Raw genomic sequence first — 144,179 nt, 5'->3', positions numbered from 1 at the left:
CATGGATCAGTTGCATAATATAACAAATAAATAAATACCAGAAGTAAAGATATGAACATAAGCCGAAGTAACTGTAGAAAAACCCAGGGAGTCCCTGCCTTTCCTTCAGCGAACTTGGATCACCAAATCACCTCTTCATGAAAAATAATGATAATATTTTTATGTAGCTGTTCGCTGACAAAGCATCATCAATACCTGAGAAATGCGTATTTTCCGTTATAGTCCACTTGTCTCAGGCCTGACAATGGTAAATAATATTGGTTAAGCCTTTTTTAAGCACGGCCTGTATTCGAGAGGTAAATTAATAAATGTAGATTGTGTAAATATTCGCTTTAGTTTAGTTACGGCTGAACTTTACCGTACTTAATACTATCAATAAATAAATGTTATTCTACGACCTAACGTTAGACCTTTTTAAAATTTTTAACATGTTGTAATACAAAATGTTTATTAAAGTATATTTATGTCCACTTTTTTGTTGTTTACATTCGTAAGCACGCATGCGTAATTAAACAGTATGTTGCGCGTGCATGTTCAGAACAAAAAATTGTTATCTAGAGCGCGGACAACGATTAAACGTTGACACAAACAAGACATGTATAATATATAGATACTTGTAAACATCCACTTAGCATAATCCTAGGACATGTTAGTGACATAAAGCTAAATTTATGTTTTAGGAATAGGAATAGGTTTATTTTTATTAATTTATATAACTTAACATACTTATAAGTTAAAACAATGATGAAAGGAGGTACAAGGCTTGATATGCGAGTCGTTATAAATATTATAAATAGGTTTTTAGGCACCAAATTCCAACAGATTCATCTAGTGCATCTGTGAATAGTTTATTTTTTAACATATCAAAATCAATATATATTTTTACTTATGTTTTAGCCTCTCAGTGGTACAGAGAGCTTATCATTCTAGAAATAAGGTTTCAATAGTCTATTGTAGGGATTTGGGTTCAGCTTCATTGAATTTTAGTGTTACATCAGGAAAATGTAATACTTTACCTTACGTAAATTGACCCACCCTCGGCCATAGCAATAGTGGACTATTCCAAAAGAAGTGTTAAAATATAAACATTGAATGCCTAATACGTTAGCTTATTTAAAAAACTATACTCATGTTGAGTATAAAAGTATTTAAAATATTCATACGGATTAGGAAAAATGTAATAATCTAAGTATTTTCGTTAATACCTTTAAGTATGTAACAGAGAATTTAAAGTACACCATAAAGGTTGGTTTTAATCAAAGCTTAATAAGAAATGAATTTCGAAAACTTTATTGTACTTACGGGTCTTTTTTTTTTGCTGTCGATGTCAAGATGAAACTTAACCCTATTTTTTAATTTTTGAAGTTCCATTTATATGGAACGAAAGTAGAAAATAATAATAGTTAATGATAAGAAATAAGGAAAAGTGGTTTGGTAATGTTTACTACTAAGTTAAAAGGAAATTAATGGTGTATGTGTTAATCAAGAAGTAGACGCAAAGCTATAACTCGGATATCGAAACCCGTTTTAAGCGGTTTAAGGTTACAGATGTACTGCTGTGCCACATGGGGAATTCATTTGTGAAATTGTTCACTAACATTACCTTTTTACAGGCGAACGAGTCATGCCCTTCTTACAATTCAAATCTTTTTATTATAATTACTGTCACCTCAGATGATATTGTAATTGGTTTGATGTTTCTGTGTATGTTATATTGAAAACTAGTAGACCGATGATGACAAATTTGGGCCGGTTAAGAATTCCCGATCACTTTGAAGCATTTTTTTATAATGTAGAGCTAAGGGTGATTTCGAGGTTTTTGGTTAATAACTCTGTAATTCTTCATTTATTTGTCCTGGTTCTGCTAATTAATGATGAAATTCCCTTGTTATTCGTAAACGTTCTAATACAGTGATGGCGAACCTATGGAAGGTGAAAAATTTTGCTAGCATACAGCGTACAGTACCGCCTCTTGAGACTTTAAACGCTAACCCATAATAAATAAATATATATATAATGATCGCCAAGCGCGTAAGGCGTGCGTCTCGTAATCCAAGGGTGGCGGGTTCGCGCCCGCGTCGCGCCAAACATGCTCGCCCTCCCAGCCGTGGGGGCGTTATAATGTTACGATCAATCCCACTATTCGTTGGTAAAAGAGTAACCCAAGAGTTGGCGGTGGGTGGTGATGACTAGCTGTCTTCCCTCTTGTCTTACGCTGCTAAATTAGGGACGGCTCGGTGCAGTGAGCTAACAACCTACTCACTTAAATACTTGTTGAAGAATCCGCAAGCGATTGCGGCCCTATGTTCCAAGATGGAATCTGATGGTAATAACTAACTAACTATATATAATGATCACCATTATTGCCAAATGCAGCAGCAATGATTTTTTGCTTCCAACCAGGGAGTAGAGAGAAATGTTTATTTCTTTGCAGTAAATATATGAATTATATTGTTAAAATTATGTTATTTGACGTGGCATGCGTATATTTGTGATCAGTTTTTTTTTTTTTTTAATTTCGCACAAATCTACACGACGATTATCTGTGCTAGCCGTCCCTAATTTAGCAGTGTAAGCCTAGAGGGAAGGCAGCGAGCCATCACCACCCACCGCCAACTCATGGGCTACTCTTTTACTAACGAATAGTGGAATTAACCGAAATATTATAACGTCTCCACGGCTGAAAGGGCGAGCATGTTTGGTGCGACGGAGATTCGAACTCGCGACCCTCAGATTACGAGTTGAACGCCCTAACCCACCTGGGCATGCCGGGCCTTTGATCAGTTAGTTAATTATAGATTTATTTTTATAACAATGGCATACATTTTCACATGCTGTTATGTTACAGGAAGTTAAATTATCGTATTTAAGTTAATTGGTGAGATATTTGAAATTGTATTTACCCTTTTCAGAATGTCAGTTCAACCAGAAAAGAAACAAAAACCTTCAAATGGAAGGAGCAGCAGCAAAGATTTTCAAGAATCGTGGACTGAAAGATCTGGCATGATCAAAAAGGGTGATAAAGCATTATGCACCTTATGTTCTGAAACAGTGATGTGCAGGACTTCCTCTGTAAAACAGTATTATGAAATTCTTCATAAATTGCTTTGTGATAACAGTAAGAAAGAATAAAAAAAAAACAGATTTCTCGAGAAGTCGGCAATAACAAGATGCCGTCAAATATTTTGATTAAATTTGTTTCGGGTAGTTCTAACTTAGTTGCTGCTAGTTTTGAGATCTCAAAGATTATTGCTAAACATAGAAAACAACTTAGTGATGGGGATTATGTCAAAGAATCATGGTTAGAATGTGCTCCTTTCCTTTTTGACGGTTTTTCAGAAAAAGAAAAAAATATTCATCACATTAGGGAATTGCCAGTGAGTAGAAACACAGTAAAAGATAGAATATTAAAGATGGAAACAAACATAGCAGAACACCTAACAAAAGATATTGGTTTATGTATATTCCTTTTCATTTGTCTTGATAAGAACACTGATGTTACATTATCAGCTAGGATAGCCATTATTGCTCGATTTTTGTAGAGGTGATGAAAGCTGCGAAGAACTGGTTAACTAAGTAGCCTTACCTGATCATACCACAGGGGCTGAAATATGTAAACGAATTATACAATCGACAGGTTGACCTATCAAAAACAATTTCCATGACAACTGATAATGCACCCAACATGGTTGGTAAAGAAGCAGGTTTTATAAATCTGTTTGCAAGATATGGTGGGCATTCACTGGTAGGCTTTCATTGTGTTATACACGAGGAGGCTTTGTGTGCAAAAGCTGGGCGTAAGAAGCTTGAAAAGGGATAGAAATTGTAGCCAAGGAAGTTACTTTTATTTCTGCGCATGCTTTGAAAAAAAAAAAACAACACAATTTCAGAATTTACTGAGAGAGGCGAATTCGGTGTACACAGAACTACATATGTACGACAATATTCGTTGGCTAAGTAGAGGTTCTGTCCATAAATGAGTTGTTAAGTGTTTGGATGAAATTCGTCTGTTTTTGACAAATGAAAAATTTTCTTGTCAAAAATTATCTGATGTTGTGTGAAATTGTAGACTGATGCTTTTACAATTTTCTTCTCACACTTAAATGACTTGAACACCAAATTGCAGGGATCTGGCAAAACACTTGATGTTATGTTTGATAACATAAAAGCTTTTGAAATCATTGAAATCAAACAGAAAAAATTTAAACGTGATGTTTACAATGACATTTCCCAAACCTAAAAAAAAAAAAAGACAAATCTTGAAATTCATGAGAAAATATACATTCGGAGTTTGGAAATGCAATTTTCAAGAATCAAATCATTAAATCAACTTTTGAACAATCTTCTTTGAGATTTAATAAGTTCAGGCTATATGAAGAAACTGCAAAATTCATAAAGTATGCAGATAGTGTAACGTTAGACAAACTGAATTTGGAAAAGTTGCAGTGGATTGATTTGGATAATTTTGAAATGCAACTGATTGATTTACAAAACAGCTCAATTTTGAACAAAAAATTGTCAACTTAAGAGCTGAACTAAAAATATTGAAAGCAATTGGTTAGTGACTGGAATAACGCAGAAAATTATGTTCTGAAACTCTGGAATTCTATTCCTGAAACTTTTGAGTGTCTGAAAAATATCACAATGACAGTATTAACAGTATTTTCATCAACATATTTATGCTAGTCATTATTTTCAGTGATGAACTTTGTAAAGTTTTATTATAAAAATAAACTTGATGATGAAGCTGGTGCTGCATATATAGCTCTCAAAACAACCAAACACAAGCCTGATATAAAATATCTGTCATCATTGGTGCAGCAGCAAAAGTCTCGTTAAGACTAAAATATACTTATTTTTCTTTTCTTGTTTTTATTTTTCATGTTATATAATATGAACCAAAGCTTATCATTTCACAAAATGCTTTCTGTTAATATTAAAACAATGAATAAACGTAAAGAAGCAAGAGGACTCCTTCTTTTTCCTTAAAAAGTATATTATTATTGTTACTAATTCATTAATTTTATTTTTTATGAATTACTATAGTTATTAATACCATGTAACTCCTAAAGATGTTTCATTTTAAATAATTCAGAATAATAATAAATGATAATCTACTGCTAAAAATTACCATCGGCATGCGAGAGAATTTTTTAGAAGATTATCCTCAATTTGGTTACACACTATCAAAAAGGTTCGCCATCCCTGTTCATATTTGTGTTCTTATGTTTATACGTATTTTGTTTTCAATAGTATTATAGTCAATAATGTCGGTCATATTTCATCTCTCGAACCAATATGGCCAGGTGGTTGGAGCGCTTGACTCGTAATCTTAAGGTCGCAGGTTCGAATCCCCGGTACACCAAACATACTCGCTCTTTCAGCTGTGGGAGCGTTATAATGTTACGGTCAATCCCACTATTGGTTGATAAAAGAGTAGGCCAAGAGTTGGCGGTGGGTGATGATGACTAGCTACCTTCCCTCTTGTCTTACACTGCAAAATTGGGGACGGCTAGCGCAGATATCCACCCTGGTGTAGCTTTGCGTGAAATTCAAAACAAACCAAACCCTTTACATTGATGAACTTGACTACACTCAAGGTTTCATCGATTAATTTACTCTATTTCTGCCTAAAACAATTTAAAATATTAGTAAATAACATTAATTAAGACCTTATGAAGTACGATCTGCATTCGATGGAGAGGTCAATTAACAGCGTTATTTGTATACGTTTTTGCTTGAGTACAGTTAAAGCTAAACTTCTCCGTTTTTAATACTATCAATAAATATGCTTGTAATGTTATCTTACAATTTGCATTATACCTTTTTAATACGTTCTTATATAAAATGCCTCTAAAGTATATTATTTCCCGCCTTCTTTTTTTTTTTACGTAAGTGTGCGCGCGTGCGTATTTAAGTAACAAGTTGATCGTACATTTTCAGAACAGACATAAAACGATAGGGCCTGGCATGGCCAAGCGCGTAAGGCGTGCGACTCGTAATCCGAGGGGCGCGGGTTCGCGCCCGCGTCGCGCTAAACATGCTCGCCCTCCCAGCCGTGGGGGCGTATAATGTGACGGTTAATCTCACTATTCGTTGGTAAACGAGTAGCCCAAGAGTTGGCGGTGGGTAGTGATGACTAGCTGTCTTCCCTCTAGTCTTACACTGCGAAATTAGGGACGGCTAGCACAGATAGCCCTCGAGTAGCTTTGTGCGAAATTCCAAAAACAAACATAAAACGATTATTATTCAGGTCGCAACAAAACATCAACATAGACAAGACATTTATAATATGTAGCAGCTTATAGACTTCCACTCAGTATAACCCTAAGACCCGTTAGTGACCTGAACCTATATAAATGTTTGAGGATAGGCTTATTTTTATTAATTTATATCACTTTACATACTTATAAATTAAAATACTGATAAAAGGAGATACAGGCTTAATTTGAGAGTCGTTGTAAATTTTACAAATCGGATTTTACATGCCAAACAGTAAAGTTTCATGTTAAGACATCTCTGAAATTGTTAATATTAAAACAAACAGATCGGCCTTTCAATGATATGGAAGGCTTATCATTCCAGAAATCAGGTTTCAGTATCTGTGGTTGATACAGCAGGTATAGTCTATTGTGAGGGTTTGGGTTCAACTTTAACTTATTTACAATAAGGGAAGTATAACACCTCAACATGGTGGTGCCCTCATCTAGTGGGTGTTTTTAACATTCATAGAAGCAGACTGAAAACTTTTCAGAATTCCACAGACGTGGTTATGAAGATTAATTGATAATAATTGGCCATTATTTCATTACGATATTCAATTTAGAAAATTATTTAATGGTCTAAGTTTTATTATAAGGGACACGAGCGCTTTTTATTTGCTTACGGGGATGGTGCAACGTAAAACATTGAGAAACACTATCTTACCGTATACTTCTACCACTGACAATAGCAACAGTGTACTGTCCCATGAGAAATGTTAAACAAAACACGTTAAGTGCCCAACGCATTAACTTACTGTGAAAGGATACCCATGTTATGTACAACATCTTGGGCTACTCTTTTACCAACGAATAGTGGGATTGATTGTCACATTATAACGCCCCCACGGCTGAAAGGGCGAGCATGTTTGGTGCGATCGGGATTTGAACCCGCGACCCTCGGATTACGAGTCGAACGCCTTAACACGGTTGGCCATGCCGGGCCCCGAATAGTGGGTTTGATTGCTGGGAGGACGAGCATGTTTGGTGCGACCGGGGTTCGAACCCGCGACCCTGGGATTACCAGTTCAACGCCTTAACACGCTTACGCTTGGCCATGCCGGGCCGGTATTTTGTCAATAAATTGTTATTAAAAAAAACATTTGAGATGTATAGTGAAAATACATTTATGTATTTTGATATCTTTGTAGGTTTCATTATTTAATATATTAGGAAAGTCAATTTAAAATATTAATAAAGATTTTCTTCCATTACAAAATATTTCAAGATTTTCATGCAAATTAAATCATTTCTTTTTTGTTACAACTACCCTTACCCTCTGATGGTGTTTCAAAGGAATCCATGTGTGAATATTCTGACAAGTAGTAGACCATTAAAGACGAAAATTTTACACAAGTCAATATAGGAAATTCCTTTTCAAATTTGATGCAGTTCCGAATTCTCGATAACTTTGAAGCATATCCTATAAGAGAGAGCTACGGTATTTTCGTGTTTTTCGGTTAATAACTGTAATCGTTAATTTTAAATATATTTGTTCTGGTTCCGTTAAATTACTGATGATGTTATCTTGTTAATTATAAATAAATAGATTCTTTATAAATATAATAGTCACGTGTAGGTGAATCCTCACAAATTTTGCTGTGGAGATTCATAGGGTCCAGGAAGAGGTAGATACACACTTTGTAGTTCTTATGAGTGTTTTTACATTTTTTTACCACTTGCTGGGTAAAAAGGACCATTTACTGTAGGCATTATTATTTATTTTGTGACTTAATGTTTAATTATTGTTTAGTTTTAACTGAGGAATGTTTAAGAGAGACTGTGTTAAAAGTGCTAGTTATGACAAAGTTGGTTGCGTAACTCTATAGGAGTCAACGTTGTGTTTGCAATTAGATTGTTATCTAGACTTTACTAATATCATTGAGGTCACATTACCCGAATATTCTGTATTTTTATTTATATAAGTGGCTCACGAGCACAAGTAAAGAAAAAGTAAAATAAAGTAGAAATAGTGAAAAGTTAGAAAACGTGAAGTTATCATGTGTCAGTGATTTGCTGTAATGGGCGATATTTTAAAGTGAGTTTCACACTTTAAATAGAGATAAAGGAAATAATTTGTTTTGTTAAAGGGTGTTCTAAAGTATTTCAACCCGTCTATGTGAAATTTGAGGAAAAGGATACAATTATTTGAGGTTCAGGATACGGCTGTGGTAATCCACACGGTAACGTATGTGAATTGTTCACTGATAGTAATGCGATAAAAGTAGAGAAAACTAGTTCATCTTGTCAGTAGATTTCTAATTTAATTTAATCAGTCTAAGTAGATTTTTGTCATGAAAAGAGAATTATTTAGAGTTCGAAACAAAACTGTGATATCTATAATATAAATAATTTTACTACAGTTTTGCTTGTTTGAATATTTTAAAACAGGTGGAGTATGTATTGTTCATTTATCATCGAATTTATAGCCAACAGGTTACAGACAGCTACTGTAGAATAATCCCAGCCTCCGTATACATAAGACTCTAAAACCAATACTTCACCCCCTGTTAACGGATATTCATTAATTACGGCATGAAGGTTTATTGAGTCCATGTGGAAATACATACAAACTTGCAGTCTCATATTTTGTGTTTAGCAGTTTTTCATGTTCTAATATAACCTTTTAATTAATCATTAATCTCTAAATAATTTTTGCCTAGGGGAAGGACACAAGCTAGGTATCACTATATCAAGTATGTTTAAATGTTATATTCAACGTTAAACTGTGGTGTAAAATAAAATGGAAAACAATGAGCATTTCAATTTTAGTTATTGCTGCATAATATAATATTTTGAAATGACTTTAGCATTTCTACTTTTCTATTCGTGTTGTAACAAAGTTAGTAAATATTAAAAAAACACTTTATTGCGTACTCTAAGCATTAAACCTAATACATTGCTGGCCAAAATCTTAAGGCCAATGAACACAAAGAAAAAATATGCATTTTGCGTTGTTAGACTCAACCACTTATTTGAGTAGAGCTTCGAAAGATGACAATAAAAAAAGGAAAATAAAAATAATAAACTTTTTTAGCATTTAATAAGGAAAATGTGAACACTATGAAATTAGCCTAAATACTAGCTGGTCAAAAGTTTAAGACCATACCAAAAAGAAGTCCTAAACAGGGTAGGAAATGCTCAACAAGAGGTCTCAGTAGTGAGTTGCACGGCCGTCATTGCGAATAACTTCAAACATTCGCTTTGGCATGGTTGATATAAACGTTTACAGAAGGCTGGCTGGAATGTTATTCCAAGTGGTGAAGATAGCTTCACGAAGATCGTGCACTGTTTGTAATTGACGTCCATTTCTATATACTTCCCTTGCCATTCACCCCCAAACATTTTCAGGGGGGTTCAGTTCGGGCGAACACGCTGGATGGTCCAAAAGAATCACGTTATTCGCCATGAAAAGTCCTTTGTCCTGCGGGCATTGTGGATTGTAGCATTGTCCTGTTGAAAGATCCAGTCATTTCCACACAAGCGAGGGCCTTCAGTCAATAAAGATGAGGACCCTGTGTAACCTGAAGCTTCATTGTTCCATGGAAGAAGAAAGCACCCCAGATCATGATGGAACCTCCTCCACTGTGTCGTGTAGAAAATGTCTTTGGTGGGATATCCTTATCGTGCCAGTAACGTTGGACCATCTAGATTAAAGTTTTTCTCATCAGAGAACAAAACCTTCGTTTACTTTTCTAAGTCCCATGTTTAGTGTTCCTCAGCAAAGTTTAACTGAGCTGTTTCGTGGTGTGGAAGAAGGCGTGGCCTTTAAAGACGTTTACGGTTTTTAAAGTCTTTCTCTCGTTGATGTCGTCTTATTGTTCTTAAGCTGCATTCTGCGTCCGTAAGGGCCTTAATCTGGTTCGATGATCGGCTGGTGTCTTGCCAGACAACCCGTTGAATCCTCCTGCTCAACGCCGGTGAAATTTTCTTGGGCCGACCACTTGAAATTCTCGTTCCGTATCCCTCAAGGTCTTTTTAAGAAATTGTTTTTGCAGGTCGACAATTCTGCCACGTTCAAACTCTGTCAACGTTTTAGCCTTTGTCATGTTTTTACCAAATGTAACACAGGAGATGTCTGTTGGAGATGTTGACAACGCTAATGCTTTAACACAAATGACTAAATTTCGTTACGTGTTTACCGATTTATGCTTCGTTTCATTATGGTCTTAAACTTTTGACCAGCTAGAATTTAGGCTAATTTCATAGTATTCACATTTTTCCTATTAAATGCTAAAAAGTTTTTTATTTTTATTTTCCCTTTTCTTATTTTCATCTATCGAAGCTCTACTCAAACAAGTGGTTGAGTCTATCAACGCAAAATGCATATTTTTTTCTTTGTGTTCATTAGCCTTAAGATTTTGGCCAGTGTGTGTGTGTGTGTGTGTGTGTGTGTATACATATATACGTAACGTTAGGATTAGGTGAAACCACATCATTGAAAATTTTAGTAACTTTTATTTTGGTCATGGTAAAGTTAAGTTATAAGTTATTTTATTACTTATGTACTTAAAGTATAGACGTAGTGAGGAATAACTTCTCCAGGTCCAAGTGCATAAAATTTCTCATTAAAGAAAAAATATTGATTCAATTCTAGGCCTAAATAATAATATAATATTTTTAAAATATATATCGGGAGTGTTCATACAAAATAAATAAAACGTTTTTAACAAATTAGTATGTAAAATACGCATTCATCAATGTCAGGTGATAATTTTGTTGATAAGCGACAATGGTTATTCTTGACCACCTGTGAAAGTGGAGTGTGAACTAAAGATAGAAACTATCTTTTTATATACGATAGATATATGTTAGATTTACTGTTATGTATCTGTTTTAATATTGATGTTTGTTACAGTTATATAGATATTTAGAAATGACAGAAGACAATATTGTTTGTAAGGTTATAAAACATTTTTATATAAATCATTTTTGTAATAACCGTTATTATAAATTGCATTATTGCTTGCACATTAAAATATATTTGCCTTAAGAAATTAGTATCTGTAAAGCAAAAGAACTTTAAATAAATAATTTCTAGAATTATATGAAAGAATTTTAATCTCGGGAAAATAAATCTATGTAAGTCCACTTCTCTCAGGCCTAACAATAATAAATAACATTTGTTAAGCCTTTATGAAATACGGCTTGTATTTGATAAAGAGTTAAATTAATATTAATAATATTTGTGTATGTTTTTGCTTTAGTTCAGTTACAGTTAAACATTACCGTACTTAATACTATCAATAAATAAACTTATGATGTTATTCTATGACCTAACGTTTTTGTTTTAAACATCGGCAAGTGTTTAATATTTTCTTATGTAAATAGTCTGTTAAAGTATATTTATGTTGGTCTTTCGTTTACATTATGAAAAGACAAAACATATTATTTATAGCGCGCACAACGACTAAAGGCATGGAAAAAGACTGATAAAAGATGGATGCTTGTAAACTTCCACTCAATATAACCAACCATTAGTGACGTAAACCTAAATTAATGTATGAGGAGTAGGTTTCTTTTTATCAATATATAACTTAACATATAAGTTAAAACACTGATAAAATGGGGTGCAAGGTTTGATTTGTGAGTCGTCATAAATCTATTATTGCGCGCCAAACAGTGAAGTTTCATGTAAGACATTTGTAAACAGATTATTTTTGTAACATAATTTTACATACATTTTATTCCCTCAGTGGTTTAGAGAGCTTATGGAAATCGGGTGGTTTCAGCACATACAGCTATCTAGCTCATTGTGAGGATTTCGCCTTAACTTCAATGAGTTTTCGTGTTACATACGAGAAATGTAATACTCTACGGTAATGTAACTAGACTTACCCTTGACCATAGCAATAGTGGATTTTTCCAAACGAAATGTTAAAAGACAAAACATATTAATTGCCCAAAACGTTAACTTAATCCAAAAGGATATTAATATTAAATAAAAAAAAATATTTATATAAATTAGTATCAAGTCAGGAAAAGTGAAAGAAAAAGAATTTTTTTTAAATATTAAAAAGTAGCAGAAATTCTAATTACACCATACATTTTATTTGGTAATGAAAGCTTATTAAAAAATGAAAGTTCATATGTTATTGTATTTATTGGTCTTTTTTTTGTTGTTGGTATGGAGATGATATTTAACTTTAATTTTTGATGTTGTGAGAGAGTGGAATAATAAACAAACTAAAAGTACAATAAGAAGTATTAATTTAGATTAACGTTGGAACATTTCAAATGTGTGTTGCGAACCCGCTAACATACATTAATGATACTGTAAGTTTCATGATTAATTATGGAAACATTATGTGAGAAATTGTTAAATAATATTTCGTTCTGTGTGATTTTCGTACGGCTTAACCATGTTTATGTTATATTTACCCTCACTCCGCGAGGGTATTGGAGTCGGACTCGTGAGTGTGTGTTTTGGCGCGAGCATTTCGAAAACTAGTAGACAAAAACTCTACAAAAGATGAGAAGTTAGTGTGGGGTAATCCTTCCCAAATTTGGTTCGGTTCTGAATTCTCGATCGCCTTGAAGCATTTTTCTATAATGGAGAGCTAGGGTATCACCGTGGTTTTCGGTTGTAGTTGTTAATTGTAAATATATTTGTTCTTGTTTTGTTAATTACTGATGACGTACCCATGTTATTCGTAAACGTACTTATAAATATGCTTTGTGTACTTAATTTTATAATTAGTAATGTATACAGAGTTAAAAGAAAATTTCATTATCTCACGGTTGTATCTCAACTCATATCTGTATTTCTGAAAGCCTTTTCGGATAAGTTGTGAGGATTTAATAAAGTTTGTGACTGATTTCGAATAACTATAGGGAGTAAATCTACAGTCACCTTTGGTTTAAACATAATTAAAGACTAACTGAGGATTCCCTACAGACTGGTAAATTACCAAACGGTAATAAAAGGAAATAAAAATCTACCTTGTGAAAGGGTTGTGGGGCCCTTGGTGTAATTTATACATCTATAAATATATATCTGTGGAATGCTCGTGTGATAATTTTATGATACAACTTAATTTCTTTTTCTGATTAAAATTTATTTTATTTATCAACAGTTCATACTATCAAAAAAGTTATTTTCTTTGTTCAAAGCTACATCATGAAATATCTGTACTCTGAACATCGCAGGTAACCCTCCGCTACTTGCTGTTTTAATAAGCTAAGTAAATTGAAGCAATAGGAATTGAAGTACCTTACCTCATGAACTCTACATAGAGGGAACTAACATCGCCCTCCGACATAACGACTACTTGTCTAAAAAAGTGGTCACGCTGCCCAAAATCAGACATGCAAAAATAATATTAACCTTAAAATGTATTTGTTTATCCCACAAGATTAAGATAACTTTTCATATTTCTTCATCAGTTTCCCCCAGTTGTACCTAAACTATCGGACACCGATAATAACCGAGGAGTGATGAGTTTGGTATGTTTGTTGGTCATTGCAGAAGATTCTGTAATTATACCTGTATAAAATTGAACATGCTATGAATACATGCATTTATGAGAGAAACAAATGTAAATGGTTTGTCTAAGTGATAAAAACAAAAGAGTAAATAATATATGTGATTTAAAAAGTAGTAGTCAACAGATAGAGGAAAAGCACTAAGACAAAATGATAAAACCTAACACTTATAACTTGTTCACAGTACATGAAACTATTAAGCATTCGTTTAACATATAACCATATGATCTGATTTTTTTATTAACTGGTTTATGAATCAGTTCAGTAAAAGAAATACTAACTAACTAACTAAAAGTAAGTATGAATACTAGCTGAAGCACCCGTACAAAACCCCTTGGAAGCATCAGCCTTTCCAGCGAAGAGCATTATTCACCAAACTCTCTCCCTCCGTCATAAAAATAAAAACCAACAACAAAATATTTACACTTTGAGAAACTAATTTTTCTGGTACAGTCGCAAAAATCAGTAACAGTGATTCAACTACAATCCGATCGTTACATACACGCAAAATAATAACTGGTTTTACTATTACAGCTTATTTAAACAAACGTCAGTATATATTTCTGTGTATGTCTGTTCCTTATACGTTTCCTCATTCCTTGATCAATCATCAACATACTTAACGCAGTGACATAGGTTGACATGTGATTTAAAAAGTAAAGGTAGTCAGCAGATAGAGGAAAAGCATTAAGACAAAGTGATAAAACCTAACACATATAACTTGTTCACAGCACAAGGTGGTCTATTGTATACCTCCAACTTAATTTAATATCTAATTTAGGAAAAAACTACCAATGTTGTATAGCCCTGAACTTTAAAATATGCTGTGTAACGCATCTACTGTCATATACCTGTTTTAGTATCGATCTTTGTTGAAGTTAAATTTATACACTCAGTGGCCGCTTTATTAGATACACCTGCTCTTTAACGCAAATAGCCAAACAGCGAATCATGTGGTTGTAACTCAATATATAAAGCACGAAGATATGGTCAAGAGGTTCAGTTGTTGCTTGACCATACATTAGAATGTAAAAGATGTGTGATCTAAGCGACTTTGACGGTAGAATGATTGTTGGTACCAGACGTGATGGTTCCAGCATCTCAGAAACTGCTGACTTCCTGGAATTTTCAAGCAATACACTGTCTAGAGTTTACAAAGAATGGTGCAAAAAACAAAAAACATCCAGCGAGTGGCAGTTCTATGGGTGAAAATACATTGTTAATGAAAGAGGCCAGAGGAGAATGGTCTGACTCGTTCCAGCTGACACGAAGGCCACAAATAACCATTCTATACAACAGTGGTGTGCAGAAGGGCATTTCTGAACGCACAAAGCGTCGAACCTTAAAGCGGATGAGCTACAGCGGCAGAAGATCACGTTGGGTTCCACTCCCGTCAGCTAAGAACAGGAAGATGAGGCTACAGTGAGTACGGGATCACCGAAACTGGAGAATTGAAGATTGGATAAATGTTGTCTGGTCCAACGATTTCGATTTCTGCTGAGACATGCAGAATTTGGCGTAAGAAACGTGAATCCATGGATCCATCCTGCCTTGTATCAATGGTGCAAGCTGGTGATGGTGGTGTAATGGTGTGGAAAATGTTTTCTTGTCACACATTAGGCTTCTTAATACCAAATGAACATCATTTGAGTGCCACAACGTACCCAAGTACTGTTGCTGACTGTGTGCATTCCTTTATGACCACAGTCTACCCGTTTTCCAATGGCTACTTCCAGCAAGATAATGCGCCATGTCACAAAGTACGCATCATCTCAGGCTGGTTCCACGAACATGGCAGTGACTTCTTTGTATTCCAATGGCCTATACAGTCCTCAGATCTCAATCCAATAGATCACCTTTGGGAAAGAGGTTGAACGGAAGGTTTGCAGCACGAATGTGTGGCAGACAAATCTGCAGGAACTGCGTGATGCTACTGAGTCATCATCGACCCAGCATTTTATTGAATCCATGCCACAAAGAATTTAGGTTATTCTGGAGGCAAAAGAGGGTCCTACACGGGACTAGATAGTTGCATCTAATAAAGTTGTTGCTGAGTATATTTAAAAATGTTCATAACTTATACTGTTCAATCTGTACTGCGAAATTCCAGCCTATTCACTAAAGCTGTAGAGTATTATCGAATGTAAGAATCAACAATATATGTGTATACGTAAACACTCGTATATCGCCTGTATTATTGTGCAGGCTAACTTTTAAGAAACTCTCCTAACATCTATAAATGAAACCAACACGAGACGCGAAAAGACGGTATATATATATATATATATATATATTACTAGTTTGTTATAATTGCTGGACTATAAACCTAGGAAGCTATAACTGTAATTAACGCTTATTAATTGAAGAGTTCAGATATTTAACCAGGAACGTTTATAGATTTCGAGCACTAAAAACCGTTTAACATTAGCTATCAGTTAAGTGAATTGTACCTACATCAACTCGAAATTAACTCGCTCATCGTGAGTCCTCGATAAGATACAGAAGAAGTTCCACATCAAATAAAATACTCAGTATTGTTTTAAGTTTGTAAACCTTTTGTACATAGTTCATTATTTGTAATAATTGTTATTGTAAATTGTATTATTGGCTGTATATTTAAATATATTTGTATAAAAAAGAAACTATTTGTAATTGAAATATATAATAAATTAAGGGCTCGTATCTGAGATCTGAATTAGATGTCTGAATTAAAATGTTCAGTTTATATTTATCAATACCAGCAAAATTCGATCATGTCTGATCACGAGGATTTTCTTGAATCACCTTTCCTCGATCAACTGGAAAGATATAATAAAAGTGAATTGCTCGAAACTGCCAGAGTTTTAAAACTAAAAGTTAAGAAATAAATGAGAAAAATGGACTAAAACGGTATTATTGAAATACTGGTCGATCATAATTCATTCTCTTAGGAAGTATTAGAGGAATGCTCCAGTGTCCCCACAGGCCAATCACGGTTGAGTGATAAAGATATGTTAGAGATTCAGCAAAAAATTTAAACAAACTGAGCTTGAGTAAGCTCATCGATTTGGTTTGTTTTGAATTTCGCACAAAGCTACACAAGGGCTATCTGCGCTAGCCGTCCCTAATTTAGCAGCTAGTAATTACCATCCGCCGCCAACTCTTGGGTTACTCTTTTACTAACCAATACTGGGATTGACCGTAACATTATAACGACCCCACGGTTGAAAGGGCGAGTATGTTTTTGGTGTGACGGGGATACGAACCCGCGACCCTTGAATTACGAGTCGAGTGCCTTAACCACCTGGCCATGCCGAGCCACTCTTATTGAAGCCGAAAAAGAAAGAACTCGTATCGAAGTCGAGAAAGAAATTAGGCTGAAAGAAATGTAAATTAGTCTCAACTGCGATCGACCAAGACAAAATGACAACTTTGAATTTAATCAATATGTTAAGTACCGTTATTCAATGAAAATGAACTTTATAAGTATTTCCAACATTTTGAGAAGGTTACCTATACTTTGAAATGATCCACTGGAAAATATTCCTTATTATTACAAAGCATTTTAACTGGTAAAGCACGAGAAGCTTAAGCTGCGTGATCTCTAGAAGACTAAAAAATATGAGAAGATTACAGCAATTATTCTCAAAGCATACGCATTAGCACAATAGGTTTATCACTAAAGGTTTCGAGGTTATCGCAAGCAAGCAAATCAAACTTATTTAGAATTTGCTCACGAAAAAAGAGGTTTATTTGATCGATGGTGGTGTACTTTTATGAATATTGGCAACTATGCCCAATTGAGGAGTTTCAACGTTGTGCATGTGACAACCTCTAAACTTACTTGGAACACTACAGGAAGCAATTGCTCTTTCCGATTTGAACACATAAAAGTACTTTTTCATAGAAAGAAATTCCTGCCATCCATTTAAAAATTGTATCTATTGAATTCATTAGTTTTTAGGAATCTTCTAAAAATCCAGCTCCTCTAATTAGAAATATTAGTATAATTATGATAAAAACTTCATTAAAATCATAATGTCCTGTCTGCCAGTTTTGTAAAAAACATGGTCGTGTTCGATTGTTGGTATTTGAAAAAAGAAAAAGGAGGCAACATCCAGTGCGTTCATGCTCGTAGTCAGTAACGTTTTAGTCTTCATCAAATAACTTCATAAATAATTAGTCATTTAATTTTATCACAATCCCATAGGAGAGACTAGAGTACTATATTTTTTGTCACGAAGCCTGCAGTAAACACGTAATGTGGAATAACTTGCCTAGGCCCAAAAACTTTTATTAAAGAAAAAAATATCAATTACATTCCAATCCTAAATAGTTTCTGAATTAAAGTATTATCCTATTTTACACCTGAAATTATTGTATAAAATATAAACATTTTAAACAAATCAGCATTACGCATTCAACTAAAGTGCCATTGTCGAGTAACGATATCAAGTGATAGTTTGTTTATAAGGGACGATGTATATTGTTGACCATTAACAAAAAGGATTGTGACCTGAAGACTAAAACTTTTATATATATATATTAGGTACTATTATGTTATCTGAGCTAAATAAATTTCAAACAGTTGGGGTAAAGAGCCTGACAAATGACTGTAATGACACAGAAATTATAAACTTGTATTGCGTTGAAAAACGTTGATACAACTATTTTTTGCTTGCTAATTAGAAAACAGTGTGGCAGACAAGTTAATCTGTGTTTATTCTAATTTTTATCTGCAAGTCTCTGTCAAATTTAGCTTTACATTTAGAACTGTTATATATGTTTTGACGTACAAGTATTTCTAAAACGTAAGTTTAGTATTTCATACTCGACGTCTTTAAGATTTACGGACACTTTCAAAAGTAATAAACAATTGTGAGTAAAATGTGTTACAATACAGTCCAAAAGAAAATTTTATTTTATCACAGGCCGTACGAGAAAATACCTCGTTCACTTTAATATACGAGTAAACGCCTGTAAAATAATTCAATCGTTTAAATAAAAGCCTCAGTAACTGATATACTGTGATTATACCTGTATTATTTCACTGTCAGAACTCTGAGATTCAATTCCCTGCAACGTTGAAAGCACAGATAAGTCCATTATGTATCTTTTCGCTGGAAAAACATCACCATTGCGTACGTGTATTTTCTGTTGTAATTCGCTATTTCAAGTAGAGATTAGTCAAATTAGTATCTTAAAGCAAGAAATTGTTTAAATACAGCATTTATACAGTTATGTGAAAGAATTCTAATCTCATACACCAGCATTTAGTGACATTTGATAAAACTTTGTGAAGTACGGCCTATATTCGATAGAGAAGTCAATTAATAACGTAATTTCAGCGTGTTTTTGCTTTCGTTTAACTAGAGCTAAACTTGACTGTACTTAATACAATCAATAAATAAACTTGTATGTTATTCTATGACCTAACGATATACCTTTTTGAAAACTTTGGTAAGTTTTAATTATGCCCTTGTATCTATTGTCAACTAAAATATATTCATGTCTGCCTTATTAGACAAGTAAACTAAGTGTGGATTTCTAGGATAAGACATAAACTGTGTATTAGGTTGACAATGACCAGACTATTGTAATAGATGGTTGCTTGTAAACTTCTAAATATAACCGTAAGTCACGTTGGTGGCGTTCACCTAAAATATTTTTGGGTGTCATGTTTACTTTTATTCATTTATATTACTTAAATGGCTTATGAGTAAAGACATAGATAAAAGGAGATGCAAGGTTTGATTTGTGAGTCACAAATGTTAAAGTTTCATCTAAGACATCTATAATTAGCTTATTTTTGTTACCTATAAAAAATATCTTTATATATATATTAGCCTCTCAGTTGTTCAGAGGGCTTATCACACTACAAAAAAAAAGTATTTCAATATTCTTGGTTGGCACAGGACTTACAAACCATTGTGAAGATTTGGACTCATCTTCAATAAGTTTTTATAAGGAAGTGTAATACTTTCTGTATGTTATCTTTACCTACCCTCGGGCATGGAAATGGACTATATCAAACGAAAGATTTAAAGACAAAATACATTAAATAGCCAATGCGTTAACTTACTTATAATATTTAATAGAATCCAGACTTATTAAAACAAACGATGTACTTGGTTAAAAATTTTAAGTAAATAGAAGAGAATCTAATGTAAACCATAAATTTTATTTCCTAACAAAAGCTTAATATGAAACGTATTAAGATTTTTTTTCTGCTTATAGAATTGTTTTGCAATTTTTGAAGTTTTTGGAAAAGGAACATTAAATAAAAAAAAATAAACGTGTGAATAAATAATTGTGGAGTATATCTTTTAATTAAAGCAGCAGTTTTATTTGTTTGTTTTGAATATTACGCAAAACTATATCAGAGCTATTTGCGCTTGACCGTCCCTAATTTTGCAGTGTAAGACTAGAGAGAAGTCACCTAGTCATCACTGCCATCTCTTGGACTACTCTTTTACCAACGAATAGTAGGATTGACGGTGACATTATAACGCTCCCACGGCTGAAAAGGCAAGCATGTTTGGTGTGACGGGGATTCGAATCCGCGACCATCGGATTACAAGTCGAGAATATATCAACCTAGCCGTCTCTAATTTAGCAGTGTAAGACTAAAGGGAAGACAGTTAGTCATCACCACCCTTGGTGTTCATACATAGGAAACAAAACACTCATCCAGCAACTGTAACCCTGTTGTATGAAATTCTGATACCCATTTGACACTTGGATCAAAAAAGCACCATTTCCCAAATTATTATGCTATTGTTCCAGCTCTATCGTTGGTGACCAGTACAACTGTGGTTCCTGCATATGCCTGTTAGTAGTAACAAAAATAGTTACCTAAAGTGCCCTGACAGTAAATATATATTGACAGAATGTTCAGTGGTTTTAAAATTTCATACTTACATTCCATTCTGACAACTGCAATAAACCTAAGCATAATATAAATGGCAGGAGGTGACCGTGTTAAATTTTGATGTATTATACAGAAACCCTTAATATTTGAAGGGGGCTACTGAGACAGAGTTGATAGGTGTTACCAAAAGAAACTTCTTACCAAATTTAGTGCTTGTATTCGTTCAGTAACGGTAACCTCAAAATATTAGGCTAATTCTCGTGACTATTAAAACATAAGGAGGAAATCACTTGACGAATTGTTAATTAAAATTCCATTCAGTATGTAAACAGCTCATGCGACGTAAACCTTTTTTTATGTTATATGTGACCATGTATATTTATTCATTTTAAATACATTTATCCTAATTCTATAAACGTACTGATGATGTACCCGTTTTCGTAAATATGGTTTGTATCCTTACATTTATATATTTTTTGATATTAGATGTAAAAGGTAGATGTACATTTTGTATTCATCTATGCAGTATACAATACTCAATCGTGTATTACACATACGATACAGCCCGGCATGGCCAAGCGTGTTAAGGCGTGCGATTCGTAATCTGAAGGTCGCGGGTTCGCATCCCCGTCGCGCCAAACATGCTCGCCCTTTCAGCCGTGGGGGCGTTACAATGTGCGATCAATCCCACTATTCGTTGGTAAAAGAGTAGCCCAAGAGTTGGCGGTGGGTGGTGATGACTAGCTGCCTTCCCTCTAGTCTTACACTGCTAAATTAGGGACGGCTAGCACAGATAGCCCTTGAGTAGCTTTGTGTGAAATTCACAAACAAACAAAGTATATACATTTCTTTTAAATAACTACCAAATTACCTGAAATACACCTCGTTTTTTAGTTTCTAGTGGAAGCTTAATTATAAACACTTTTATCTGTTGTTCTTATCTTCTTATTATTCTAGTTTTCTTATGTATTTTCGCACTTAAGATTTTGGGCGTAGTCAACCACATATCAAAGTATTTACTTTTCATAACCATTTAACGGTATGCGTTGTTAACACTTTTTTATTTGTAACAGCTTCCCCCTTCCCCAAGTGGCATAACGGTATATCTGCAGACTTAAAACGTTAGTAACTGGGTTTTTATACCCGTAGTGGGCAAAGCATAGATAACCCTTAACTACAAACAAACATCTGTAATAAACTCCTCCAAACTTAGTAAAACCGAAAGTTAGTCTGCATTTGATTTCTTTCTAAATGAAATAATTCAGTAATAAACCTATTACATATCTCTATAGCTGAACCATATGGAACGGTTCTCGCTGTCATTTTTCTGCAAGGATTAACACGTAAAATAAGTAAGATTAGTATATTTGATTAGCTACACCTATTACCAAGTAAATTTTAGGTTTATTCTAAATAGATGGGTTGTTCTGAGCGCAAGTTAATACTGATTATGGTGATTAGTTAATTGGCGTGCATGTATAGTTCTATCGACAATACTGGAGGACATAACTTCACAGTTTCAGAAGAATATCAATAATTTCCTAAGAATTGAGAGTTGCTGATGAAAGGAAAGTCCAGGACCAAGTACCGTGTTTCTCCGATAATAAGACCTACCCATAAAATAAGACCTAGTGTGATTTTTGGGGATAGTTTTAATATAAGCCCTACCCTTAAAATAAGCCCTAGTTAAGAGTGGCAGGAAAAGGAAAGAAATAAAAGAAAATTAATTTATTAATTAGTTTAATAGTTAGTTAATTAGTTTGTTTAAGTATTAATCAGTTAGTTTAATAGTTTAATAATAGTTTATTTTAAATGGTTAGTTTAATAGTTTTACTTTGTAACTTCATTTTTTAATATATCAAAATAAGACATCCCCCGAAAATAAGCCCTAGTGTCATATTTTGGAGTGAAAATTAATATAAGCCCTGTCTTATTTTCGGAGAAACACGGTAGTCAAATGTTGTGTCTCTTAATTACATTATGGAACTGGTTTTCTGGACAGCTACGTCGGGTTCATAAGGCAAATTCTGGATTTTGGGATAGGTACGTTGGGTTCATGGGGTAAGTTTCAAAAAGAACGGTTACATAGTAACCACCCCAAAGTTTGGGATTTATATCTGCTTTATGCTATTGCGTTTTATGAGTTATCCCGGACAAGCCTCTAATTTATTGTGTTACGTATTACAATTTGAAATTGCCTAAAACTGAGTTAAATTGTAATTTGAATGTAGAAGTTAAATAAATGTCCATATGTCAAATTTATGATATTTGCCAACAAGATTGATACACACAGTTTTCTTTCTTAATACACAAAATTTTAATACATAAACATTTATATAATTTATAGTAATGGTTATTACAAACAGACATTACAAATAATGACTTATACACAAAAGTTTTATAAACAATACTGAGTCTTCTATCTGGTCAAGAACTATCCCATCAAGGGTTCACAATGAACGAATTAATTTCTAGTTAATATCAGTACAATCACGTAACGAGGAGCTAGCTTCTATTCGTTGATCACATGTTGGTTTTTTACCGCTGAAGTTATATAATGTCCGATTAATCCGTTTAAGTTAAATGTTTTGTAATTTTTGAAATATGTAAATGTGCCTAGTCAAATATATGAAGTTCCCTATTAATAATTACAGTTATAGCTTCCGAGGTTTAGAGTACACCAACTGTAGCAAACCAACAAGATGTACTGTCTCTAGGTGCGTAGTGTTGGTTTATTTTATGAACTTGAGAGGAGAGTTTCTAGAAATTTCAGTTTAGGCAATAATACTGGTATTTACATACGCATATACATTGTTGATTTGTACACTCGAAAATCTGCAAATTTAGCGAATAGGCGGGAATTTTGCAATACGCATTTAACAGTATAAGTTATGGGTATTTCTAAATATATATTTAACTAAAAAAATTGATACTAATATAAATATGTAATAATAAATCCATCACAGTGCAGAAGCTCAACAATAGTGGTTAAGACATTCGGTGATACCTGATACCTTTACAATAGTATTTTTATTATATACATATATTTATATTAGCCTTGGAGATAGGATGTTGCACTTAGGAACTAACCTATCCCGGTCTGTCCAACAATGTTTGGACTTCCCTAAACATGTTTGACATCAGAATCATTATACTAATGTGACATCATAAAGTGATAAAAAAACAAAGCGTGTAATAATAAACCAGCAAAATCAAAGGAAAGTAATAAAACAATAAATATATAGATGATACATCTTAAAAAGATGATCGTTTCTTAGCATATCAAAATTTACAACGCTAAAATCAGAGGTTCGATTCCCCTCGGTGGACTCATCAGATAGCCTGACATGGCTTTGCTATGAGAAAACTCATTGTTGAAGTTTAAGCTGGAATATAGTCAAAAGGCTAAATGTTTGAAAAGGCTATTTTATTTGCCTTCCACCTCAATTTACTTTCAGTAATTCGGTATTGATGCCTTGTGATGAACGCGTCAGTTTATTTATGACTATATGTCCTAATAACCCAAAACGACTTCTGGAACCTTAAGTTCGAAATCACTAATTAGGCCTCTTCTCGTAGAAAACTTTACGCACTCGACACGATCATGATAAAAAATGACGTCATTTATGCACACTATCATCTTTTCGTGAATTCAACGTACTTGGAAAAGCAAAATACTGTTATTGCGCATTATTTGTAGTAAACGAGCAATATATATGTATCGACTCCTTACATAAATAACTCGCTGCCTTAACCCTATTTTAGGTAAGGAACTGATAGTTAAAGGAATAGTCGCAGCTTCATCATGGAACTACTTACGCTACAAATTATATTTTTAAAACGCGGAACAAATAGCACATGGCTGTGGCCATATTAGTTCCCACTGCTATATGTCGTTTGTTCCCCCCCCCCCATTTTACTTCAAACATAGCCCTAAATTCAGGCTTAAAAACAAATCAAAATACTGCTGTTACACAGTATTTGTAGTCAACAGCTGTATATATTTGTATATGCCATAGATAAACTGCACACTATTAACACATCAACCTGTATCGCCTTTCTTAAGGAGTGATTGTGAAGGGAAGAGTTTTAAAGATAATTGAAAAGTGTTTTAATTCCTTTTGACCTCATATAATGTGTCATCACGTTTCATGATCAAACTGTTGCCTGTTATTTGTCATAAATTAAACCTAAAACTACAATCGTTAATGAATATTGGTGAGGCTTACCTTATATTTTCATTTATTGACATAAATACAGTACTTATTAAATATAATTTATAACCTGTAATCAGAGACACTCCTGTACAACAATTATATCCAACTATTAGCTATTTTTGCAAGCAAACCATTCACTTATAAATTATTTTTCTCAGGTCAGGATCATCTACCAGACTGCGAGATCCCAGATTTCTTTATTTCAAAGAAATGTCATATTTATTCAGTAATGACATGTACTAACTGGCTATTATCATTACATATACGTGGGGTGTAATATCTAGATATCACCTAAACAACCATTTCAGGGCACTACTGTCAACATTCTGATGCATGGTTGCATTAAGTAATGTTTTCCACAGGTGTTACATACTTTACAAATATCAAACAAGATCAGGTTAACAATTTTCTTCACCTTGCTTTATATGAAAGCTGCACACGTTCAGAACAAATAATAAATACACAATAAATATTTTGATATTAGAAGAAGATAGAAACACATGGTATTTTAATATTATCTTACAGAAAGCAACAAATGAAGTAATATCTATTTTCCCTATAAGAGAACATACCTACAGGCCAGTTATCAGATCCAAGTCCCATGTTCACAAAAGTAGAAAAGGTTGTTTATTTGAATGACTATCTCTCTTTAAACAGAACTGAAAAAAAAAGATTGTTTGTTACAAGTTTTGCACCAGGCTACTGGAAAACTATATTCAATAACCATCCCTAATTTTGAAGTGATAGACTAGAGGGAAGGCAGCTAGTCAACACTGGCCACAGCCAACTCTTGGGCTAATCAACACTAACAAATAGTGGGATTCACTATAATATTATAATGCCCTCATACCTAAAAGCCTGAGTTTGTCTGGGGAGGGGATTTGAGCTCATGACTCTCAGTTTATGAATCAAACATATTAAACACTATGTTATGCCAGACAAAAGAAAATAAAGAAATAATGAAAAATGTATATTGAATAAGATAAGGGGGTAGTTAGCACTGGCCAGCCAGTACCATAGTTACAAGAGGGTATGAGCTTGTTAAAATAATATTTCAACCAATCTCAAAAATCGTATATACTAAGAATTATTGTAGTATTTGTCACTCATAAGATACAATATTTACTGTAATAAGTCTTATGCATGAAGTGTTAATATTGTTGGAGTATGATACCTTGCAAGTATCAAATTGGAAATGTCTTTAATCTTAACAACATATATGTGAGCTGAAACTATTGATAGTTTTCTCTTCAGCAAGTTTCATCTCTTTTTATGTAATCATCAGTGAGTTGAGAAGAGATATGGTAACCAGATTGCTTTGTGACAATCTATTTGGGTTGATGGTGTTATGGGCCATTTTAAGTCTTTATAAATTTATTTTCACAAATAACAAAAACCATTCTAAAAACCTAGGTGTATGATTATTCTATGGTAGTCTAGTTAAGGGTATGATTGGGTTTAAAATATTTTTAAAAATAAGATTATTTAAAAATATACCCCAGATGGGCACTCCCTAACAGATATTCAGGTAATTTAAATTATAGGATAAAATTATTAATTATTTTTTTCAAACTTTGACTTATCTACTACTGTTAGTCATAAATTATAAATACTTTAATTATCTAAAACCTCTCTGAACAACATGTGTTTCAGTAACATTTGGATATGTCATTTAGGAAGATAAATGTTTTTGTTTTTTTGTAAAAAAATATTACTGTCAAATTGATCACTCTCAAAATAAACATTTCATTACTTAAAATGACAGCTTTTAGTTTTATTAATAGATTTTTGTATTACACAATTAATTTTTTAGATAGGAGGTTTGTTTTATATGATAAAAAAATTAATTCTAGAAGATGAATTCAGGTTATGAACTGCCATGGTCAATATGAATCATTTTTTTCATCCATTGGACAAGCTAGATCCTCAGGATATAAGTACATGTTCATTAACATGATGAGTTGTATTTAACAGTTCCCTGTATTTACCAGTGGTGTAGATTTTTTACACCCAATGGGGGGGATGAATTTTGCAACCACTTATGTTGGACTGTTCAATTTGCAAATTGGTAATCTCTGATTACATGAACCTGAAAGCTGTAAACATGCAGTCACAGAGTAATCTTGTTGCCATAATACTTAGATGTATACTTAGGCCTACTGACTGATACTTACGAAGTTACAAACTATAACTTAGATTGAAAAGCTTAGAAGCACGCCTATATTAAAGATGTACATTTCGGCTACTGAAAAAGCCTACATCTAGGCCTAATTATGTAATTCGATTGGTAAGAACACAAGAACAAACACAATTTGTAGGCCTGTGATGCAATACAACAATTCAACAGACCAAACTGTAGGGGAGATGATTTTATGCACCATACCCCCCACCTAAAATGAAGGAGGGATGCATACCCTCCATCCCCCCAGGATCTATGCCCCTGGTCTTTACTCAACATTAAATATTCTGAGAGAGCTCCTTTACTTAATTAATCATTCAACATATTTCTTCCCTATGGTTGGCCAAAATTTCTAATAAAATTCAATTTGTAATCCATCTAATCCTGGCATATTATTTAAGGATAAACTGTTTACTATGTTATACATTTCCTCATTAGTGAAGGAACTATTTAAAATACTACCTATTTCCAGTCTTGTTAAATATTTAGTAATCTCTGACCATATTTTGTTTGTGACTGTTTAGGTGTACATAAATTTGTATAATATTGCAAAACCATTTATTTAATTTCCAAGTTATGTTTTACCTTTATCATTTATTAATTGTTTATGTCATTTTGTTTCTTTAATTTGTTCATAAAAATTACTATTAAAATTTTTTTTCATCAAAGTTTCTTGCTTCTGCAGTAATTCTTATGCAAATTTTCTTCATATAATTTATTTAGTGTTGGTTGTATGGTATCTATGGGTTCCATAAAGTTTTGGCCATTATCTGTAAATCTATTTTAATTAACATTATCTCAAGTTTATCCAATGTTTTTGCTTTTGATAATTTTAAAAATTATTTCTCAAAAATTCAACTTTATTGTTTTCTTAAAGTTTTTCCACTAACATATCCCCTTGTGGGTCATTACATAATGATATAAGAGTTATGTCTCTTCCTTCAACCACTTCTTCATTTTCTTTTGCATGTAAGGGCTGGGTTAAAATAGAATCAGCTACATAAATTCTATCTAATCTAGTACCTACTATATCACAACTACTAAAAGTTATTCCTGGTGTTACTGGTTCTAAATGTCTCCGTATGTCTACTTTTTTAAAGGTTTGAGTAATACTTTGTAAAAAAAAATTGGTACACTAAATCTTTTCCGTTTCCATTTTCATTAATTTTATCCCAACATGTATTTTCTACACAATTAAAATCACCTGCTAAAATTACTTTGTGTGAGCAGAACATGTACTGTTTTACATTCTGAAAGAAAGTAGTTGATCTGTCTGAATTACTGGTATATAGATATTTAATGCCCTTATAATTATACTGTTATTAAATTTAAGTCAAAAAACATAAATTTCCGTTGTGTATAATGTCTTGCTGATAACATTGCGACTTCTAATTTACTGTTTAAGATAATTCCAACACTAAACTCCAGAAAAATCCGTGATTATTTTTTTATTAAACTGCTTGTTGTGTTCTAGATTAAAAAAATTAAATTTTTATAATAATAATAAATCAAACATTTCTTTTTTTGACGTCTACGGCAAATTATTTTGATGTTTTCAAGAAACCTTGTGTATTTAATGTAATTCATTTTAAAGCCATGGTGGTATAGAGGTACTAGTCGGGTTTATTAAATTAATTAAAATGAATGGAGGAGTAATTATATGAATAAAGAAAGAACACACTTCAACCACTTCATCAACCATGCTTACAACCACCATTTTCACTTCATCTTCTACGGGCACTTCTTGAATCGTGCTTGATTTTCCTTCAATAGATACAAAGGTTTTGACATTACAGGCACAAAGTAATCCTCTCCGAATTTCTTGCGGTTCTTAATGCAATTCTGCGACATGTGACCTGTTTCATAATTTCTGTCACATAGCACATTTGGGCACTGCGGCAAATTAACCTTCCTTTCGGCATTTCGCGCAGTGTTTGACCATCACTGGAATCTGTGAAATTATTTTTTGCTATTTCATATATAATGAAATATTTATAATTAATATCAAAACAATGTATTTCTACTTAAACCTTAAATCCAACGTTCTTACCTATTCGATTGAAAAAAACGTAATAGTTAAGATACATAACTTGACCTACCCTCGACATGAGTATTGTAGACTCTTCTACACTAAAGTACTGGAACAATGCGTGTGTTAAACACGTACAGTGCATTTTACTTTCTGAAAGAACTTTATAACAGTGCCCCCCGCTAGTACAGCAGTATGTCTCCGGATTTACAACGCTAGAATCAGGGGTTCGATTCCCCTCGGTGGGCTCAGCAGATAGCCTAATGTGGCTTTGCTATAAGAAAACAGACAAACACACAACTTTATAAGATATATAAATATTTCTTCGAAGTGATTTTATACTGAGTTCTTGAAATAGAATATCAATTTTTCTTTTTCAATTTTAAGTACATTCTACGTTTTTTTTAAATATCCAACCTTTCTTATTGTAATGGAATATTTAAATGAATAATAATCAGTAAATGGTATTATACGCTCCAACTCGAAAAAACTTATTCTTATAAATTCTTAAACTTCTTAGATAAATCGGTAAATTTGAAATTTCATTCAGTTTAAAACGCTGTAAATGGTATTTAACAAATGAATAAAATGCGTGAGATTAGATACTTTGAAAATTTACGTATGTTCTTGGGTTAGAATGAAGTTTCAATATAATAGATGGTTAAAAATTATAATTCAAGTGGAAATATACATTTATAACTCAAATCTTACTTCAACACAATTTTCATAAACTAGAAAGTTATTTATATTTATGACTGTATATTTAAACCTACAGTGGCACAACAGTAAGTCTACAAACATATAGCGCGAGAAATGTGATTTCGATACCCATCGTGGGCACCTCAGATATTCCACTATTGAACAGTATTGAGAGCATTTTTTTAAAGTATGTGAATAATTCTGATGGACATTTTTACCTTTTCGTTTTTGTATCGCCCAAGTTTTCATTTTCTTTGCACATATAATGTCAGTTGTATTTTTGTAAAGACACTGTTACGTCTCTGGTTTTGTGAGTATTTCAGGTTTAAATGTTCGTCTAATGGTATTAAGATGTCCAAATATTCATTTTTAAATAAAGCTGAAATTAATATCCTCCGGAATGTATACTATTTTTAGAATTATCCGATACATTTTTATATATGTAATGTCAAATAATACAAAAACGTGTAGATTATTTAGAAAATTAATATTTTATTATGACGTTGCCAACATACCAACTTCATATCTCACTTTTCACTTGTTCTTGAAATTAACCAATTCAGTACGACCGGAGGCCAGGCATGGCCATACGGTTAAGGCACTCGATTTGCAATCCGAAAATCGTAAATTTGAATCCACGTCACACCAAACATACTCGCCCCTTCACCCAGATGGGGGGGCGTTATTGTTTGACGGTCAATCCCACTATTCGTTGGTAAAAGAGTATCCCAAGAGTTAGCGATGGGTGGTAATGACTAGCTACCTTCCCTCTGGTCTTACACTGCTAAATTAGGGGTGGCTAGCGCAGATAGCTCTCGTGTAGTTTTGGGCGAAATTCAAACCAAACCACTGTGACTATCACCATACATGTACTTTGCCATATTTGGGATTTCATTTTTAAATCTATTGTTTCATTTGGTCGTTGTTTAGTCATGTGACCCAGTAAGATAAGGTACACCAGTACCTCGGAAACCTCACTCTTTAACTATCACTTGATTCTTGAGTGTTGGATGAAGCCTACATTAATTATTCAATAGAATACGATCATTTTACTGAGAAAACTCTTCTTACATCATGCATCATTGCATGCGCGTAGCAACAGTTTATTCGCATACACGAATTAATTTATTAAAATAACACTAACTTTAGCTACCGGTTTGTCCAGAAAGAGGTGGGCATAGGATACTAAAACGGATTTACTATTATATATTTATATTAATATCTATGTTCGTTTCCGTTTAACATATATTTAGAAATTCGTGTAACTTATATTGTTAAACGTATATTGCGAAAGACCGACCTACTCTATAAATTTCTAGAAGATTATTGGGCGTAATAATCAACAATATATATTGTTGCCAACTGAAATTTCAAGAACCTCGCCTTAACATTTATAAACCAACACAAGGAAAGACAGTATATATATACTGCTGGCCAAAATCTTAAGGCCAATGAAAATAAAGAAAAAATATCCATTTTGCGTTGTTAGATTGAAGCACTTATTTGAGTAGAGCTTCGAAGATGAAAATAAGAAAAGGGAAAATAAAAAGAAAACACTTTTTCAGCATTTAATAGGGAAAATGTGAACACTATGAAATTAGTCTAAATACTAGTTGGTCAAAAGTTTAAGACCATACCAAAAAGAAGTCCTAAACAGTTCTCAGTTGTGAGTTGCATGGTCGTCATTGTGAAAAACTTCAAACATTCACTTTGGCATGGTCGATATAAGCGTTTGCAGAAGGCTGGTTGGAATGTTATTCCAAATCATGAAGATGGCTTCACGAAGATCATGCACTGTTTGAAATTGACGTCCATTTCTATGGACTTCCCTTGCTATCCACCCCTAATCATTTCCAATGGGGTTAAGTTCGGGCGAACACGCTGGATGGTCCAAAAGAATCACGTTATTCGCCATTAAAAAAGTCCTTTATTCTGCGGGCATTGTGGATTGCAGCGTTGTTCTGTTGAAAGATCCAGTCATTTCCACACAAGCGAGGGCCTTCAGTCAATAAAGATGCTCTCTCCAACATGCCAATGTAGCCAGCTGCTGTTTGAGGACCCTGTGTAACCTGAAGTTTCATTGTTCCATGGAAGAAGAAAGCACCCCAGATCATGATGGAACCTCCTCCACTGTGTCGTGTAGAAAATGTCTTTGGTGGGATATCCTTATCGTGCCAGTAACGTTGGAAGCCATCTGGGCCATCCAGGTTAAATTTTTTCTCATCAGAAAACAAATCCTTCATCCATTTTTCTACGTCCCATGTTTGGTGCTTCTCTGCAAAGTTTAACCGAGCTGTTTCGTGGTGTGGAAGGAGGCGTGGCTTTTGAAGACGTTTACGATTTTTAAAGCCTTTCTCTTGTAGATGCCGTCTTATTGTTCTTGAGCTGCATTCTGCGTCTGTAAGGGCCTTAATCTGGTTCGACGATCAGTTGGTGTCTTGCCGGACAACTCCTCGAATCCCCCTGCTCAACGCCAGCGAAAATTCTTGGGTCGACCACTTGAAATTCTCGTTCCGTATCCCTCAGGGTCTTTTAAAACATTTGCAACAGTAGTTTTACTATGCTCAATCTCACCAGCGATGGCACTTTGAGAGAGACCTTGCTTTTGCAGCTCGATGATTCTGCCACGTTCAAACTCTGTCAACGTTTTAGCCTTTGCCATGTTTTTACCCAATGTAACACAGGAGATGTCTGTTGGAGATGTTGACAACGCTAATGCTTGAACACAAATGACTAAATTTCGCTACGTGTTTTCCGATTAACGCTTTGTTTCAGTATTGTCTTAAACATTTGACCAGCTAGTATTTAGGCTAATCTCATAGTGTTCACATTTTCCCTATTAAATGCTAAAAAAGTTTATTATTTTTATTTTCCCTCTTCTTATTTTCATCTTTCGAAGTTCTACTCAAATAAGTGCTTCAATCTAACAATGCAAAATGCATATTTTTTCTTTATGTTCGTTGGCCTTAAGATTTTGGCCAGCAGTGTAAATACTGTTGTTTTGATACAGTTGGTATACTATAAACCTCGGAAGCTATACCTGTGATATGCGCTTATTAATTGAAAAACTAGATATTTGATCAGAATCGTTTATAGTTTTCGAACGGCCTGGCACTCGACTCGTAATCTGTAGCGGGTTCGAATCCCCGTCACACCAAACATACTCGCTCTTTTAGCCGTGGAGGTGTTATTATATGACGGTCAATCTCACATTTATTGGTAAAAGACTAGCTCAAGAATTGATCATGGGTGGTGATGACTAGCTGCCTTCCCTCTAGTCTTACACTGCTAAATTAGGGACGGCTAGTGCAGATAGCCCTCGTGTAACTTTGAGCGAAATTCAAAAACAAACAAGAGCAACAGTAAATGTTAGAAAATTAAACTCATTTTAGAAACCAAACAATAGATTTATGCAAGGCATGTTTCAATAGTTATTTTCATTATAACAACACATAGGATTTGATATCTATAGTTAACGTCACAAACACTATCTCTTTTTCAGTGATGTCGAGAAACCCACTTGTTGAAAAATTTATATGCAAAAACGGCTCGTCATCACGATGACGATGACCGAACCTGACGATGACCGAAAAAGGTCGAAACGTTGTTCGCTCTTCTATGTAAAATATTTTCTCAACCCAAACGAGCCGTTTTTGCATATAAACTATCTCTTTTTACATATCAAAATTCAATAACCTTTCTTATTGCATCATGGAAACTTTAAGATATATAACTTGACCTACCCTCTGTGATGACAATTGTAGACTCTTCCAAACAACGTAGTTATAGACGGAATACGTTACACTCACACATATCAATAAATAATTCCATAAAATATCAAATTATGTTTATATAAAGAGATTTGAAAAAAAAAATTCTTCATGAAGCTTTCAAAAATATTTGATATTTTCTGCTATTTTTTTATATATATTGTATATTAATTGAAACACACCAAATGGTTGCTTTAAAACAAATGTATATGAAAGAATGGAAACCCAACTTTTATTCAAAGCTCAGAATTATCCCCTTATAGAAATTTTTGAAGTTCCATATAATGTGGAACATAAATAAAATAACGAAAGATAAAAAATAGATAGGATGTATAGGTAGGGGTTCAAATTTTATAAGTTCAATTAGCAGAAACGTATAATTTATGAATGCTTAAAAATAAATTTTGAATTTTACAAAATGAAAATTTTCGTACAAAACGTAAAATTTTCTGTGAGACATCTGCAGATAGAGTTTGTTACAATATATCATCTAAAATTTATAATTAATGTCAAAAACCTGTAAGGGTAATAACTTTACCTATATTTAATACTAAAAATTGTAGATTTTATCAAATAAGCTGTCAAATGCTGGGACAGCGGTAAGTCTTCGAATTTACAACGCTAAAATCAGGAGTTCGATGTGGCTTTGCTATAAGAAAAACATACACACTCAAATAAACTACCGAACGAAATGAAGCATAATTAAATTACTCCATAAAAGTAATTTACTGACAATATCAAAAATACCATCCAAAAATAGCTTTACTGATAAATTTTGAAGGAAATTTAGATTTTGCTTTTACCATTAAAATCAGTGTAAATTAATTTTTACGCTCCAAAAATACGATTATTAATGAAAGTTGTACCATAAACGGGAGACTAAACTCATGTTTCTAGTCGCATCACATGGCTTAAAAGAGGTCGCAACTGGCTCGTAGCTTGCCAATTCGTTCGCTTTCTTCTTTGTGGGAATATTAAATACCCAGGAGGGTCAGATGCACAAGACCACTTTCTCCATCCCTAACTTTCACGTCGGTTACTACAATGTTGTTGTTGTAGTGCTTTTGGGCAAGAGCAACCCTCAGTACTCCGACTCTTTTCAGGGTAATATCCATGTATTTTTATATGCAAAAACGGCTCGTTTGGGTTGAGAAAATATTTTACATCTATCTATGTAAAATATTTTCTCAACCCAAACGAGCCGTTTTTGCATATAAAAATACATGGATATTACCCTGAAAAGAGTCGGAGTACTGAGGGTTGCTCTTGCCCAAAAGCACTACAACAACAACATTGTAGTAACCGACGTGAAAGTTAGGGATGGAGAAAGTGGTCTTGTGCATCTGACCCTCCTGGGTATTTAATATTCCCACAAAGAAGAAAGCGAACGAATTGGCAAGCTACGAGCCAGTTGCGACCTCTTTTAAGCCATGTGATGCGACTAGAAACATGAGTTTAGTCTCCCGTTTATGGTACAACTTTCATTAATAATCGTATTTTTGGAGCGTAAAAATTAATTTACACTGATTTTAATGGTAAAAAGCAAAATCTAAATTTCCTTCAAAATTTATCAGTAAAGCTATTTTTGGATGGTATTTTTGATATTGTCAGTAAATTACTTTTATGGAGTAATTTAATTATGCTTCATTTCGTTCGGTAGTTTATTTGAGTGTGTATGTTTTTCTTATAGCAAAGCCACATCGAACTCCTGATTTTAGCGTTGTAAATTCGAAGACTTACCGCTGTCCCAGCATTTGACAGCTTATTTGATAAAATCTACAATTTTTAGTATTAAATATAGGTAAAGTTATTACCCTTACAGGTTTTTGACATTAATTATAAATTTTAGATGATATATTGTAACAAACTCTATCTGCAGATGTCTCACAGAAAATTTTACGTTTTGTACGAAAATTTTCATTTTGTAAAATTCAAAATTTATTTTTAAGCATTCATAAATTATACGTTTCTGCTAATTGAACTTATAAAATTTGAGCCCCTACCTATACATCCTATCTATTTTTTATCTTTCGTTATTTTACTTATGTTCCACATTATATGGAACTTCAAAAATTTCTATAAGGGGATAATTCTGAGCTTTGAATAAAAGTTGGGTTTCCATTCTTTCATATACATTTGTTTTAAAGCAACCATTTGGTGTGTTTCAATTAGTATACAATATATATAAAAAAATAGCAGAAAATATCAAATATTTTTGAAAGCTTCATGAAGAATTTTTTTTTTCAAATCTCTTTATATAAACATAATTTGATATTTTATGGAATTATTTATTGATATGTCTGAGTGTAACGTATTCCGTCTATAACTACGTTGTTTGGAGGAGTCTACAATTGTCATCACAGAGGGTAGGTCAAGTTATATATCTTAAAGTTTCCATGATGCAATAAGAAAGGTTATTGAATTTTGATATGTAAAAAGAGATAGTTTATATGCAAAAACGGCTCGTTTGGGTTGAGAAAATATTTTACATAGATAGATGTAAAATATTTTCTCAACCAAAACGAGCCGTTTTTGCATATAAATTTCTCAACAGGTGGGTTTCTCGACATCACTGAATATCCATGTATTGTCTTTAGTTGCCCTTTTTATTCTTCTATTATATATGTATATTCATTATTGCTTTTATTTATTTTGTTAAATCTGTTTATATATATATTTAAAGGAAAAAGAGAAAGAGAGAAATAAAAAAATAATAATACAAAAACAATACAACTATGAATATTATACTAGTTTTAAGCGTTTAGTGCTTGGTGGCCAGCTTGATTTCTATTTCTTAAATATATATTCATAGGAGAGAGGTACTTAGGACTATGCTCATCATGTATGTAGATCACACAATAAATCATTTTTTATGCCAATTCTTATTAAAATAGTTTAGTGTATTATACAAGAGTCTTACAGATATTGTGTCTATGTTTGCATACTTGTGCAGGTATGTAGATGAAGTACTACGTGGTACTTTATAGGCTGAAGTTAAGATTGAATTTTGTAGTTTGTGTAACTGTTTCTGTGTTATGTTTATCCAGGCTGGACATGCGTATTCTATTATAGGTCTAATATATGTTTTGTAGATTTTTATTATATTATCAGGTGATGAGCTTTGATTTTTACCTGAAAGATTTCTTGCATAATTTGATCTTTTCTGGATTCTAATCAGGATATTGTTTGTATGCTGTATCCACGTTAATTTGGTATCGTAAGTTAATCCTCAAAATTTAGCAGAAGTAGCAGTCTGTAAAAGTGATCCGTTCATGTATAACTTTGGTGGATTTTTTTTCAGTTTGTTTAATCTGGTGAATAGCATTAATTGGTTTTTCGGAATATTTATTTTTATTCTATATTTCTGGCAGTATTCTTTTAAATTACTCAGGACTGGTTGGAGGATTATTGCTGCTATTGAAGGAGTGGGGGCACTTTTCCAGACCGATACATCGTTAGGAAATTGTGATGCAAAACCTAGTTTAGGTCCGACAGTGGCATATTACTCACATACATGATAAATAATATAGGGCTAATTACCCCTCCCTGCGGGACTCCTGCCTCAGGTGAAAAGGACCCTGAGTGGGCCCCATTTACATATACTTTACACATTCTATTGTCCAGAAAGTTAGATAGCCAGCGAATAATTTCCTGGAGTAAATCCATTTCCGTTAACCGGTAACGTAATCCGTTATGCCACACCGTGTCAAATGCTTTCTCAAAGTCGAGAAAGCAAGCTACAGTACATTTGTTTTTGTTAAAGCTGTCTGTAATTGTTTCATTTAATCTAATTAGGTGGTTTGTAGTTTGTCTATATTTTCTAAATCCGTTTTGAATTTCAGGTAATTTACAAGTTGCTTCTAAGTTTATAGATGGTCGGTTACTAATTATTCTTTCTAAAATTTTGCCGATACAACTGGTTAGGCTGATTGGGCGGTAATTGTTTGGTTTATTTGTTGGCTTTTCTTCTTTCTGGAACATTAAAATTACTGCTTCCTTCCAAGAAACAGGGATATATCCAGCTGGAAATGATAAGTTAAACAGAGCTGTTAGGTGTTCATATAATTTCTGAGTACCATGTTTTAGCTTGTATACCATCTTCTCCAGGTGCTTTGTTTACTGTGTTTTTGATGGCTGTTAGTACTTCCGTTACTGTTATATCTTTTATTAGTTGATGAGTGCTCCAGTCTATTGTTTTCTCTGGTTTGATTAATGTGTTTACTGGGAATTTTGGCATGTATATAATTTTGTTCTGTTCAATGAAGATATTGACTTTATTATAGAAGTATCTGTTCATGGTGTGTTTTGAACATGTTTTGTAGATGGTCTTTAAATATCTCTGGTTTTTCTAGGTTAGTATAAGCTGTTTTGCCATGTGGTTCGAGTGGTGGGTACTCTTTGTTTTTCCTGTGTTGGTATATCTTTTCAAGTGTGTCCAGAATTGTTTTGGATCTGTTTTATGATGTAATTACGAGTAGAAGGGGTGTCCCAACTGTCTTGTTTTTGATGTCGAATTTCATGTCTTATGTTATTTCTTATAATGTTTATTTGTGCCTTTAGTGTCGGATTTCGATTTTGTATGTACTGTTCGCGTTGTTTTCTTCTTTCGTTTGTTAGGTGTATTATTTCTTGATGTGGTTGCCGTATGTGTGTTGTTGTGGAGTGTTTTTGTTTCGGTATTGAGATGTTGGCTGCATGTTTTGGGCACTCATAGATTATATGACTATATACATCTATATCTGATGCGTCCGCGGCAAAGTTTAGTACTTCAGTTGGTAAAATTTGGTCTATGACTGATTGAAATTGTGGCCAATTAGCTTTCTTATAATTTAATTTATCTTTTAATTTAATTTTGTTTAAGTGGGGGGTGAGATTGAAGATACACCAGACTGGAAGGTAATCACTATCTATATCGTGACCAACAGAAAAGTTTACGAATTTGCGACTCATATTATACGAACACAGACATAAGTCCAGTATTTCACTGGTGCCATGTGCGTACGAGATGTGTCGGTGTTGCATCATTTAACAAAATCATATTAGTTTCAGTTAGAAATTTATAAAGTATTTTACCATTAGGGTTTGTACGTTTACAGTTGAAGGTCATATGTTTACTATTTAAATCTCCTATAATTACTATATTGGAGTTGTGGTTATATATGGAATGTAATAGATTGGCATCTAATACTTTGCTAGACGAGCAGTAAATGCCCTCCACTGTACTTCAGTGTTATTTTTATTTCTTACGTCTATTACTACTTAGTTCCTGAACTATAAGTTCAGTTTTACACAGTAATAAAATTCCTCTGTTTGAATATCCCTTATCCTTTCTATCCTGTCTGATAATAGAATATCCTTTTATTTTAAATCTATGATAGTTATAGAAGGCTGTTTCACTAATTATAAAGACATCTGGTTTTATGGTGTTGGTTATATCTTCAATCTCATGTTTCTTGGAAGCAGTAGCACCCTGGATAATGATGTGTAGTACTGTGAATTTATCCATGATTGATAGAGTTCATGATATATGTTAAGATTTGTGGTAGGTGTTTTTTAATGTTTTTCATAATTATTTTAATGACTATGTCTATTAAAGTGTTTTCATTATTTGGATTATGTATTAGGCCATTATTTCAGAGAAAGTGGAAGTAATGGCATTGGTCAATGTATTTTCAATATTCATTGGTGTGGTTTTGTGTGTGACTTCAGTTGTTTTGGGTAAATCTTTACTAGTTGTTGGTGGTTTTTCCTGACTGTGTAATTTTTTTTTTTTTTTTTTACTGTTGCAGCTTATGAGTTTACTCGTGTGTTTGTGGTGCAGGTTATGTTTTCTGACTGGTAGTTGGTTTTGATTGTTCTTGAATTGTGTGTGTCTTTGACTGTGCGTGTTTGGATTTTTAATGTCGTATATATATATGTCTTAATTGATTTATATTTTTGGCATCCTTTATAGTTTGCTGTGTGTTGTTACAGCATTTTGGTTTGGGGTTTTGTTTAGTGCATTGTGATATGTGGTGGTTATCTCTACAGCCTACACAACGTGCACTTGCCAGGCATGCTGCTGCTACATGTCCAAACCTTTGGCATCGGTAACACTGTTACTACCACTGTCGGTGTTTTAGTTTGTTTTACAGTGTATCTTTGATACCACATTGTGATCTCATTATTTATCAGTTGTGTTGTGTCCTGAGTGTTGTCTGAAACTATTTTTTTTTTTTGTTATATTTGAATTATGCGTTCAACTGAAATGAATTTTATATTTTCTATATGCAAAAACGGCTCGTTTGGGTTGAGAAAATATTTTACATAGAAGAGCGAACAACGTTTCGGACTTATACAAAAAAACATAAACCAAATCAATACTAAGAACGACAGAGAAAAAAAGATCTGCCACAACAAAAAACTAGAAAAACTAAGATGCAAACAACAGAAAAGACACAAACACGACAAACCGTTGACTAGCCTTATAATTAACAGATGCGACCGACAATTAAACACAGACGAGATACATCTACTTAACAAAGGACTCAAATTCTCAATAGCACCTAGGTACATTCCAACCATAGAAATCAAAACATGTTTAGAAGATCTAGTCAGGAGACTTGTGATACTTTCTACAGAGAACAAAAACAAGGAAACAACCAACAGAAAGAAGACAACTTAGATAATTTTATTGACATCCAACCGCCAAACTTCCCAGGTAAAATTAAAAATTTATATTTTCCAGAAACACCTAAAAACAACATCTTAAAGGATTTTTTTTCAAAGAATTTTCTCACAAAACCAACATAATTTCACAAAACAGAAAACTAAAAAACAAACAATCTTACAAAAAGAGACGTTAATTTCATTAAAAACTTAAAACAAAACAAAAACATAAAAATTCTAAAAGCAGATAAAGGTAACGCTATAGTCATAATGAACACGAATGAATACATCCAAAATATGAAGAACATCCTACCAGACACAAACAAATTTAAACCAATACACACAAATCCAACAAAGACACACGAGACGCAACTAAACAAATTACTACTAAAAATGAAAAAAACCAACACAATTTCACAAACACTTTATTCCTACCTACGTAAAACCGACTCACGCACACCACAAATATATGGCACCCCCAAACCTCATAAACCAGATTGTCCATTACGACCAATAATGCCCACATATGTATCGTTCAATTACAATCTTGGTAAATACGTAGCATGGGCATTCTCCAAATATGTAACATCAGCCAGCTCATTCATCAAATACTCTTTTAATTTCAAGTCTAATCTAAATAAACTTAATCATAAAGCCTTAATGGCCAGTTTCTATGTTATATCCCTCTTTACAGAAGTTCCAACCACTGAAGCCTGCAAGATAGCCTTAGAACTCTATATCCGAGACCCTAACCCAACTATAGACATAACTATAGACTATAACCCAGCAACCAATTAGCAACCCTCATAGAATTCACCACGACTAGACAAACTTCATGTTCAACAACCACAACTATATACAAACAAATGGCCTAAACATGGGCAACCCAGTATCACCAGTTCTAGCCAATATTTTTATAACACAAGTTGAAACACAATTAATTAACACAACATTACATCCACCACTATACTGGAACAGATACGTAGATGACACAGTTGCGGGATTCACATCTACAGAACACACTTAATGTTTTCAATCACATCAACTCTATACATCCCAACATCAACTTGACATGTGAACAAGATGTAAGCAAGCAAATATCATTTCCTAACCTCAAAATTACAAGAACCAATACACAATTTAAAACAGAAATCCACCGAAAAACCACCCACACTGGACTATACATTCCTTGGGACTCAGCACATGAAACAAAACAAAAACTCAACATACTAAGAAACGAAATAAACACAGCCATAAAACTATGCTCACCAGATACAATTAACGATGAATTACACAAAATAAAACAATACTTCATCAACATCAATAAGTTTCCTCCACAAACCGTAGAAAACATTATACGCACACACCTAGACAGAAAGCAAAATCAACCAACAAAAATAAATATATCTCACGAATCAAAAAATCACGAAACCATATACTGCTGCCTACCATATATTCCCAACATCAGCAGAAAAATAACCAACATTTGGCAAAAACTAGTAACAAAATATGACATTCAGTTAATACCAAAGTTATTCAAAAACTAGGCACAAAACTGAGGTCTATATCATGTAAAAACTACACTGACAAACACCACACCAACATTATTTATAAAATACAATGTGATAACTGCCACGATTTCTATATTGGAGAAACAAGTAGAAAAATGGAAACCAGATTCAAAGAACATAAAAAGTCACCTACACACGTTTTCGAACACTGCAAGTCAAATAAACACAACACAACCATAGAAAACACTCAAATACTAAATAAAGAGACAAACATAAACAAACGCAAATTTAAAGAAGCCTTACTTATACAACAACTTAAACCCAAAATAAACCAACATAAAGGAACGCCTTTATACCTATATTAATATAATAAAATAAATAAAATTATATATTCAAACATCTAACACCGCCCTCTACATTCCGACACTCAGTTACACAACCTCTTCCAAACATGTGGTCAGCTAACTCTTTGTGAACCTGACGATGACCGAAGAAGGTCGAAACGTTGTTCACTCTTCTATGTAAAATATTTTCTCAACCCAAACGAGCCGTTTTTGCACATATATTTCTCTACAAGTGGGTTTTCTCGACATCACTGAATTTTATATTTTGTTCTGTTAGTGCTTCTTTTATGTCGATGGAGTAGTGCAACCCCCGGAATACGAAAGATCTGGGTGTTGACTTTGCTCCAGGCAAGTGTATGATAATGTAACCTGTTTTGAAAGCGTCTGAAGGCCATTGTTTCAACAATCTATTTAGGCCAAGGGTTCCTGTCCTTGAACCAGAACCCCGCCGCGGGCTTGACGCTTAGTTAGTAATGTTTGTCTTTAGTTTACACCTTAGCTAGTTGAGGCCTTCTATAATGATGGCATATTTCGGTAGTTTTGTTTCAATTTTTAAATGTGTTCCTGTATTTGTGTTGTTTGTTTGTTCTTGTTTTTTCTGACGTCTAGTCTTCACAAGTGTGAATCCTTCGTCGTCAGAACTAGGTTCCTCACGGTCTGAGTGTGTGTTTGTTTCAATATCCAGTGTGGGTTTGTGATTACTTCTGCTACTACTCGGCATGTTTTCATTTTCTATTACATTGTCGATCGGTGTAGCCTCAGCTACATTGTAGTTGTATTAACATATTTTTTCCTTACTTTACTAGTTGTATCTTTAACTGGAGTTGTTTTCAATTTTAGATTTTCTTTTGCTGGCTGCATTAAAGTTTTCAATTGAAGACCCTCGTTTAGGTTTAGGCCACCTACACTAGACTTACATATTTCTTTCTTTCCTTCTGTAGCCGACGTGTCGTCTGCTTCAAGAAGCCTTGCAACGTAGCCTCTCCTTCTTTAGTTTTTATGTTGGTATATGTTTTCTCTCTCTTCTCCTGTATTTCACGCAACAGAGTGATATTACTTTTGGTTTTTTTTCCTCGCCTTCCAATGTACTATGCCACTGTCTGAGACCGTTTACTATCAATCACACCACACCATACCTTCACACCTCTTAAGAGCCCACAAAATCACTGCTTATCTCTCCTCTCGCCAATAACGCAATTCCAGCTTGATAGTCTTTGACTGAAATGCTGGCCCGGCATGGCCTAGCGCGTTAAGGCGTGTACTTCGTAATCTGAGGGTCGCGGGTTCGCGCCCGAGTCGCGCCAAACATGCTCGCCCTCCCAGCCGTGGGGGCGTTATAAAGTTACGGTCAATCCCACTTTTCGTTGGTAAAAGAGTAGCCCAAGAGTTGGCGGTGGGTGGTGATGACTAGCTGCCTTCCCTCTAGTCTTACACTGCTAAATTAGGGACGGCTAGCACAGATAGCCCTCGAGTAGCTTTGTGCGAAATTCCAAAACAAACAAACAAAACAAAGACTGAAATGCTTTAAGATTCTCGCGAGAATGAGATTATTTCACGTAACCTTCCGAAATTTATAAGGCTTAAATACCAATGATGAGAAAGCTCGAAAATAGGGCATTTTGTGTAAATGCTGTCGATGAGTGTTAAATTAATGGAACGTAATAAATTTATATGGAACTGTCCACCATGTGTTGGGCATTGCAAAACTGAATTACATGAACAGGTTCCTGAAAGAGATCAGGTAAAGTACAAGACACTATTAAAAAACAACAAAAAAAGGTAAAAAACGCAAATTTTCTGAAGGTAATTTAGTTTTTAAAGAAAAGAAACTTCCTTAGATTGAGATTCGCCACACTCGCGATAATTTATTTGTCACATTCAAGAATTATTTAATTTTAGTTAGAAAGATTAGCCATATGTTGTTTTCTGGCGATTTTAAAGTCTCAAGGTTCAAGAATGGAGATATGAGAGAGGCACAGGGGCTTAGATTTTTTACACCCGATGGGGGGGGGGATGATTTTTGCAACCACTTGTGTGGACTGTTCAATTTGCAAATTGGTAATTCTGATTACGTGAACCTGAAAGCTGTAAACATGCAGTCACAAAGTAATCTTGTTGCCACGATACTTCAAGGTTTCCATGTAGGATTGTATAAGTCAGGTGTTGTGAACAGTTTTCAAAATGTTAATAAAATAAAGACAAATGTGTCACAAATTAACTGCCACATGAATTTATTCCTGCACACTACACAGTATAAAAGATGGCCATTATACTTGACAAGGCTGCTAATAACCTTCATTGCATGAATTACGTTTTCAAATAATAATAAAATTAGTAATTACCCTTGATAAGTTTATATCTACTGAAAAACTGTTCATGTTGTTTGATAAAAATATTTAAAATGTCTTTGCGAACTCTCGAAAATGACACATCAATACAATGTAGCACATAATTATTCATACTTTCCATTGAAGTAAGATTCGTTTCGTTCTCTAGTCTACATGTTCTCAAACGTAGACCTCCTTTGTGATGATCTCTTTATGCATTCTTTATAAGCTCTTCTGTATTTATCTTGTCGACCACATCTTTGTGAGTGTGACAAACTGCCACATGGTTGAGACGGCACTGAGACATAGTTGACCTTAACCACGTCTTCAACCGTCTTAATGCAGAAAAGCTTCGTTCACATTCGCAGCTGGATACTGGACATACAAGCAAAATTTTATGAGAAGAAACACTTCACTAAACATCTGCTGGTTTGTTTCATGCATTTTACAGTAAGCATCCTTCGCACCTTTCAGAGATACTGCTTTTGTTGTTCCTTTAAACATGGGCAACTGAAACTCGAGCCGTTGTGCAGAGATTTCTGGATAGAAGTTTATAACCGAGTTGTCAATCTTGCCAGATGTGATCATGTTCTCAAGTGCCAGATATTGCCTCAAGTCATTCTTGTCTGCATTGAATCTTGTGGTCAGATGTTCTATGACTGTGTTCACAAATTCAAAATATTGGCTTCTGTAGTAATCTTTAGCTGTTGCAGAATGGTGTGCTGAGCCATCACCTGTGATCCTTCTGTAGGGTCTGCGAATGCGTGGTAGTTCAATAGGCACCAGATCTAGGGAAGTTACCTTTTTCTCAGCTTCATCAAATATCTTGTTGTAATTTTCCTCTGTTCGCAATACCCGAAATTGTTCAACTGTCATTGCAGATGCTTCAATCATGCCAGATACTGTCGCTGATTTTGCTTGGAATGCACGGTTTAGTTTCTCTAATGCAGCTAATGGATGCTGAGCCATCATCAATCCTGAAACTGTCTTTCCTTTGTCAAACCTGTCCAGCATACCTCGTGCTTTCACTGCTACATCTGATATTTCATTTGCTAATTCAGACAAAGAATCAACAATGTCACTGTAGTGATCATTAGCACATGTAATTGCAGATAGGCAGCACAACCAGCGTGTTGGACACAGTGGGTGGATGTATTTAACTGGACCGTTGTGGCTGTCTGACGATACAATATTTTCAAAGATTGTCTTGTATTTGTCTAACCTCTGAAGCAAGACACCAAGTTCATGTACCCACTGGACAGGATCTCTAACACACTCACAGGCTTCAACTGCATGTTGCATTATTAAGTTAGCCTTGTGTGCTCTGCAGTGAAAAAAAACAAAGATGACGATTGCTTCTCTTTTATTTTTGCCTGGCATCCACTGTATGCACCACTCATATTAATGGCTCCATCATAAGTTTGTACTCTTAATCCTGACAGTGGTAAATTGAGTCTAGTCAGTACATCAAGTACAGTTGAGGATATTGTTTCACCAGTTGTATTGGAAACACTGTACAAACCAAGAAATGTCTCATGGACGTCAAGGTTCTCATCTACGTATCGTACACATATTGCTTCCTGTTAGGCACCTGTAACATTTTTAGTGCCATCAACCATTAATGCAAAGATTTTACTTTGCTGCACTTCGTGTTCTATGTTCCTCAGTATTTGATGGCTGAACATCTCCATTATTTCATTCTGAGCCTGGGGTGATGTGAATGTAGTTTTCTTTGACAAGTAGGCCGTCAACTCAGGATCTTCCTCTTCCAGGAGTTTCATTAACTGCAGGAAGTTCCCCTCCGTATCAGTATGTTCACATAATGCTAAACATTGACGCAGTAAGAAACGTAAACTTCTGAATATTTTGACTAGACTTCTTTTGTATTCTTCCTGGCGCTTCTTTTTTTCATCATGTAGCTGGACAGTCACTGGAGCTACATCAAGTGAACCTTCTGGAGATATAGCGAATCTGTGCTGAGAGGAGGATTGGTGTTCGTTGAATTTCTGTGTTGCCTTTTACCAGTTATAAACGTTTGCTTGTCATAATTGGAATCTGTTTCCTAGATGACTCAACAGGCTAAAATACAGTCTTTATTGAAAAACTCTAACGTACAACGAACGAAGATTGAACAGAATGGAAGTAGGACTGAACTGTACAATGTATTCAAGTCGAACGCGCGAACCTCACAGTGACTACAGAGCCGACTGACCGCCTAGGCATCGCTGGGACAATAATGTGTGCTAGTTACAACACAAGTAATTGCAAGTTTCTCGAAACATACTTAAACAATCACAAATATATTATATTCCTGTTAAGCTCATCAAAAGGCAAACACGTTGTGATATAATGTCTATAACCACGTCTATTAAATAAAAACACCTAAACAAAAACTAGCAATACAATTCGAGTAACAGGCTTCAGGTTGTTGAAATCGCTTCTTTTGTATTCTAATTATACAAGAAAACACAATATATTTACTATCTATGATAAGAGAATATATTGTTCTTTTACCATAAAGCAACAGCACTTTATTAGAGGGCAGTGATAATCTGAAATTTCATGGATTAATGAGGGCCACAAACACAGGTCTAATGAGCCCTGTTGTAAAATCGAGGCTCAGATTAAAGGGAGCGGAGGGGGGTGATGTTTCTTTCTTCTTACCACTATAACATACTTTTCCGATTTTAAATTTATTTACTCTAATCCTGTCTTGTAATTTGAAATGCTGCTGGTATTGAGAGTTTCCTCTTTTTTAATAGTAAGAACATTTAGTTCATGGCTCTATCTGTTGGATGATTTGAGATCTAATTACAGTCGTGACTATTTAAAATTTAATTTGTTTTTGTTTGAAGAGTCTAGAACATTAGACCCATAACTGACTATGCAACTCCTGCATAGATAAATGTAAGTAAAATCTATTACAAGCCAAAGTACAAACAATACAAAATACACTACTCACAACAACTTATATAAAGTACCCAGAACTACCTCGTCAGAATTCATGCATAAATACGCAAACATAACAACAATAGCAGATAGACTCCTAGATAGTATAAATTATTTTGACAAAAATTGGAGAAAAAACGAACTAGTAAGCGAACTAGACAGATACTGTATATATGATGACGATAGTCCTAAACACCTTTCCCCAGTAAATATATATTCAAATGAAACAAAAAAGCCACATATAAACTAGACTCCACATTACTTTAAGGCAGTGTTTCTTAACCTGGGGGTCGTTTGAAGTTTCTCGTGGGTCACGGAAGGTTTGGGAATTATTGGGGAAACCACGGAGCAGTTTGTAGTTTTTGTGGTAAGTGCCTGTAACTCCCCACCAATAAGAAATACGCTGAAGTGCGGCAGTTGAACCGCGTCGAGATGCTTGTTGCGCAACCACTTGTCTAATTTTGAGCAAACATTTTCATATATTACAACGTTTTAAATTTTTTAACTATATAATATTAATACATCTAACTTAAAATTTAAATATCAAAGTTTCCATCGTATTTAGTATATTTTCTCATTATATATATCAATCCTCACACTGAGTGAATAAGTAGGTTTTATATGATGTTCAGTAATTCCATGGATTTTCCATTTGTTTAGCACATGTAGCATTTCTCAAGGTCTTTTATTTGTAACATTTTCAATAAATTAGGATCTTTATATAGTTTTGTTTTATTCTACCTTTACGCAAAGTTCACCATTACAAAAATTATTATAGGGTCACGGTAATACCCTGGAGAGTCTCAGGGGGTAGGACGATGAAAAAGGTTAAGAACCACTGATCTATATAGATAGTGCATGAACATTACCGTGATAGGGGTCCGAGTAAGTGCGGGGTTACTCTGGTCCTTGTGTAATATTTATAAATACACTTGACAGTTGCTAATACCAATGCAAAGGAAGGAAGAAGAGGTGGACAAAACCTGATTCTCCTGGGTATACAAACAAAAATACCCAAACAATGATAAGAGAGAGAGGAGTCTAGAACTGTCACTACAACAGTAGTGAAGTTATAAACCCTAAAGTATAACATTTCCTGCATGGAGTTGGTCGGACTTGGGATATAAGTAGAAAAATACAGGTTTTGGGATTAATTATAAATATTAGATTATAGGTTATATTATGTAACAAAAATGAACTATTCACAGATACCTTACATAAAACTTTATTGTTTGCTGTGGAAAATCTGGATTTGTGGCTGTGTCCTATGCAATTGTTGTTGTCTTATTAAATCAGTTAAGCCATAAAAATGAATAAAAATAAACCTAATACCAAGCTTAAATTCACAGATCATATTAAATAAAAGACTAGAAGCAGTTAATGTGGTGGAGAGAGCAGTTTTGGATTGGTCAAACAAATTAGAATAGTGTGCAAAGCATTCCAGTGCTAAGTGTATCTGGGGGGAAGGGGGCATAATCCCACGAGATGTTTGAAAAATGGGTGTTCCGAGGTTGAATTTTTTGTTAATTTTACTATAATATATTGAAAATGATAATTTACAATAATTTAATATGTTATAATAACTTAAAAGTACTTCTTTTATAATTCACAGAAATAGGTGTCACTTGTAATAATCATAGCTATAAGCAAGCACAAGCATGTGCTCTCGCATATTACACATGTAATTTATATATTATTATACTGATTCACCTAGAAACATTTTTTTTAAATTCAAGATAAACTTTGAAAAGCCCTACAGTTACTGTGTCAAAAGGTTTGTCCAGCTACTGCCAGGTCAATTGGACCTGCACATTAGATATTATATGACCCCTACACAGTATTTGAGCTAGCCAACTACAACATAAAATACATGCAGTAGTTTAAACGTTGGTGATATTTTGTCAGTGAATAGTTACGTAACTGACTGTTCCCACTAGCCATCCAAAATTTAAGTGATAAATTAAACGAAGAGTACTACAGTTAAAATAGCTGTAAATATAAGCCTACAACACATTACACATTCTAAAACCCCTTCATTACCTCTGAGTCAGTACTGGGTACAATGTCTATAAAAGTTTCATTACTTCCATAATAGTGTTGAGAACGCTTATATGACAACTTGCTGATTTCATTTCCTGTTAAAGTTGTTAACTTACTTTGTTATAATAATTTGTTTTTGTAAACTAAGTCACTTTAATACTTAGTGTTTGAATACAATAAGAAAATTGTGTAAAATAAATAGGTTTATATTGTTTGTAAGTAGTGTATCTGGTTATATAGCTGTGACTGTATTTACAAAGATTTGTTTACTTCATTAACAGTGAGAAAGTCAATATTTAACAAGTTGATTCATTAGACATAGGAATCTTTGTATCAGTAAAACAATTAAATATTTTCCTGATAAGTCAACATATTCATTTCTTAGAACTATTTCTATAATCTATAAATACAAAATGAATCCAATGACACAGAGAAATATTAGAAAGTGTAAGTAATAACATTAAGGAATAATTATGAATATCCAAAGTTAGTTTCTCAGAATAATTTCTATACTCTTATAAATTAATGATAGATATTAGAATTGACATTAGTTACATGTAAGTTTTATGAAATATTTTTTCATACAACGTGAAATGATATTGTAATCAAACTTATATCAAAAATTAAATTCAAAAGAAATATATGTCAAATATGACCTTTTCTCTGTTTACTTATTTGTTATTTTTTGTAGCTACTGCACAATAATTTTGTTTCTTATTACCGAGATGTTAATTTTGAACAGACTTTCACCATATAAGAAGGAATGCTTGTAGCTGTATGTTACATATGATTAAATTTTTATGGATGTTTAAATACTACAACAAAACTTTCACATATTTCATGTTGAGATGTATGCTTAGAAATATGCAATCCTATAGAAAAACCAACAGCCCTAGAGTTACATACATATTCAATATACAGTGAAATCATATCTAAATTTAACCCCACCTATATCACTACCTGCGAGATTTTAGGGGTATATTTCAAGTTTGGTGACAATTGGTCCAGTTACTTACCAGTTATAAATGAAAACACATACAGGTGTTTGTCAAATAATGGATTATATGTAAAAGAAAGAATAAAATGTATTACGTTAATTTATTAATAATTTATTATTTAATAATAATTTAATAAAATTTGGATAAAAAAAAAAAAGTCAACATATGCATCAAAAGTTTTAACATTCTTGTAAAAATTTTTCAGTGTGGCCTCCAAACTCCACAGGAGAGTTGTACAGAAGAAATCTTTACCTGGATACAGTCTTCATACTTTTGAGAATATTTTCCAGTCTCTTTAAGGCTGAAATGAAAATGTGGACATCTTAAAATCTCACATACATGTTATTTGTAAAACTTTAGGTGATGTGAATGATATTCTAAGTCCCAACCTTACTATGATTTTAAAGTAATGTTTCCGTTTCAGTGACATTATCCTTTGTTATGATAACTGGTTGTGATTTCATTAACAATGCAAGGAACTGTAGAAGTGGCCCCATTACGTGGGAATAAGAGGGTTGGGATAGGCAATTACTTTCTTTCAGGAAAGTGCTGGTGATTTTGTTGCCATGTTCTAGGAAACTAATTCTGTGACCAACTGAAAAAATTTTCTACAGCTATAGATGAGGACATTTAAAACAAGGTTACAGGTCATCTCTTAGGAAGACCGTCAGGATCACCTGGCTAAGTTGCACAAAATGCAGAAACAAGTGTGTTTAGAAGCATAATTTCCATCCTTACAAGTTCTACTTATCCCTAATGATGGCTTAGGCCAGTACATAGAAGTTCTGTGAGTGGTTCAGGAGTAAACTTGATAAAAGTTTATAAACTAAACAGAAAACTTACCTACCACAATATATCATAGTAGTAGCAAGAAAATTCAGTTTTAGTTGCAAAAATCCATAACTGGATAGCAGTGGTTTGGTGTGTCTGATAGAATGTCAATTTTTATCTAATTATCTCAAGTGGACACTGACTGGACAAGGTTATCTTACTAACTTTACCAATGCAGGAAGTCAAAGTTACAAAAGATACCAGAAGAGATGATGTTTTAGCTAGATTAAATCAAATTACTTTAATACTAGCCAGCAAGGTAATGATTATTATAATAAGGTCAAACTTGGGTTTCAAGGTATAATTTCTAATTATAAACATATATAAAATGTGTTTGAGTTACAAATGCAAATAATCTGGAAAGCTTCAAACAGCTACTATAACATTATAAACATACAAGACAATGTTATGTTGTGATATCAGAAGTGCATATTTTGAACAACTGTGAGAGCAGGATTTGTTTCAAGTGTAACAAACTTGAAGTAAAAAGTAAAACAGAGGGATAAACTTTGGCAAGGAATAGTTAGTCAGTTATATAGCTTTGTTTTTACCAACAATTAAACATAATAGCAATAGTTCAGATAGCTGGAATGAATAAAAACAGTTTTAATCAGAAACACTAATTTTGATTAGTTAATTATTATTTTTGACAACTGTTTTAATTGCAAGTTTGATTAACTGGTTTAAGTTTAATTTGGTTTGTCAATTACTTTATATGACATTAAATAATTGCTGCTCGTAAGTAAGGAATCACTCAGCTCAAGGGCTGATGAGAAGGGGAGGGCAGCTGTCCTGAGGTTTGTTGAGGGTTCAGCAGAGGGATGTTCCACAGCTCACTAGTAATGCATACTACCTAATAAGCTAACATGACTATTGCTTTCCGATGGGTTCATGAAGAAGTTTGTCATCTAAATTTATGAAAAATCAGCAAAATTTAATAAATGGAATGTGAGGGGCCTGATGATATTACTGATCCTGGGCACTGGGCTAACTCTCGAGCCCCTGCTCAGCTCTGTAGTCAGACAGAAAAAATACTAACTTCTTTCTGTATTTTTCAGCTTTAGCATGATCTATTATTGTGCTTTATTCTGACTTGAAGTTAGAAATTCCTTTGCTCAACTATATGTTTGTGATTTTATTTTTAAACACACACAACAGATTTTACACCATTATTTGTTTTAAAAGTTTCTAACTGTAAAACGTTGAATTTTTCATTATCAATTCTTTGATCTGAAATATTTTTTATGACCAACTTGGCTTGTACACACAAACATTAACAATATCACAAGTTGTGATGTAAAAGCAAGTAGTATTTTTACATGGTGTAAGCACTCAAAAATTTTATTCACAATTGAACAAGAACAGTAAAACAATGGCAAATATTAGGTTTAGTTAATTTAAAACAAGAACTAATATTAGGCTTTAATTAACTTTAAAATTGTTTTACTTAAGTATTTAGACATTTTAAACATATATTTGATGGCAAACACCATGTATGTAGCTAAGTTAGCCACATAACATGCGTATGCACATTTATGATAGCATAAACTTAAAGAGAAAGTGACAGTTTAGGTTTAATGTTAGTGTAACTTCAGCAGCCTCTCCAATGCTTAAGTTTCATACATTGGTTACTAAACTTTATACTAAAATTTTAAAACCTAAAACTGAGATCTACTATCAATCAATAAGTCTATTAGCTAAAGTAATTATTGACACACCTTCTGTCATGTGAACGTGGCTAATAGAAAAGACTATTCGAAACCAGCCAGGTTCTGAACAATGAAACTCTTCTCCAGGAACAAGATATAGCTTAGTTTTATTGAGTAGCTTCAAAAACAATGCTCTCTCTCCTTCAAATGTGAGTGGGTGACAATACTGTATGAATTCAGGAATGGTAGTAAAGTGAGCAACAATAATCATATACAAGAAATATTTGTAAAAATACACATACAGACAGAAAATTACATAACTAAGGTATTAATCATTAAACCTTTTATCTACTCTTCTTCCTTCTAAAGCTACAAATATTTTGAATGAAGTGAAGATATACCCAGTATTATTTGTATATTAACTTCTTATGTATACATATGTATAAATAAACTCAAATTTGAAGGTTTCAGTATTTTCTCCTAAATGTGTGTGTGTGTGTGTGTGTGTGTGTGTGTGTACCAAGTTTCATATTGTTTTAAATACATTTCTAATGTTACACCACCATTTGATAAATTACCACATCTAGCTGACTGATGATATAATGATATGGAACACTCACACACTTTCTTTTTTTAGGATCAAAGTTAACTTCTAATAAGTTTTATAAACTATCAAATCCTGTATTGTATGTAAAAGCAATGGTACTTAACTTTCTGGATCACTGAGAGCTCTTAACCTTAGGTAAAACTGCCATGATATGATGAAAATAATGCTGTATCCCTCCACTACAACCTCCATGTACAGTAAATGACCTCTGTCAGTACCAGTACACAATATCAGACTCATCTTTTTCGGATCTGCTTGTAATTGGACATCTTTCTTTCTTGTTTTACGAGTTTTAATTGGTTTGATTGTGTGCCGTTTGGTATTTAGTACTACATTATTTTTGTCTTCACTGCACTTTTCTTTCTATCTACTCAGTTGCAATTTCGTTTTCACTAACCATTACATTTCTTCTTCGTGTTATTTTACAAAAGACTGAATAAAAATAATATCATGAGACACAGACACTCCTTTTCAGGTATTTCCTTCAATTGAATCAACAGTGACTGGATATGTCTTATTAGTTCATGTTCAGTAGTTACACCTTCAGCTCAATTAGTAGAGCAAATGCTTTTTGTGTAACAGGAATAAGATCTATAAAACTGTGATTGACCATGTTACAATAACATATTCTCTGCTGATGTTTCTCAACAGTGTTGTTGCTATCATGCATCAGGTGGGTTAGTTTTCTTTTGCCTTCTTCATCCCCAGTTCAGGTCTCTTGTCATTCCATTTCATTAGGGCATATCTTGTTTGTGGACAATTTTGGACAGCTCTTCTGACTCTTTACTCTTGCTGATATAGAACAGGTACCTCCTTTTCTATTTAATACACTTTTAAGTCAAATTATGTAACTTTCAATATATTTTTCCTGTATATTGTAACAACTCTTGAGTTGTTTTACTTCGTGAGCCTATTTCTGTCCCATCACATTGATCATCATCTTCTTTGACCTATTAATGACCTCTTTGCTGTAGACTAAGGTTGCGACTCTTCAGTATATTTTTGTAACTGATTAACACCAGCCCTTCTACTATTTTCAGAGCTAGATTCCAGCTGTTAGCGGGATAGGAATATTAACACTTTCCTTACCTGAAAATGTATTTCATATAGATGCTTACCTCTCTGCATCAACCCACAACCTTCTTCCCCATTTTTTTGTACCTTTTGTTTATCTTATCAAAAATGAGATAAAATCGTTTATCTTATCAAATTACTGCACACAAAGGCTGCACTACCACCCTATTGTTGGAGGGTTATAATATGAAGATCACATAATATGTTGGTACAATACACATCTTTGTTCACAGCTTATGGCATGAACAGAAAAATTCTATGGCAATTTCACGCAAGAAAAGAGCTCTCACTGACACAAAGAGGTAACATTAATTTTAACACTTGCCAAGTGCACTAGTTCAGAAGATAGACTACAATATACGTTCATTGCTCTGAGTAAGCATTACCAAAACCAAAGGAACACATTAAGATCTTTTCACTATTCAAATAGTTAAGCTTGTAACAATAATATTTTATAGCAAACTAATAAGAAATAAAGGCTGCCTTGGTTAGTTTGTACATCATAAATAGGAAATACAAAAATATAATACATACAACTCAACAATTACTTATGATTCAGAAACAAGGACAAAGAACACCTTATAACAATACAGTCTTATGTATAGTTTTAGAATGATCTCCTCAAATTATATAACAAATGCTGAGAATAATGAAATCATTACCTGTCTGAAGTCTACCCACAAACAAAAACCTCCTACAGATTCACACACAGGAAGACCTAACTTTTCTAGCTTGTTTTTACACAACTGACAAGCCTTAGCCAATCGTGAACAATTCTCTTTAATAAATGTTTCACACCATTCTGAAAAATTAAATATAAAAAAGATAAGAACAAAGTAAAATAAAAACAGTAAAATTAAATATTTCTAACACAATAATGTACACCATACAAAGCACATAGACTAACATTAGGAAATATGTTTGTTTTGTATTTTAAATGCAAAGCTGTACAAACTGGGTTATCTAATCTATGCTTATCACAGGGAATCCTAATTTTAATATCATAATTAAGTGAAATTCACTGCAATTTATAAGTAAAAGTAAAGTTTCAATGACTGATATCCTTTATTTTGAATTTTTTCTAATTGTTAAAGCACGTAATTTAAAATGTGTGTAGTATTTTCAGTTTTCAAAACACTGTCAAACAAATATCACATAATCATTACTTCCAAAACTGAAGCCATGCATTCAACAGTCATTTCTGAAGTAAAATCACACACAATTAGTGTGTAGTGTGCATTTTGTCGTCATCCATTATATTTGTGATAAATTATTAACAAGGCCATATGCAGCTAATGATTCAGACATGAGATAGGCAGGATCAAGAAAGCCCCAGAGTATTGCAATGTTGAGAATCCTATATCTGATATTTAGTCATGTAAGTGTCATCTTTATTAAAGATAATACTCAGTGCATGTATTAAATAATCCATACTATTAATCTCCAAACTATGCTCAGCTGAGGGTATACTTTTTAAATTCAATAGATAACTTTTCAAAGGCCAGAATGATGCATTACAACCATGACTATAAGTCAGAAAAAGGAATGACCATCATGTTAGTTTCTGTATGTCTCTAGTAGGAACTGATTTTTCAAACAGATAAATTAAGCCAGGTGGCATAAAAATGTAGTTAAAATTAACACCCAAAAACAAAGCAAAAATATTATCAATAAATGGGTGTTACAAAGAGTTACAACTTAAGAAACACCTGAATGTCTGAATGGAATTAGTGGTCAATGGTCCAGGATGACCAATGGAATAGCATGAAGTTTAGGAAAACACTGAGCATGTAATGGAAAAAATGAAATTTTAGGAAACAGTTTGAGATTTTTTTTATCATTTTATATTTTCTGGGCTTGTTGGCGATGAAAGTTGTGAATCAAAAAATTATACCATAACCAAAACAAAAAAGATAATACATAACAGAGCCAAGAATAATATGATATGGAATCTTTGTAATAAAAAAAATGCAAATACTAAAACATTATCAAAGAAATACACCACAACCAGATAAAGAACAAACCTTCATTAGTCACTCGGTAGGAGAGTAGTAAGTCTATGGAGTTACAATAATAAAATCTGGGGTTTGATTTCCCAGGTTGACACAGCAGATAACCCAATGTGTCTTTGTTCTTTATGAAATAAATAAGCCTTCACTAAATGAGAAATGCTTTTAACAAAACATAAATTTAAAAAAATCACTGTGAGAATAACATCATAATTAAGTAGAGAACAAAGTGCCTTAAAAAACAAGGAGAATCATACATAAATGCATAACCAAGCCGTATAAATTGTTGCTAAAGCACCTATATCATAAGAAATAAGCCATAACCAACCCACAAAGGCAATAACCAAGATATATATTATAATTAAAATGAAACCAAAAAAATTTCATTGATACAAAACAACATCTATATTATAACGACACTAAAATGTGGGAGTAAACATCATGAAAACATATACATAACAACAAAAGTCAGAAAAAAAACACAATAAAAATATGTAATAATTAACCAAAGTAAAAAAATTATTCAAAGAAAAATGCTCTATATCAAAGCAGGGTACAAAAAATTATCAGGAAAATTATGTTATTAAAACATAGAATAAAACACCACCAAAACACATACCAAAAACAAAGTAATGCTAAGATGTAACTTGACTGAATTTGGAATAGCACAGAAAATGTCAGAAACTTACCACAAATAAACCGCAAAATGAAATATGTTGCATATAAAGCAAACAATAACACATAGGTCAAAGAGCAATGGGATAATTTCTCAGAATAACAGGAATTTTGATCAGTATATTTATTAAGAAATAGTAATGAATCTCTGAATAATGTAGAATGAGAAAGAAAGAAACTGGACATAAAGTAATGTCCAAAATGAACAATGTATACTGAATCACAAACAGTGTGTGCGTGCGTGCGTGTGTGTGTGTGTACTTGCTGTTGTTACATGTGTAATGGTCACTTTTACCAGATCTTCCTTCAATATTGTGTACCAGACTGTTTAAATCCAATTTTAGATAATTCCCAAGAAATGTCATAATTATAAAAGCAGCTAGCACTGCTCTCATGACTGGCTATTCTCATTCAAACATATGTTAGGGTGAAAACTCAAAACACCACAACTTCTACCATTGAAAGACACTACTGTTGAAATTATTATACAAAATGCAATAGTACAGAAGTAATTCCTATGGGCAGAACAGGTATTATTCCCTACAGAATGACAGAACAATAAAGACAGCTAGAATGGGATGAACTTAAAATCTTTATCAACATTTTAAGCCAAAACTGGACAACTGCAGAATAAAAGATACATTCAAAACAATACTAATATAATATAAGAAGGTAGAAATTCATTGTATATTTATATACCAGAATATATATAACATGTACCAAACCCAGAATAAAATGTCACCAAAAAGAAAACTTAAATGAAGAAATGACAACCTAAACATGCATTATACTCAACTAAGAATAAAACAACATAAATCAAAATAACCTACAGACATACTAAAATGATATCAAGTACAATTATTAATTGTTATGACGTGAATGCCCTTTAGAGGCTAGTGAGGCATGGAATATATATGTAATTATATTTGTCATAAGACATTATGTTAGGCCTATTATATTTAACACTACATTCCTAATCTATTTGCTTCTAAGAGGCATTCACACCATAAAAATTATAATTGTATAAAATGGTTAATATAAATAGTATTACAACTACAATTGTGTTCATTGTCTAAAGAGCTATAATTAGAGAAATGTCATATTTTTGGCAATGAATATGAAAAATATAGTGTGTTTGAAATACTTTTATTATACACTTCTAATTCTTGAAAACCTGTAAAGAGCTAGATTGGGAATGTAGTGTTAAAAAATATGATACGTCTAATGTAATGTCTTATAAGGCATATAACTGAGTATAATTAATTGTAATTTTTAATCATAGTAATTAGTAGCTTTCTTATATAAAGCCAACACTTACGCAAATCTTCCAGTAAGTAAGCACTTATTTTCATAATTGAAGATGGTATTGAAATAAAGGAAGACCCTTCTTTCAACACTGTATGCAAGGAGTTGTTTCTTGTGTAAATAACACCTACTCGAAATCCTGCAAGTGCAAAATCCTGAAAAGCCATGTAAAAGATAAAATAGTTGTGGGTAAAATATTTTTTCTCTTTGTATAGAAATGTGTGTATACCTAAACTCTCACATATTAAGAACACAATCACACACACGTGTGTGTGTGTGTGTGTGTGTGCACTTATATTCACAAAACTTAGGTTAAAAAACGATGAAATGTAGAGGTATCAGCATTCCAAAAATGTTTTCATAAAATATTTTATCACCTATGTTTATTATACTATAATACATTAATAATATGTCTAAACATATATTTCAGTGCTGCTATATGTCACATGTTGTTGTTTTGAAATAAGCACAAAGCTACACAATGGTCTATCTGTGCTCTGCTCACCACAGGTATCAAAACCCAGTTTTTAGTGCTGTAAGTCTGCAGACATACCACTGAGCCACTGGGGGGCATGTCACATGTAACTAACTGTAGTGCTTCTTTAAAATTGTTTTTATAACTTTGCATAAATGACTTTAAAAAATACATGATAAAGTGCCTAAGCCTAATAAGTTATGAAAATTTAACTGGCTTTAAAAGAATTTTATGCACCGATTCTATTATTATTATCCTTTACAACACACTAATTTGATAAATGTTTTAATTACCTCTCCCAATTTATGTTTTCCTAGAACACACTGTAAAATATGCAATATCCTATTAAATGTACTCAATTTACAAAGTGTTCTCATGGAACAGTAAAAAAAGAGAAATGGAAAAGAGGTAATTTCACATTAAATATTACAAGTTCACACAATTAATTTCAAGTTATATTCAAAGTAAACATCAGCAATGTTTTGCTGAATTTGCACAAGGTTTTATTATGTAGCACCTAATAAGATGGAGTGAAATAACATTTTACTAGCTTAATCAATCAACATAAATCTGAATTAATTAGTACAAAATAAAGTATTTCCCCATTAATTTAACATAATGTTCACAAAAAACAAGGGATTTGTTGGTTCATCCTCACTGTTTCATTTGGTAAACTAAATTAAAACTTTCAAATAGGTAAATGAAAAAAAAATAAATAAAATAAGAATCTTAAAACCAGCCCTTATTATTCAAACTTTCTCTTAAACTTATTTAAATTTACTGCCTCTATAGCATCCAAAGGCAGCCCATTCCACAGGCCAACCACCCTGTTATAAAAACGAAACTTAGCTGAAGATAACTTCTACCCTGCCAAAATTTATACTTGTGTCCTCTAGTTCTACTATTCTCACTGTTAAAAATGAAAAAAAAAAGAATGCATCAACAGTATCAATTCCCTTTACAATCTTTAACACCTCAATCAGATCACCTGTAAGTTTTCTTTTTTGAAGAGAAGACAACTAGCCTCTCATCATATATCAACTTTTCCATTCCATGTACCATTTTAGTAACCCTTCTTCTGAACCTTTTCCTATGATTCAATGTCTTTCTTATGGTAAGGTGCAAAGAATGAATGCAGTATTCCAGATTTGGCATAAACAGTGGTCTGTACATTGAAGTTATAACCTCATCCAAACTGTGTTCAGTATTTCTGTAGATACAACCTAAAATCCTATTTGACCTACCACTAGCTCACTGTCTGGATGGTTTCAGAAACTGACCAACCATTACATAAAAATCCCTTTCTTTTGCAACACTGTTAAGATTATTCCCAACCAAATTATACTCATAATTCAAATTATGATAACACATATTTATCATATTGCATTTATTATAATTAAAACCCAACTGCCATTTCCTTGCCCAACTTACTAAATGATCTAAATCTGTTTGTAAATCAGCAGCATCCTCTTCACAGCCAGAACACCCAAGACCTTAATATCATCAGCAAATTTAAGTAAATTAATGATTATTCATTCATCTATGTTGTTGATGTAAATCAGAAAGAGCAAAGATACTAAAACTGAGCCGTGAGATACCTTACTTGTAACATTAATCCAGTTTGACTGAACTCCATTTATAAAAAAAAACAACAAAAACTTCTGCTTTCTTCCATCAAGACACTCTTCTATCAAATTTTCTAATTTATCCCCCACACCTATAGTGATTTCTTTTCACAAGTGTTTTTTATGTGGTGCCTTGTCAAATGATTTTTGAAAATTCAGATACACCAAATCTACACCCTAATCATCACATATATAAGCAGTAACCTTTTCAAAAAATATCAAAAGATTTGTAAGGCAAGATTTTCCTTTAGTGAAACAATGTTGACTGTCCAATAAAATTCTAAACTCTGTTGAACCACCTTGCAATGTACTTTTTAAGAGACTTTCCAAACCTTTTCCCACAACTGATGAAAGACTAATGCATAATTTTTATTACCTCCCTCAAAAAGAGTACTTACATTAGCTAACTTCCAATTCTCTTGTATCTTAACACTATTCTGGGACTGACAAAAACTAGTGACAACCTTAAACATTCTTCAAAACCCTTGAAGAAATATTACTGGCCCAGGAGCCTTATTATTTTTCCAAATTCTCAATTTCCTCTTAATCAGCTCAAAATTAATGCAGTCATCTTTTGTGATCTTATTTCCATCTATCAACTGTTCAAGATGTGGAATACTGCTTACATCTTCATTAGTAAAACTGAAGAAAAAGCAGAATTTAATCATCCAGCCATCTCATAATTATCAGATATAGCCTTCCTTTATCATCCCTTTCTTTACCCCTTAATGTACTTAAAGAAATTCTTACTGTTAGTTTCAAACTTTCAGCCAATCTTTCCTCATCCTTTTTGATGTCCTAATTTCTTGTTGCATTAACTTCCTTAATCTTCTAAATATCTTGTCATATTAGTCAATTTAAATTTCTTATATTTATGATGCTTTCGTGAATTTCATCTCTCACATGTTTTGTAAACAATTTGGTTTTCTACATGCAGTCATTATTTTCTTTTTACAGAATATATTTACCTTGAATATTTAAAACGTTATCTTTAAAAGAAATTCAACTTTTGATCAGTGTCTTCAAATAACTCAGTTGCCCAATTCACATAATTCTTGTTCCATCCCTTCAAAATTTGATTTTTTGAAGTATGTTACCACAATATAATTATTCCCTATCTCCACATGCAACAAAACATCAAACCTAATGCAGCAGTAATCATTTGCACCCAGATGTACACAATTTCTACTCTCTCAATCATTTCTATATTTGAAGCAAACAATAAATCTCAAATAGCTTTGTTTCTAGTAGGTTCTTTGAGCAATTGGTGAAAAAAACATGTTTTAAACAGTTTCAAAAAAATTTCCATCCTCCTGGTTTGACTCTACCATTTCACAATCTACATGTCTGAAATTAAAATCAATCATATTTATGACTTCATTAACAGCTAATATCACATTTTCATCAATTTCATCTGGTGGTCTGTAACAAGTTCCTATAAAAAGTATTTTTCCTTTACATCCACTAACAGAACCCCAAATGGATTCATTCTCCCTGCTATTATCTTTGATATCCTCAACTTCAACAGGATGTAACTCACATTTTAAATATAAAGTCAATCCTTCCCCTATTTAATACTTTATCCCTATTAAATAGCCTGTAACTGTATTTCAAAGAAATTCCTTTTTATCAGAATCATCTACATTTAACCATGTTTTAGTCAATCTGTTTTATTTCCCATACTTCAAGTAGTACAACAGTATCAATTAAGCCTATCTTTTTAACTATTAGTTTCCCATGCTAATTTTGTCACTGTATTTTATTCTATTTGTGTTTAGTTTTCCTGTCCTTCACCACTGTCTAGTCTAGTCTAGTCTAAAACTTTCTTTACAGCTGAGTTAATAGTCTTAAACAAGCTAGACCCTATCTTATTTAAATGTAAACCATCCATTCCAAAAACACTTACTTCCACTGAACAGACCCCATGAGCCCAAACAGCCAATATGCTTATTCTTACATACTGACTTAAGCCTAGCATTTTATCCTATTTACCTACTTATTACTTCATTCCCACAGTTAATTCTGGGAAGTATTCCTGACAAATTAAGTTATGTCCTTCTTCTTTAAATACCTTTATTAATCTTTCATACATGTTCATTAGTTCATCCTTCCCTTCACCATTAGCCCCTATGTGCACTAAAAAATTGCATCTCTGCTAACCTCCTTTATTATATCTCGTACTCTGTCAATTATATCCTCCATTTATACCCCTGGGTAACATAATCTGATTCTATTTTCCTTACTTACCTCACAGACTATTCTACTAACATAAATTGTTAAGGGATCACTTATAACTATAACCTCCTTATCAACCACATCCTTCTCTGACCCTTTTGTTTTCCTTCCCTCCATTTGCTTTTCCTATGCAGGAGCCAAGAGCTGAAATTTGTTGCTGAACAGAGTAGGTTCATTATAACTAAATTCATTACTCACTATTCTTGTAGTACTCTTTCTAACAACCCAACATCAACAACCCAAAAAAAGATCTTTTTGATTAATAGGTGAAGAGTTGTCGAATCATTTCGGCAGTAGAACTTTAAAGATGACAAATTTTGAGTGTACTCTTAAACAATGTTTATGCATATAGGCCTAATAAACAAACACTTTTGGAAACCTTTCAAGCATAATATAAAATTTTGTAGTAAGAACAGACAGGAGCATATTCAGTAGGTTTATTTGTATGATAACATGATGATGATGTGTCATATTTTAAAAATAATTTATAACCAACTCTTAAAATGAAGTGCTGTACTTTAATATTTACTTATAGGACAGAGGTAAATACATTATTTAATAGTACAAATTAACTGGATGTTAGTGAAGCTGTAAAGAGAAGAAGAAATGGAGGTAATAAAACCACCTACATACCTCGTACAAACTTTTTTTTTTAATATATACAGATAAATATAAATAAATCTACATAAAAACATCAGTTGTATTCCACTAAAGTTTTATGAAATTCCTATTCACTTGTTCAACATATGAATGTAGACTGAAAAGAAAAGAAAAGGACTTTATTTACTGAGCTCAATCTGTAACATACATTAAATACATCAATACATTCTACTACTACAATATTTTCAAGTACTTTTGTAAAAAAACAAAAAAATCAAAGACCACTTTTCAAACACTTTCAAGCTCTTGAAATTAAAAATGGAATTTCAAGGATACATATTCACTTTGTAAAAGTGTATACCAATCTAGAGTTCCAAATAAAACCCACTCATTACACTCAATAAACTGTGAATGCTTAAATCCAATACTAGTCTTAATCAATGTATTTGTAGCCTGGAAATGAATACCTAATACTAAATGTAAATACCAGTATCCTACTGCAAATACTGTTATTGTTAAGCCTAACGATTTAAAATCAAATGTATTAGTTTTTTATTACTATTTTATGTTCACACTAACCTAAGTTTATCTTTAATCCTAAAGAAGGGGCAAATAACTAGGCTTTATTTATTGTTTTTGTAATATTAATAATACAATGTATTTTGAATAATTTAAAACCTACCTATAAACTATATTTAAACTAATGAATCTAAACAAAAGTCAAGTGAACAAGATAAAACATGAACAGCTCACTAACTGGTCTTTAGGCTGTATTTTTTAATGAAAGCATGCATTTAACCTATTTTACAATGAACCAGTAAGGTGATTTACATCTAAGCCAAAAAATATAATTACAAGTTCTAAACTTAATCCAACTTTGTAGTAGAGACTATATCACTAAATTTTAAAACATTAACCCTACTATTTTTATTCACCAACCTTACTCAATCTAATTAATCTTTTGTTATTCAATCCAAATCACTATTACTGGTAATGTTAATGTTAAATAATATCCAAAAATCTATCACAGTATAATAGTTTATGTTTTCAATGCCTTCTCATCTACTGAATGAACATCACAATATTATTACCTTGATCAAAATAAAACATTACACTACTAACTTAATCTTTAAAGTTTCACCAAAAAAGGATAAGTAATGTTGTGTTAACTAACTTAGTCTTTGCCAGTTTTCTCAAAACCTGGAAAAAAAAAAGGTATAACAGACAACTTTCTACAAATTATAAATCAGTCTGTTCAAGTCTTCTCTAAATTAGTTTTTCCATAATGAAGTAAAAAACAAAGTGATGTACTGCTTACCTTACTTAGACCATACAAAACATGAGTTCTTTCAGGGTCAGGAACAGGCAATGTGAGCGTACTTTTAAATTTGACATTTTTGTCAAAAACAGAAAGTGCATATACTTCATCGATAATAGCATGTATTCTGTGACTAGAGCATGAATGAAAGACAATTTTAACATTAAAATTAATTACTTAAACAATAACAAAAATGGAGAAAAGTAAAATTTACTTTAAAAGTATCATTTATTATTGATAATTTTTATTTTATTACACAACTATTAAACTGGGAGCTACCACATTTCATTTTGACTTATATAAAACATTATGAATTATTACAAGAGAAATGGAAGTTCTCACTTATAGTCAAAAACAAGATTTTTTAATTTCAAGAATATTTCAATGTCAGATACGAATGTACAAGATAAATTTCATTTTTCTATTAATTCAGTTAGAACAAACGAGTGTACATTTTAAAAGACATCTTAATCTGGTGCTGTGTTCTTGAAACAGAATTTTAGGTGCCATGTGTAATGTCATTGATGTGTACAAATGTGTTAAAGTGTATAGATTTTTTCTTTTATGTAATGAAACCCTTAAGAATTTATTAATAACACTTAAGTTGTATAGATTACCTTACAATCATGATGTTTGCTGAATTCCTGTCTGTGCAAACGGTAACATTACGCAGAAGAAGAATATACCCCCGTTCATCTTGAGATGGAATATCCATCATTGAAAAACCTTTTAACCTTCTTAACTTTTCAAAAATGACTAATTATACTTACAAAATTAAATTACTGTAAATCTCATTAAAATGGAGAGAGAGAGAAGGTTAGAAGAATAAATGTTTCTTACTAAAATAACAAACAACCACAAATGTGTACGAGACGTAATTTTTTGGCATTCTTTGAAAACTTGAGAAAACTATGTTCCAAACTTGAAAGATACAAAGAAGGTTTTTTTTACTAGTTTACAAAAGTATTGAAGAGTACATATACATATTTGAAGTTTTAGCGTTCAGAAGTTTCATTATTATTACAAAGGTAAACCTCTTCAATGCATAAAGAACCAACAACTCTGGAATACTGTAAGAATCAGTAAAATTACTTGTACAGTTTCTTGTAAAACATTTGAAGTCTCCTTCCTCAAGGAATGGAACTACAATAGGATGTATTACATTTTGTAGGTCTTAGTTATGAAATTTTTTTTTATTAAATTTGAAATTTTATTCTTGGAGTTTTCACCGAGTTGTATACTGTCTTCCTTTTTCACAAAGAGCATTGTACAATAATAAAAATGCACATAATGCTAACTGCATTTATCAGAAACAAAATTTCAAACAAAATAGATTCACACAACTTTTAAACAAATAAATATTCATATATTCTAAATAAAAAAGAAGCTTGTTTTAAAATTATAGCACTGCTCTAAATCAAATTATTGTTACTTTATAAAGATTCTTTTAAAAATGAGGCACTGTAAAGGACAATATGACAGTTAATTAGGGTTGTTATTTTCTGATGTATTAGAATACACATTTATGATAATCTATTTTAATGTCAACCACTTACCTACAACAAAAGTTAAGTATGTCCAATACCATTTCAGAACTGTAAACATGGCCAAGTGGGTTATTAGGATTTAACAGTATAATGCCTCGAACATTTTTACCCTGGAAAAGAATACCATACCATTTGTTTTCATCCTTACTATACTCTAAAAGTGAAAAATTCTTTAAAGCTATCTATTTAACAATTGCTTTTAATGGTCACCATGTGTTACTTCAACAGCCATTTACAAATATTGCTTTAAAATAAATTATTAAAAAGGCCCAAAAATATCAGTTGCATAAGAATGTTATTGATAACCTGATATTTCAGAAAAACTAAATATCTTCCCTTCACCGAGTGTTTTTATACAAATAGTTATTCCAGGCCTTTTTTAAATAACTAATTCTTCTCCTCCATACACACAAAGCTTTTTAAATTACATTAACTGCTTTGATTTTTTCAACATTCTAAGTTTCAAACTGTCCAATGAATAGAATTGTTTTAAAATGAGTAATTCAGTTTAGAATAATGACATAACATACACACAAACTAAATATCCTTACTTCACTGGTAGTTTTTAAACAAACAGTCAATTTTAGGCCTTTTTTAATTAACTCCATAAAGATTCCAGTCAAATATGTAAACAACATAAGAATACAAAAACTGAATACCGGTACTTCGTTGTGTGCTGGTGCTTTGTTTTGAAACCCTGAGAAACTAAGAGCTTACTCTAAAAGTGTCTCTACAATAAATCTAGATTAATCCATTTTAAAAAGTATTTACATAACATAAATTTATTTGGTTTTGTGAAAATAAATATTTTCAAATATCATTTCAGCTTTTTAAATTTAAGCATTGGCTTTGATTTCATTTTTCAGCATTCTATTTCCCAAAATATCTCATGAATAGAGTTGTTGTAGAAAGGGTAAATCAATTAAAGTTAATAACTCAACATACAGACAAAATATGACCATACTGTCCTTCAATGTTATCTCTGTGTCCTTTGAGGAAAGTATGCATTTAAATTCTTTTTTTTTTTTTTTCATGAAAGTTATCAATTCATTTTTAAACTTTGTAAAGTGTTGGTCTCAAGATCTGCTGCCAACAAATCATTCTATAAGAAAAATAAAACTTTCTTAGCCTGTTTTTTTTTTATTACAAATCTTTATTTTGTGTCTTCTGATCCATTCTGTAGGTAATATTATAAACTTCAGTTATCTCACCTCTTTTTTTCAGTGAGTTCCCCACTGTATGAAATGCATGACCTATTTATGATAACCCAAGTGCATTATCTTTCACTTGCTTTCATTAGAAGTTAGATATCTGTCTAGTAACTGATCTTTCTATGGCATCTCAACATTCTGAATATATACCTCAAGAGTTTAATCTTATTAATAAACTTTATTAGTTTTCAGTTATGCCCTAACAATGCCATTAATGTAAAGAAGAAAAACTAAATGCCCAAGCACTGTCCTGAGGCATTGTACTAGTACCAAAAGGTATAGTTTCACTGGGCCATTACTGACAATTATTTGCTTTCTTTTATTCTACCACCCAGTTATGACTAGTTATTTCTCAGTAAAATGTGAATCTTTACAAAGCCTTCAGCATGCCATATAAGCTTTCAGAAAACCTTTTCATCTCCCAGGTAACAACTATAATCCCAGAAAAAGTCACTAAAGGAAGATTTAGCTTACTAAACCCATGATAATTTTCTTTTATCAGATATTCTTCAGTAGCAGGTCTAGAGCTCTGTAGTGTAAGTGGTTCACTAAATTCTTCAAGTTACTTAAAAAGTTCCCCATGACCCCCCCTCCACAAATATTTTCAAGCACATTTAAGCAGCACAGTAAGAGTAAATCTACAATCAGTACTGACAGTTTTGCAGGATACCTACCCACTCATGAATGTTTCTCACTACAGAACTAAGACTAACCAATCTATTTTTCTACAGCAATTTCTATCACACTTTTTAAAAACAGAAGTAACATTAGTAATTCTCCAATGTTCAGACCCCATCCTACTGTTTACTGAATTACCAAAAATGAGTAAGAAATGCTTGTATCTGTTATTTCGTTCATTATTTGTACTTATAAATTATCAAACTGTTTGAACTTACAGCTTCTGTGGCTCTTTGGTATTCCTCTTCAATCCTTTGTAACGTCAGTTGAAATGGAAACTGTTCTTCTTCCCTCAACTTGGATGGAAAATGTAATCAAATTACAATGGGTGATCAAAAAGTTTGTTGAATGATGGCATACATAAACTTTTTTTAGCAAGAGATGTACATGATTAGTTTCCTTTAAAGTACTTCCCCTTCTGCATATACACATTTGTTCCACTGGATTAGAGTGCGGCTTTGTCAATGCTTTCATCATTTCATGATGTTGATGGTTGAACACTTTTTTTTTCATCTTCCAGTGACTCATTTCCTTGTCAAAACCTGTCAAGCCATCTGACAACCGTCTTTTTTGTTACAGCATCATCTCTATAGATCGTCATTAGCATTTCGTGTGTTTTTATAGTGGTCTTCCCAAGCTTAAAACAAAATTTGATGTTTGCCCATTGCTCAAAATGTAAAATTTTTGTAGAAGGTTGCAGACACTTTCTAACACACTGGAGCATAATAGCCAGACCAGACTCATACTTCCAACACTGCTTGTTTGTTAGTATTGAGATCATTCACAGAACATTTTGATCACCACTTGTACATTTACAGTTCACATACAAATGTTTGAACTTCCCAAAATATGATGTAAGAAGAAATTCAAAAATAAGTATTTCTCCTATCTCTGTAATCAATATAAAATAATCAAATGATATGTTACCATCTATTTACATGTAACTAATATTATAATACATAAATCATGAAGTTTAGATATGCCAAGCAAACATTGCAGGAAATGGAAAATAGGATCACAGATTATAATGGTCTGTTATGGCATAACAAAATCATAGGTCATAATAATATGTTATTGTATAACAGGATTACAGGGTATAATAGTTTGTTATGGTACAATAGAATCGTAGATTATAATGATCTGTTATGGCATTACAGAATCATAGATTGTAACAGTCTGTTATAGTATTACTTCACTTCAGAACAACTGTTACAACGTAACCTAGTCCACAAATGTGAATTTCTTATCTATCTTAAATATATATAAACACATGTATTCTCTTCTAATAGTTTAGAATTTAAGAAACATATTTTCTCTTTACATACAGTGCTTGTCAACTGAGCTGGCCACATATCCACTAGAGATAACTGCTGAAGACTAGGTTGTATCCTTGGATAAACTGGTGTCGGAGATATAATGACATCTGTAGTGTAAAAACCAAAGACTACAGATTTTGTGTTGGAAACAACATATTTTTAATTATCAGAAAACAAAGCTTTGTTAATTTTTTCTTCTTCTTTTTTTTTTTTTATACAAAATATATTAATTAGAAATGTTTACATCTATCATAACATTAAAGAATTTTCACAACTGAGAGACACTATGGAGCATCCGATATATACATATTAACAGTTATATCCTCTTCTTTTATACTGATTCTTAAACTTTGCAATAATAGAGTATTTTGTATGCCCACTTTAAAATATAAACCTCTGAATTAATCTTTTGTCCTATTAAAATTTTACTGACAATGGGGGGAGGTTCACAGAATTTATTGCACATTTTTATTAATCAATGATATTGTTGCTGATACATTAAACCTGTATTAGTCACAGCTCATGAGCTTTAATGGGTAAAATGGCCAACATCCTTTCCTGATTCAGAATAAAGTTGGACACCATCCTATCAAGATTTGATGAGAGAGTTCCTAAACCAGAAACCTTAGAGATCAGAGATAAGCAAAATCTTCTGACTAAAACCTCATAAAACACTTTAAGAACCTCCTTGGATGTTGCATAACAATCATAACCGACCAAAAAACAGTATAGTTTGGCAATGCACTAATAAAATGAACAGAATCAACAAACAAGTAATCCAAAGTTTCCAACAGATGCAGAAGTACTCTAATGTCATAAAGATGTGTGCTCTTTTCTGTTTTTATCAAATGTGCCTCTTCCAGAAAAGTAAATTCAGTCAAACCCCTGCCTTCGTGATGATGAGAAACCCACTTGAAGCAAAAACGTATCTCAGGAAGGGTGGTAAAAGCGTTAGCACCCATACCAGCTATCCTCAGATAGACCCTTACCCTGATTATCTTCACTGTGAGAGTCTTCATATTCCACTGGCTCAAACCAGCTATTAGTTGTTAGTGAATAAATTATGTTTTTAATATATTTCACTTTCAACTCCAATGTTAATTTTAACTTTAAAGGTACACATTCAGTTACCTTAAAAGATCCTTTCCATATTTATGTGCATGTTCCTACAGGTGCACATGCAGCATGTTACATGCTGAAAGTAAAAAACGTCTTTTGGTGTCCAAAATATTAAAATATGAGAGTTAAGGAAAAATACAAGTCAGCTGAAAGAGTAGTTTTAGTTCCAGTGAGTCAAGGAACAAGGTTATATGTAACACAATTAATACAATGTGAAACACAATCTTTTTTACGTAACGAAACATAGACACTGTGTGTATCTGCTTAGATATTTTAAACAAATTGGACCATCACTTTCACTGATTCTTCCATCACACAGTTCAGACAACATAATGTAAAAAAAGAAAATGTTTTAGACTGCCTGAATCTAAGGTTTCTTAGTATACAAGAATGACTTGTGATACCCAAGTGACTAGTCATTCTTTATAACTTTTGTTAAGATTCATTTTTCTGTATTGTTTGTTACTTTTTCCAACCTCATTTGTTTTTTGTTCTATATATTTAAAACTATTTATACAACTTAACAGGCTATAGGTGCTCTGCCCATCATGAGTATAAAAACTTAAATGTTTATCAATGTAAGGCTGCAGGCTTACTCCTGAGATAATGGGGGAGGACAATTTTTCTTTCTCAGGATTCTAGCTTGAAGATTTGTGTGCAGTTGAACTCAAATATTTTGAGAGATAGAACTTTCTTTATAAGGTTTAGAAAGTTCTGAAGTTGATAGTGAGCTTATCGATTGTTCTAGATTCTCAAACTCTGGTTCAGAGCTTTATTTTTCTGTAACTGTTATTGTTGATTTCTGATTTTAAGATTTATCTAACAGCTGCGTGTACTGAATAGCTGTCATACCAGTCGTACCCCTAAACACCGGGTAGGTGCCATAACAGTCACAGCTTAAACAATTTTTAATCACTGTTCTCCAACATCTTCAGTGTTCATCAACTAAATCAGAACCTTATATCCTTGATTGTGAATAATTGTTTCTCCTCAGCCTCTTTTTCTTTCCTCTCATTTCCTGTTTTTCCATTTAGATTCTCAATCTCAACAACCTTTGAGCTTTTTTTTCTTTTTTCTTCTTCAGTTCATATTTTGTCATCACTAAAGTTTCCTTTATTAATTAGAATATACTGATCAACAATAACTCATAACTTTATTATTCTAAAATGTTCTCATCAACAAATATTTTTTATTTCAGATGTGACTGAAATCAATGGCATACAGATCTCTTCTGCAATAATTTATCCCAGATGAGTCTCCAATTCATTATGTTATGTATTACAATCTGAAATAGCTTGAAACTGAGTTAGATATTGCACTTTGGATTCAGAAGTTAACTGAATGTCTATATTTATGAAATTTATAACATTTGCAAACAAGATTGATACATACAGTTTTCTTTCTTAATACAATTTACAAATATATTTTAATAAGCATTTGTCACAGGTATAGCTTCTGAGGTTTATAGTTTTCCAACTGTATCAAACCAACAATACACACACACTCTATCTCTCTCTCCATGTGTTGTATGGGCTATCATTTATAACTCTCATGAACATTTTAACAATCTTGCTTTAGATATGGATTCTTTCTATCTGAAGATTTCAAATTGAACATTTCTTTCTGATAATGATGTGCTCCGTCACTATCACCTTGTTTTAACATTTCTTTCTGGTCACAGTTTTTAGTTCATTGTTTTCTCTTATAACATATCCATATGTTCAACAATAAGTTATGTATTATTCAATGTTGTTTATATGCTGAAACTCCAAAACATAGCAACTGGTTCCATACTGCATAACATATCCATATGTTCAACAATGAACTATGTATTCTTTTTTTTTTTTTTTTATTATATCCTGTAATGTGGCCCCTTGCCGGGACTGTGATGGGTTTATAAACTTACAATGCTCTAGTCTGGGTTTGATATCCTCTAGTGTACAGCAAATAGTCCCAGGTGGCTTTGCTTTAAAACAAACAAATTCTTCCTGTAATATGTTTTCTTCCACTGTTGTCATCGAGTTTAATTTTGATTCAGGCACAACTTACAAAGATATTTTGTTAAGTCTCCAAAGTTATAGATTAACATATTAGCTAATAAATTGTTTTGGACAAAGATAAGAACAGTGCCTGCTATACTGTGTACATAATATTCATTAGAATACTTACACTATGTATGAAAAGATCATCATCCATCAACTGCCAGTATGGGATTACTACAACCCTATACCACCTGATGTTAATGGCATTCTAGGGTTAACAAGTACAGTACAGGTTCTTCACATTTATTAATGCATTAGTGTTAAATATGGACAATTCTCGTTCACTTACCATTAAAAACCAAATGCTGGAAATTATTGTTCTTTAAAATGGTTTACCTATATAACCAAAAACCTACTAAAGATGTACAGTTGTCATTTGAACCTTTGACCTTTAAAGATAAAATATAATATTTAAACATCTCTATAAACTTCTATAATTATTTCTTTTAGCTCTAGTGTTACAAAAATATAGGAAAAATACATAATTTTCAAGTTATAGGATAAAATATGACATACCATTCAAACGTTCAGAAAACTATAAACGAATAGTACTCTGTTAACATTCCATATTTTTACAACATTATACATATTGACTGCTTTTTTCTACAATAAAATAAACACAGCTTTCTTGCTGAAGTCTTACCACCTGGATCGGCCAAACAGTGAGCCAAAATGTTGATGCAGCTTGCTACTCCAGGAAAAAAGAAAAGCTAGAGGATGAAAGAAATGTTTCTGCTTTAAAGAAGCTTTATGTTTGTGTAACATCCTTATGTTAGAAAAATAGTTATTTAATAGCACATGGTACCTTTATATTAGTTCAAAACATCAATACTGTCTGTATGTATTTTTCTATCTGAACTTTACACTAACTTTATATAGAATGTTTCTAAGTAAACGCACATTTAACCTGAACTGTCAAAGAAACTGGATATTTTTTAATTACTGTAGTTAAAATACTTGACAACATAGTTCTGATAGTTCACTTACAGTTAGGCTGGAATAACAAATATTAGTTTATTACTTTCTACTTAATAATTAATTCCTCAAAAACAATAACTATTATTTTACTCCCATTACCAGAATTTACTCATCACAACCAATACTGAATAAACTAAAATCTTAAGAATTATTTTATATTTATTAAACTTTTCTCAATAACATATCTGAATCAAAATAATGTATCATTAACAGGTCTTACAGATATTCTAATACTTTATCTAAGATTGTATTGGCTCATATACAGCTGTGTTTATGTGCATTTAATTACTTAGAAGTAAATTTGTTGTCTTTTGATAGTACTATATTTTTCACATCACAGTAGACCAGAAATAATTAAATGTTGAATAAAGAGAGGGAATTGTTAAGTACAACTCATTATGTCAATAAACATGTACTTACATTCTGAGGATCTATCTTGTCCAATGGATGAAAAAAATGATTCATAAACTTGGCCATTGCAGTTCGTAGCCTGAACACAAACATCTTTTATAATTAATTTGTTCATCATATAAAACAAACCTCCTATCTCAAAAATTAATTGTGTAATACAAAAATCTAATGATAAAACTAAAAGCTGACATTTTAAGCAATGAAGTGTTTATTTTGAGAGTGATCAATTTGACATTATATATGTATGCATGTATGTATATATATATTTTTTTCCTTTATAAAAAACCAAAAACATTTATCTTCCTAAATGACTTGCATCCAAACGTTACTGAAACACGTTGTTCTGAGAGATTTTAGAAAATTAGTATATTTATAATTTATGACTAACAGTTGTAAATAAGTAAAAGTTTGAAAAAAAGAATTAATAATTTTATCCTATAATTTAAATTACCTTAATGTCTGTTCGGGAGTGTCCACCTGGGGTATATTTTAAATAATCTTACTTTTAAAAATCTTTCAAACCCAATCAAACCCTTAACTAGACTAGGCTAGAATAATCACATACCTTGGTTTTTAGAATAGTTTTTTGTTGTTTCTTTGAATTATTGCTGTTTTATGGTGCTAAGCAACAAGGCTATCTGTACCACACAAGTTGAAATAAAAACAAAAGTAAAGTATTATAAAAGATAAAAATAAATCAAATCAAAAACTAAATAAAAATTTAAAAGCATGTAAAAATGTAAAAACATAATTCAATTGGATAGTCTCACCACTGTCCAATGTAGGGGTAAGTCTGTGGATAAAACATGTTGAAAATGGTGCTGCCATTCATGGTTGTAATGACAGCATGACAATAAAACATGGGCTGTTGTGACTTAAGTGTCACAAAGGTCACACACTGGTGGACCAGACCCAGATAAGAGAAAACAATGAATTGAAAACTGTGATCAATGTGTTACCTGAGAACAACTTCCTCTCTCTGAGCCTGATGGAAAACAAGACAGCCAAAGGTCAACAGAAAGTATGATCTGGAAAGCTTATTATCACATTGCTCACAAAAACTGATGCAAAGTGAAACCTTCAAGAGAGGACAATAGTCCATATACAGAACGGGCATGACCATAATAGTACTAGAGCACACAAATTTAGCTGCAATGTCAGCAAGCTTGTTACTGTGAATATTGACATGGCCAAGTATACAGAAAAAAAATGGATATTAATGTAAGTTGAAGAAAAATGGGCTAGTTACTGTTGAATATTGATAAGAACAGGGTGTGCACTTAATGTGAAGTGATTTCAGTACCAGGAGAAAGCCTAGAGTCAGTGTAAATAGTCAAAGACTTCACAGAGACAACTAGTCAATGCAATTGGACCATAATTAGAAGGAATCTTGGGATCCTTCCTTGGTTTAGAGAAAGGATTGGCAACAGCCCAGCACCAGACATCAGGAAAAACATTCGCCTGCCAGATTAAGTTAAAAACAACAGAGAAATAACAAGAAAGAGATGGTGCAGCATCTCATAGTGAACTTTGTCAGGTCCATCTGATGTAATGCCAGGTTGATGAAAAACCAAGTGTGAATTCCATGGTGTAAAGGGGCAATTATAGTCATAGAGACACTCGGTCTGAAAGAAAAGAGGTGATTGCTTTGCCAGAGACTTGATGGCCAAGATGGCAGAGGGGAAAAAAATGCTGAATGCTTGAGAAAAGCTCTCAGAGAGAGTATCAGTGATGCTCTGTACATCAACAACTACCTGGCCATTAGAGAGCAAGATGGTACGGGGAATAGAAGAATACCTTCCACTGACCTTCCAAATCTTGCCCAATATGACTTTGGAATTGGTGATAGATGAGATGCTACTTGTGAATTTAATTGAAGATACTTTTTGTCTCTGACATCCGACCTGCTGAGCATGAGCACAAACCCACTGGAAAACAATGCAGATAGAATTAGAAAACTGCAAATCTCCATTCCCTCTGATCCATATATATTAGACTTTCAAACAGCTAAATGAATTAAAATTTATAATTGGTAACAATCTTATAGCAATTGAGATGATATAAGATCTATAATACAGGGTGTTTGGAAAGTCACTGTGCACTTATATATTTATTAACAGACAAAACTGCACAGTGACTTTCTGAAGACCCTGTATTATCAGATAATATGAAACCTTTAAAAAAAGTAATCTCAGGATGTACAGGTTCAAGACTAAGGGGGTTCTGCCTAATGAAGTTCAGAGAACACTTCAACATGTCAATATAAAAACAACGTATTTAATCTTGGTGTTCATACAAATGTAATAAATTTTACTGTTTAATTTAATTTTTACTTCAGTCTTTCCAAATATCATTTTTCTTATAATAGGCTTTACTTTTTAAGCTGACAGTCTCACATAGTAGAAATACACTATTGCTAAACCTGTATGATTGTAAGCTTAAACTCAAAATTAACCTTTTTTTTTAAATTTAATAGCAGCACATTACTGGAAAGTTGTGTTTAATACATACCTAAGGATGCCACGAGTTTCAAAATATTGTTGCAAACTATGATCAAACTTCCAAACTCCTTCTTCATTTAGCTAAAAATGAAAGTATAAACATAGACACAGGTTCTGAAAAATAATTTCAATTGCACAAAGACCTATAACTGAAACTAATAACAACAACTGTATATCTACAAGTAATGAAAGAGTTTTACAAAAATTAAGTATGATATAAGGATGGCAATGCTAAAAAGTACAGAAACAATATAGAGATGAATACACAAAAATCACTACAAAAATAGCCAGTAAGTATTGAGTCAATCTTACAAGCTTATGATTATTAGTTACTGTAAGACAGTTTAGCACTATTAAGATTAAATGCTTTTCTTCAAACCTGAATTCATGCAACTGGTAGGAGCCCAAAATTTAACTCTAGATAAAAGTTATCCTTGGAAATATCTGGATACTGTATGTAAGGATTTTATACTGTTTCTGTATTTTTTGCCATTGTCACACCTGCATCATACTTAATTTTTGTAAATATTTTATTACTTCTTTTCTTCTCTCTTTTTAAAACAATTTAATTGAAGTAGGTTAATAAGAAAACATTTGGTTTATTTCTGTAATTCAGTGGTAAAATATATTATTAATAACAAATCTGTTTTGCCAGTTTCTCTAATTCATTAAAAGTTTCAACTGTGAAACTGCTATTAATAAGAAAAGACTTCAAAACTAAGACTTGTTTTTAGTCTTAGTTCAGTTTTTCTATTACGTTACATACATTCGTATATAAAGCAACATTTCTGTAATGAATGGAAGCTCACTATGAAAACCTTCCAACATCATTAATTTACTTTATACACTAACACATAATGTAAACAGTATTTAGTAAACATATCATTTTGCAATGAATAGCATTTTAAAGTACACAATACTTTAAACTGTTGAAGGCACTAGATCTTACTAAAAATACCAACATTTTTCAGTGAGTTAAAGACAACCATCATCAGAAAGACGCAGCAGATCTTTAAGTAAAGCGTGATGCATTTAACAGTTTATAAGGTACTGTGTACTTTGAAACGTAGCTCCAACTAAATTTAGCAGATATCTTTACACAAGTGTGGTGTTTTAATGTAATAACTATTACACATTCTTAAAAACAGAACCAACATTCATAAGAAATACAATTTGAATAACATAATGTTGTAAGTTAAATATATTTAAGGATGTAATTTGTTTGTTAGCTAGAGGGAGTTGCAGTTCATGGTATTCCTAGAGAAGTCTAGAACAGTGGTGGATTATGAACATAAGAAAATTAGGCGAGTTGAAAGTTTGTCAAAATAAAAACGATAACTGTGCATGCAACAATAAAAAAGTGAATTAATTATATGCTAGTCCTAGTAATGTTAATTGAGAGGTAAAACAACATTTGTAAGTCTTAAACAACTCTCCACTTACTATAGCAATGTTCAACTTCAAGCTTATAAGAAATGTTTAAAGGGAAAAATAAAGTAATTTTGACTCACCAGGTAGATGAGATAATTTAAAAGGACCTAGTTAAGAATGATGTGACAATAATACCTTATTAAAGCTTCTATTAAATATATTTATTAAATTAGGAATCCAATTAAAATGATTAAAAACTTACTTTTTCAATAAGGATGTCACTTGAAAGGTTACTATCAGCAGTTCCCAAGTTGATATAACCCTTCAACATATAAAATAAATTAGAAGATAAAATATAAAGGGTATCAAAAGTTTATAACATGTAATAAAAAGTCAAACATTTTAAAAATGGAAAAGTAATGATAAAAATATGCTTTCTCTTTAAGTAGTATCTCCGTGAATTGCCAAATACTGCCTGATCAAAATGTTTCCTTTGCTTTCCATACACTACAACATGATGAAGGTTCTACAAAAAACATATGTATTTTAGTTTCCAGATACTGAAATTAAACTTATTTCCATAAAATTTCCAAAATCAATATGCTGTCAAATAATAATTTATTTAGCTTATGATCTGGATAAAGTTTATATATAAAATACAAAAGTTGTTAAATAGCCAAGAAAAGCATTTTTTTTTTTTTTACAATGTTAAGTGGTTTTGTTCAATGCAAAATCCAGTTTTCACAAATCATTTTAAAAACATGTTAAACTTTTTCTCAACAACTAGTAAACTTCTGTTAACCTCTGGTTTGACCTAATATGGTACTGTGTTGCACAAGAATGGTACACATAAGAAAAGATACCCATTTTAAAACAAGTTCAAATAAGATATGTGATCTGGTTTTGGCACTTTGGATAGATGTACTAGAAATCACACAATTTACTTTAACTAAAACTTGGTGAAGGTTTGATTCAGCTATTTATTGAAAGTCTGTTTTTTATTTTTAGTTAGGACTTTTTTATTGTTCATTTCTTTTTCCTTCCATCACTTAGTTAATATGTTTTTATTTGTTACAAACATTAACTTACATGCCTCCTAATGTATGTATATTAAATAATACAAAAGGTACCCCTAGTGGTGACATGTGGATGCTACATTCATGACCTAATATTATAAAACAAATTTTAAGTAGTTACTTATGACATGATGCAATCTTGTGGTTTGGAATACAACAATCACCTTTAACCTTTGAAATTACACTGGAGAGAGATGTTAAACTCTGTATTTGTGGCTTAATGTTACATCTTTAAGAAGTGTAATATTTATATTGTAAATAATGCTATAACTTGCATTTTTTCTTCTTATGGTTCATTCTTCTTAAATTACTATTGCTAAGTGCTTTCATTATAGAGATTTTAATGTCAACATTGCTTATTTTTTATATTTTCTTAATACTGTTGTTTGCCTTATAAAATATTTATTTACACTATCCTAATCACGCACTCATATTAGTGTTTAATATTTTGTATAATATATGTTTCATAGACTTCCTCCTAATATTTTACCCCACAGTGGTATATTTTTAATGTGATATTCAAGTCTGTTTATTTCTTTAACGATTCTTGACACATAACCAATGGAAAACAAGAAACTATTTGATCCTTGAAGATAGCCCTTGGAAACCCATCCTTGAGAAAATTCAACATTTAAACCCACTCTAAGAATAAATTTAATTATTTTTAAAAATAAACTTCTATAAATATATGACCTGCACTATTGCTAATATCAATTTAAAATGTCCCCTGCTAGGGCTCCATCTGAATTAATTAGCAATTATAAAAAAAGCTTTATAGATATATGAATGATAAGGGCTAGCTTTAATTTTTTTTAATTAATAAATTTAAGTTTTAGTTTGGTTCAGAGGATACGACATCCAAGATGGACTAACAGGTCCCTTATTATCTCTAAACATTACATTAAGAACAATTCCATGGATTATCACACAGTACTGAACTCAGTTCTATTCACACAATATCCACTCTTTCTCTCCCAAGTAATCAAACCCCAATGTTTTGTGTTCTAAGTCTGTAAACTTACTGCAAGTTCAGGTTATTTTGGTTTAGTTCATAATTAATTTTTATGGTAAAGATGTATGGACCAATAAATTACCTTTAGGTAACTTTAATTTGCCCACAGCAGATATCAGAAGCTGATTTTTAGCTTTGTAAGCCTACAGGCTTATCACACTAGAGGAGTGAGGTAAATGGTTGTCTTTTTTTTTTTTTTTTTTTATTGTTCTTTTGCAGATTTAGGGTTAAAAGTGGCCCAGGAAAACTATGTTTTTTTTTTAGAAAAGTCCCACTTCCCCAACTGCACTGAAAGGTAAAGATAAAAAGTTTTGCACAAAATATATTTGGAGATTGCATAATGTAATATATACTTAAGACTATTCAATGCAATCTCCAAATATATTTTGTGCAAAACTTTTTATCTTTACCTTTCAGTGCAGTTGGGGAAGTGGGACTTTTCTGAAAAAAAAAAAAAAACAGTTTTCCTGGGCCACTTTTAACCCTAAATCTGCAAAAGAATTCACCTATAATCTAGTGTTTGTGAAATTTACTATATATTTTAGTAAATTATAGTCTTATATGGTCACAAAATTAGAAAAACCTAATTCATACAAAAAGGTTTTTGGTAATGTAGTTACCCTTTTACAGGGAGCCTGGCAGAATAAAACCTGATTAAGCAGCTTTAGGCTATATCTTCATTTAGTCATATAAGGAATAGTTTTGGGATCTTCTTTTTTGAGGGATACGGACAATGTTTCACCCAAATAATTTTTTATAGTCTACCTTTTTGTTTATATTTTGTTCCTTTTTAAGACATCTTTAAAGTTTGTTTGTTTCAAAGTGAGAATCTAATTAGTTAGGTAAGCTGGTAAATATTACTTGTATTTTTCACGACGAAAATTATAACTGTTGCAAAACGTTCGGCACACTATTGCATAAAATTAGCGTCTAATTAGAAAGAAATGGTTCTATTTCAATAAAATAATTGTCAAACACATTTTTCATTTTAATACAAGTTCCTTAAAATGTTCAAAAATTGATTAGAAAATATAAAAGGCATACGAAAACAACAATTTTGTCTGAACACAAAGCAAAAATTATGACGATTCAATTCATGTAAAGAAAAACTTCAGAGCAATTTCCCACAATCGAAACATCGTTCAAAAACTTCTTGAATATTTATAAACATGTGAAAAATTTTGGTGGTCGATTTTACTTAATTAGCGAATTCAAGTCTTATAGTTATAACTTTTCACAAAATACGAATCTTATTCTTTATCAAAGTTACGCCAATTTTATGCAAAACTCTGTATTTATGAATAGGAATGTAACATAAAAAGTTACTTTGTTTCAATGCGAGAATCAGTAAACATGGACGTGAGACATTGTCCTGGATCCCTTCTTTGAATGTAAGCGCTTGATATACTAATAAGTACTTGAACACAATTACTCACTGATCACCATGAATGTTTAATTTTTAAATGCAAAGATGTTTTGTTAGTTTTAGCTTATTCAAACACAGAAATAAACAATTGAAATTAATTACGGTAATAATATATATTTAACCGTGTACAAGTGTAACACTATGTATTGATTTTCAATACTGAAAAAAAAAAGAAAATCCTCTGATAGAAATATAGTGGATTTACTACTCAAGTTTAAATAATTTTGATTTTATAACTATACGATAACTTCATAGTTTATACAAGATACATCACTCACACTTGATTCATAAAAAAAGAAACAAACCTTTGGATTTTCTTTTTCATCATACAAATCAGAATTTGCCAATAACATGTGCTGGAATAAAAAATTTTCATTTTCAAGAACTGCTTGCGCTCTCTTCGATAGAAACATTTTCAAAAACACGTGACCAACACACTGTACAGAATTATTTTATCTTAAATGCAGTTAATGGGACAGTGTACTTAAAATGTTTTCGAATTTTGTTATATACTGGTAAATCAATATCAGATAGCAGCACTAGTCGATCACCTTCGTAACATATTAATTTGTTTAATAAAACATTTGTGCCTTCATTTTCGTTTGTATATAAGTATATAACGTTTATGTTAAGAACTGAGTACATTAGTGTGACACCATTCATATCAGAGCTGTGTCGCGTTCTAAATGTTTCATATGGACCTGATATACATAAAGCAGAGGAAGGTTCCAGGAGGTCATTTTAAGTCAAATGAGACGATTACACAAAACAAATCAACTAATTTATCATTAACTACGAAACAAATAGCACTGAATAACTGACAGGAAATGGAGGAGGGGGCTACAAAATTAAAATAACCTTTTAAAACTATACACTAAAAGTTTGAATTGCAACAAGCCTACCTTTTACGTAGTAATTAATTTAATAAATAATAATAACACTATGTAACAAAATGTTTACTTTTTCTTTTTCTTAGACAGAAAGTGTTATTTCCCAATTGCTTATGCCTAAAGTAAATGTAAAAGACCTATTTTCTCTTTAAACTTTGCTTTTGTGACCTGGTAACGTATAAAAAAAACATTATGGGAGACTATATTTAGGGGCTGATACATGAAAGTTATTTACATTACAGTCGCAAATCACTTCTAAATACTTTTGTATTACTTTACTATAAATACATGTAAATCTTGATTCATATGTTATTTTATTCAGACCTTATGTATACGAAAATGTGCAAATTTGCCCGCTTTTACATAGAAACTAAGTTAATTTCTAAATTGCATTATCCAGGTCACAAAAGCAAAGTTTGAAGGGAATAAGGCCATTTTCTGCACTTTAACAACATAAGCAATTAAGAAATAACACATACTATCCAGGAACAAAATTTATGTTATATAGTGTAATAGATGTATAACAGAAAATTTCCAACACAACCATAACGAACGGTAAATTACGATGTAGCAGTTACATACTGCTAACAATTTCTTTATAGCAACTAATGGCAGACGGTAATGATTAAGAAAAGAATATATGATGTAATGACTTTGGAAGTGCTGCAACATGGAACGTGGTGTTTTCGTATTGGCCCATTGTGCGTATATAAACATACTTATTTCCGCTGTTGTTCACGCACATTTCACCTACGGGTGTCCGGTGTCAATTCGTCGGTTTTTCGTCTTCCCCGCTTGTTCAGAGCTCACAACTTATATCAAGAGGATCTCGTCCGTTATGGTTTCTCTCCTCTCTCTCCTTCCTTCTTTCTTTCTTTCTTTCTTTCTTTCTTTCTTTCTTTCTTTCTTTCTTTCTTTTCTTCTTCTTTCCCTATATTTATGTAATCTCTCATTATTTTATTTATTTTTAATTATACTCTAGTTTTTTCATTTTTCCATTTCTTCTTTTCGGGTAGCTTCACCAATATCCCAAACTCACAAGCGGGGCGAAGAGAAAGTCCATCTTTCTGAGCACCCCCGGTTATCTCTATCTCCTCCGGGAATAGAGAATTTCAAACCGAAATTCCTGTCGGCTTTTGTTCTTGTTGTTCACGTTTTCATCTATTGCCCTTTATCACTGTCAGGGGCGTAGCCATGGGGGGGGGGGGTTTAACCCATCATGGACCCAAACGTTTTAGACAAGTTCAGTTGCCACCTATGAAGTTTCATAAAGATCCGTGATTGCATGGCAGATACTTTCATACACAACAAATGGTCAGATACAAATTTCTGATTGAACACTCTTTCAATACAGCAAGTTTTTTTCAGAACTAGGGAAATACAATCGAATATCACTGCTCGTTCTTACCAGGATATCTACAACACAGTTTGGTTCAACTTTAATATAACGGTGAATGTATAATAAGGCCAGGCCATTCAGTCGATCTTCAGTGGTGGTATTTCTCAAATACGTTTTGAGTCTTCTGAGAGTTGAAAACGAACGCTCCACTGAGCTCATTGACACAAGCAGCGTGGCAAATACTTTAAACAGTCTAGAAATGACTGGGAACATTTCTGCATTGCACATTACATATGCATCTGCGACATTTTTAGTCTGTTGTTCGCAAGTGATTTATACCAAACCCTAAGTTCACCTACTGCAGCTAGTGAAGTGTTGTCAATGTCAACCTTATATATATTGACCAACTCTTTAATTTGGTCACATTGTTGTGCTGTAGGTTCTGACCGCTCTGTGGTAGATCCTGATGGTAGTAGACACATGAAGTTTGTAAGGATAGTTTTGTGACTGGACAGACGGTCACATATTTGTGAAAGAAAGTAATCAACAAATGGTAAAAATACAACAATACGAAAGTACTCCTCAGGGCTAGTGGTTTGTGGTTTAGCACAGTACATCTGTCTTTTAGCCTGCCTTGGCATTATGATGTCAATTTGAAGCTTACTACACAGAGTTTGAGCCTCACAGAAAATGATGTTAAATTCATTCACGGTATTATTTCTCAGTGAACAGATTAAATCTTCCACTATTTCTGCGTGATGCATCGCAGCACCTAAATCAATGTTCTGTTGCTGCAGTAAGTTGCACGGAGGTAAACTAAAGGAAAACAATTTAGCAATGGTAAGTAAAGTTATGATGAATTCTGGCTGTGTTATGGAACACAACAATTGATTGGCTTGCGTGGCAGAATCTCTGTCTTGCCAAGCTGATATGGTCTCAAGGGCATCTGCAAATGCATGGATTAATTCTAGAAAGACAATGACTGAGTCATGACTCTCAACCCACTGGCTGGGGTAGAGCCTTTCAAACTTTTTTTTTCGATTCAGGTGCTTTATTCTCCACCGACAGAGCCAAAAAGTGATTTTGTTTGGGTGTATTGAGAAAGTTTTCAATGCTAGAAATTACTCCCATGCAATTTCGCACAAGAACTTCTTTACAAACATCATAAATTGCCAAGTTTATGGAATGGGCACTGCAGTGTACACAGGGTGCAAGTGGGAATTTATCAGTTATGTGTCTCTGGACACCAATGAATTTCCCACTCATAGAGGCAGCACCATCGTACCCTTGTCCTCGCAGGTAAGCCATGTCAATACCATATTTTGTCAGATTGGTTACGATAACATCAGCCAAGTTTCTGCCTGTCACATCATAAACAGGTATAAACTGCAAAAAATCTTCTCTTATTGCAACAGAGTTGTCATTGGCATGCAAATATCTAACACACAGCGAAAACTGTTCAATGCCTGAAATATCTATGGTTTCATCAGCTAATACTGAGAAACACTTTGCAGCATTAACCTTGTTGACCAAAGAACCAAGAACATTAGTATTACAGGCACTGATGATTTCATTTTGAATTTGAGGACTCAGATACGTAACATTCCTCTATGTACTCTTAAGGCTTGCTGAAAGCTTGACATCACCCTTTGCCCTGTAGCGCAAAATTGCCAGAAAATTCCCATCATTATTGACGGGCTCCTCATCACTTTTACCAACAAACATTGGACCAGAATCATATTTTCCCCTCAAAGCTAAACCCTGTCTCCCACACAGCAGTACAGTATCAATAATAGGCATTAAATATTGCCGGTTCTGTTCAATTTCTTGCTTGTAAGTTGCATCAAGCTGCAAGTACACAAATGAACTTGTATTTACGACCTGTGGAAAATGGTTAGCTTTTTCTTTGCTGTCTTGGTTTTACTATTTTAATTTATGTGCCTTGAAGTCTTCAACAGCCTTCTTCCAGTTTGTGTATGGAAATTTCACTAGTTGTCCTAATTTCTGGCTTCCAACACCAGCACCATCAGGAGCAAAAAGACAGCAATATTTGCAAAAAGCACCCTTTGCATACTGACTGTAGAGTAGCCATCTCCACTGTGAAAGCCAACGATGCTGAAAACGCAGCTTTCTTGGACCACACTGGGGGGGGGGGACATAATCACTCCCTGGCTTCCAGGCATTCTTGAGGAAGCATTTTTTGGTTTTAGCGTTTATCTAAAAGAGACAGAAAGACATAGTTCTAATTAAGTTATTTTGCACATAGGAAAGTTTGTTATTAGAGTACAATAACCTCGAAGAGAAAGGCTTAGAGTTGAACTTCACAGAGCAGACCTAACATCCTGTGGCTGTAGGCCTACAATCACCAGCAGCAACGAATATTCAGTGTAAAACTCATCAGAATGTTTGCATAATTTTAATACAAAATTAATATAATGAGGAGTCGACTTACCTATTTACCAATGCTGACATCATCAGAAATGTAATTTCCAATGTCCCAAACTGGACCTGAGGTGGTAGTGGCAGCACTGGTAGAAGGCCACGGTGATAACTCTGACAATTCAGTTGACAATTCTGATTCAACCTGATTGGCTGCAACAGATTGATTAGGTTAAGCCTCATGAATAGGCTTAAAGAATCCATGCAGTCTTTTGCTTTTTCAGGCTTGACATAGTGAATGGTTGTTTATCGCAACTTCTGTTTGTCAACGTCACATTCTTTTTGTCAAGTCACATTCACAGTACCATTGGCGCCATCTATAGTGAATGATTCACTATAAATGGCGCCAATGGTACTAGGTTAGTGCCATGGTGCTGCCAGCCTGCCATGGTGCCACCCACTGTTTATTTGTGAAGTTAATTCTTGAAATCCAGGGAATCTGAACATACACTGTCCATGATATTTGAATACAGATTACAGACACTATACATATATTTTGCACTCTCTGTGTGACTCTATATTTTATATGTTGATGACAGAACTGTAGGCCTACTTTGCTGGGCCTCATAACTTTAAGTTATATATTATATATATATATATATATACACCTATATATTTATTTATGATTAAAAAAATAAGACAAACACCTCAATGTGCCATTCTGAAATTTGCCAAAAAGATGGTCTCAGAATGCATAATTCAGGCTTTTCTTTTATGTTTTTGTTAAAAAATTTCCCGGGGGGCATGCTTCCGGACCCCCCCCCCAAGCATGGCTTTGCGCCTGCGGCGCTTGCATCAAGCACTCAAACTAACCCCCCCAATGGCCATTTCTGGCTACCCCCTGATCACTGTATAACCCTGGGTGCCCTACCAAAAGTTAGAAACTTACTTTTTAGTAGTATATGCAGAAATGTAAGTATGGAGGTGTTTTGAGCTAAGGATTCTGCTACAGTAGGTGTCTGTAACTTGTTGAAGTAAATTCGGCAATAAACAAACAGCACTTAATACATTTATTTTCAAAATAATGAGTTGAATTTACATACAAAATTATTCACACTATGGAGATAATGGTTGTATCTTAAACACTATTTTGTGTATATTAATTGTAATTTAAACACTACACAGCTCTATTTTTCTTCTCAAAGTTCCACTTATACCAGTTCAATTGCTCTAGAATTCAGTTGGCATTGCGAACTATTTTTCTCTATTGTTATCGCAATAGTATCTAAATGGTCCTGCATGGCCAGGTGGTTGAGGTATTCGACTCATAATCCGAGGGTCGCGGATTCGAATTCCCGTCCCATAAAACATGCTCGCCCTTTCAGTCATGGAGGCGTTATAACGTGACAGTCAATTCCACTATTCGCTGGTAAAATAGTAGCCCAAGAGTTGGCGGAAGGTGGTGATGACTAGCTGCCTTCCCTCTAGTCTTACACTGCTAAATTAAGAGGGGCTAGCGCAGATGGCCCTCGTGTAGCTTTGCGCGAAATTCAAAAAACAAAAACTATCTATATATAATTCACTTACGCTGTCGCATGAGTTACCACAGTTGTATTCAATACCTCCAATAATTGTCTGCTTTTCCGTGCTTCTAAATAATCGTGTTTTTCGTCAAAGTCCACACAGGTGGGTTCAATTAGCTTAGAACACCCTTTGAGAAGACAAACTATTCTCCTTATTTCTTTCAAAATGGTAATCTTACTCTAACATATCAACTGTTAGGCCTTTCATTCCTACGAAAGTTAACGTTACGTTAAACTTTTCTCTGACTTATCTTCTCTATCGCGTGATTTCATTTTTTCCTCTTGCGTTTCTGTTCGTCGTTATTTATACATCTGTCACTTAGATCTTCTAGAAATCTCCATAGCCTCAACGTCAAAGAATTTCAAATACAAAGTTCGATAGGCTCGCCATCAGTGAATTACAAACACAAATAAATAATATTATTTACACTAAATAGCTTTTTATATTTGACAGCGCTATTTCTACAACTGCAATTTTAGTCCCAGTTTGGAAATGAAAGATGAAAAAAAAAATTGCCTCCAACGATGAAGAATGAAAAGCCATCATTGCAAGTTGTAGGTAAACATAAAGTTCCAGCAAAAGGGAAGTTTGAAGTTACCCTCACTGTATGAAACTTCTTTATTCCTCATGATAAATGGGTAACTGAGGTAGAGTGCACTTGGGAATAAGTTGTGTGGAAACGCGGATGAGACGTCACACTAGCTACAGATGGCTTCAATGTTTATGACTAGGATCCCTGTGTACAATGTGGCAATCACTATACAACTGTTTAACATCTAGTGGAAACAATGATGGTGGACACTGTGCCACTAGAAGTAAAATATTCATATCACGAGTAAATAGTAATAATTTTTTTTTATCTAGTGACTGGGACACTTACGAAGAATTTGGAAGAGCTGTCCTGGATGTGAAGAATTTTGTACATAACTTTCCCAACGAAAGACAATTTGGCTTTGGGTAAAGTTAAAGTAACTATGCTGTAAGTACTGATAAAACTAGATTTTGTGTCAGGGACATGACCTGGCTGAGAACGTTTGGTCGCAAAAGAATATAGACTCCATAGTAGTTTGTTATGAATTTCGTGCAAAGCTACATGAGGGTTATCTGCATTAGCCATCCCTAATTTAGCAGTGTAAGACAATAAGTACTTTATATTATGCACAATACACATGTCAAAAAAGACAAAAATTTAATAGCACAGTTTACATAAAGTTTAAATATTTTGTAAATTATGCTAAAGAAATCCTTTCACGTAGAAGCCTACCGAATGCTGACTTATGAGAGAAACATTGTATTCTTATAACTTGTTTTTACAGAACAGAAGAGTATTATCAATGTTTCATACCATTTTGAAACATTATAAATTTTATAAAGATAACAAAAAATTAAAAGAGATGAGTAAAATTAAATGTTATAGTTCATGAAAATGTCTTCTTATAAATAAATAAACAACCATGCACCGTAAACTGTAAACTTATTGTTCACAATATATGCTATTGTTATATAAAGTACAGAATAAAAAATCAAAGCTGTGTTACCAGTAAACTGTAAAAAGGAGGATAAGGTAACAACAACCATTCCATATCTAAAAGTAGCTAGTACACAAGCATAGTTTCTATGGTAGATTAAATATTTATTCTGTATTATTTTCCCTTTCTTTCTTAGTGTAAATATATGCAGGAACTTCCATTCAGGTTTAAATTAATTATTAGATCAACTTAAGTTTACCACATATATATATTACATTTGTTTTTTGAACACATACATTTTTGTGTAAAAATATTTTACTTTCTGATAATTTTATCAACAATTCTATTTATGTACAGTTGGTGATTAACACTAGATTATAGAAATTGTCAATCATATAATTTCATCTTACAAATATAAAGAGCACATAAAACTAATTCAATACTGGATGCTTTGTTGTTAAGTGCAAAGCTACACAATGGTTTATCTATGTTGTACTGGTGCACTGTAAGTACTGAAACATAGTTTTCAGCATTAAAATCCCTGAGTCCCACAACCACCAGGGGATATCTTTGTGGGTAATATAATGCCAAAACATCTGGAGAATTTTACTAGAATAAAACAGAGTTGAAGAAAGTTTAATGAAGTGAGATGTAGTGCTATATACAATGTACAGCTTAAACTCAGAATAAGTGCTGTAAAACATTATATAAAGAAATTAAACTCAAACAGGTTGTTTGTTTTTAAGTTAAGCACAAAGATACATAATGGGCTATCTGAGCTCTGCCCATCACAAGTACTGAAATATGGTTTCTAGCAGTGCAAGTTTGCATACACACAGCTGTGCCACTCAGGAAAAAAACTCAAACAGAACCTGGAGGCCTGGCATGGCCAGGTGGGTGAAGGCGTTCGACTCGTAATCCGAGAGTCGCGGGTTCGAATTCCTATCCCACTAAACATGCTCCCCCTTGCAGCCGTGGGGGCGTTATAACGTTACGGCCAATCTCACTATTCGTTGGTAAAAAAGTAGCCCAAGAGTTGGCGGTGGGTGGTGATGACCAGCTGCCTTTCCTCTAGTCTTACACTGCAAAATTAGGGTCGGCTAGCGCAGATAGCCCTTATGTAGCTTTTCGTGAAATTCAAAAAGAAACGAACAAACAGACCAGCTGAGTTGAATATAATATAAAAGTATGTAAAATACAAAGTAAAGTGATATTTGTACATATCAGAATAAAAATAAATCTAGTATTAAACTGAAAGAAATAAAATGATTTCATACATAAAGATGACAATAACCATCTTAACAAGTAAAGAAAATAAACAACTTCTTTCTATATATAAATGTTACCTGATGAACAAAATAGAAACAAAACAAAAAACTTAGATTTTCAAGTTACAATTTAAAATGTATGAAACCAGATAAACATAATAAACTGAACATCATCCCAAGTCTAAGTGAAATAAAAAAAGAATTACAGTCTTTGATATTAAAATTCAGGACTGAATATAATAAATTGCCCCCCCCCGCAGTGGCTCAGCGGTATGTGTTCGGACTTACAACGCTAAAAACCAGGTTTCGATACCCTTGGTGGGCAGAGCACAGATAGCCTATTGTGTAGCTTTGTAATTAATTCAAAACAACAAAAGACTAAATTAATTTAATCTGTGATATACCATAAGTATAGAGTTAGAGTGTAACATTAATTATCACAGACAGTAAGCTTTAAACTCAAATAGTTAAAAAAATATATTTTGTTAGGTTGGTATGTAGAATAATTGAAAGAAGAGTTCTAATTTGTGAGATCAAATGTCAACACATATTGTGGTTTGATTTGATTTGTTTTGAATTTCGCGCAAAGCTACACGAGGATTATCTGCGCTAGCCGTCCCTAATTTAGCAGTGTAAGACAATAGGGAAGGCAGCTAGTCATCACCACCCACCGCTAACTCTTAGGCTACTCTTTTACTAACGAATAGTGGGATTGACCGAAACATTATAACGCCCACACGGATGAAAGGGCGAGCATGTTTGGTGTGATGGGGATCCGAACCTGCGACCCTCGGATTACAAAACGAGTGCCTTAAACCACATGGTCATGCGGGGTCTCACATATTGTGCAAAGCACAATTGGCATGTTTAGTATTCTAATGCTATGTGGGTTTGGGGGCATTTTTCCCCAAGAAAATGTGTAAAAAATAGGTGCACTTGGGTTAAACATGGAAGCAATTTTGCACGAAATATAGCTTAAAGAATTGCATGGCTGTTTACATAAATTTCACAAAACTCATGGAAAGTCAACAAACCATTCTGTTGAAACAATGCGTGGGGAGCTAGACTTAATTTATCATATGTTTTATTACAGTAAAGTATTGTACTATTTACATGCACAGTAGTTACCAACTGTTAAGTTATGTTACTAATTTATACAACTCTGTACAACAATAGTATATTAGCTATTTCAATCGACTACAATGTACGAACGTGTATGTACTACTGAAATAACATGCAAGCATGCTCCATTATTTTGGAGTTTTATTCCATAAATAACTTAGTTACAGTTTCAACTTTGTCAACTGTGTAATAATAATTATGTATTAAGAGACAGAACATTCAGTCTTTCTTCGGTTTGTTACACTTCAGGAACATCGAGAGCGAGCCTATCAGTAGCGGATTCTTTCAAATGATCTGTTGAATAAAAAATTAAATCCAAGATTTATCTGTACTAATCCAAACTTGAGATCATTGTCTGATGCCTATGATGAGACAGAAAATATAAATGCTTATTGCCGCTAAAAACGATAATACAACAACTTTTCTCTGCCGATTTAGAAACAGTTTTGTAATTGAGTTAAGTTGTATTTTTATGTATAAGTCTCTGTCATAATTAACCTTATGTTTAGATCTTTCATATATGTCTGTCTGTTTCAACTTTCAAATATTTCTAGAAGTAAAACTTTAGCATTTCACATTGAGCATTGTTTAAGTTTGTGTTTATTACACATATTAAAAAATCTAACTGCACACTGAAGATTAGAAATCAGGAGTAAAATAAATACGACCACAAATTCCAACTAGGAAAAACTTTGAATGTATTAACCGATAATTCGACTTTGTCTTTATTCGTTATCGGAAACATCGGATGTATTAAGTTTTATATATCTGGAGTTTGTCTTTATTAATAGATTTTTTACTTGCTTCATCATCATATACTTAAAAATGGCATATTAAAAATACTTACAAGAAGTCAAGAAGAATAAATTAATGCGACGCAAAATTTGTTACTATAATTCATACAAGAAAATATCACAATTTTGCACGCCGCAAGGGAAAAGATCAAATGTTTTCTATAGTCATTTAGTCAAAGTCGATAAGTAAAAATCGAAGCCAAAGTTAGTACAGTATTTTGATATACGTAGTTGTTAATATACTAAACAGAACAGAGAGAATAAAAACTATTCTGAAACTCGTGTTTCGATTTCCCACAACGGTCAGAGAGAAAAACAGCCTGTAAAGTAGTTTTTCGCTAACAAAATACTCCCAACATTTAATCCGTGATGACGAGAAAACCCACTTGTAGAGAAAATTATATATTTATAAACGGTTGGTATGGATATAGAAAACACTAATAGAGGAGCGAACAACGTTTCGACCTTCTTCGGTCATCGTCAGATTCACAAAGTTTAACTTCTGCGTGTTTTGCTTTGTAGTTGTTTCTTAGCTAAAATAAACAAAGCCTAGAAGTCATAACAACTGCATGTAATCTTCCATTTAATATAAACCCAACTTACGTCAGGGAAGTAACCTAGGATTTATTTTTGGTATTAGATTTGTTTTTATTTGTTTAATAAAAGATAAGACAAAATACTAGATTTGTCTGCAAACTGACTGGAAATGATACAGAACCAGTTTCAGAACCCACGCAATAATGTTTAAAATGAATAGTTAATTGTTTTTTCATAGCATCACCTAGAATATTATGAAAAACATAAAACAGATTTACATTCAATAAGTTTTCATGTTATACTGGTGTGTGAAATGTACTATATAATTTAACCTACCCACCGTAACAACAAAGTAGACTCTTCCAAAGAAAGTGTTATAGTATAAAACGCGCTAAATTGCCACTTCATTTACATATTCAAAAGTAATCTGACATTTGATATAAAAATAATCTTACTTGATTTAGTTATATTTAATTGTTTAAAATATATTTACGATTTTTTTTCTATTAGTGTTAAATAAATAGTATTCTTCCTCAGGTACACCATATTGGTCGAGGGTTAACGAAACCTCCATAATAAATAAGTTTGGTTATTTGTGAAATGTCATTTATATTTGTATACAAGATACTTAATCTTTAATAAATAAATTTTTGATAGTTCCGTTTTGTGAATGGAACGAAAAACGATAATAAAAGAATGCATAGTTTAGTATTTGTCAAATATTTTCCAATGCTGGTGTCATAGCCACTGTATAAGTGATTCATATCTTCGAAATTTTGTTTGACTGTTTTTGAATTTCATACAAAGCTACTTAACGGTTTGTTTGTTTGTTTTGGAATTTCGCACAAAGCTACTCGAGGGCTATCTGTGCTAGCCGTTCCTAATTTAGCAGTGTAAGACTAGAGGGAAGGCAGCTAGTCATCACCGCCAACTCTTGGGCCACTCTTTTACCAACGAATAGTAGGATTGAGCGTCACATTATAACACCCCCACGGCTGAAAGGGCGAGTATGTTTGGCGCGACGGGGATGCGAACCCGCGACCCTCAGATTACGAGTCGCACGTCTTAACCCACCTGGCCATGCCGGGCCTTCTTCGAACTTTCAGATTCTAGGTTTACTAATATATCGTAATCTACTTGTTTTAATTAGTATATTCACCCTGTTCCCTACCCTAAAAATGACATTAATTCCAAATACTCTGAGCAAAATTACAGTTTTATGTTATACTGTTTTTGTTTTGTTTTTAAATTTCCTTATACGTTAGGCCTTACCCCTGGTTTGTTTGGAAAACACCTTCATACATCATAAAACAGAAATTCTGTTCCGTGTTTTTAACTTTTTACTTTATTCCCTACAAGTCGTCTGGTGTAGATAACATAACTAATGACCCAAGGGTAAATATAAAATGAATTTTTGCTTGTTTGCTTGCTTGTTTGTTTTGGAATTTCGCACAAAGCTACTCGAGGGCTATCTGTGCTAGCCGTCCCTAATTTAGCAGTGCGAACCCGCGACCCTCGGATTACGAGTTGCACGCCTTACGCGCTTGGCCATGCCAGGCCCTATATAAAATGAATTAATTTTATTATAACTTAAACTAGTATAGGATAAAAGTATTTCTTTGTCTTCATTGAAAATGTTCTTTTTTCAATATATTAATTTGGACACTTATTTTCACAGGTAGCAGTTGTTAGATACACATCACTGTTTCCACTTTGATTTGAGAGTTATGATTTAGATAGTTATACAGCACAAATGTTAAGTTTAGTTATTTTAAGAAGGGACAGTTTGTCGCAGGTTTGTTTACGTAACTGTTTGGGAATCATAGCCATGTAGTTAAATAACTGATGATTATCATATTAGTGCATCACGGTACTAGAACCTTCTATCCTTTTCTTCTTGTTTCATTGTGTATTATTGCATCGTAGTACGCCCGGTATGTCCAAGTGGTTAGGGCGCACCACTCGCAATCTAAGGATCGCGGGACTGAATCCCCGTCACACCATTCGCACCCTTTCAGCCGTGGGGGTATTATATGTCACGGTCAATTCCACTATTCGTTGGTAAAAGAGTAGCCCAAGAGTTGACGGTGGATGGAGATGACTAACTGCTTTCTCTCTAGTCTTACACTGCTAAATTAGGGATGGCTAACGCGCATAGTCCTCGTGTAGCTTTGCGCGAAGTTCAAAAACAAAGTATTATAGCATCTCATTAACAACACCATAAAACAACAAACAATACATGGAAACCCACCAAAGAAATAATCAATCTAATCAAAAAACGAAGACAATTAAAAAGACAGTACATGATAACAAGAGACAGAGAAACAAAAACGCAAATAAACAATATTAGAAATCACATCAGAACACAAATAAAACAATAAAAACAAGATAAATGCAACAACTACTGCTCAAAACTAAATGACAAAACTGACCCGAAAAAATTCTGGTCACATCTTAAAAGACTCACCAATGATAATACAGTCACAAATAAATATCCTTCACTTGAACATACTAATACTATAGCACACACAAATAAAGAGATAGCCGAAGCTTTGAAAGATCAACTTCAAAATACTTTTAAAACTAACACTGATCCAGATATGAATGCATATTTCTATAATAAAGTAACTAATCACATATTAAATAATAAACATCAATTTGAACCAATTTTTCCAATAAACATAACTGATACAAATACAAGTTCCGACACAGATTATACAAGCACATTACTAACAAATGAAATATCCCTTCAAGAATTACTAGAAGCAATAAAAAACACAAAAACAAAGCACCAGATGAAGATGAAAAAGCTATCCTTCTAAAAAAGGGCACTACGAAATTGTTTGACCACCCAAATTCACTTTTTAACTTATCTCTATCCTCAGGATACATCCCAATTTCTTGGAAGCTTACTAATATATTAATGTTTCATAAGGAAGGAAAGCCAGCAAATAAACCTAATAGATAGCGACCAGTCAGCCTGACCAGCTGTGTAGGTAAAATTCTCGAAAGAATAATCAGTAATAGACTCTCTACATTATTGGAAATAACATCAAAATTACCAAAAGAACAAAATGGATTCAGAAAATTTAGACAAATGACAGACCACCTAATCAGATTAACCGAAACCATAACAGATAGCTTCAATAAAAAAGAATGTACTGTCGCTTGCTTCCTTGATATCGAGAAAGCATTCGACACTGTATGGCACGATGGTCTAAGGTTCCGAATGAATGAAATGGAACTACCGCGAGGAATTATTTGCTGGTTATCTAACTTTTTGTAAAATAGAAAATGTAGAGTAAACGTTGAAGGAACATTTTCTGAATACTTTACTCCTGAAGCTGGTGTCCCTCAGGGAGGGATGGTTAGCCCTATACTCTTTATCGTGTATGTAAACAGTATGCCACTGAACGATCCAAATCATGGATTCTCTTCACAGTTCGCAGATGATGTGGCAGTCTGGAAAAGTGCCGCAACACCCACAATAGCAGCCACCAACATACAACCGCAACTAAATAGAATAAGTGAATACTGTCAAAAATATGGAATAAAAATAAATACAGCAAAAACACAACTCGTAGTCTTTACGAAATTGACAAAATACAAAAAACAACAGCCTGAATTATATATGAATGGCACACTACTTCAGACTGCCCCATCGGCAAAATTTTTAGGTGTGACCTATGATTCAAAACTAACTTGGATCAATCATGTGAACGAAATTAAAAATAAAATTTGGCGAAGAACTGACTATGCTAGGAGTCTAACTGGTAAAAACAGTGGATCATCTACAGATAACATACTAAAAATCTATAAAACATATATTAGACCTGTAATAGATTATGCAGCTCCAGCATGGATAACTGTAAGCAATAAAATAATTAAAACCAAACTACAAACAATCCAAAACACATTCCTCACAACAGCATACAGAGTTCCAAGAACTATATCATCTCAATTCATACACAAATATTCGAACATACCAACCATACCATATAGACTCCTACATAGTACAATAACGTACTTCGATAAAAATTGCATGTAAAACGAATTACTATGCGAACTTGATAGGTACCTCATACACGATGAAGTTAGTCCTAAACATCTCTCCCCGGTCAATATATATTTTAAACATAAAAAATAAATAAATAAATAAAAATAAATATATAATAAAAATGTATGTGTGTGTGTGTGTGTGTATATATATATATATAATGAATAAAAAAAATAAAAAAGTGCCACTAACAATCTTGACATCCAGCTGATAGGGCAAAATATTAATAATAACCATACATGTACCACAATACATGGACATTGGCATGAAAAGGATCGGAGTAATATTCAGTTCACTCTAACCCAAAAATGAAGTAACTATCAAATACTGCAAGACCACATAAGTACGGGGAGGAGGAAGAAGTTAAAGAGAACCTGACCCTCCAGGGTACGAACATACAATACCCAAAAACCGTGAGAGAAAGCGAACGATCTCATTTTGTGCAGAACGTTCTATACCGCTGATGGGTGTTATGTATTATAATTTATCTCGGAAGAGTATCTGATTTATTATGTTAGGTATGTTACATATTACAATTTCAAATAGCCGGAAATTTTAATTTTAATTTAGAAGTTAACTGAATTTCGATATGTATCAAATTTATATTTGCCAACAAGATTAATAGTTTAACAGTTTTCTTTCTTAACGCAAATATATTTTAATATACAAACAACAATACAATTCATAAAACGGTTATAATAAATAGTTATGAATAATGGTTTATATAAAAATTACGCGTCCTGCGAATGCTACCTTCTATATTCATTAGGCGAGATCTTGAAAAATCATTTAGCCCAACAATACTGGTAATCAATAGTATTTCACATACATCGTATATTGTTGATTTTTACGTTTGAGAATCTTCTACAAACATAGAGAACAGGCGGGATTTGTGCAATACACATTTAACAATATACTTTACATGCAATAAACTGAAACGAAGGTAGATGTTAAAATAAATGTATAACAGTAACTTAGGAACATAGGCTATAAATATACGTCTAGATAGAGACAAATATATAGATATTTAAACTTTGATTGTGGGTTTAGCCAAAATGAACAAACATTGGCGATTTCTATGGCAAAATTGACACAAAGTACATTGTAATAACAGGGCATAAAAGAATAACTTCTGCTGTTATTTTTTAATAATGTAGTAGGAGTATTTAGCATTGTAACTCCTCAGACTTACTGCCGTCCCACTAGGAGATTCCTCTCAGACAAACATGCTGTTTTTCCATTGTTTCTTAATTTTATTGGAGACATAATCTAAAGAGATGACAGCTTTTGTAATGCCAGATGGATGCTACTAGTTCAAGAGAATGCTGTTTGGGTTATTCAACTCAGCAGTAAGATTAAAGCACAAAATAAGAAAGATATTACACAAACCACCAACACTGAGCATTATGAAGATGATATTCTGATCCACACAGCAATATGGGAAGACCATCTAAAGAAACTCACAGAGGTATTTGGACGAATGAGGGCAGCAGGTTTGACTATTAGACTATCTAAGTTCTACACCAGCTATTATTCTGTGGTGTACTTTGTTAGACACAAGATAGCAGTAGAAAAAGAGAAGCTTACCTGCATCAAGATGCACAAGCTCCAATGACTAGACAGCAAGTCAGATTCTTCCTGGGGTTAGCAGAATACTTTGGGATGCTCAATTCAAATTGTGCTAAAGTCACTGCATCACTGGCTTACATGGCCATCTCAACAAAGTGAAGTAGAAAATCCACAACATATGGAATTTCTGAAGTTTAAGGACATGTTAGAAAATTTGCCAACCCGTAGGATGCCAGACTTCAAATCATCCACTGAACAGGCTGATGAATTAGAGGTTGAAATTGGAGCAATATTTCTGTAAGGACTTGTAGATGGAATGTTTCCCAAATGCACTTCAGTGCAAAGCTGTTGAGTAGTGTGAAAAACTACTCTGTGATTGAACAAAAACGTCTGGCCATCGTATCTACCATCTGTAATTTCCAGAACTACCTCTACAGGAAGGAGTTCATCATCCAGATGGATCGTCAGCTTCTTGCATACATACAGAGGTGCAAAATTGGCAGTGAAATAATCATGAGGTGAATGTTTTACTTCCACAACTACCAGTTCTGCATTGAAGCCATCAGGGACTGGTAAATTTGGTGAAAACAGTATGAGTAGACTTTGTGTATGAACTGACAGTGGTTATATATAATATCAAAAATATTGTAAATATCTTTCTTGAAAAGGGGCTTATTGCTGCATATACACATCTTTTTCCATGTGAGTTTAACAGAAGTTATGGTTCAGATATTTATATACTGCTAGTGTTAACTTTAGTTATTTTTATAAGGGTTAGTTTATCGCAGATTTATTTATTTAACTCTCTGTGAATCGTACGTCATTTATTTATATAGTTGGCGTTTTTATGATTATATCATGGTACTAGAACCTTCTGCATTTTTGTCATTGTGTGTGGATCGTTCTTGACCTCAGTTGAACCATAAATATACATCCATAAAGACAATATATAGATAATTAAATGGATCTAGACTCTTGATTGTGAGTTTAGATAAAATGAGCATATGGTGGTGATTTCTAAACTGAAATTATCACAGACTGAATTGAAATAAGAAAACAGAGAAGACGAATTTATCTTGTCAATTGAGTTCTAAATTAATTGAAACAGACTTCGATGAAAAAGAGAATTATTTAAAGCTCTGGCTAGAATTGTGATAGCCAACAGTGTAGCAAAATTTTATATATACATTTGACACTGTGTGCTACTTGTTTATTGTTGAAATTTATTACTACCACAGGTACTCCCTATAAAAATTCTGGTCTATATATAAATATAAGAGTCTGACAGTAATGTGGTATCTGATAACCTATATATTTTCCTATAATGTATATTTAGTATTTACAAAATATAAAATTGTGTGTAAAGTTGTACTTCAGAACACACCAAATTTCAATAAAATCATATATGCTAATCCAGCTGTAGGAGTACGATCCAATTTCTGTGACTGGGCAAGTAGGGGTATGTCTAGAAGGAGTCATCGATGTGTATTGTTTACATATTTTGTTTACAGCACATTTCTTTCTTTTTCCTCCACAGAGAATTTGTTTGTTTTGTTGTTTCTTGTATAATAAAGCCACATTGGGCTAGTTGTTGAGTTCATTGTTTAGCATCGTAAATCCACAGGCTTACTGCTGTCCCACTGGATTATCTCAGATAAACATGCTGGTTTATTGTTTCTTCATTTTTATTCTTCTTCCAAGTATTTTTCAATCGACTGTTATTTGATTTCTCAGAGTATTGTTGTTGTTTTGAATTAAGCACAAAGCTACACAATAGGCTATCTGTGCTCTGCCCACCACGGGTATCGAAACCCGGATTTTAGCGTTGAAAGTCCGCGGACATACCGCTGAGCCACTGGGGGACATTCTCAGAGTATTGACTTGAAACTTGATAGGGTTATACTTTGGTCCGATATGCCTAGACACCTTTTTCATTTCTTAGATGTAGGTTCTTTTAATGAGTGTATAGGTCAACGGTAAAACAATAAAAATGTATAAAAATGAATAATTAAACACACTCTCTTATGAAATTAGAAACTCACTTAGGTTAAGAATACACGTGTTGTAGTTTAACATTGAAGACACACTTTTGTTTTTGTTTTAATGAAATGTCTGGGTGTTGCTATGTGGATAATTTGTCGAACTTTTGGAAGAAGATTCTGGGCTTTCGAAACGTGACACTGTTGAGCATCTGTCAAGTGGCAGCCACATTTTAGTTTTAGGAGCACTGACTAGGAAAATTTTGAGTCTGACAATGAGGGGGATAGGTTTTTTTTTTAACTTTTTCAGGAAATTATACGCCAACTGGTGATGGAACCTACAAGAAAGGAAGCTGTGTTATATTTACTATTAGCAACTGATGTGAAAATGATAGACAGAGTTGTGATTGGTCAGCATTTAAGTAGAAGTGACCATCGCACCATTAGGTTTGGAGTTTTAGTACATGTACAATTGAGAAAGAATAGTACTCTGATTCCAAATTTCAGGAAAGCCAATTTTGATGGAATTAGACATGATCTGGCTTCTGTAGGTTGGACTTACAAGTTGAGAGAGGATCTGGAACAGATGTGGGAAGCATATAGGGAAAAAATGATATGCATACAGAACATATGTATTTCATATATAAAAAGAACAATGTAAAAAAAAGTAAGCCAGTATGGCTTAGTAAAGGTTTAAAAGATCTTATCAAGGATAAACATATTAAATTCAAGAAATTTAAACTTACTGGATATAATAAGAACTTGAAAACTATGAGAAATCAAAGGAATTGGTTAAAAAGGACGTTAAAGGGCAAAAGCTGTTTTTAAAAGAGGGTTAACTAAAAAAATTAAATCAAACAATAAGGAATTATTTAGGTATATGATGGCTAAGCAAAGTATCAGGATGGAAATTTAAAAATGATAGTGATAACCTGATCGTAGAAGATTATTATACGGCAAAGTTATTAAGTTATAGGTTGTCTACATATTTTATAAAGGAAGATAAATCTGTTATGCTACAACCGCAGGCCTTAATGTATGGAGAAAATATCGATGTTCAATTACTTTTAATACCCCATTTAGAGTACTGTATTGAGTTTTGAGTTCCCTTCGTCAAGAAATACATTGATATGTTGGAGGATGTTCAGAGGAGGGTTACTAGAATGGTACCCGGGATGGAGGGGTGTCCTATGACGAGAGACTAAAATCTATAAACTTGTTTTCTCTTCAGTTACAAAAGAAAAAAGTCAGAGCGGTTTTGAGTGACGTGTTTAAGATTATTGAGGGCATTCATAATGTAGATCCATCAAACATTTTTGTGTTTAGTAATGAAAACAATAGGATAAGGGGTCATAAGTCCAAATTTTGGTAGTGTAGGAGTCATATGCATTTTAGACAGTATTGTTTTTCAATCAAGGTGGTGGAAGCAGAAAATGTAACTGAGTTCAAGAAAAGATTGGATGAATGCATGAGTAGTAAAGGGTGGTTATAGTTGAGAGCTGTATAAAACATCCTTGATGGTATAATAAGCTCTTAAGGTAAAATAGATTTAATACAATTACACCATGAAACAATACCTAGGGCTGCATGGGCATAATTTTAACGGTATGGTTTGGTTTGAATTTCGCGCAAAGCTACACAAGGGTTATCTGCGCTAGCCGTCCTTAATTCTGCAGTGTAAGACTAGAGGGAAGGCAGTTAGGCATCACCACCCACCAACAAGTTTTGAGCTACTTTTTACCAACGAATAGTGGGATTTACCATCACATTATACGCCCCCACGGCTGAAAGGACGAGTATGTTTGGTGTGACGGGAATTTTAACGGATTTTTGAGTATAACTTACAAAAATTTTAATTTTGTAAATATTAAATACATATTACGTCAAAATGATATGTGGTAATATTACATTTTAAAAAACAAATGATTCAAGTAACATATAGAGGAACGAGGTAGAAAAATAAAATACAAAACAAGCATCCTGAACTGTCCTTATTTTATAAAATAGGCCCGGCATGGCCAAGCGTGTTAAGGTGTGCGACTCGTAATCTGAGGGTCGCGGGTTCGCATCCCCGTCGCGCCAAACATGTTCGCCCTTTCAGCCGTGGGAGCGTTATAATTACTGTCAATCCCACTATTCGTTGGTAAAAGAGTAGCCCAAGAGTTGGCGGTGGGTGGTGATGACTAGCTGCCTTCCCTCTAGTCTTACACTGCTAAATTAGGGACGGCTAGCACAGATAGCCCTTGAGTAGCTTTGTGCGAAATTAAAAAAAAAAAAAAATTATAAAATAAATACAATTTAGATTCGCCCTCAGGTGTTAGTTAAGTTAAAAAACGACAATATGAAAAACATGTCTAGCGTACGGCGTTTCTAGTTTTAACTCATCTCTTCTTAAGAAAGTTTGCAGCTTCTGATTTCATGATTGTTGCTTGTTTCCAAACGTTCATGTCAAACGTAAATCTTTTTTGTTGTTGTTGTTTTTAATAAAAACGTTAAAGAATTTATTTTATGATAAAAAAAGAAAAATGACAAAATGAATTAGCTGTGTTCATCGAATTTTTTATTCTTAAGTCTTTCTTTCTTTGTATGATCGAAAAACAATAATTTAAAAAAATCGCCTAAAAAGTTAGGCAGACGGCTACAGAAAAGAAAGTGAAAGGGAAAGTTGAACATATTTTTTTACTTGGCCTTAGACAAGCTGAACGTGATAGTTTAGGTACCCACCGTCGTAACAAAGTAGACTATTCCAAACGATACATACAAAAACAAAATGTATTAAGTGACCCTCTTATTAAAACATTCTGGAATAAAACATATATTTGATACAAAAAATAATCGTAATTAATTTGGTTAAACTTAGTAATTAAAAATTATCAACTTTTCTTTTTAAATGTTTAAATTAAATGACAGACTTCTTTAAAAACACCATAATTATCAATGGAAAATAGAGCATTTATAAGAAATGTTTCCGCTATAAGACGTTGTTATGAAAATTTGTACTCGTGCGTCGTACGCTAAGTCTTAAAATAATTTTTGTAGTTCCGTTTGATATGGAACAATAAGTAAATCCCAAGAAATAAACGTAAAGTACAATTATCCGTGAAATTAGTATATTTTTTAATACTGAAAAAAGTACGTTTAAGAGTTAAATGAATGAAAAATGAGCAGGTTTATACAAATTTTGTTCCTTTCTTTATGTTTAAGTTTGGTTTGCATTCGCATTAGACCTTAATTTGTTATGCAAATTTACTCGAATGTAATGATAACATAAGTTATGGAGGTACATATAATTTTATTACCTGAAATCTTTAGTTAGTGACTTCGAACAACTCTGTTGCTCTAATTACCAGTCACTAACGTTTATTCCATTCTCTTCTGTTTTCAATTTTATTAAAATCTAAATTCATTGGTACTGTTAATGAGTATATTTAATGTATATACTGGTCCGTATTTAAAATCTGTCCGCTAAATTATTAGTTTGATTTTATACTTAAGTTCTTCATAAGTAGGGCCCGGCATGACCAAGCGCGTAAGGCGTGCGACTCGTAATCCGAGGGTCGCAGGTTCGCGCCCGCGTCGCGCTAAACATGCTCGCCCTCCCAGCCGTGGGGGCGTATAATGTGACGGTCAATCCCACTATTCGTTGGTAAAAGAGTAGCCCAAGAGTTGGCGGTGGGTGGTGATGACTAGCTACCTTCCCTCTAGTCTTACACTGCTAAATTAGGGACGGCTAGTACAGATAGCCCTCGAGTAGCTTTGTGCGAAATTCCAAAAAACAAACAAACAATCTTCATAAGTAATTCAAATTTTGTCTGATTTTACTTAAACTTGTGATAATTTTCAGTTTATAATTGTATTCCTGTTTTATTACGTTTACCTTCTTTCACCCATTTCAAATTGTAGCCGGTAATTTTCTGTTTTATTCATGTTGCAACATTTGTATGTAGCTGTAAGCTGTTTTTTATCACTTTTCCTTCTAACAATGTGTATGTATAAAACTATTTATTTCCGTACAATACATTTATTTTAGGAATACTGTGTTCACATTTCAGTTTATTTTATTTATATTTTACTTACTTTCGTATTGTATTCACTATGTATATACTTTGTTTAGTAGTGCTGTATTTAATTTCGTTAAACTTATTTCAACTCTCATGATGATGAAAAACCCATTTGAAATAAAAATATATTCTCAAAACGGCTGATATGGGTATTAAAACTTTAATTAAAATAAAGTTTAGAACAACATTTCAACCTTCTTAGTTCATCTTCAGGTTAACAAACTCACTTTGTTCTGTTCGTGTTTCAACTCTATGCTATTATAGTAAAAGGGTTCACATATTTTGATACTATATTTCCAATAAGATATTCCCTGGTGGTTTTGTAATAGAGCTCACAGCTTTTGATACTAAAAACTGAACTTCATTTCGCACAGACTTTCTGTGTAACTTTGCCCTTAGTTGGAAACAAACAAATACTGAATCATTTCTTAGTACTCTTGAAGTTATATAAAACGACCCTCAGTTTCCCTAATATAGTGCTAATCACTCACTGCACTTATATAAAAATGTTGTTCAAAGTATGAGAAAGTAAAATGTTTTGGGGCAAAAATACTGTTCAACGAGTAACTAAATTTTATTTTCGCGGCAAACTCAAGTTGAACTGAGAATTAACTAAGCCTAATTGGATGCAAGGAACAAATAAAGTTAAGGTATCATAAAAATATCTGTATTTACTTGGCGCTGTTACATATGGAATAGTTATTTTTATTGGTTCTTTGTTTTGACTAATTATTAGTAGCACAGCTTGAATTTGTTTAGTTTATATGATGTTGACATATATACAGCAAGTTCGTTATTGACATTTCTGGGTGGTGTTTTCATCTAGAGAAAGCTAAACATTTCATTTTATTTATTACCTCTGCATTTTTTACTATCATTATAATTTTTAACATGTTCCAAAATAATGCGAAACATTGAGTTTCTGAATTGGATAAAATTTTTCTGTCTGTAAAAATTGTTTATAAAAGTAGAATTTTCTTATAGGAATTAAAAGCAGGTAGACTTCTTACATCAAAGAATTTGTTTCAGTATTGTCGTTTACGTAATTTTTAAGTCTTCTATAATTTGTGCTGCAAAGATTTGTCTTCCTTGACATGTTTATAGTGCATGCTATAAAGTATTAATTGTTTGTATTTCTGAGGCATACATTATGTGTATTAGTAACTGCTGATGTGCCAATATTATATTTTCTCTTTCATATTACTGTGATATATATAACTTAACCAGGACTACTTAAATTATGTTTCTTGTATGTTTTTAGTTTGGTAGCAAATTGAGACAAGTTCTTAACGTGTTTGTCTGGTTTTGATTAATTTAACAGAATGATAAATATATATTGTATACTTTTGACCTCTTGTATGCAGTAAATATCATCTTTTAGCTTGGTAAAAAATTTGATTATTGTTGGCTCAGTTATTTCCATAGAGACAAGATCTTAATGTGCTCATCTGGTTTCAATATATTTACCAGAACGATAAGCCTATACTACAGTACACCTCTGACCTCATACAAATATCACCTTTAGTGTGTGGTACACTACCTGAAAGTTTGTAGACCTATTAGAAGTTATCTTTTACCCTAGGAAAACAAAAACATTTATGAGTGTCCTGCATTACAAAATTACATTTACAGAAATATTTCACAATAAACTCCAGTTCGTGTTAAACCAAGATAAGAATAATAATATACATTAAATATATATATATCCATACTATTCATAATTAAATTTTATCTTTAGTCAACCATCATAAAATTATCTCCACACTCGTATGCACTGAAATTGGATCACAGCAATATATGTAGTTTTACAGAGGGTGACAAAGTAGCTTGAAATTGTGAGTTGAATAAAAAATGTATATGCATATGCTGAAAAAATAAGTAAAGAATTATGTTTCTTATTTTCCAAAATTTAGCACCTCAGTTTACACAAGTATTAAAAATTATGTAACAGACAGTAAAGAAATCCTTTCATGTAGAAGTCTACCTACTGCTGATTTATACCAGAAAGTTATATTTTTTATAGCTTGTTTTTACAAAAAGTTTTATCCAATTCAGAAACTTTCTACCATTTTGAAACATGACAAAAATTAATGACAGTAACAAGTTCAAGTTACATAACAGATAATACTGAAAGTAAAGAGTTTTTTTTTATATGATAAGTCTACTCATAATATGTTGATTCACATACAGAAAGTTTTAACAACTTCTTTTTATAGGACAAACAAGTCTTAATCAATAACAATTGTTTATTAAATGTTTCACACCATTCTGTATCACGACAAGAACCAAGTAATAAATTCCAAAAAAATAAGTATAATTGAATGTTCTAGCTTATGACAGTGTCTTTTGGAATACAAATACACTATCCATAACTGTCATCTGTAAACCTATATGCTACCATCATATAAGCTACTGAATAAGACATCAAAGCTTTGCTATCAATAAAAGTCCAGTTTAATAACACAATTTAAAATATGTTTTATAGTATTTGAAATAATAAAATGTGTAATAATGGAGTAACCACATGTTATACACATAGCTGTGATTGGTAAAATGTTAACCTGGTTACTATAAGAGCTAACTATGAAACACAGTATTCTGTAACTTTAAGTTAATCAAAATGTTATTGTACATATATATTGTGTACTATATATGTGTTCCATACTATACAAAAAATGATTGTAATATAAAGAGACAAGACCATGGTTTATTATTATAGTTACAATAAAAAGATGAAACAGCTTACATATTTCATGTATATTGTAGAATTACAAACTTAAAAAATTAATTCTGACCAAGAAGGATGTAAGTTTGAGTTGACTTTTTGCTAACTAATTCTGATGTCTAACAACTATATGGTGAATTGTTAATTAAATTGATGTAGAACTGATTTATTCAAATAAAGGTTTCTGCAATTTGTCAAATGAGTTATATAAATATATCATGCATTTCAAATTCACTGTATTATAATATTACTTATTTTTCAATTTTTATTTACTTTTTGTGGTTTCCATAAATGTATGGGGCTCATAACATGTCATTTAATGTTCTCAAACTCACTGGAGTGGTAGAAAGTGTGAAGCACTGAAGACTTCTATGGATTCATTTTTCCTTTAATTTTGAAACAGGTAATATAAAGATAGTAAAATTATTAAAAAGGTCAAAAGATGTTTCTCTTTAAGAAGTCAGTCAAACATTTATAAAAAATTACTCTATTTTGTAGAAATAGGGTTGAATGTTTTTGTAAAAACTAGGGTTTGTTCAGAACTGAAACACACTGGAAGTAGTATATGCTCATTTACACAAACGATTTATTTTATTTTCACTCTCATATTGTTCTGTTGCATAGGAACTTCAAAAATTGTTTACACTAACATCTCTTTAGTGTAATATAGTAGTACATACTGCAGATATAGTATCATTTATTATGATGGTTTTGTTGTGAGCCTATAACAGTGGCGTGTTTAAGGAAGATTACTGTATATTTTAAACTACTGATAAAAATACCATATATCTTTGAAAGCACTAAGTGAAACCAAACTACTAGATGTTATTTTTATATTAAGTATATGCTTATTTTTTGAAAATCTTGTATTCAAATATGTTTTGTATCTTAATACTTCGTTTGGAAGAGTCTACTCTGTTATGGTGGTGGAAAAGTAATGTTGAATGTGTATTTTGATACCTAATACAAACATATCCAAGGCCATTGGGGATAACCTGAAACATTCTCTTGAATGTCCATGGTAATTTTTAGCAGCAAATTATCATTTATTATTATTTTGAATTATTTTAAATGAAACAGCTTTAAAAGTTACATGTTATTGATAACTATATGCCCATCAATGGCTCAGCAGTATGTCTGCGGACTTACAATGCTAAAAACTGGGTTTCGATACCCATAGTGGGCAGAGCACAGATAGCCCATTGTGTAGTTTTGTGCTTAATTCAAAACAACAACAATAATTAATAACTATAGTAATTCACAAAAATTTAAATTAATGAATTAGTAACAATAATAATGGACTTTTTTTTTTTAAAGGAAGAAGATGCAGTCCTCTTGCTTATTTACATTTATTCAATGTTTTAATATTAACAGAAAGCATTTTATGAAATGACAAGCTTTGGTTCATATTGTATAACATGAAAAATAAAAACAAGGAAAGGAAAATAATAATATTTTAGGCTTAGTGAGACTTTTGCTGCTGCACTAACAATGACATATTTTATATCAGGCTTGTGTTTGGTTGTTTTGAGAGCTATACATGCAGCACTAGTTTCATCAACAAGTCTATTTCTATAATAAAACTTCACAAAGTTTATTACTGAAAATAATGACTAGCATAAATATGTTGATGAAAATACTGTTATTGTGATATTTTTCAGACACTCAAAAGTTTCAGGAATAGAATTCCAGAGTTTCAGAACACAATTTTCTGCATTATCCCTGTCACTAACCAATTGCTTTTAATATTTTTTAGTTCAGCTCTTAAGTTGACAAATTTTTGTTCAAAATTGAGCTGTTTTGTAAATCAATCAGTTGCATCTCAAAATTATCCAAGTCAATCCACTGCAACTTTTCCAAATGAAGTTTGTCTAACGTTATACTGTCTGCATACTTTATAAATTTTGCAGTTTCTTCAAATAACCTGAACTTATTAAATCTTAAAGAAAATTGTTCAAAAGTTGAACCAATGATGTTTGAAAATTGTATTTTCAAACTCCAAATGTATATTTTCTCACGAATTTCAAGATCTGTCTTTTTTCTTTTCTTTTAGGTTTGGGAAATGTTTAAAAGTGCCATTGTAAACATCACATTTAAAATGTTTCAGTTTGATTTCACAAGCTATTATGTTATCAAACATAACATCAAGTGTTTTGTCAGATCCCTGCAATTTGGTGTTCCAGTCATTTAAGTGCGAGAAGAAATTTGTAAAAGCATCAGTCTACAAATTCACACACCCTCAAATAATTCTTGACAAGAAAATTTTTCATTTGTCAAAAACAGATGAATTTCATCCAAATACTCAACAAATTGTTTAAGGACAGAACTTCTACTTAGCCAACGAACACTGCGGTACATAAGTAGTACTGTGTACACTCTACGAATTCACAATGCTAAAATCAGGGGTTCAATTCCCCTCGGTTGAGTCAGCATTTTCTGTAAGAAAACACACACCTGTGTATACCAAATTTGCCTCTCTCAGGAAATTCTGAAATTATCTTTTTTTTTCAAAGCATGTGTAGAAATAAAATTAATTCCCTTGGTCACAAATTCCATAATTGTTTCAAGTTTCTAAATGCTGGCTTTTACACACAAAGCTTCCTCTTGTATAATACAATGAAAGCCTACCAGTGGATGTTCAACATATTTTGCAAACAGATTTACAAAACCTGCTTCTTTACCAATCATGCCAGGTGTATCATCAGTTGCCATAGAAACTATTTTTGAAAGGTCAACCTATCAATTGGATAATTCGTTTACTACTACCTTACATATTTCAGCCCCTGTGGTATGTTCAGGTAATGTTACCAAGTTAACCAGTTCTTCGCAGATTTCATCACCCCTACAAAAATCGGGCAATAATGGCTATCCTAGCTGATAATGTAACATCAGTGCTCTTATCAAGACAAATGAAAAGGAATATACATAAACAAATATCTTTTGTTAGCTGTTCTGATATGTTTGTTTCCATCTTTAATATTCTATCTTTTACTGTGTTTCTACTCACTGGCAATTTCCTAATATGATGAACAATTTTTTCTTTTTCTGAAAAACCATCAAAAAGGAAAGGAGCACATTCTAACTATGATTCTTTGACATAATCTCCATCACTAAGTTGCTTTCCATGTTTAGCAATAATCTTTGAAATCTTAAAACTAGCAGCAACTAAGTAGAACTACCTGAAACAAATTTCATCAGAACATTTGACTACATCTTGTTGTTGCCGACTTCTCGAAAATGTGTTCTTTTTATTCCTTCTCACTGTTATCACAAAGCAATTTATGAAGAATTTCATAATACTGTTTTACAGAGGAAGTCCTGCACATCACTTTTTCAGAACATAAGGTGCATAATGCTTTATCACCATTTTTGATCATGCCAGATCTTTCAGTCCACAATTCTTGAAAATCTCTGCTGCTGCTGCTCCTTCCATTTGAAGGTTTTTGTTTCTTTTCTGGTTGAACTGACATTTTGACAAGCTGAAAAGGGTAAATACAATTTTAAACTTTTTCACCAATTAACTTAAATACGATAACTTACCGTGACATAACAGCAGGTGAAAATGTATGTCATTGATATAAAAAGAAATCTATAATTAACTAACTGATAAAAAATATATGCATGCCACGCCAAATAACATAAGTTTAACAATATAATTCTTATATTTACTGCGAAAAAATAAATGTATATTTCCCGTTATTATCACTAAATATCCAATATTTACTCACAAACAACAGAAGAAAAATATAAACAGAGAGAAGACAATACTAACAGTTTACTTCTATTTTTATTCAAATACTAATGTGTACAGTGGGTCTGCGAGGAATTCAAAACATATCATCTAATTTCACATATTCCCGCAATCGCAAAACTGGCACAATGAGGGCGTGAGACGTCTCCTATAAACATTTCTCATTGCTCCCGGGCTGGAAAAAAATCGGTCGCTGCTGCATTTGGCTATAATGATAATCATTATATATATATATATTTATATATTTATTTATTATGGGTTAGCATTAGGTTTTAAAGAATCAAGAGGCAGAACTACATGCCACGTGCCAGCAAAATGTTTCGCGTGCCATAGGTTCACCATCACTCTCCTAGGTGATGGTATGAAATTAAAGTTACTACTAACATGAAACATTATCGTTTAGCATTTAAAAACTAGTTATATAACACTTCCACTTAATTTCAAGACAAATCAGGTCCCTTGCCTCCTATTGTAAGCTAAATAAAATAAATCTAATATCCAAAATAAATTCGGTGATGTAAGTTGGGTTTATATTAAATGGAAGATTACAAACAGGTACGGTAGCTACAACACAACCAGAGCTAAACAAGTACAACACAAAACACAATAAATTAGATGTTTTAGGAGCTATATTGAGCTATCTTCTCTTCCTCCATAGAACCCCGAATTTTACTATATTTTTTATTTATTATATTAGAGTACTATATTCTACACTTAACTGTTAAGTGTTAACCGCACTATCATTCACATTTCTAAATGTTATGTAACTTAAATAATAAAAAATGTACATTTACCCTTTGTTATTGTTGAGTGACTCTTAGCATGAATGAAATGTTTAACAATTACTATTTGCTGGTGGAAGGGGGTGGTATATGTAGATAAGAGCTTTAGCTATGAGTGAAACTAAGAAATAATTTAAATTAGTGATGTCGAGAAAACCCACTTGTAGAGAAATATATATGCAAAAACAGCTCGTTTGGGTTGAGAAAATATTTTACATAGAAGAGCGAACAACGTTTCGACCTACTTCGGTCATCGTCAGAAGAAGGTCGAAACGTTGTTCGCTCTTCTATGTAAAATATTTTCTCAACCCAAACGAGCCGTTTTTGCATATAAATAATTTAAATTGTAAAATAACATTTCTCGTCACTGGGAACGGGTACTTTTGCTTGTGTTGTATATAAAATGCTAAAGTTTTATTTTGTCAAATACTTGCACAACGAAACAGATAGACATATATAACAGATTTATATATAAATTTATGAATTACAGATAAAATAAATACAAATTTACTTGTCCACTAGCCTATTTTTTGACAGAGGAAAAATAGTTATATCATTGCTTTTAGTGGCAATAAACGTTTATAATTACTGTCTCATTATAGGTGTCAGACACATTATTGTAATGATCCCATGTTTGGATTAGCGCAGGTAAAAATGGAAGTTATTTTTTCAACAGATAATTTACACAAACCCGCCACCAACAGACTTATACTACAACATTATTGTGAAAAGGGAGAATATTTAGTGAAAGTAAAATATATCTTTTAACTTCAACTGTTCAAGATGGCAACTAAGAGATTTAGGTGTCTCTGCAAATTATGAAATTAATTAAAAATTCTAGAAGAGACAGAGAGAAATTAAAAGGAGACTACAAAGAACGAGACAGAAAATTTAAAAGAATATTTAGAAAAAAATATAGAGAATTAAAGAAAGAATAAAATGTAGTGATGGGAATATCTGAATAGAGATTCCATTAAAAATGTACTTTGTAAAGATGAATTGAAATAAAAAATATACCTGACTGAAAAGATTTTGGATAAAACCAATGGAGTTGTATAGAGAAGTTATAACAACAAGACTGAATAAATATGTCAAGGTTGTAATGACAAATTTACGTTACACAGAAACAAGGAGTCGTAATAGGCTCAGTTGGAAATTACGTCCAGAGTGGAATAGTGAACAATGCATATATATAAACATATTTTGTTCCCTATCTAAAAGGAAAAGCTTTGATCAAATTAATTAGCCATCCAGGTGAGAGCTGCTAACAAACATTGGAGGCTGCTTTACACAACAAGTCCAAAGTTTGGCATGGGAAAGACTTATCCAGCACAAAGTTCCAAAATAGGATATGGAAACATTAGTTAAACTAGCAGAAGACTCTTCAAGGCTTGCCTCTTTGCATATCTAAACACTCCTTATATAATTGTGAATTTCATGGTATATCACCAATCTTTTTATGTTATAACAGATGAGGATATAAAGATCTCGTGTAGTAAAGTGGATGAACATTCTTAGAAAACACAAATATCAGATCCAGAACTACTTTTCCAGTAATAGACTAGAATAACTGAATGAATTAGCCAGGAACTGTAAACAGAAGCCTCCATGGAATAGAGCTCTCAAAGGATATCAGGAAGTGTTAACTGTTATACTTGTAGGAAATCTGCCTTTTACAACATAGACTGTTAAAGATCAACAGCTGTTAACAAGTGAAGCAGACAAAGCCCAACCAGCTCAAAGGAAAAATACAGAGCTGACGAGACATCAACAAAATAGTAATTAGTTCTATTTATGATACGACTTTAAATGGAATTATTTAACCTATCTATAATGAAAGAGGAAAAAGTTATTTGAGGAAGATCTTCTGAGTTTACAGACTTATTAATGAAAAGCATACGAGGTTATAATTTCTGTTTCATTGTAAGCTCTAAGTACTTTTTTCGGATGATCCGAAATTTGGATGAGCACAGCCAAGATAATAAAATATATATATCTGTACTTCAGGTAATTTATTTATTAATTTATTTCAATATAGATTCAACTACTCCGTAAACAAACTGATGAAAACCCAAATAAATTGGTGTGTAAGATTTTAAGTATATCTATGTTACTTATTTCTAATGTTGTTTGCATAGAAAATTCTGGGAGTTGATGACAGCGTTTGTTCTATCGCGTTTAAATATGGATTGTAAAGATGACGTTTCGTGAAGAGTCGTTAGGTCGGGCCAGAATTGTGAAATTGGTTTTTTCTTTTTCCTTCCTTGTCTAAATTATGGATATTGGATATATAGATCCTTAACCCAATGCATTGATGCTAGTGAATTCTTCTCGGTCTATTAGTATAAAATGCATCTCGTAATAATGTTTTGCGTCTCACTTTCTCGACTTCTGGCATCTCATGTCATACATATTTATCACCCATGGAAAGTTTATTCTTGTTGTGCATACATTTTTTCTCATCTATTAGTCTCTACAAAGGATTAGGAATTTGATTTTTAAAATTTCGAAATACAAAATCTGACAAGATAAACGTAAATGTCGTTAGGTTAGATTGAGTGTGATTTCTAAATGACAATACACCACATGAATACTTTGTACAAATAAGTTGTCTGTATCAGTTAACCACATTCAAACTGTAATTCTATGATAACGTACAGAGATGACAACTATTTCAAATGACTGAGCGTAATGATTATAGACAGAGCCTTTTCACAGTTTTAGTCCTTTCAGATTTGCTAGAAGAAAAAAAATCTGGTGAACGAGGCCTCTTTTTTTTCCACCTTGTGAACGATCGCATTGGTTTTTCTATGACGCTTAGAAAACGAGAAATAACCATCTACGCGAGCGCTGATTGGCTGACAAGCACTGATGACGTAACTATAGATTCCCCCCACGTACCCAGTATGGAGAAGTACTCCACTCAAACTATTAGTAGAGGTTGGTTTTGTTTGTTTTTGTTTAGAATTAAGCACAAAGCTACACCATGGGCTATTTGTGCTCTGCCAACCACGGGTATCGAAACCCGATTTTTTGTGTGTAAGTCCGCAGACATACCACTGGGCCACTGGGGGGCTTAGTAGAGGTTGGAGATACAAATATTTTTTTTATTATTTCAAGCACAAACATGATTATCGCAAGTAGCCATTTGGACTATGTCTTTTATTTATTATCAAAATTTATTTGTATCTCACTAGAAATTTTCTTTTCACCCCTTTCAAGCCCTGGGGGAACAATTTATCACTTTATTGTATAAGCCTATATAATATATAATAATTTGGAAGTTGCAACAAGTCGTAATATTTGTCTGTATGAGCGTAGAGTCGTAATATTTGTCTGTATGAGCGTAGAGTCGTAATGTATACACCAAAATCGTAATGGTTGGCACTCTGGTACAGCCTCAAGCTTGTACATACGTCAAAGAAGAGAAAGAAAAAGTAATTTTACATTGTCACAAGGACTATATTTCGACTTATTTTCATCACATAATTTGAAAGAATTAGCCAACAAAAGAACTGCGCTTCTACATTTGAAATAAAATGTCGTTAAATTGCTTCAAGTACTTTCAATAAGTTATAGAAGCTATGATTTTTGCTATTCTCTATTACTATTTTTTTCTTTTTAAGCACTGGCTACATTTAATTTTTACTTGCTGTTACATCGTTTTTTATTTTTAAGATACTTCAGTAGTTAGGGTGCTCGTTGCCAGTCAAGCCGCCCGAGGGCGGCACAAGTGTGTCGACTTAAGGTGTGGAGGACACAGAGACCATGACATCATAGACACCTGCGATGATTATGTCATCAAATACGATGACGTCATAGTTACTAGAAGAGTTACCAGATGACGCATTGTTAGAACTGGCAAAAGAGGGAGAGAACATTGTTAAGTGTGACGTAATCGTTTAACAATGTGTCAGAGAGCTTTTGCGCTATGACAGGCACACATGACATACGAAATTATAATGTCCACAAAGTGGATCAACTATTTCAACCTATAATTAATGGCTTGATTTAATTATGATCTAGAAGTAATACATCGCTTTATGTATATAACACTTCACTGGTTCATTAGCTCTATATTTAATCCAAAAAGTTTTGTAAAATAATGTTGCAATAAAACTGTTATTGTTTTATAATTTTTTAAAACAAACCACGGATAAAAGCATTAAAATTCATGTTATAATTTTCACCAATAATACGAAAGAATAACAGTTTTGTAACAAAAGATAAAAAAAAAACACGCACAAGTGTCAGAATTGATATTATTGGTGGAAATTATTATATTTTAATATTTATTAGTACTAATTTCATATCTGTACACCCTTGTATAGATTAATTGAAACAAGACGGAAAATTACGATTTTTTCAAATTTTTGCGTTTTATTTCTGAGGATCCAAAAATTACTCACAAATTAATACATGATATGACCGCCTTTATTTTTCAGAAGATCATTAATCCGCTTTGGCATCGAGTCCATGAGTTGACTGCAATCTTTACTAATTTTTGGATCGCGGTACCACACCTCAATTATGGCATCAATTAGCTTATCTTTCGTAGTACAATCTTTTTCCCGAGCCCCCAGCCAGTACAGTAGTAAATCTACGGATTTACAACGCAAAAATTAGGGGTTCGACTCTCCTTGGTGGGCTCAGCAGTTAGCCCAATGTTGCTTTGCTACAAGAAAAACAAACTTTTCCCCAAAATCTTTCTTTACAAATTGCCCAAAGATTTTCAATAGGATTTAAGTCCAGAGAGTTTCCAGACCAGTCCAGCACTTTTATTCGCGTTGTAGTCATAAAATTCTTCACAAGTTTCGATGTGTGGCACGAAACCAGATCTCACTGGAAAATGCCAGATCCCTCTGGAAATCTCTTTTTCAATTCTGGAATGACTCTTCTCTGCAAAACTTCAATGTACTGTGGTCCTCGCATCATACCTTTTACGATATGTAAGCCTCCGACGCCATAGTAGCTGAAAATGCCTCAAAGCATCTTCTTCAAGGGATGTTTTACGAACTGATTGATGTGAGATTCTCGAAGTTTCTCACCTGGAGAACTGCGAACATGCAGACTTCTTTGACCCTGTACAAAGAAATGAGTCTCGTCACTGAATAACACCTACCTCCATTGTTCTTGCATCCAGTTTTTGTATTTCAGATCCTATTGATACCGTTTCTTTTTCATTGAGTTGGTAAGAAGTTGTTTTTTGACTGGTCTCCTTGCCCTTCTTACGCAATTTCAAATGACGTAATATTCCTCAAAATTTCGTCATATATCCCCAAAACAGATCGACCGTACTGCAAAACACAGCTAACGACGCCATCTGTGTGAAAAAATGACTATTAAAGGAAATTAGCGGGTTCAGCGAGCCTACACCGGCCGCCATGCTAAAAATATTGTAAAATAACCATTTGTTTCAGTTAATTTGCACAAGGGTGTAGGATGGTTGAAAACAGTATGTCTTTCTTTTCATTATTAGTACCTTTATGTATTTGACATGTATTGTTACATAAAAATTGAAATTTTGATCATTTCTGTTAAAAAACAGCTAAACATCATTCCTCTGTTCAGGTAGTATCTAGGCAATGCTTGGTAAGTATGGCTAATACAATAACACTTTACTGAAAATGATCTCATTTTGATACATTACGTTTAGGTCTTTTAATAAATGGGTAATTTTTTCATAATTCAACTGCCTACATTTCCAACTTCTCGGGAATATTCATATTTAATATTCGTTCTGCAATTTCTTTCAACCTTATAGAGTTAAAATCCTTTAGTTTTCATAGCACGTCATTGATTAGGTCAATTATGTTATTGTTGAAGACAGATCTTCCACTAATCACTAATTCTCCATAATCATTCTGTGTTAGATTCATACTGAAACATAAAGTTTATTATATTTTCAGCTTTCCTTTTATTTTTTTGAAGAACACTGTTGACTAAGTCTAAGGTCTGATAACGCTGTTACAGCTGGTTTACCATTTTTGTTTTATCGTCAACAAGTTACGTATCATTTTGTATGACTTATTTCATATCGTAATGTACAGAGATTAATACATTACGAACCGTTTTCTTCACAAACTTTGGGTTGATAAAGAGAATATACTAGTTATTCAGGAATGAGAACCATTAGTTTTGCTATATTTTTAAAATTACAAATGCTTTATCAATAGACCACCCTACCAAATCACCAAATACTGGAAATTTAGGTACTATTAATAATGGTAACAATTCTACTTTCTGTATTAACAAGTTTCTTTTCTGTTTAACTGATTCTTTGTTGACAAACAACTCTCTTAACAATGACTTATATTATCCAAGTTTCTGGTTTTGTATGTTCATCATGGAAAAGTTACTTTTTTAAAACATTTAAAGCACATTCTCAAACACACAGAATAAATGTATTTCTAGCTCTGGTAATTCTTACTTTCATCTGTTTAGATATTACTAAGGTAATGTGTGGAGCAGCTTTTGGTGTTGTTTAATACTATATTTAACTATAGCTATTACTATAGCCTTAGCAAAGCAAAGTTCATCTTTATCACTTATGTAAATAACTGACGATTTTAACTCGATTAAGACTAAATTCGATAGTTTATAATTACTTCCGCTCCTGTCTATATGTAATTCTAATTTCATAACATCAATCTTAAAATGCTCATAAAAAATACGTGTTACTTCGACTGCCTTTTCAATGTTGGTTAAAATCATTTCATGTGAAAATGTTCCTAATTTTGTAATCACGTACTTGTCAGTTTATTCAGATGGTTTGAACAAACACAAACTCTTAACTTTATTTCTGTTGTTTAGGTGCATATTGAATATTTTTATCAAGAGTGTCCATAATATTTGCGAGTCTATATGATTTAGGATTAATTAATATATTGTAGCAGTTGCAATAATATTATTTAATTAACTTAATCTCTAACTTTCTGATAAAATCTTCATCTTACTCGCAGGAAAAACGTATAAAATTTTTAAAAAATCATATTAAATAAAAATAATTTTGTAAAAAAATTCAAATCAGGTACACAAATTGTATATAAACATTGAAAACTTACCTTTCCTTTCTTAATAGATGATCATTTGACATGCCTTTATCTCTAAGTGTTTGTAAAAAAAAGTAAATGAGAACATTTTGTATATTAGTATAGAAAGTCATAATAATGTATATAAACAACATGAAAACAACTTAAAAGTGGTCAGAGCCTCTAAGTTGTCAGTCTCTTCAAAAGTTAGAAGCCATGGAAGGAAGTAAATTATGTCTAATTTCAGCCACATTTATCCTTAATTCATCAGATCATCACGGCTGATGGAGAGTGTGACGGCTGATGAATTGTCCATGATTATCAGTAGTAGAAATATAAGATATTGTAATTGCAAGAATATAGACTGATCTCGCTACCTTTCATATATGAAAAAGTGACATAAATTTGACTGTGTATTGCAAAACAGACTTGGCCAATTAAAACTGACCTTTGCTTATTAATCATATCAGCGACTCATCCTGTGAGCAACATTTTTATCTGATGTATAATAAACATCATTTTCAGGATAATAGCTATGAAAACGTATGCTTGAATATATAAACTAACCCTATAATCAGAAGTTCAAATCAAATTAGGTTGTCTTGTTCAGTAGCAATAAAAAATTAGATAAAATAAAAATTTCAGTAGTAACTTAAGTGCGCTAGCAACATTATTATTCCACAGAAGGATAAGTAAATGAAAAATAAGACATGATGAAACCTGCATACTGTCCTATGAAAGTACAAAAACGCCTTTGTAAGATGCACGCAATTAAATGTAACAATAAAGTAACATGTAAAATAAAATATTTTGTCAAGAACACAGTTATATGAATAAAACCAAGTAGTAAAGCAGTAATATTGTCGTAAGTGTGAATGTTAAATAAGTGTCCTTTTCAGGATTATAAGTAATTTACATGTAGAAGATCAGGAAATCTAAAAAGTTTGACGAAATATAGAACTAATGAATTAATGAAGTGTTTAAAACCTAAATTGATTATATTAGTTGTCATGTATTGTAATTTATCTCAGATGAGTATTTGATTTATTATATTACATATTATGATTTCAAATAGCTGGAAACCTTAAACTGAATTTAGAAGTTAATTGAATGTCGATATATATCACATTTATGATATTTGCCAACAAGATTGATACACACAATTTTCTTTCTTAGCACAAATATATTTTAATATACAAACAACAACACAATTTAGAATAACAGTTATTACAAATAATGATTTATATACGAAGGTTTTACAAACTTACAAATAATACTGAGTCTTCTATTTGTTCTGGAACTGAATATTTTATCGACGGTTGACGTTGATGACCGAATTAATTCTATGTTGATACACAGATACACTTCACCTAATGAGGAACTAGCTAGCTCTTCGCTGATCACATATGAGTTTTCCCGACGAAAATATCTAATGTCCTCGAAGAAATACTAACGTCCAAAGTCAATTCTTTGAAGTTAAGTGGTTTGTAATGTTCGAAATCTATAATCGTTTCTGGTCAAATATCTGTAGTTTCCTGATTGATAAGCGTTAATCACCGTTATAGCTTCCAAGCTTTATAGTGTACTAACTGTAGCAAACCAACAACAATATTAAACTATCTCTCCACACATCAGTTTATAAATGTTAAGAAGAAGTTCCAGAAATTTCAGTTGGCAACAATGTAAAACATATATTATTGATTTTTATACTCGGGAATCTTCTACAAATGTATAGAATAGGTGGAATTTTACAATACATATTTAATATTATAAGTTACGTATTTTTCTAAACATATATTTAACTAAAACAAAAATCGATATTAAAATAAATATATAACAATAAATCCATTATATAGTTTTAAAACATAATAAAATAGAGCCATTGATTATATGTTAAGACATACAAGCATAATCAGATGTAGAATAATAAAGTAACTGTCTTATCCTCTTAGTAACAGCATCTACTATTGTGAAACACATGTAATACAAATAAATATAAATAAATAAAAATAAAAACATAAATTGAGACAATATGCAGTCATATAGGACTGTCAGTTTTTGTAAACTGTATTTAAAGTTTTACTTATAAAGTAAACCTGTAAAGTCAGTGCTATGTAAATTAGTTTAAATTACTACTTTTAAGACTTTGTTGCTTTAAAGTTAGGCCCTGCATAGCTAGGTGGTTAAGGTACTCAACTCGTAATCCGAGGGGCGCGAGTTCGAATCCCCGTCACACCAAACATGCTCGCCCTTTCAGCCGTGGGGGCGTTATAATTCACGGTCAATCCCACTATTCATTGGTAAAAGAGGGCGGCTAGCGCAGATAGCTCTCGTATAGCTTTGCGCGAAATTTGAAACAAACCAAACTATAAAGTATGTCTGCATACTCATCATACCAATGCGCCCTCTTGTGTCACTGTGAAGGTCATGGCTCTCTGATATATATTATATAACACTTATATAATTTTCAGGTGTTTGAATCCTTTGTTACGTAATCCCAGGTGGCTGCATGTAACGTAATAGTTATATAATCCTAAGACAGAATCCTTTGATTTCCACTTACTTGGTTACCTCCCACCGAATCCTTTGGACACAGGACAAGCTTGCTAACTACTCACATCATTTGTATTTGTTTCCCTCATAAGTAGATACGAAACTCGTTTATGGTTAACTACAAAAATAAGAATTTATCTTCATTTTAAATCCGAGATAAATTATGGACAGGCACATCAGACGTGGTCGTGATGTAAAGCCCTCTACAACTACACTTCAGTATGGAAAGAAAGTAAAATCTATGTAGCTTTAGTATATTTCGGGATGGGGGTGCAGTTGTTTGGTAGAAAAGTACAAAAATAATGTCGGACAACACAGGAAAATTTTAGACGACGAAAACCTAACGAAACTATTACTTTGCTCTTAAAGTTTTTGTTGTTGTTCTCCATTTATTCATTCCTTATAAGCATTTCTTCACTTCAAAAAATTATCAGAGAGTGCATTAGTAATCTCTATGTAGGGATGTCACGGACCTTGCGTTAAAGTTATACAGAATTAGCACCGCCCGCCTACAAACACAGGCCTTCTGATAGAGACGTATGATATCACACTCTTGTTAAGACAGCACCTCCCTCTGGTGTCACTTCTGGAACTCTGACTCCTAGGAATACACTCTGTTGAGTAACATTTGAACTATGGTGTCACGTGACATCCCCTATTAACGTGCTTCTCGGCAGCATAAAACTTTCGTCGCTTAGTGTCATGGGGGCTTCATAACTTCCGGTGCTACTTTGTAGATCTATGATATAACGTTCTCTGTATGCGTGCTGCTAAATTATTCAATAATTATAAAACTGCCAAAATAGCATTAACACGTTTCATACTCGGAATGGGCAGATGTTTAGGGTCATTTGAACCCGCAATCTCAGAAAAACTATTTTACCAAATAATTCAAAAGAACCTACCCAATGATAAAATGCATTATTCAGTTGATATAACACAGTACAATATTTCCAATAGTCAATTTACCCATTTTTAATTCCTGGTTATCAGCTAATAAGTCCAACCACATACCTTTACTTTTTTCCCAGTTTACTTTGCTACCAGATGCTCGTTCATAATCGTTGCACGTTTCCTGTATGGCAATAAGAGAGTCAGCGTTAGACACTGTTATCTGAGTATCGTCAGCATGCATGTATACCAGTGAAGTCGAACAGATATTACTGTATATGAGAGAAATACCTCGAATCTGTGGGTTATGTACCAAGGCTTCTCTGAAAGGTTCTGTCCAGAGAACATACAGTAATGCAGATAAAGGGCATCCCTGTCTTATCCCTCTAGAAACAGTAAATTCCTTTGTCAGATATCCATTACATTTAACGAGACCAGTGATGTTGGTATAGCATAATCTTATCCAATTGCAATAGCTGGGACCGAAGCCCATTCGAGAAAGAACTGCAAACATGTATGAATGATCAACTCTATCAAATGCTTGCATCTGATCAACAGAGACTAGAATCCCACCCTCGTCCTCTGAATCCAAATATTCCATTATAGAACGTAACGTCAGCGGAGTGGTAATGATATCCCTACCAGGAACACAGCATGTTTGATCTATAGCAGGGGGTGTGCAACAGGCGGCCCGCGGGCCACAACCCGGCCCGCCAAGCCATTTAGTGTGGCCCTAGTTGTTGTAATCTAACCATGTGGCCTGATCTGTAATCCAACGCAAATGGAATATTTTTAAAAGCATCGATCCTACGGGATTCCCAGGCTTCGACTCGACAAACTTCTAAAATTATCTTTGCTAGAGAGGAGCAGGCCGAATTCGATTGGTCGGCCTCCTTAGGGCATGAATAGGTGACGTGCACTAGCACTATTGTCTACGACTCAACGTCATGTCCTGAACCTCGCCTTCGCCCGCTGGCGACAATTTTCCCCTAACCTCTGCTGTCCGTCATTCATTATTGGTGAAAATTTTATTACCTTTTACAGTTACTACAAGAGATTGAAGGTAAATTGATTATTATTTAGCATATTGTTGTGACTTTACTGAATTTATTAAAATTTTTGCTTTCAGATGCATCTGATTCTATGTACAGTGTGACCTCGTTATTCGCGGGGTTACGTTCTTTACCCTCCCGCGAATAGCGAAAACCGCGAATATTGGACGCAGTTTTAAAACGTATATGTATGCGATTATATACTATATGAAATGCTTCCCAAACACTAATGATACTTAAACTCATTGATGCAGTAATAATGCAGCAATATTGCATACTGTTATGTATTTCACTAAATTGTACCGTGCGTTACCGGGCTGTGCTTTGCCGTTTGCGTTGTTGGGAAGCTGAGGCAGTCAGCCAATAGCAGTCCAATCTTGTTTGGTGAAGACGACAATTGATAAAACGGCTTGATTGAGTAAATACAACAGAAATCTCCTCGAAAGCCCTTTCAGTCTCTGTGACCTACAAAACGCAGTTCGCGCATAACCCGCGAATATGCGGGGCCGCGAATGGCGAACCGCGAATAGGCGAGGTCACACTGTATTTTGCTATTCTCAATTAATTTAAGTACCGGAAGGCTATGATCGGGATGCCAATTTAGAAACATGTGTTTCTGTCCATAAGAGGTTCCATGTGTAAATAAATTCTATGTTTTTTCTACTTTGCTATTTTCGTGAGAATAATTTTTGTTTTGATTTCAGGGCTAGTAAAATGTCAGCAGTTAAGAAACGAAAATTGATGATGAGGAAAGGTTATTCAACAGTGAATGGTGCACAAAATATCTTGTTGTCCCACATAATCAAGGTGTTGTCTGCCTCGTCTGTCAAACTACAATTGCAGTCATGAAATAGTACAATATTAAGCGACATTACGCAACTAAGCACTCCTCCCAGTTTGATGAAATTGTTGGACAGGCACGAAAGGACAAAATTGAACATTTAAAACATCCATTGAAAAGCAACAAGGTGTTTTACCACTTTCAAGAAAAATTCAGAACTGGTGACAAAACTGAGTTTTAAGCTTTGTGAATGTATGGCAGAAAAGGAAAGCCTTTCAGTGATGGAGAATTTATTAAAATTGTTTAACAATATTCACAGAATATGCATGTCCAGAGAAAAATATTTGGTGGAGCAAACTAGCCTTTCCCGCTTTACTGTCTCACGCAGGACAAAAGATCTTTCAGAGGACATCAAAGAAACTTTGAAAGAGAGATTGAATTCGTGTGAAGCTTTCAGTCTGGCTTTGGATGAAAGCACTGATATCAATGACACATCCCAACTTGTCATTTTCATCAGAGCTGTTACTGCAGGCTTTGATGTTTTCGAAGAGTTTTAGATATGGCAAGCCTTTCCTCCACAACCACAGGACAGGATATTTGTGAACAAGTGCTTAAGGTTGTAGAAAAGTTTGAACTGAATCCTTATAAATTATGTGGTGTTACAACAGATGGTGCTCCTTCCATGACAGGTAGGACAAATGGATTCACCAAGAAATTTCTAACTGCAATTGGAGCACAAGACGTAGTTGTAAGCCATTGCATTATTCACCAAGAGAGCTTGTGCACCAAAGTTCTGGATTTTGCAGAAGTCATGAAAATGTCGTCCAATGCGTAAATTATATTCGAACACGAGGATTAAATCATCGACAATTTAAAACTTTTTAGATGAGCTGGACAGTGAGTATTCAGATGTTTTGTACTTCTCTGCTGTACGTTGGCTTAGTAGAGCTGCTACTTTGAAGAGATTCTGGAATCTGCGAGAGGAGATTAAGTTCTTCATGGAGAGCAAACGTCAGAATGTGGACTTCTTGAGCAATGAGAACTGGCTGAATGACTTAGCATTCCTCACAGACATTACACAGCATCTGTCTGATTTAAACTTAAAACTACAAGGGAAAGTCAACTTGTGAATAAGTTGTTTGAGCATATTTGTGCTTTTGAGAAGAAATTGGAACTTTTCCAGGTTCAGTTGAGAAGAGCCATATTGACCCATTTTACATGTCTTGCAACCAGGAAACTGGAATTTCCTAATCTGGATTGCACCAAATATGGAACCAGTGTACAAAAGCTGCGTGATGAGTTTGCAAACAGATTTCCAGATTTCAGACAAACTGAAATTAGATTGAAATTGTTCGCTCAACCTTTTGATTTGGCAGTGGAAGACAGTCCTGATGATTGCCAAATGGAACTCATTGAACTGCAGGCTGACATGGACACTAAAAGGAAATTCTCTGAAAACAGTTTGCTAGACTTTTACAAACTCTGTGTACGTGAAAAGTTTCCCAATTTGTCCCGTCATGCACAAAGAATTGCCTCCCTTTTGGTAGCACCTACTGCTGTGAGCAATTTTTCTCCAAAATGAAGCTCATCAAAACCAAATGTAGAAGTCAGCTGACTGATGAACATTTGACCAGTCAGTTAAGAGTGGCAACCACTTCTGTCAAAGCTGATATTGACAAGCTCTGCAAGGACTCTAAATTTCAAGTGTCGCACTAAAATGATCACTCATGCAAAAATATAAAATATTATTGCTTGCATTTTGAGAATTTTTTTAAATTTATTGTGCATGTACACGAATAAGCTTGTTTTTTAAGTGGCCCCGCTTGATTGATGAAGTTGGTTATATGGCCCACCGACGAAAAATGTTGCACACCCCTGATCTATAGAAACGACATTAGCAATAACACGTGACAAACGCAATGCCAGAACACGGGATAGAATTTTGTACGGCAGAGATAGCAAAGTTATGGGTCTCCAGTTTTGTAATCTAGTATTGTCGCCTCCCTTAGTAAGCAAAACTATTATCCTTTTTCTCATAACTGGTAGTAGCTGGTTTTGCGAGTACATCTGATTTAACAACTTAACATAATCATCCACAATATGAGGTATAAAAATCTGGAAAAAATTCTGTGGTGAAGCCATCGAGACCGGGAGATGTACCACTCTTCATTCATTTCAATGTATTTAATACTTCCTCCGATAAAATGGGAGCTTCGCAAAGTTCTCGATCGACGGAAGACAACTTTTTAGTTAATTTAGACACAAATGTAAACAAAGTCTCTGTCAATATCGCTGCATTCATACAAGTTCCGGTAATAAGAATATACACAGTTTAAAATATCTGTTATAGCTGTAAAAGACACATTATGTACAATTTCCGAATGTACTTTTTACTCTGTCTATTATTTTCTGTATGAAAAAAGTACCATGTACTCCTTTCTCCTTCTTCAAACCATTTAACACGTGCCCGAACTAGGGCTCCTTCTATACTGGCTAGCTGTAGATCGTTTATTTGTTCTTCCAAGTAATAGGCATACTTAGGATCACGATGAGCGTCTTTCAACAAGTAATTGTTCTCCCTACGTAACTTTGACTTGAGTCGAGCAAGCTTATACTTACGGTTTTGAGCTTCTTGTTTTGCATATTTACGGGTAACAAGATAAATATCACGAAATAACTGTTCGTACCAAGCGGTTAAATCATTTTTATAAGTTTTTCTGCATTTACTTCTTTCAATTAGTAATTCAATATTTCTGGTATAGCTCACATTCTCTAGTAATTTATTATTAAACAACCACACACCAGGCCCTCGCGGAACACGAGAAAAACTAACTGTACATTCAACCATATTATGATCACTGTAAGGAAATGGAACATGGCCAACTTTCGTAAAACGGGATAGGCTTTGTTGAGACACCAGTATTTTATCTATACGAGACTGACACAAATTACCACAAATTATTCTTGACCAAGTGAATTCGCGGTTAGTTGGAAAACTATAACGGTAAAGATCAAGTACATCAAATGAATTTAAAACTTCATGTAATACTGTTCGGGATCTGTCATTAATGTGATGAAATGGGTTTTTATCTAACCTTTCATTTAAAACACAACTGAAATCACCCATTATAATAAAAAAATCAGAAGGTATATCAAATTTTAAGTTATTGAAAAATGAACAACGTTCTGCAGAAGAATTTGGTGCGTAAATATTTACTGTAAAATGTTTAGCATTATAAGTAAATGATAAAACTATCTTACGACCTACTCCACTAATATGATAATTAATATCACTAATGTCTAAACCTCTGCGAATAAAAATCCAAACACCTTTTCTATGTAATTCAGTATGGTCAGAGATAACATCCCCTCCCCACTGTAATTTAACTTAATCAACAAAAGCATCACACCAAAATGTTTCCTATAAGAAAATAATATATTTTCTCTTTTTTAAGGAAAGTTAAAACTTTTTCTAGCTTAAACATATCAGATAACCCGTTAACATTAACAGTGCATAATTTTAACTGGAAAATTACATTGTGTTAGTAATATCTCACTGATTATGTTTCCTGCAATTTTTCTTGAGACGAACCTGTTTTACTTTTGTATTTTCTTGAGGCTTATTTCCATCAATCGATAGCCTTTTTCGTGTTGCATTCGCATAGTCCATAACATTATCTTCTTTTCCACTTTCGGAAGAAATTACAACTTCTAATTCTATAGCAGTGGCGGGAACAATCTCCAACAAGTTTTCTTGTCTCGTGTTCTCAACAAACGATTGCACGTAAGAAACTTGACTTATTAAAACAGGCGATTCCACTTCGGACGCGATATGCATGATGGCGAATTCAGGAGGCTTTTATTTTTGGATATCAATACGTTGAATTATTATTATTATTTACTAACGTTCCTCTACCAAGATATTGTAATATACTCTGACAATCTATATGTCATTTATTAATGCCATTACATTATCAACGACAATAGTGGTGTTTTAAAGGAAGTTTATTGTATATTTAAAACTATACATGCAAAACCGTCTAATATTTAAACCACTTTATTTAATTTGGGGTTATTTTTATATCAAGAATAAGCTTACTTTTTGAAGATTTTAAGATACAGTAATTTAATATATTTTAAATTTTAGCACTTCGTTTGGTAGAGTATACTTTGTTATTACGGTGGGTAGGTGGAGCTATCTATTGTAAAGTATCACATTTCACCTATCTAACTTGAAAGCCTAGATATTATATACTCTTCAAAACAAGAAACGCAAAAGGGATATTTTTGTTATTTTAAAGAAAAATATATGTAATAACGTTACAAGCTCAGAGTATGTAATGTTACACGTGTTAAGGCACTGACTGTCAGACCAAAATGACAATAAAAGTTGTGCACTTTGAAAACGGAAGAAAACATCGGATTTTTCGCCAAAACGCATGCGTGTCCAATAAATTTGTTTGAGAGATCTGCATGTTCTGCAAGTGCAACATGTGCAAAATCCCTATAAAAGTGACGGGTTCTCGGTTTCCATAGCTCAGTGTTAAGCCACCGACACGCAATACAGTTACGCCAAGACTGACTGAAGCATAACGCAACAACGCCATTGGTCGTGAAAGCAGGCGAATCTCGATCAGATGTTGCCAGAGCTGTGAATGTCCACCCAAGCACCATCACAAGGCTATGTAATCGTCACCAACAACATGGATCAACTCGTGACCGTCCACGATCTGGCAGACCTCGCGTGACCACGGCCTCACAAGGTCGCAACATCCGGTTACGTCATCTTCGGGATAGGACCACCACTGCGACGTCTACTGCCTCAACCATACCAGGGATGCGTAGGATTTCCGATCAGACCGTACGCAACCGTCTACGAGATTCTTAGGCCCCATGTGCAACCCATCATGGTGAACGTCAACGACGTTTTTTCAACATGACAACGCCCGTCCTCACACAGCCCGACTCATCACTGTCTTCTTGAGACACCACAACATCAACGTTCTTCCCTGGCCCTCCAGATCACCAGATTTAAACCCCATCAAACATTTTTGGTACGAGTTGTACCGACGTCTGCGACAACCTCAACCGCAGACTCTACCTCAGCTTGCAGCAGCTTTGCAGGCTGAGAGGACAGCCATTCCACTGGATGTGATTTGTCATCTCATCGCTTTCATGGGCAGGAGATGCCAAGCAGTTATTGATGCTCACGGGGGGCATACTCGTTATTGACGTTGAGTGACGTTAAACTTCAATTAGTGAGCGTGGACTTCGCCTTTGCAGACTTTGGATGTTCAGCAGTGAATGTGCAAAGTTTCACACGTCATACAAAACTACCCGGAATAAACTTGTTAACAATTTGTCTCATATTTTGCCTTTTGCGTTTCTTTTTTTGAAGAGTATATTTTAGTATTATTTACACAAACAATATCCTAAGTGATCGTATGAAAAGAAAAATATATTCATAATAAATATCGTTTTTAGTTCAAAAAACTAATTTTGTAACATTTCCAGTTACAGCAAAATCTTTTGGCTTGTACTGTAAGCTTAATAAAACAAATATAAAACTAAAACTGAATTAAGGTTAGCTCACTTACATGTTAATTATATAATACTAAACTTTAGTGCTAAAACAGTGGTTCTTAACCTTGTTGGAGGAACTGAACCCCGGAAGTTTCGTACTTGCATTCACTGAACCCTTCGTAACTGGAAAAATAAAATATGATTTTTTCAACTTCAAAATATAAGTAGATACTTTATTAGTGCACAAAATAAACCATGCATCAGTTGCACACAATGTCACTGTGTTCAAAGAACAAAACCAACAAAACATGAATTTCACACAAATTACTGCAAATCAATGTGACTCTTTCTGTTCCCATTCAGAGACAAGTTCAGAAATCCCCATCTTCACCTTGGCAAGTGCCATTCTCATATCATTTTTGCAACAAAGTCTGTTCCTTTTTATGTCTACCATCTTCGAAAAGGATTGCTCGCAAAGATACGCTGTAACAAGTGGTATGAGTATCTCAAGGGCTTTCTTAGCAATGAGAGGGTATGCTACGATTTGGTGACACCAAAACGTTGAGAGCGTTGTTGTTCTGAAAAGTTGCTGTTGAACCTGGCTCTGCTTGAAGTTCAATGATTTCTTCGAGGTATTCATCATTGACATCTGCTATCCCAACACTAAACGTGAACGGCTGTCTCACCCATGCTGGATATGACTCTCTGGCGGGGAAGTATCCGTCGAGAGACTTTGCGAGCTCATCTAAGTGCATGACAATTGCTTGCTTCAGTTCCCCAGGTACAGAAATGTCTCCAATTTCAGACACATTTTCGACCACACTTACACAGTCGTCCAGCAGGAGAGTTTGCAAAGTTATCATTCTCTGTTCGTCGTTTCCATAACGGTAGCTTTTTTGAAAAGCTTTCAGGTTTTCTTCTGCTTTGTTGATGTTGACTCCACTGCTCTGCATCTATTGATTGAGATGATTGAGAGCATTGAAGATATCTGCCATGTACGCCAAAATGAGAATGAACTCAGATTTTTCGAAGCAATCTGCATGACAACGTTGGTGCTCTAACAGGGCTAATTCCACACGCATGGCAAAAACACGATTCAGCACCTTACCCTGGGATAACCAACGAATGTTAGAATGGTACAGAAGCACCTCGAATTCAGAGCCCGTTTCATTACACAGCTCTTTGAAGATGCGGTGCTTCAGGGCACTATTTCGCACATTCCATTACAATTTTTAATACTTCTGCAAGTTTTGAAGGCAAGGTTTTTGTTGCCAATGCATGCCTGTGCAGAACACAGTGCGTTACAATGATGTGTGGTGCATCGGCTTTCACCAGCGCACCAAAACCAGAGTTTCGTTCCAGCATGACTGGAGCTCCATCCAAACAAACTGCAGAAATCATATCCCACAAAAGATCATTGTCTCTGAATAAATTATCCACAAGTTTCTTCATGTCGGCTGCCTTAATTGTTGTTGTAAGAGGCTTACAAAATAAAAAATATTCTTTTATCTCGTCGTTCTTCACATAGTGCAAGAATACAACAAGCTGGTTTATATTGGAAAAGTCGGTAGTCTCGTCGAGTTGAAGGCTGAATTTTGCTGGGCTTGAAATCAGATCTGCAACTACTTGAGCCAAGATGTCATTGCTCATGTCATCTATTCTGCTGCTGATGGTGTCATTTGAAAGAGGAATTTGGGATAACTTATTTTCAGCAGCTTTTCCCAGCATGGTATTCGCCATCTTCAACACAGCTGGTTTTACGAGTGCTTCACCAATGGTGTGTGGTTTGCCCTGCTTTGCAATCAAGTACGCAACTTCGTACAATGCTGTGAGGATCGGTTTGTCGATGGGTACAAAGCCAAGAGCAGGCAAAGTGGCCTTTTCATCAAACCTGGCTATCTTTACCTTGAATTCAGCAAGTGTTGTGTTCTTGTATTTTCCATCTCCATGCAACTTTAGGGAGTGATCTCTTAGTTTTGCCGGTGCTAGACTAGAACTGCTCAACTTGGCATTGCAAATCATGCATTGAGGGCGCTGACTCTCATCATGTTCAGTTATACACGTGAATCCATATTGTACGTATTTGTCTGACCACTTTCTGTTTTTGCTCGACATAGTTAGTATGAAGGGATTGAAAGATTAGGAAAAAATCACAAATGACGCACGATTACTACAGTCACAAGTCGATTGCTAAGAGCACGAAGTTCCCTGCAGCACAGATATTAAGGCCAAGTGATGTGACGTGATCAGCCGCAGCCAATGATGGCCAGGTGGAGCATGACGTCACGAATCATACGAGTAGGGTGAACGGAACGGACACACACACAGTGTGTGCGTCTTGACGTCCGCCGAACCCCTGAGACTGACTCACCGAACTCCTGGGGTTCGATTGAACCCAGGTTAAGAACCACTGTGTTAGAAACATTTGTAGGCTGAGGGATACAGACAGTCTCACCCAAATATTTCTTATATAGTCTACATTTCTATTTATTTTTGTTACTTTTTGAAGACACCTTGAAGGTTTGTTTGCAGTTTTGAGTTTCTCTGTTTCAAAGTGAGAATTTACGAATGTCAAAAAAATAACTTCAAAACAGTCTGTATCCAAGTGGAAATCTAATTAGGTAGGTAATTTGGTAAATATATCTTGTATTTTTCAAGATGAGAAATTACATATTGTTGAAAAAGAAATTCAGCACTTAATTGCATAAAAATTGGTGTCTCATTAGAAAGAAATAGTTCTATTTCAACAAAACAATTGTCAAACACATTTTTCAGTTTAATATAAGACACTAAAAAGTTTCAAAAATGATTTGAAAATATAAAATACGTACTTATACCAAACCAACAATTTTTGTCTGAACACAAAATAAAAACTATGGCAATTCCATTCATGTAAAGAAAAACTCAGAGTAGTTGTCCACAACTGAAACATAGTTCAAAAACTTCTTGAATATTTATTAACATTAGAGATGTTTTCGTGGCTTTGTTTATTTGATTACCTCATTCATAAAGTATACATATGTTTTGTCAAAGTAATGCCAAATTTTTGCAAAACTCTGTATGTATGAATAGAAATGTAACATCAAAAGTTAATTTATTTTAAATCAAGAGTCAGTAATAATGATAGTGGGGCATTGTCCTAGATCCCAGCTCCACAGCCCAAATAAATAATACTCAAGTTTTACCATCAGGTGACAAACATTTTAACAGTCAGGAACTGGTTGATAGGAAGTATTCCTTCATGTTGTTCATCAAATGTCAACAACAGTTAGTATATTATTAGATTAGAAATAAGATTTATACTTTTGAGATATCATGGATTTGTTATAATAAAACTCAGGGCTGGAAAGAGTAAGTTGACTGTTGATGTAATTGTCACTTTCATGGTATCTCACCAAATTATATATGCTGTAACAGATGAGAATATGAAGATCTCAAAGTGGAAGAACATTTTTAGAGAAAGCCCCAAAAAATACAGAGGTATCAGATCCACAACAACTACCTTTCTAATAATAGAGTATATATAGATAACTGACTGAATTAGCCAAGAACAGCAGACAAAGGCCCACATGGAATAACAGTTCCCAAAGGACATCAGAAAATCTTAACTATTTAACTGTACAAAACTTTGCTGTTACAAATGAGAATGTAAAAATTAACAGGTGTTATCAAGTCAAAGGTATGGAGCCCAATCAGCTCAAAGGAACAACATAGAGCAAACAAAGAAAATAAAATTGTTGTGTTTATGAAGAGGAATTTCAGAAGCTAATTTTGTTGTATTTTTGAATCTTCTCATGAAATGCTGTTGGTAATGTTATAATTATCAGGGAACATAGTGTGTAACAAATATTATTGAAGAAATATATTACTTTGTAATAGTTGTTTTAACTTAAAACAAATATAGGACAAGAAATATTTATTTTGTCTTCGATTTTTTAAACCTTGTTTCTTCATGTCATACTTTATTTTTCACTGCAGCACTGTATTACATTGTAATAGTTTCATCACAACTGCTAACTTAAGTTTTATCATACTTTGAATTATTTTTATGGTAAATAAAACATTTGTTTTCATTCAAAATTTACACATTGTCTGTTTTTTTCATCTACAACAAATTACAACACCTGTCTTTGTTTACTCTATGATGGATTTCAAATTATAAGAGACATGTGGTAACTGTACTGTAGGTTTTGTTACTTAGAAACAAGTAAACATTGTTTCATTTTTGGCCACAACAACACATTTCATATAATTGGTTAAAACTGTTCATGAAAAACTTTCAGCTCATGGCTCAATCATTCTTTGACCAATCCAAAATTAAAAAATAGTTTTGGATTCATTGTGTAAGTTCCTTTTGACTGATGTATTTGATTACACCCGAGGTCTGGTAGATTAATTTATAATTTAACCAACCTTAACTAACTGCAGCTTGTTTTAGTATTCTTTAAGTTTTTATAGTTTAGATTGGAGTTGATAATTTAATACTCAAATTCTATAATATTATGTTAATCACTAACTGTACTCGCATAAACATTTTGTTAAAATTATCAGAAAAGAAAATGTTTTTGCATAAAAAAATTTCATTTCAACTTTAAATATATGTATGATAAACTCAAGTTGAACTTTAGGAACTTTAAATATATTATATGTATGATAAACTCAAGTTTGGCCCAAATGGATGAAAAGAACGAATAATGTTTGTGCACTAATTACTGTTACATACGGAAAGGTTGTTTCTACCATATCTTCCTTTCCTAGTAACACAGCTTTGATTTTTTATTCTGTATCTTATATGATAGTAGCATATATTACATACAATAAGTTTACAGTTGACATTTCTAGGTCATGTACTAATCTATGAAAAGACACTTTCATAATCTACAATATCTAATCTTACTAATTTCTTTTTAATTTCTTATTATCTTTATAATTTTTGTCATGTTTCAGAATGGTATGAAAAACTGATAATACTTTCTGTTCTGTAAAAACAAACTATAAAAGTAGTATTTTCTTGTATGAACCAGCAGTAGCGAGACTTATACACAAAAGGATGTTTTTTACTGTCTGTGTTGTCTGTTATGTAACTAAAACATATAATATTTAAACTTTATGCAAACTGTGTTGCTAAAGTTTTGTCTTCCTTGACATGTTTACACTGCATGTTATTAAATATTAATTATCTGTCTTTCTGTTGAGGTACCAAAATTGTATTTTTCTTTCATATAACTGTATTACACATTTTAACAGAGCCAGATTAATTATATTTCTTGTAGTTTTTAGTTTAGTGTAAAATATTATAACTGATTCAATTATTTTAATATATTCATTTGGTTTCAATAACTTTACAAGAATAACAAATGTGTTCAAATACCTCTTGATCTCATGCACTCAGCAAATAGCAGTTAATTATGATCTTAGAAAAACCAAAACATTTATGAGTATCCCAAATCTGGAGAAATATCATGCAAAAGTGACAGTTACTGGCTATTCTCAGTCTGATTAGCATGAAACGCTGGAATATGTTATTCCTATGTTTTTCTCAACAAGTATTACTTTAACATAATTTCCATGAAAGGTAGTGTTGCAATAGAAATAAACATAAAAATACAATGAAAATATTCATATGTACATAAGAAATTGATTTACATTAATGTAACATTACATTTTCCAACAACATGGGACCTGTTGGTCTATCTCAACTGATCTGCACTCTGAACTAAATTAACTTAAAAAATTAAGGCCAGCCCTTATCATTCACATCTTATCAAACATTTTCTTAAATTCATTTAAATTTACTGCCTCTACAACTTCCAAAGACAGCCCACTCCAAAGGCCAAACACCCTCTTACTAAAATAAAACTGTCCCACCTTGTCAAAATCTATACTTGTGTCCCCTACTCTTCCTATTCTCATTTTTAAATATAAAAAAGATTATACATGTCCACTATCTGTTCCCTTTACAATCTTAAACACCTCAATCAAATTATCCCTAGCTCTTCTTTTATCAAGAAAAAGCAATTTGAGAAATTTCAGCCTATTCTCATATGATAACCTCTTCATCTCAGACACCATTCTTGTAACACTTCTCTACAGCCTTTTCAACAATTCAAGGTAAGGAGCCCAAGACTGAATACAATATTCCAAATGTGGCTTAACCAGTGACCTATGCCATGAAATTATAACCTCTTTAGTCGTGTATTCAATATTTCTGTAGAGAGAACCTAAAATCCAATTTTCCCTATCACTAGTAACAGCACACTGCTTGGATGATTTTAAGAGACTAATCAACTATTACACAAGATACCTTTATTTTATGACACTAGGTCAACTAAAATTATTTTCATCCAATTTATATTTATAATTCAAATTATGATAACCAACATACATTATCCTACATTTATTATAATTAAAACTCATCTACCATTTATTTTCTCAACTCACTAAATGATCTAAATCATTTTGTAGCTTTGCCCTTAACAACAATGAAATCCACTATTCTAAAAGTATTTCTTGCACTAAAACATTAGCATTTTACATTTAATATTGGTTACTTTTATACCTATTACAAACCTTCATATTTTATGAAGATTTCTAAAAGTAATAAACTATTTGTGAGCTGCACCTGTTAAAATAAATCGTACACACTAATATCTGACATATAACAAACCACAAGGGAAAAGGATGGTACTCTGGGTACGTGGGTACTCTGTTGCCTTAGTAAAACACTATGATTACATCTGTATGGTTTAATATACCATAGTCCGGGTTTCGATTCCCTACAGAGACCATACCGCAGGTAGCCCGTTGTGTAGCTTTCTGTATAACAATACGTCATATTAATGGCTTAAACCTACGTTATATTTGGTTATTATGTTCATTCATATTATTTACCTGAGTAAAGTGACAAACATTAATCTCAGGTGAGCTACGACTTATTTAAAGAATTGCTATAATCGTTAAGACCAAACAAAAATGAATGGTCAACTCTTGTAAATAACATTACTTGAATGTTTAGTTTAAAACTAATATCAAAAACAACTTAACCACTTGAACGTTACTACTGGAAAACTTAGTACTTTACTGCACATAACCTTATCTACCTATGGTCAAAGCAATAGTATACTCTTCCAAACAATTTGTTAATCTAAATAAAACATTTACGTCCACTGTGAATTATTCTAAAACTAAGCTTTTTCCTGATATTAAAATAATGTTTATATATATATATATTTGTCCATAAAATTGAAAGAAAACTTTGAATTTCTTCTAACGATTTAGAAAAATATCAGATTATTAAAAAATACCAAAATTAACACAGGATAATAAAAGCTTAATAAGGAATAAAAAAGTTTTATTAGATTTAATGTTTTTTTCTTGTCAATCGCTAAGTTGCGTATGAGCGGAACTTTCAAAAATCATCGAGGTGCACTGAAGACGGGCTATCTTATAGATGACAAACAAGCGTATCGAAAGGTTAGCAGTTGCATGCAAGATATATTTTGCACAATATATGTGTTTCCACATAAATTAAGTAATTTTTACTTGTTTAATTTCCAATTTGCCATGATCAATTTGATTTTACTATGATTAACTAACTCTGCTATTTCATTTACAGTGTGAATATGGCCCGGCATGGCCATGTGGTTAAGGCACTCGACTTGTAATCGAATCACACTAAATATGCTCGTCCTTTCAGCCGTGGGAACGTTATAATTACGGTCAATCCTACTATTCGTTGATAAAAGACTAGCCCAAGAGTTGGCGGTGGGTGGTGATGACTAGCTGCCTTCCCTCTAGTCTTACACTGCTGAATTAGGGACGACTAGCGTAGATAGCTTTGCGCGAAATTCAAAAACAAACAAATAGTAAGAATAAATTGAACATTAATAGAGTTTATTAAATAAACAGGCCTCTATATTAATTTTAAAATTATTGTTATTGTTGAAATTTATCGCCAAGAAATCAAAGACACCAATTGTAAAAAAATCCAGCCTAGAAAATCTGACATTAACAGTACAGTACGGCCTAATATTCCAAAGTGCCAAAAGAAGAAATTGTACATGATTATTTCAAACCAAACAACACGAATACTTCGTTAGAATAATACATTAATCATATGTAAAAAAAATCAATGGAGGCTTTGAATAGCAGTCCCTTATTATGAATATATATATATATATATATACTTATTCCTAAATATCCTTTAGTTGTTAAATTATGATATCAGAAACACATATAGGTTCAAAAGTTCATTGATTACCCTGAGCATTGTCTATGAAATTAGTTTCTTTATTTCACTTTACTAATAGGTTTATGTTGAGTCTTTGGGTATACAAAGTTCAATTTACTAGTATTTTACTTACTTTTGTATTATATTCAAGTCATCCCATTCTGTTTGGGTTTTATTAATTTGTATGATGTTTTACAGCATTTATACTGAGTTTATGCTGTATGCTTAGTAATTCTATATCTCACTTCATTAAACTTACTTCAACTCTTTTTATATTATTGTAAAAGGGTCCATATTTCTTGAAACTATATTACAAATAAATATGCCCCCTGGTGGTTCTGAAGCAGGACAATGGACTTTTAGCATTAAAAGCTATATTTCAATATTTAAAGTGTACCAACAGAGATTGACCACTGTGTAACTTTAACTTTGTATTTAATAACAACCTAACCAACATCTTTTTTTTTAGTATTATTTAGGTTTATAAAATTAAGTTTGAAGTTATCTACTATAATTCAGTGCATGTTAACCACTTAAATAAATACTTTTTAAACATTATCTGAGGGTAAAATGTCATGTGTAACAATAATAGAGCTACAAAGTAACTATAATTGATTATATGCATAATATATTAAAATTTATCTAAATTAATTTAAACATCTACAGAGCAACAGAACTGATAGTGATATTTCTGTTAATTAAAATAAAAAGAAATTACTAAAGAAGATTATTAATTCTTAATACATCACAAACAAATACAGGATAATTGTTTTTTATTGTAACTGTAATAATAAACCATGGTCTTGACTCTTTATATAACAATAATTTTTTGTATAGTATGGAACACATATATGGTACACAATATATATGTACAATAACACTTTGATTAACTTAAAGTTACAGAATACTGTGTTTCATAGTTAGCTCTTATAGTAACCAGGTTAACATTTTACCAATCACACCTATGTGTATAACATGTGGTTACTCCATTATTACACATTTTATTATTTCAAATACTATAAAACATATTTTAAATTGTGGTATTAAACTGGACTTTTATTGATAGCAAAGCTTTGATGTCTTGTTCAGTAGCTTATATGATGGTAGCATATAGGTTTACAGATGACAGTTATGGATAGTGTATTTGTATTCCAAAAGACACTGTCATAAGCTAGAACATTCAATTATACTTATTTTTTTGGAATTTATTACTTGGTTCTTGTCGTGATCCAGAATGGTGTGAAACATTTAATAAACAGTTTTTATTGATTAAGACTTGTTTGTCCTATAAAAACAAGCCGTTTCTGTATGTGAATCAACAGCAGGTTTGTATGAATAGACTTCTCACATAAGAAGAAACTCTTTACTTTCAGTATTGTCTGTTATGTAACTTGGAAGCAAAATATTTAAGCTTTGTGTAAACTGTGCTGCCAAAGTTTTGTTTTTCTTGACGTGGTTATAGTGCATGATATAAAGTATTGTCTGTCTGCTTGAGTCATTCATTTTGTGTATGAACTATCTAGTGAGCTGCTAGTATCATAACCTTTATTTTATATTACTGTAACACAACATAACTAGGCATACTTTATTCTTATAGGTTTTTGTTTGGTGTAAAATATTATTATCACAGGTCCATCTTTTTCAGTCCAGACAAGATCTTAACATGTTCATCTGGTTTAGATAAGTTTATAAACGATAAATACATATTTCTTACTCTGTACAATCTGTAAACATCAGCAAACACAAGCTTTTACATACAAGATAGTTGGTAGAACTTATTAAAATTATTTTTCATCATAGTGTTTTATTGCTGTTCTCCATCACTAGTTGGGAGACTATCATGTGAAACATTCTTCTATTGGCTACAACATGTTTCTGTGAGTACTAGTGTATAATGACACAACTGACTGTAACCAAGCATACATTCACTCGACACTGTTATGCTTGTTTTCAAAACTTCTCAAATTTCATATATGTAATCTCCATTAAAAATAGTAACATTAGAGACAGATTTTGAGACATGGCAAAAATATTTTAAATGTCTATATGTGTGTGTGTTGCTAAACTTTCATTCTTAGTCAATATTTATAAAAACTATTAAAACTATTTTTTTCAGTTCATATGTTTAGCTTTATAAAAACAAAAAATAAAATAAAGGGCTTCACATTAATGGATAGCTCGTTTATATAACTTCCTGTATATATATATATATATATATAATGTTGAGAAATGTTTAGTGTATTAGTTCACTGAAACTTCTGAATTAATACACCCACTCACATATGAAGGAGAAAAGAACATTGTTTATGAAGGTTTGAAACAATTAAGATTAGTTAAATATCCTACTTACATACAAGGTATTCAGTCTAATGCAACAACTTGTTAATGATCCACTATTTTCCATTTAATGAAGTAAATAAATCTTTGTTGTTAAATACACTACTAATAAGAAGTAAGGAAGCTATGTCTATTAAGCAGCTGGATAAGTGAATATTTATTTTCTTTTTATAATTCAATGATAAAATATACTGTTCTCTCCTCATCAATAAAAGTGTTAATATCATATAAGTCTGACTAGTTTTTCATTACATTTGTTGGCAGTGAAACTGGAATGGTTCTTTTAGGACATTAGAAGTACCTAGGAGTTGTGGATTGTCTTTAAGGAGATGGTTATACGAGCCTTCCATCTTCACACCAACTCAATGCATATGAATACAACTGACTCGCCATATACTGGGATCATGTCAATTAATAGGGTTGACATCATGAAGGTCTCAAATAAGACAGTTTGAAATTTTATTGACAAAATTTTATGAAATAAAGAAAATAGAAAGTTGAAATAAAACCATCAGAAACAAATTAAATACAAGCATTTATTATATTAGTTAGAAATTTAGAGCTCATAAAACAAGTATGACAAGACAAGAAATAATAGCAGGCACACAATAATTAAATATAGAAGTATGGCACCAGTTTCTTAATTTTGTGAAGCAAAATATATTAAACACAGAAAATAGAAATAAGGTAAAGAAAGTTCATTGTTAAAAGGCAAACAAAATTAAAATATTAGCATCATGTGGTCATTCATTACTGTAAGAAATGGTGATCATTTTGTCACTAAAGGTGGAGGAAAACATATGGTTTCAGCAGCCACAAAAGAAGATAAAACTTGGTCTTTCTCTAGATAGTAAAAAATATATCTTGAGATTTCTTACAGACATATTTATCTTTTGTCCATCAGATATCATGCTTGAAAAGAATGAAAGAATATTGGAATGAAAAACCAAGGTGGTCTGACACAGGTAATGGAACATGATACAAACAATATTAGGCTGACTGAATGGGATGATTCTTCAATTGTAGAAATATTATTTCCAACATAATATATTAACTGTTGTTGACCTTTGATGTACGACAAGAAGGAATACTTCCTGTCAACCAGTGTCAGACTTTGTTAAAATGTTTGTCACCTGATGGTAAAATCTGAGTGTTTGTTTGGGCTGTGGAGCTGGGATCTATAACAATGCCCCACTTCCATGATTACTGACTCTTGATTTAAAACAAACTAACTTTTGATATTGCATTCCTATTCATAAATACAGTTTTGCAAAAACTGTGATAAAGCATAATATGCATACTTTATGAAAAATTATAAGACTTGAATACGATAATCAAATAAAGTAGACCACCAAAATTTTTCTAATGTTTATAAATATTCAAGAAGTTTTTGAACAATGTTTCAGTTGTGGACAATTGCTCTAAATTTTTCTTTACATGAATTGAATTATCATAGTTTTTTCTTTTGTGTTCAGACAAAATTGTTTATCGTACAAGTATGTCTTTTATATTTTCTAATCATTTTTTGAAATTTTTTGTCTCTTGTATTAAACTGAAAAATGGGTTTGACAACTGTTTTATTGAAATAGAACCATTTCTTTCTAATGAGACACCAATTTTATGTAATAAAGTACTAAATATTTTGCAACAATGTGTAATTTCTCATCTTGAAAAATACAAGCAATAATTACCAAATTACCTACCTAATTCTATTTTCACTTTGAAGCAAACAAACTTTAAAGATATCTTAAAAAAAAGAGTAATAAAAATGAAAATGTAAACTATATACAAAAATATTTGGGTGAGACATTGTTTGTATCCAGTAAAGTTGATGTAAACTGGAGAGCCCATGATTCAGACTTGATTACCTTGTCATATCTGTTACCTGATTCCACTTGGGTTAAGGATTTATAAACTTGTCTGTTAAATTATTATTTTAAATTCTACTTAAATATCATAAGTTTTGTCTCATTTCACTTAGTCTTGTGATAAATTTCAGTTTATAATTATTTGTCAGTTTATTATATTTATCTGGTTTATCCATTTCAAATTGTAATTTGTATATCAAATGTTTTTACTCTGTTTACATTTTGTTCATCAAATAACATTTGTATGTACAATGAGGTCATTTATTTTCTTTTACTTGTTAGTGGTTATTTTTAGCTTTATGTGTGAACTAATTTTATTTCTTTCAATTTAGTACTGTTTATTTTTACTCTTGTATGTACAAAAATCAATTTACTAGTATTTTACTTACTTTTATATTGTATTCAAGTCATCTGGTTCAGTTTGGGTTTAATTAATTTGTATGATGTTTTACAGCACTTATACTGAGTTTATACTGTATGTTTAGTGATTCTATATTTCACGTCATTAAACTTACTTTGACTCTATTATATTCTAGAAAAGGCTTCCAGGTGGTTCAACAGTAGGACAATGGACTTTTAACATTAAAAAGCTATGTTTCAATACTTTCAGTGTACCAGAACAACATGTATAAACCACTGTGTAATTTTGTACTTAATAACAAATTAATCAACACTGAATTATTTTTTAGTGTTTTTTGTGTTTATAAAATAAACTTATATGGTGTTGTCCACAGATTCTTTAATCCAGTGTTCAGTAAGCAAATGTAATGTATATTTATGGTAAACTCAAGTTAATCTGAGAATTAACTTAAACCTCATCGGATATGTGTACAGTATCTACTGAGAAAGAAATGGAAAATAATACAGAATAAATATTTAATCTATCATAGAAACTGTGCTTGTGTACTAGCTACTTTTAGATATGGAATGATTGTTTTTACCATATCCTCCTTTTTACAGTTTACTAGTAACACAGCTTTGATTTTTTATTCTGTACCTTATATAACAATAGCATATATTGTGTACAATACGTTTACAGTTCAGGGGTGTTTATTTATTTATGAGAAGATATTTTCATAAACTACAACATTTAATTTTACTCATCTCTTTCAATTTTTTATTATCTTTATAAAATTTGTTTCGAAATGGTATGAAACATTGATAATACTTTCTGTTCTGTAAAAACAAACCATAAAAGTAGAAATTTCTTGAATGAATCATTAGTAGGTGGACTTGTACACAAAAGGATGTTTTTTACTGTCTGTTATACAATATTTAAACTATATAAACTGTGCTACTAAATTTGCCTTCCTTGATATGTTTATTGTGCATGAAATTATATTTTGTGTATTAGTAACTGCTGAGGTATCAGTATTATATCTTTTCGTTCATGTAACTAATACAATTTAACCAATGCCAGCTTTTTTATGTTCCTTATAAGTTTTTAGTTCAGTGTAAACTAATATTATTACAGATCTATTAGTTTTATTTTTTTCACACAAAGCTACTCGAGGGCTATCTGTGCTAGCCGTCCCTAATTTAGCAGTGTAAGACTAGATGGAACGTAGCTAGTCATCACCACCCACCGCCAACTCTTGGGTTACTCTTTTACCAACGAATAGTGGGATTGACTGTAACATTATACTGCCCCCACGGCTGAAAGGGCGAGCATGTTTTGGTACGACCGGGATTTGAACCCACGACCCTCAGATTACGAGTTGAACGCCTTAAAACCCTTGGCCATGCCGGGCCTCCTACTCTATTAGAGACAAAGTGCTATTGTCAATACATTCCTTTAAATTTAATAAATTTATCAGAATAATAGGCCTACACTGTAGTCTATCTTTCCGTATACACATGACAGATGTCAGTTTCTGTGTACAGTTTAGTATAGATAATTTGTAGAACTTGTTAGAAATTACCTTCGATCCTATAAGAACCAAAATCTCACTTAATGCTCTACCTTAATTGTCTGTAGAATCCCATTTGAAATGGTGTTGGTTATGCTTCATGTGGTAATTGCTGTGAATTATTGTGCTTTTCTGAAGAAATATTTTAGTAATATTATCTTGTGATGCATACAAAAAACATTTTTCTGGGAAATACTGAAAATATTGAATTTTGGTTTATTACACATCTACACATAACAAGAAAGTTAGTATGAGAAGCGTATCTTACCTTGTATGTATACTCCACAAACAAATTTTTAG

The 144,179-nt window shown here is 32.9% G+C and overlaps 1 protein-coding gene across 6 annotated transcripts; it reads right to left on the bottom strand.

Annotated features, from left to right (window-relative positions):
* Positions 1 to 50,401: 50,401 nt before the first annotated feature.
* LOC143225323 (1-aminocyclopropane-1-carboxylate synthase-like protein 1) lies at positions 50,402 to 82,081 on the bottom strand. 6 transcript variants are annotated; one of them, XM_076454495.1, is made up of 14 exons: positions 80,592 to 80,799; positions 78,146 to 78,205; positions 76,523 to 76,593; positions 74,577 to 74,649; positions 74,021 to 74,090; positions 73,266 to 73,332; positions 69,471 to 69,568; positions 68,364 to 68,441; positions 66,266 to 66,366; positions 64,710 to 64,842; positions 58,470 to 58,611; positions 55,130 to 55,269; positions 52,856 to 53,012; positions 50,402 to 50,607 (listed from the first exon to the last, which is right to left on the bottom strand). In XM_076454495.1, exons 5-14 carry the CDS (start codon positions 74,075 to 74,077, stop codon positions 50,555 to 50,557), a joined length of 1,026 nt encoding a protein of 341 aa, XP_076310610.1. In that variant the 5' UTR covers positions 74,078 to 74,090; positions 74,577 to 74,649; positions 76,523 to 76,593; positions 78,146 to 78,205; positions 80,592 to 80,799; the 3' UTR covers positions 50,402 to 50,554. The 6 variants fall into 6 exon arrangements, with proteins under 6 accessions (XP_076310610.1, XP_076310604.1, XP_076310609.1 ...); XM_076454489.1 differs by lacking the exons at positions 74,577 to 74,649; positions 80,592 to 80,799 and adding an exon at positions 81,703 to 82,079; XM_076454494.1 differs by lacking the exons at positions 74,577 to 74,649; positions 80,592 to 80,799 and adding an exon at positions 81,298 to 81,394.
* Between the last annotated feature and the right edge of the window lie 62,098 nt (positions 82,082 to 144,179).

This window comes from Tachypleus tridentatus, chromosome 9 (assembly GCF_004210375.1).
Source record: "Tachypleus tridentatus isolate NWPU-2018 chromosome 9, ASM421037v1, whole genome shotgun sequence".
In the NCBI taxonomy this organism is placed as follows: domain Eukaryota; kingdom Metazoa; phylum Arthropoda; class Merostomata; order Xiphosura; family Limulidae; genus Tachypleus; species Tachypleus tridentatus.
This window is presented reverse-complemented; position numbering and strand designations above follow the sequence as displayed.

Bases quoted from the DNA above. Each gene is read 5' to 3' on its own strand.
- LOC143225323 (XM_076454489.1), bottom strand. From the start codon at position 81,810: ATGTTTCTATCGAAGAGAGCGCAAGCAGTTCTTGAAAATGAAAATTTT. The intron at 73,333-74,020 runs GTAAGTACATGT...TTCATCCTCTAG, and splicing joins ACAAGATAGATCCTCAGAAT to CTTTTCTTTTTTCCTGGAGT. The intron at 66,367-68,363 runs GTAAGTTCAAAC...ATTCTTTTCCAG, and splicing joins ACCAAAGAGCCACAGAAGCT to GGTAAAAATGTTCGAGGCAT.